Below are 144,179 nucleotides of genomic sequence, written 5' to 3' on the forward strand. Positions count from 1 at the left end.
GGAGGCCGAAGAGTAGCTCTGACAGCGGCGTTCTGTATTAGCTGTAAAAGATGAATCACATAGTGGGGCTGGGCAAGGTACAGTGAGTGGCAGTAGTCTAGACCACTCAAAACAAGTGCTGCTACCACTGGAGCGTGGAATATTTCCGCCACAAAAGGGAGAACCTTCCGGAGTATGCACAGCTTAAAATGACCGCTCTTACATACTGCCGCAACCTAGGCATCCATAGCAAGAGTGGAGGAAACAACAACCCCCAAATTCTTTACAGATGCCACAGGGACCGGGAGAGGGCCAAGGGAGGCTGGCCAGTACTCATTGTCCAATAAAGGAGAGGTGAGATGGTACCGACCACCAATATCTCTGTCTTGCTGCCATTTAATTGGAGCCAGTTAGATGACATCCCTACCTCGAGCTCCTGAAGACACAACCTAAATTGACTAGCCATTTTGGCATGATTAAGGTCAAGACAGACCAGAATTTGGGTGTCGTCAGCGTAGGAATAATAGCAGAAACCATTGGAGTGATGTAGAGCCAGAAGATGCCTAATATACAGGTTGAAAGAAATCTGGGAGAGGGCAGACCCCTGTGGAATATTGCACGATAATGAGACTGGACTAGAGCGAAAAGGAGGGAGAGACACAGATTGTGAGCGGTCGGCCAGAAAGGAAACGAACCAGTCCAGGACTCTGCCAGACAGCCCAACAGTAGAAAGGTGGGAGATCAGGGTGGGATGGTCGATGGTGTCAAACGCAGCTGAAAGATCTAAGAGAACAACTGCGCCGACACCCCCCTTGTCCACCTGGCGAGCCAGGTCATCGAGCACCGAGTTCAGGACTGATTCAGTTCCCCTGCCAGGCCAAAACCCAGACTGAAATGGATCAAAATAGGAAGTGGATTCCAGGAAAGTGGAAAGGAGAGGGGAGACCAATGGGAGTAGCGAAATAGGCTGATAGTTTGCTAACACCTCTGGATCAAGTGAGGGTTTTTTTTAATAGAGAGATCACAGGGCGTGTTTAAGTGTGGGTGGGATGACACCCTCCCTAAAGGAGGCACTTACAGCTGCAGTAACTTGAGAGATAATGGCCTTCGAGTTTTCATTCAAAAGCGCCAGCAGAATAGGATCAGTGGGAGACGCTGATTTCAACCCAGGGATGGCAGCAGGAATGTCTGATTCTAGAAAAATGGGGAATGAGGACTATGTCCTATCTTCGTGAGAAGACTCAGTTGATGTATTAGCGAGTGGAGGACATGCTACATCGTTATTAATATTGTCACGAATAGCGGCAATCTTAGACACAAAAAAGGATGATAGAGAGTCACATAAAGCCTGGGAAGGGTTGAACTGCGTGCTAATCATTGCGGGGGAAGAAAGAGACTGAACAAGCCAAAAAAGGGCTCTAGGCTGGTTGAGGGCTCCTTCAACCTTGAGGGCAAAAAACACCTTCTTAGCATTAGCCACTGAGTTATGGTTGGTAGGAAGTTGTTGGCAGATTGCAGCTTTGGTTTCTGTCAGGTAGTCAGCACGCCACTTTCTCGCCGCCTGTCTGCTATGAAGCCTTTCAGCACGAAGCTGGTCAGTGTACCAAGGCTCTGATGGACGTGCTTTTTTGGGAGCCAGTTGGTCAGTAGTGATGGAAAAGGCAGATTCCAAAGCAGACAAGGAGCAAGATGTGGGTTTTCCACAGTGAGTGGCCAAAGCAGTAGATATGGACGAGCCTTAAACCCTATGCCAGCTGTGTTTCAGAATGGCAGGCTTAGGCTGCGCGACAAATGGAGCAGGCAGAGGGATGAGGAAAGGAACCAAATAATGGTCAGACCAAATAATAGGGGAACGAGGGGACAAAGTAATAGATTGCTCCAGAGCAAAGACTAGATCAAGAGTATTGCCCCGTAAGTGGGTCAGTTTGGTCACCCATTGGTGGAGACCAAGATCACGCATCAGATCGAGACATTTTTCCCCATGACCACTAAGGGCAGGGTTGTTAGGAAGATTGAAATCTCCCATGATCACCTTATTGGGGTGTTGAATCTGTAATTCAAGGGCAAGGGCCGGGAAGTCTGAGCAGAACAAAGTGTCAGGTCCAGGGGGTCGATATATTAATAAAACAGGCAGGGTAAATGTAGAAGATATCGAGATGCGGGCAAGAAGACATTCCATGTTCAAGGCATGGTTAGGAATGGTAAAATCTACTTTAAGTTTAGTATTATAGATGATGGCCAGTCCACCTCCAGGATGGATAGCCTTACGGTCAGCATTCATCAAATGTGTCAACACTGTGGGGGATCCCTCACAGTTCCAGAATGGGCCATGGCTGTCTAATGCCTACTTCTAACCACTACCAGATGTTATTGATCAGTTCGCTGATGAATTCCACATTTCTACTCTTGCATTCCAAATCAGTCTGGTCTTTGTAACTAGGAATTGGGATATTGCTCTTTTAGTGGCTTACAACAGCAAGACTGCACAATATATAACTATGTTCCTTTTTAAGAACCCACATATCTGAAATATGTTTCAGTTTCATCACGAATCAGATGGGTTGGACACAAAAAAGATTGCTTGCCTGAGACCTACTTCAGACCCCGCTGGAGTACTGTAAACACCTTATAATCAAACTACGACTATTGTTGAAGAAAGCAACATCAATGATCTTAGCGGAATGCTATCACGCTTTTTCTGAAACCTTTATATTGACTTCTGACCTTTACTGTTTTTCAAGCATGAAAATGTTAAGTAGCTCTCTGTCATAAGACATGGGTGTTACCCCTTACTTTTAGATGTGTATATGATGTTGTGCAACCTCTCTCTTCCTATCTGTGTAATTAGCTATCATGCTTGCTTCCTCCCATTGAGATTATTATGTGTAACAGATATGTCATTCCCTTCACTTGTTTCAATGTGGTGCATTAAACAGACTTCAAATCAAATAAATTAAATGGACACTGAATATGTTAACCTATTTCAATGAAAAGGTGTGAATTTGATGTTATTTTAACAAGTATATATATTTAATGCAGCTGTATTCTGAAAACTAACATATCATTTGAAATTAAAATGAAAACACAAACATCGTATTGACAACATGAATGCACATGCAACCTATTTCTTATGTGAAATGGAACGTAAAAACGGTGGTTACTAAACTATCATCATGTGTTATCATAAAATACAAACCAACACTCCTACATGGGTTGCATTGTTTCAGCATTGAAGGGATAGTGGGAAAAACAAATAATGGAAACATCCCTTCACAACAGATGCCTGGATTTGCCCTGTTATTGTCTATGAACTACAGCAGCTATTTGGATGGTAAATTCCACTAGATGAGCAAGGGGTCCACGTCTGGAGTCCCCTGGTAACTTAGGGTGAGACCCAAAGTTACTTAATATGCAAATCAAAGGGGGGTCTGGGAGTCTCTCTACCAGCACAAACACAGCCCATTGACCTGTTCTTAGGTGGATGGCCCCTGGGAGAGTCTCAACCAAGTTTTTAGTTCACTGTCCTTTTCACAGAGGAGAAATATCCCTGCATATCAGTCTTTGTCCTGCCCAGGGGCAGTCCAGCACCGAAATGCTACGCAATTCTTCTCTGAACAAGAGTGCCAACAGCAATACCAAAGGTGAATGACTCCCTACCCCCGGGTTTCAGTACTTCACAAAAGAAAAGGGTTGCTGAACCTCCAACCCTCTGCTTCAGAAAGTTCACTATTTCTTTACGCAAGGCAGAATGACTCCCTTCACTGTAACATTGGTTTGATTTTCCCTATGAGTTCAATTTCCAGAAGAATGTCTCCTTTATCCTGGCCTCCCGTGGCTTTGTTCTCACAGTTCACAACACCAGGGGAATGTGTCCCTTCCCCTGGTCTTTCTCAGACTTGGTTTCACAGTTCACAACACCAGGGGGAATGTCTCCCTTCCCCAGGCCTTTCTCAGGCTTTGTTCTACAGTTCACAACACCAGGAGAAAGTCTCTGTTCCCCTGCCATTCTCAGGCTTGGTTTTGCAGTTCACAACATCAAAGGAAATGTCTCCCTTACCATGGACTTTCTTGGCTTTAGTTTTGGCAGACCAGGTTCACTCTCCTGCCAGCTATTGCCATGAACAATATGACTTTGGATGGGACTTCTTTTGTGATTGAGAGTCGCCAACCCTATTATCTCTACATTTTATAGCTGGCAGACCTGCTTCACTCTCCTGCTAGGTACTGCCACAAAGAAGATTACTTTTTCTGTGAACGGGAATCCCAAACCCTTGTTTCTTCTGTGCTTGTACTCTCTGTAGCCCCTACCAGCCGTCCCCACCAGCCATGTACTGATTTGGTCTCTGCCGGTGTCGTTTGGTGGTTCTGACCTCTAATTCAGGTCTCTCACCACTTTTCTGGGTCCCGTGTCTGCTGCAGCAACTTTGCAGCAGTTGCTTCCTTGCTAGGTGGTCTGCCTTTTCTTGCCGGCACGATGCAGGTGCTCTGCTTGCCTGAACTCTTGCTGTTCCAGCTTTCCGGCTGGTCTGCCCACCTTGGACAGGGTGGAGATGCCTGAGCCTCCTTGCTCGCATCCCGGTTAGCAGGGTTCCCTCCTTTCCATGCCAGACGATCCTGTTGCTTGCAGGTCCTCATGGGAGGGTTTGACAAAAAGGTCAGTCCTTCATCTCTCTTTATGTTGAATGTGCAATGACAGCCAGAATGCTCATTCAAGTTCTTAGGAGGACTCTTAATTTGTCTGCACCTCCTCCTTGTCTCAGTATCTGTCAAGGAGATCTTAATGAAGTCATTCCTACTCGTCCTCATCTTATTGCCTGTCAGGAGATATTCACTAAGTCATTCCTTCTCTTCCTTATCTCAGTAACTGTAGAGTATTAAGTCTCACATATATACATGGAAGTGTGTGGTATGAAAGTGAGCGATGATAAGGTGGGCCTCACAGACTGAGGGGTTGTAAAGGAAGTGGGTGGAGGATGAGGGGTGTTGTACAGCATGCTCCCTAAAAGGTTGTCCTTGTCCCTAGATGGGGAGTCTCTCCCCATGACATCTTCCTGTTTGGTACCACCCCCAGGGGGACTATCGGGTAGCAGCCTCACCTCCCTGGTCTCATTGGAAGGAGCTCCCCATCAGGGAGAAGTGACGACATCTAAGGACTTGTCACATCATAATGAAAGAAAAACATGTCATACCACTTCAAGAAAACATCCATGCCAGCTGCTTAAAAGTAGTTCCTGCAACCACTGCCCCATGTAAGAAGGTTCAAGTTGGCTTTTTCCACAATGCCAGTAAAACATGCCATGACACTGTATGACAATGCCCATGCTTACTCCCCTAAAGCCCCACACCAGCTTTACTCTGGCAGCATACATGCACCCATACATTCATACCCATTCACACTTGCAGTGACACACAACACACACACATTTCATTTGTATGTAGGCCCATACAGAATATTCACACTGCACTCTCATTTAATCATGCAGTCACAGACGCAGCCCATCAAATGCATACATATACACTTACAAATATATGAATCTTTGCATGCACATATACACTCACACACTCACACGAAAGTGAATTTTCGCATGCCTGCTGCTGCGACTTCAGTCCAGACTTAATGCCACCTTGTACTGCTCCAAACCCTCCAGTTCCTGTGCACCACGCAGAAATGAACTGATGTCTGCTTCCCAACATGCACAGTGAAACTGGAGTGCCAGAGATTATCATCTCAGGATAATTCAATGTGTGACAAGGTGCATGAACACCCCGTCAAACATTTGGTCCTGCACTTACCAAACATTTGTGCCCAGTGGTACATGCACGTCTTAGGAAGGAAAATGGCACCAGCCCTGCAAAACACATGTAGAGGAAGTGTAAAATGTACCAAATTTCCCTACTTTTGCTGGATCAGGGCCTCCTCCATAACGGGTGGCCGGTTAGCACCGCCACTGTCCAGTAGGTTTTTCCACCACTGATAGGTGGGCGCTTGTGATCTAAATAACTGTCATTGTGTAGATGAAAAATGAGCAATGAAAATAGATACAATTTCTGAAATAAATGTTGGCTGGTACTATGAGGGTGGATTAAATGCCCATAGACACACGAACTGATCCTTTTAGAGCTCCAAAGGAAATTCAACAGAACAATTCCATTTGATTCCCATGATTGTTTTTTTCTTTCCTCATCACTCTTCTAATTAATTACCTAATCAGAATACATTCACACCTAATGTAATGTTGGCATTTCTGTATAAAGCAATATCTATGCTAATATATCATGTTGCATGCCGGAGGTGTATATAAAAAATAGCTATTTGTTTTACTGTTTTAATTCATTTATCCAGCCTTAAATAAGAGGATGATGCAGTCCAGCTGATAGATTGCTTCAATATTTGACCAAAAATGGTTTGGTAGGTGACTCATCACTTTTTCCCCTGTGCCTGAAACTGAAAACATTTCATATTATGATGTCTAGTGCCAGTGCACCAATTGGATGTTCTCAACATTTCCCATTCAACCCCTTGTTCTGTCATATCGTCTCAGTCCGATCCCCCTCACAATGCTGTTCAAAGTACATCAAGCTTTTATCAATACGATCCAGCTACAGTGAAACGTCATTATGAGTGTGGTAATTACTCTGAGCGTTCTGAGCGTTCTGAGTAGTTCCTGTTCATGGTCTCCACATAGCTGTTATTGTTTCTTGCCCAGTTAGGGTGTAGAAGTGTGTGGAAAAGGTGGTGCATGGTTATGTGAAGGAGGAGAGCTTTGATATGTAGTGGCCGGGACCAGGGATGCAGGAGGGGGTTGAAGTAATTATACTGTTTACTCTATTCCATTTCAAGAAGTGCTTATTTTTAAGACCCAATTTCATGGCCATTGCATCAATAAGAGGTCACTCATTTTCTTTGACATTTGGAGCATGTGCTTTCGCCAAGCATCGTGTAGCACCAGCTTCCTTTTGTAATTCCTGACATACCCGCTCAGTGCAGCTGTGTTTCAGAAATGTACATCATTGGGCAGTGTCCTGTCAGTGTGATGGGTTCTAGCAATGTGGATAAATCCATGCTGTCATGCTGTGATACATGATTAGAGAAAAGTGAGCATCTTCCATTACCCCTTCCTCCTAGCACGCAATTTTAAATGAACTTTTGAAGCCCTCATTCTTTCCCATATGGATGGTAGAAATACTATTCCAGAAGGCCTCCCGAATACCATCCGATCTCCCCTGAAAAGTGGAGTATCTGCAGAAGCACTTCTCATGAATGTGCATCCCAGATTCAACCACATCACATGCCTACATCAAACTGCATTGTCTCTGGCTGAATGCATTTATCACATTACAATCCTTCTGCATCTTCTACAAGCTGGTTATCCCCAAGTCTCCCAGCTCCCTCACAGTGAAGGTCATGATCTCCAGGAGGCAGCACTCCACCAGAAGGCAAGAACTAAGCAGACTACAACATTACCACTATTAGAAGTGAAGTACCAGAATAAAAGTATTCTCTATCCCCCAGACTCTGGAACTGCTAGTGCCTGTCAATATCAGACTCATCCTCATGCTTCTGCAACTCAGGAAGAGGCTCAAGACCGACCTCTTCAAGGATTTGCTCCTCCGCAGCATCTAGGACATCACCACTGCTCTACCCATGGACCAAGAACCTTGGGCTATTATGCGCCTCTTCCCTCATAATGGCACTTCTCCCTTGGCTGCTCCACATGGCGTGTGCAAGTGTTCCCCCATCCCGTATAGCCCACCGACTGCGTTCCCCCACTCCTTTCACCTGTCACTAGTATAACCTTTCCTATGTTAACCCATTGTTGCTCCTACTTTACCTGGATTTGGTCCACTGTTGCCTGCATCTTTGTATTGTCATCATACACCACTCTATTTACTAACTCTCCCCATCTTGTTGTTCCCCCATTACTATGAGCCAACAATGCCAGAACATATGTGCTTTTGCCTTTGTTCCTCTAGAGAGGGGACATGGCCTAGCTGCTTGGATTGTTCTGTTTCCATTTGTGGAAGGGCCAAGAACAAATGTCATGCCAGAGTCAGAAAACGTAACCACCCTGGCTCATTAATGTAAGCCAGTCTAGCCACTTACTTTGTTTGCTTTAACCATGATGCCCAGTAAGCAATGCCATGCCAGGGGCATTACATGTGACCAGACTGGTTGCAGCAAGGCAGTAAAGTATAGCCGTGTAATAACACTCAGCATGCAAACATGATAAGTGTTGTTATGTGACTAGACTGGATTGCATGACTGCAGCCAGTCTTGTTATGTGTTATGCCTGTGCTATGATATTTTATATTGGGCATCGTGGTTAAAGAAATATGAAATCATGTTTGCTTTAACGTTGATGCCCAGTACAAAATGCTATCCCGCCCCCACCTCACCAAATCAGAGGTGTCCTCAATGTGCTGGGCAGGCATCTTATTTGGCAGTGCTGGTAGAGGGGCCGTATTTATTTTCACAGCACTCATGCATACACATTCACTTGCAAACCCATACATAATGACAGCGTTCATAACTCTTGCACCCACGCATTCATAAAACACACTCTGGCAGTCACATGCCACCCACCCAACATACACTTTTCCATTCATGTGGGTACCCCAATATACACTCATTCCTACACATGCAGCCACACATACATTCATACTTATATACATCTGTTTAGTGACCGGCAGACCCAGTCCAGAATCCACTCCGCCATCAATAGGACCGAATCACCTGATGGCTTTCCGGCTCCCGCGCAACATGAACTGGAAGCAGGGATCACCTCCTGGTTTCTACACATGCATGCAGGAGCCAGAGCATCCCCTGGAGTGCACACCGGCAGCTCTGAATGTGTGGGGAGGTGCAGGAGCATTTCCTATACACATTCAGAGCTGAAGTACAATATTCTATGGGCCGAAGGCTGCGGAAGCAAAATGTGCCTGGCACTGCATGGCTGATTGGTCATGCGCGCAGCATTACGAACTGTCAAAGGAAAACCACGTTTGTTTTTAATTGTTCAAGCCAGCCCATGAGTGCTCCCTCAGCTCCTTGCTGCGGCTGAGGGAGAGCTTATTGCAAACACTGGGCTGGCTGGGCAGCTCATCCAAAATGGGTTGGTCGATGCCCCATCGTCCATTTTGGTGGTTGTATTCCTGGTAATTGGCTGCTGAGTTTGCTAGGAATGTGCCTTATACACGAGTCTTACATTCCAGGTTTATAAGAATTTTAAAATGCAGTAAAGCTTCATACACCTTGGACCTAGTTTTCTTGAAACAGAAAGAGAGCTAGTATTCAAACTGGTACAAAATACAAATAGGATCGAAAGCAACAAAAAGCTGTCAATGGGAAATCAGTGGGCTCATTACTCCAATAGACTATGGGCTAAACAATGCATTGATTGGATTACAAAATAATCAAAATTCCCATTGCCAGGCATTTCAATATGTTCTAAATATGTTCTGCAAATTTGAGCAAGCTTTAAATGGTTGCTTTACATCCTAATTTAAATGCAATTCATTGCTCTGCTTCGCTATTTTTTCAAATGTGTTTAGTGGATAATGCTGACAGAAAGGCCATGGCTGGTGGCTTCTGGTAAGTTACTAGGCAGAGATATACGGGCCACGGCTGAGTGAGGGGTATGGGCCTCACTGGCTTGTACCAGCGCACTGGTTATGGGCAGTACAATATGGCTTGTGTTCATAGGCCACATGCTGCCATCTTTTTGCCTTACTGTTGCAATGTGGACAATATACAAAACCAAATGGCGTGGGTACTAGCTGCCTACATCTGGTTACTTACTAGGCAGGGTGATGTGGCCCACGCCTTCATGGAAAGCTTGTGTGCCTCAGTCTTCAATAGCAATTGGTGCTAAAAGGACAGTGGCCACTTCTGAAGGTCATGGCAAGTGGTCCCTTGAAAAGACATGGCATAGAACAACAAAACATAAAATATAGTGAAAGAACTTTAGTTAATACAAAGTTCAAATGCTAGGAGTTATCACACCAAAACCCATTAAAATCAGCGTGTATGGGATGTGACAACCATCTTAACTGAGTCCCTCCGTTACTCAGTCCATAAACACATACATGACATCACAGCAGGGATTAACAATGAGATAAAAATGACACCGGCTGAATTTCACCAAATATATCTGCAGTCCCCATAGTTAAATGTAGTGCAGCATATTGGTCTGCATGATGAAAAATAATTACAGTGGCAGCCCCACACCTCCTAAGCATTGTGCTACTTCATATACAACCTAGTTAACTAATTACAAAGAGAACCTGTATACTGACAGTCTGACACAACACACTGTGGCCCTAATTTACAAACAAAAGTGCAAAAATAGGTCAAAGCCTTAGTGCCACTGATACAATTTGATAAAACTACAGTGGGAATGCTGATTCACAGAATAAAGTCTGCACAAAATCCAACAACTCAAAGTAAAAACTCTAGAGCTGTACACGCCCACAGCATGCTGCTAGCACAGTCCCAGACTGTGCCATGTACCCACACTGCACGGCGATGGGAAGCTCCAAACAGTCGATAGCATGGATTGCGTGGATGACTCATAGAGAAGGCCTCAACTAATAGCTTCCCCCTCAAGCACAATGCAAAGGCAGTCTGTGAGTTGCCCTATCATAGAAGTGTTAACCTTAGAAACATCGAGTACACTAGAAAGGGCGACTGGTATGTGAGTGTCACCCCAATAAAAATCACAATGATGTGAAAGCCAATTACACGCCAAACAAAAATACACATGGTCGAGTGTCTGTGCAGCACCTGTCTCAGAGGCAACATTGCCTACAGTAAAAGATGTTGCTGACCCACCTCTGTTAGAGCACATGTGTGGCCGCTTGATCCATAAGGGGGAAACCTCTAATGGCAAATTGGTGCAGTACTTGATGAGCCACTTTGGGTCTCCTGTGGATTACCTGATAATTGCAAGCATTCTCAGGCATCAGTGATGAGGTGAAGGTGCTGTGACTTAGGGTGTTGTGTATGATTGTGAGCTAAGGCATGACTACTGCATGCGAAGGGGCCAGGCATACAGATGCAAGGGGGATTGTCACCATGGACATTGTGCCAGTCGGTAAACATAGGCAGTCAGTTGTGCAGTTCCTGACTCATGTGCATGTGGTCCTAGAACATTCACAACGTGATGATATACTCTATGGTATTTTGAATAGTCTGTGGATCACTGTATGTGAGTGTTGGGGACAAATTCCATGCAATCAGTCTTGAGCCTAAGAGGAATCTCCTTTTCTTGGGCGGATATTTTCTTATCCAAAATGCATCAGCCATGATGTCTACTCTTCTCTGTTTTTTCATTGTATTATTGTGTTTCTGGTCATAAATATCTGTTTTGCACATAAATGACTTTTGAACATGGGTAGCTTGATCTACGTTTGGACATACCATTATGTGGTCTCTTAAGGTCTCTCTGTTGCACCTCTGTGTACATAGTATGAAGCTAATTTGCTTCAGTCTCATTGTATAGTTTTTTTGTATACCCATTCTGCCCAGTGGCGTACTGTAGTGCTCCTCCTACATTAACTATTTTACGGTATTTTTGTATAGCCAGTTCTCGCCTAAAGATTGGTGCCCAATCCTATCTCTTTCCATAGACCTGTGTCTGATAGCCACAATGCCATGTCCATGATGTTGGCTGCAAGCAGCAACATCAACAGCGAATGCAGGTAGGTGTCTGGCCTGCAGGGAGAGAGGGGGGGTGTTGAAAGAATTACAGGGATCACATCTGATGTGAAGGGAGCAGTGCATCTCGGTGGCTGGCAAAAGGATGGCCAGTGATCTAACAGTAAAAAAAAAACAAAGCAACGATCAGAGGTGGGTGGGCCATAGTCACATCACCTACAACTACTATCACCAGCTGCCAATGGTAAACAACTCACCTTCAATGTGCACATCACAATAAACCAGGAAAAACATCATAAGCAATATGCACCGATAGTGAAACACAAGTCCCTCATCAAAGCAAGACAAATCACACCTGATGTCCAAACCCTGGTGCCCTCCAACTTTTACGGCCCCCATTTCCCCTTTGCATCCCTTATGGACACCACCCTCACATAGCCTAAAGGTGTCTACATATTGCACCATAATACAAATAAGGACTGCTAAATCTAACACAGCCAAGCAACCCTCATAAAACATCATTGGATAACTCCTGAAACACAGGTCACCTTCAAAATGGAATGCACCATCTAAAAACCTTTCTCACTCAAGAGTCATCAAAGCCACCTTTCTGATAACATTTGCATCGCTTTAGCCACACATACAGCAGAAGCAAGGACAAGCAGACGTCCGCTCTGCTGCGCCAGAAAGGAAGGAAAAGAATACAGGCCTTCCATGTCCATGACTAAAAACCTTTCAACACACTCACAATCAACACCAGACTCGCCACCCCAGTCATACCTTTCAGGAATGAGCCCAAATCCATAACCCCTAAAAATGACTCATCCACAACACCTACCTCCAAGAAACCTCTGCTACCCACCAAACCAACATTGGACCTTCACATCCCCTTGCTAAGTCACCTTGTTGCACACCCCCATTGTTACTTCCCCGCACTGCTGTAATTATCCCTTTCCAAGTATTCCCATCCATGTGCATATCCACATATGACCAAGAAAGCACACAGTACCGCCCTGAATCAAGCTCCACCATAAGGAAAAAGACAAATGAAATAAATAGGAAGAAAAGTGCAAAGTTTCTCAAATACCAAAATCACCTCTTCACCCTCCCTCTCACCACTTACAGTAATTACCTGCCGGCACGGCTACCAAACTCTGAATCCTGCAAAGCAAGATATATGTTGCCTGAGACTCAAAAATGTCAAAACTGTGAGCAAGTGACCATCCTCATACAGTGGCCATAATACCCCTATACATACCTACACGATGCCAGACATCTTGTATACATGTCCTGCAGCAACATTTCAGTTGCCGGAATTATCCACAGACCCTGGAAAATTGAGATAATGTGACAAACAGATGCTGACATGCAGATTAAACCACTCAGACACACACGACAGAAAGCAAACGCATCCACCCCATGCTACAATAAAAATGCAACACCAGGGATTGTCATACAAAAGGAACAAATGTATTTTTAAAAAACGCAGAATTTGAAAAATAAGAATATGTGTACAATAAAATACCGACAAATATCAAAAGAAACCTACCCCTACCATCCAAATAATAAATAGATCCAAACAACAATATACAGGAAACAAAGCTCCTTGTCCTGCTGCCAATGCCCAGTCCACGCTGGCCATTTGGTGTCAGGCATTCCTCCTCATGTGGCTTGCTTCCAAGCTATGCCTCATCCTTGCCTCACTGTCTTGGACAGACCTTAGAGACTGCTCCATTACTGAAACCTGGTACTGGCCATGCTGTCCTCTGCTTCTGGTCTGGGCCTGGAAATGACAGCCTCACATAATGCAGCCTGTGCAGCCCACCTTTCCTCCTCCTGCTGCCTCATTCCTTCCATTGGTTACTGCACCCTTAGCGTAGCTTCCTGTTTTCTATGGGTGATATTCTTGATCTGTCATGCTTTCCTTTCTACCTTAATGCACATTATCCTCTGCCACAACAAACCCCGCTGTCCGACAATGCATCTCAGCTGCTGCTTCTCCCTATGCAAGGATGACTGGGTGTAGAGTGAGCAGCCCATGCTGGTACTGTCCTGGAATGACACATTGACCACCTTAGCCTACTATCCACTGGGTACCATGGCAGGCCCAGACGGCTGCAACTCCCCTGCAGTCCAATCATGGATGCCACCACATCTGCTTTGATATGGACCTTAACCTCCACCACGGACAAAGATACATCAAAAGAGGCTGATGGTGGCACAGCACCAGAGGAGCCAGCACAGATGTCAAGCATGGAGGTCACACATGAGGTAGTCCAGTGCACAGATGTGGGAGTGGAGGAGGAAGTCATTGAAGTGGCCTGTCCAAAGAGGCCACCCCTGCTCACTGCATCTAACAGTAGGTGAAGAGGAATACCACCTCTCTGTGATGCTCTGCAGCCGACTATTGAGTGGAAAGCACAGCATCATAGCCTGACTCAATTGACCTACCAGCAGTTGCAGCACAGTGGCCTGAATGATCTATACAGTCAAAGAAAAAATATTGAAAGATGAGGAGCTGGTAATCACAGGTTTGAGCATGCAGTACCCTCTCACTTATGGACGCGAACACTTGTTGAAGGTGGTTGAATATATCAAATAAATACCTGTGGGAGGGACATTGCTCTGCCAAGGAAATCACTAAGTGTGTGGGAGAGTTGATTAGGAGACCAAATGAAGAATTGGATAGGGATGCAAGTTCAGCCCAGCTAACAGGTGCATGATCCCCCAGATGGAGGAGCTGAGCGAAATCAAAGTGGTTGTCAGTGGCATAATAACAATTGAGAATGTCGCGGGCATTGGAGGCATGGACACATATATGGACATATCGGTTCATAGACATAATTTCGTATACAAAATATTCGAAAGTCAAAAAGTCGAAAAAAAACGTCGAAAAAAAATGTCGAATTTTTTTTTAATGACGTTTTTTTTTCGAAATGGGGGTTCCCCCCAACCCCCCTTTTTTTTTATTTTTACCTATTTTTTTCACAGAAACTAGAGCCCAAAAAAAATATCGAAAAAAAAAACAATTCGACTTTTTTTTTTTCGACATTTTTGATTTGACTTTTTTGACTTTCGAAATTATGTTTTCGAAATTATGACTGGACACCGGACATATCAGGTGAGTGACATGTATGCATGATGTGTTGGTTGGTGTCTGTACATTTAATGCGAGCATATGTCCTTTGGACATTATTCAGGTCCATATCTTCCTCCCCCTCATCCCTCATGTCATATGAACATGCCTTGCCCCTTGCTATGAGTTGTTGCAAGGCTGAAAACGCCATCATTACAGGGACAGGGAAACATAGCTGTCTTTTCACTCATGACTCTGTCATTCACATATGAGAAGAAGAGTACCTTGTAAAGTACCCTTTGAATGCAACACACATGTTACAGTGGACAGTCCAAGTGTCAGGTCAGGGAACGGGCATGTGGCCTCACTAGAGTTGTTTTTTTCCTGCCACTGGGTGAGTATGGGATACAATTAATAGTTCACATGACATCTGGTGATTAGTGCTCAAGGACGATCCTCAGGTTGAAGTTGTGGAATGTCAGTCATCATGCCCCGGCCAGACCGTGAGTGGAAATTGTAGACAGCCTCTTTGTATCCATTGTGCTCATGTCCACCTTTGAGTCACTGCAGGCATATTGCAGCTGCATAGGATCATGGGCAAGAACACCAATGTGATGATGAGTATGTAAGTTCCACATATTCTAGCATGCATGTTTTGGCTGTAAGTCATGATGGCTGACCTCCTAGATCTGATACTCCCATAGGGTATTGTAAGAACTGACATACACATGTATGTAGGTAGGATGATAGCTATGTCCTGTAAGTGATTTTATCTAGGCCCCTAGAGTGTGAGCATGACGATGCCCAGTGTACTGTTCAATGAGTCGTTGTGTGGCACAGTTGTCCCATTAATGTGGGAGAGTGCCACATGATGGGCAGTAAATGCACCCACAGCCCCAACGATGTATCTGCCATTGCAGATGTCCACACAATTACTTTGGGTAAAGGTCCACCAGTGACTGTTGTTCAGCCGATCCCTGTCTGACATGTGTTGTTCCACCTGTTGGCACAAGCATTTGGACAGGGGCCAGGGTAGCCACAGTCCAAAATAGCTACTAAGCAGCTGTGTGTCTGACATAGGTGATGGGGGCACATGTGCCTTGTAGAATAGCAAGCCTTAGTGGAGTAAACGGGCAGGCAGTACAGGGCAATCATCATACACTGCTTCTCCTGATGTTGTCTTCCAAAGTGCCAAGCAAAGAGTGTCAGGTACAAGGCAGCAGACTGCAGACAGTAACTACATAGGGGTGATTGTCACAGTCTGGCATTCGTAAGGGGCAACATTATTAGGCTGTGATATGGGGAGCTGTGTCTCTAATGAGGCTTGGGCAGGTGTCGCTAGTAAGAATGTGGAGTCATAAGTTGGCAATTAGTGATCATGTGATCATGGGGTGCCAGTGGTATTTTGGCCAGTGCCCTTGTCAAGTGTGCTGTAGATGTATAATGGAAGGAAGATGCTGCACACACCACATGCCTATTACATTTCGCAGGTCTGGTTTCATGACATGTGACTTGCATGATGCACACCGTAAGATCTTATGCATTTTATGCTTTTATGTTTTGAATTGTTTTGTATTGTATGCTTTGTAGTGCTGTTTTTATTGTTTGTCTGCTGTCATTATTGCTTCATTATGTCTATTGTTTGTCTCTGGGCCTAAGGCACTGTATATATAATTAAACCTAAACGTAAGCAAATGTTTTGAATGTTTAAATGCAAATACTTTGCATATTTCTGGTGTAATGAATGTGCAATGTGCATTGCAGGCATTTTCAAGGACAAAAGACAAATGTAATAGAGTGCAGGGCATTGGCATTGAGGGACCATTGCATGTACACTGTTTGTTTGCTTTTACAGCATGTGATGTTCTTTGTGAGTCGGTCATATGGTAATGGTGTAAGGGGTCAGTAGCCAATAGAATACATGTGATGCTGGTTTATTGTAGGGCATGTGATGACTATTGTAGCCTCTGCACGTTAATGTTGAGGTGCATAATAGCTGTTGGCTGTTCTGTTACAGGTGAGGATTTGCCAAAAGATTAGGGTGAACCATCTACCAGCACATGTCAGGTAGTTTCAACTGGTGAACATCCCCAGTGTTTGCAGGCAATGGAGAGAAAACAGGATGGCTAGTCACCTCTGAGAATGTGCTTCTTCTGTGGATTATATATTTCAGGAACTCATGCATGGGCCCAGACTCACAAGCCAAGATGATGAGGAGTTCTCCGGTTCATGTCAGAAGATGCGTCAGAAGCAGATGCCTATTCCACGTTGGCATTTTCTGGTGTGACTATGGCTTGAGAGCTCTCATCTGCCAGTGGTGGCAGGGAGAGTGGGGTATGTGAGACTCAAGATTTAAATGTAGCTTGCTCCGATGTGCCAACAGCAGCATCCACCTGGGTCTGTACCATTGCCAACAACATCAGTGGAGTTAATATTGCTGGGTGGGCATAGCAGATCTGGTGCAAGACGTCATCCAGAGACTGTTGAGTCATTACAACAGTGAAGACTATTTTCATCATGCTTGGCAAGGCCACACACTTAGGTGCATCTTATCTCCCAGGAAATCTGATAGGGAGGTGCGGTTGCTGCATGGGCCAGCAGACAGTGAAAAGTCATGCAGGAGGTATCTGCTAACCAAATGGGCAAGGCACTGTTACCAGGCATTGGATCCACCAGGAGGTTTGCACCTTAAGGAAGCACATGCTCCAGCACATGGATGCATCACGGGAAAGCATGCACCAGGACATTATTGCATTACGGCACAGCATGCAGCAGGACATGGCTGCCATTGGTGGGCTGTTGCATGGTATGATATGATATGATATGGCATTTGTGCACAGGTGTTTCTTGGCGCCACAAGACAAAGGAGGGAAGACAGAGGGAGGACAAGACAAACGCTCCTACTAGGCCTTGGATCATTTGGATAGGGGAGGGGAGAGGTGGCAGCCTAACTCAGAGTAAGTGCAGTCAGGGCAGAGCGGCTTTAGAGAGTGGTAGGAAGCAGGGGGCTGTAAGGGTTACAGCTTAGAGCACCCAAGTGCACGGTAAGCCCAGAGGCAGTGCAAGGAAGACTGGTCTAGGAGGAGCCTGGTACCCAGTGACACTCTGAGGGTAACAGGCAACCAGTCGGCACAGTTACCAGGTAAACGAGAGAGAAAATGCAGAGGTGAAAAGGAGGTTCTTGAGCTGCTTCTGGAATTTCAGGTTTTCTGGCTCAGTTCTGAGAGGGGCAGGGAGGCTGTCCCAGAGGGAGGCACCTGCAAAGGAGAGAGATCTAACCCCACTCTCCATCTAGAGACACGTCAGACCCTCAGCGAGTTTGAGGTAGCAGAGCGAAAGGCTCTAGAAGGAAGGTATTTTGACAGAGAGCGTAGGATGTAGTGCTGACCACGGGCCAAGAAAGCCTTATTGATGATGCAGAGAGTAATGAACATGATCCATGCAGACACCGGGAGCCAGTGGAGAGATTTCAGGGCTGGAGAGATACGGTCCAGGTCCTTTTCTGGATTAGTTGCAGAGGGTGGAAAGTAGTCGAAGGTAGACTGAGAAAGAGGTTGTTACAGTAGTCAAGCCTGGAGAGAACCAGGGCTCTGGATACAGAGAGCTTCTGGGGGAAAGGGAGAAAAGATAGAATACCTCTGAGCAGAGACGTCTTTATGGGATGGCAAAAGGGGCACTTGCCCAGGGCCCCCACCTTGGAGGGGGCCCTCACAAGGCTGCCTGATCTAAAGTAAGATTCCATTGTTCGCCAAACTTAAATAGCACATGCAAGGAGATTTTATGGCATGCTCCTGAGGCGCTAAACCTATTGTCTGTCTGTTTTGACAAGTACATTCTGGCTTGATCAATTAATCATGTAATGATTTCTGTGTTGACTGTGGAATACATAGTTTGTATGTTCCGTACTGCACAACTTCTGTAGCATTCTTTCCTTCTTGTGGGAATTATGTTGATCATGTGCAATAGCCAAAGTTGAAATCCATATTTATAAATTGAGTGCCACAATGGTTCAGACGTTAGCTCAGTGTGTTAAGCACGCATTGCAGAGATGTGTATTCATATGAAAGATTAGAAGAGCACATTGCAGCAAGGCTGGCTGAACCTTTCATATGTCTGAGGTTTATAAACCTACCTGCATACACTTGGTTTTGCAGCATAAGGGGTGCTATTATCAGCAATGTTCCTGCACCAGATAGGAGTTGCTATAAAAACTAACATGTCATTTGTATGGTGAAGGTCTACAAATTGGTTTGTTCAGATGAGGCGTTCTAAAACCTAGGCAATTCCCTCCAAAGATGAGCATAAACGATTAGTCCAAAAGGTAAATAAAAGAATGTGGAACCAAAGTGTTCATACTTATATCTTTGGCTTTGCCAGCAGACGATACAGTGATCCTGGTCAAATCATATATATCTTGCATTACTGTGCTGTCTTCTGTGAGGCTTGCCTTCTTGCATGCTGGTGGCATCGTTTAGCTCATTATCATGGAAGGGGTGGTAGACAGGAGAGAGCAGACTCGATGGTGTAGGCATTGGGCAAGCATATTTTAAGGTCTGTTTGTTTGACACAAACAACTTTTTGCTTTTTGTATAAAAGTCAAAGGTTTTTCTGCACGTTTATGAATGACAATTTCACAAGCAATTGTTTTGGAAGTATTTAAAGCTTAAAAGTACAAAAGATATACCAAGATTAAATCTGTTAAATCACATTGATTGGTATGCTGGTACGTATATACTTCCCTTGATGATAGATAGAATGTAGCTAGAATCATTCCCATTTTGCATAACACTCTTCTGTAATATTTTTGTTTTAAAAATGGTCAGGTTTGGAAATGTGATTTGTGTACTTTGCTAGTCAGTTTTATAAAAATGAGATTGTTTTAGTACATGGTAAGAGCTGGAAATGAAAGTGTTCAAATGTAGAAAGTGCAGAGTTGGCACAAATCCCAGCTTCACCACTTAAGCAATATGTGATCCTGGGTATCTCATTTAATCTTGTATTGCCTAACCTCTCAGGGTATGATCTTCATAAAAGCCTCACTCATGGTTTCACTTGCTATAGGGTTGCTTCCACTATAATAGTGAGCATTAATATAATGCACACCACAGGCACTTGTTCCCTTGATCTCTAATGGCAACGCTATTTGAAAACCATATCCCACTTCTAATCTCCGTCTGTCTGGATAGAGGCACCTTCCTGGTAGCTTCTAATCTGCCTCCACTATCCATGCTACGGTACGTTTAGCTTTCTCCTTCCATACAATTGGTCTACTGTATCCATGCTTGAACACTTTTGCATTCTCTGAGTCAGCTAAATTGAGTTCTCTGCCTCTTCTGGGTTACATGTAATGTTAAAATACAGTCCTGCATTAATACTACAGGCTGCATACCTTCCCGGATGCTATTGATAAAAAAGTATCCTATTTCTATACTAGAACAGAAGTAACCTCTTGTAGATTGCTAATGTTGGCCTTCAAATGCTACTTGTTTATCAATCTGATTAGAGAAAGAATGAAGAGGGTACGGGGACTTAAAGGGAGTAAACATGCTCATTTTGAATGCTGCGAGGCGGGGTTTTGCTTACGGTGGGGCAGGGGGGTGCCACCAGATATACTTGATCACTTAATTCCTTTGGTTGGATTGAGGGGGGCCCAAAAGATGTCCATGCCCAGGGCCCCAAAAAAGCTTAAAATAGCCCTGACTCTGAGGAGGTGCAGCTGGAAGTGGGTCTTTTTGGCAAGGTCTGTGATGTGATGTGAGGAGAGAAGGAGACAGTGGAGTCGAAGATGACCCCAAGGTTTTTTGCCTCACAGGAAGGCAAGGATAGAGGGCCCAAGGAGGGCAGCCAGAGTGAGAGAGGCAAAGCAGGAGCAGCAGTCCCAATGAGAAGGTTCTCCGTCTTACTGGCAATAAGGCAGAGATCGTTGGAGGCACACCAATCCTGGATCATGTATAGACAGTCAGGAATGAACGAGGGAGATGGGGCGGCTGAAGGAAGCCTGAAAGAAAGCCGAGTGTCATCCGCATAACACTGAAAGTAGTAGGCCAAAGAGGCCAGATTGATATTGAAGAGCCAGGGTGAGAGGATAGAGCCCTGGGGACATCACATGTGGGGAGAGAGGTGGTGGAGAGAAAGGACCCACGTTGGATTTGGGAAGGACTATCCAGGAGGAAGGAGTTCAGCCATGCCAGGGCCTGATCTGTGATGAGCAGGTTCTCATAGAGATGATTGATTGGTGGCAAGATTGACTGTGTCGAAAGCAGAGGAAAGGTCAAGGAGAATTAGGACAGAGGGAGAACAGGAATCAAGGTTAGAGAGCAGATCTTCACGGGTGTTCAGTAGAGCCGTTACCATGCCTCTGGCTGCTCTGAAACCAGACTGATGGTCATGGAGTCAGCCAACAGATTCAGTGTGGGGAGTAACCTGGGTGATGGCTAGCTTTTCCAGGAGTTTCCCAGGACAGAAGTGATGGAAATAGGATGATAGTTTGCCGGACAGGTAGAATCAGCAGAAGGCTTATTTAAGGAGTGGGTGCACAAGGGAGTGTTTCAGGATCGACGGGAAATTTCCAGTGGCAAAAGAGTGATTGCAGAAATCTGCCAAGGCTGGAGCAAGTGTTTGGATGATGCATTCATTCCTCTGTGTCATGCATTGCTATGGCAATGGATGATCAGACTTTGGCACTGTGTCGTTTTGGTGGTCTATGTTGGGTATTTTGTGGATATTTGGGGCTTTGCAGTATTTTCTTACCGCCAAAATACCTTTAGCAATAATCACTCTATGTATTCATATTGGATCACACATAACAATAACACATTGCATTATTTCAGAATTCAGAGCTATTTAGATAATGTGCGTGATAATTTGCGTGGTTGGTTTATTTGTGGCCCCAATATCCAACATCCCTTGTTTTTTATCTAGATTGTTCTTGATCACTAGAGAGACCTCAGGCCTACATTTTAGGGATACCACATTTTCAGTGTTAGTGTTGTCTGCCACCATGGGCTATTGTTGTATTTTTGTGGTAATTTCCACTACCTTATATACGGTATGGAACTATGTCCAGAGAGTCTCTCTTCCCGTTGGCTCATGTACCTCCAACAAGCTATGCTACAAACAGTCACTCACAACTGTCCATACTGAATATAATCATGCACACATCTGTTTTAAAATGACAATTGCACTGTTTAAAAATCTACCCACGTTTAAACCTTTTCCCATGCAAAATGAAAGAGAGAAATAATACACACTAGCTATCTGTTTTCAGATATTTTTGTATTATAGAAATTTCCTTTAAACACAGTATAACCCTTTTTTACAGAAATAAATGAAATGGTACAACATTATTTGTGATAAAATGAACAGAGAACTGCGAGAATATATTCAATTGGTAACATTACATATGCTGATAAGGGACTGGGACTCCCTCGAATACACTGACTGAACAGTTTCGCACACTTTCGCACAGCTCCCACACTTCTGTAATTACCTTATCTGTTCAGCATGAGTTTTCTCCGGCTATTCTCTTTCTGAATTTGGCTCCCTTGAAGATTAACCCCAGTGAAAACAAGCGCCTGTCGCTCTCAAACCGGGGTTATTGCCTGGAATTCTCAGCTTTTGCAGCAGGAATGCTTCAGCCAGGAAACAGGTTCTTCATCCAGCTCTGCAAGATCTCGATTGTCCTCCGCCTCTCCTCAAGCTTCCCCAGCAAAACTCTAATCACAGCCTCTAGCATGATACTTGCTATGACGCTGCTCCAATCAGAATCAATCATGTCATCTCCTCCCTCACTACACAATGGCTCATTTCTACAGTAAAAATTTGTAACCAACTGATTTCCTGTTCCTTCGAGCTCTTTGCTTCCTGTAGTTATGTGGACAGAGCAGCAGAGAAAAAAAAATGAATGTGCGTTTAAAAGTTCACTTTCAGAGTAGGCCTAATTCTGCAGTGGAGACACATTTTTATTAGTGGGTTATGTTAAATGCAGTTTTATTAGTCAGGTTAGTTATTAATAAGGTTAGTTATTAATTTTCAAATGTGTCTCTTGCACCATAGGCATTTCAGGTGAAAAATAGTGTGCATTTTTGAATGTGCACATGTGCTTTTAACTGTAAAAATAGATTTGCATCTTATATGTAAAAATCGTTTTTGACTGAATAGCCTGTCTTTACTTATATGTCCATGTTACTCTGGCAACACATATAGCAATGCACCACACCCATGTGGTGGTGCTGCATCAAAAAAAAATTGCTACCTGTGCAGTAGTGCTGTACTCTGTGCTGTAACACGCCAAATATCCTTACATCTCCCAGGTCAACCATGCAGCACTGGCTGATGGGTCCCAGTGAATGTGGACGCGCTGTCTCTCCTTCATTGGGTTAGATGTGGTATGCATGCTTTTTGTTTGGTCTTGCCCTGTTGGTGTGATGACATTGAGTGTGGTTTTTGTGGTGTCTGATTGTGCAATGTGTTTTGTTGGCACTGCAGTTCTTCTGTAGGAGGAGTATTTGGGATGCGATCTGATTTTGTTATGGACAAAAAATATTTTGTTATACCATTTTGTTCTTAATAGTCAATGTTATGTTCCAAGTTACAGGCTTGCCTGTGATCTGCCACCTGCAGCAGTAGGTGCTGACATGCTGTCACAGATATTGCACTGTTCGGCCACTCATAGGGCTGTAGATGTTGTCCTTTTGCTGCATCTGTGTGGGAAACGGGATCAGATACTAATAAATACAGTCTTCTGCCAGTGTGATGTGCCATTGTGTGTATTCTTTTCATTGTTCACATGCTGTGTGTCCTAGGGTTTTGATGGGTTAGGCCTTTATATGCTGATTTCAGTGTTTCATCTCTTCTCTTGATGTAGGTGGGATTTTGGGGTTCTTGCATGGTGCTGGTATTGTTGGTGATTTTGAAAATGTTATGCTATGTTATATTTGTGTAGCGACTCCTGATTTTTGCAATTGTGTGTACATGCTGTAGGATGTATGGCCATTCAGAAGGCCATAGTCTGAATAGACATATGAGAGGAGCTGCATATTGCATGCATCAGAATCTGTAGTTTAAGCACAAAACAGAAAGCAGAGAAGTCTAGTGTGCAGATGTTGGAACACAAAGAGGGGATGGAGTACAGGCAAGTGGTGTAATAAAGATGGTTGAAACTATGTGACAGTTGGGCCACGTGTTCATGGGAATCAGCTCTATTCTATGGTGTGGAGTACACAATGCAGCATATGTGCACAGTAAATTATATGCTGTCACATGCAATAGGAATTGAACAGATCTTTGAACTTGACTCAGCAGTGCTGTTGCAGTACCCATTAATGTATATTGGCAAAACTGCCCTTCCAGTCAGCCACGTGAGCACGTGTTGAAACTATTGGCAAGGCTGTCCTCACAGTAGGTCACATGTGCATGTGTTAAGAGTATTGTAAGTGGACATGATTCTGGTATTGCCAAATTTTTTTTTGGGTGGGGGTCTGGGAACAGGAGGCGTGGTCCAAAAACACTGGCATTTTGAGTTTGCAATCTCTCAGGCGCCTTTCTAAGTAAGGGTTTCTGACGATGTCCCTGCACATTTTTGTGGCATGGATAAATGATGACGGTAGGACACAAACAGTCGTTCATGCTCGTTCATGCTTTGTTGATACAGTTATTAAGGTCTCTCCTTCTGAGGTTAGGGGGGCTTTCAGAAATTACAATATGCAAAAGGTGTGAGCTACTCCCCACCTGCAACAGGAATGCACCTCCTCACCTAAAATTTACATTAAAAAAAGAGAGGCAGGATCAGAAAGGCTGCCTTTACCCAAGTTGCTATGATGACTGAAGGGTATACCGTCATTTCATCGCCGCACTTTTCATAGCAGGGTTTTTTGCCGCAATTTTTTTTTCGTAAAAAAAAACATCACATTTTTTGGAGGGGTAAATTTTTAACAAAATGGGTTTGGGTGTTCGGGTGTAAAAAAAATTTGAAAACAAGAAAGGGTGGTTTGGGGGTGTTACCCCCCCCCCAAAAAAATAAAAAAAATAATTTGATGTTTTTTTCGAAAAAAAATCGCAGCAAAAAACCCTGCCATGAAAAGTGCGGCGATGAAATCACGTAGAACCGACTGAAGAAGAATGTCCGAGAATTTTGTTTGGATAGGATTGACAAAGCAGGCCTTACTGCAGTCCACATTTGCAAGTGCTGATGGCACTGTATTTTGCTCCTGGGTAGTCATGTTGTGAGGTATTTGTCATGGGTGTTGTGTGTCTGTTTGTGTATGTTTTTGGCACGTAGATGGAGATGGGCTTACAGTGTGCACAGACGCATTGCCACTTAGATACAGGCATTTTCAGGGTGTTACTTTGGGGCAGACAGGACTTGCCCTCCATCAGGGATTGCGATCTGAAATGTTGCCCCAACACAGTGTATGGTTTAGGCAAAAACAGTTGGCACCACATAGTTGCGAGTGGCCTGTCCCTGTGCCCAGCTTGAGGTAGGGGTGAACCCTGTGGATTTGGACGCAAACCCTTCTGCTCCTGCATAGGTATGCAATGGTATTTTGCTATGTTATGAAGGACATAACATGCCAGTATGATTTTACATACAATTGGTAGTATATACAGCAATATACCATCCGAGTGACCTGGACACTCAATGTGCACTGCACTAGGCCACTAGTGGCAATGTGTGCTGCATTGTAGCGGGTCTTACTTGAGTTTACAGGATTCCTGATGGGTGTGAGGAAGAATGGTCAGAGCGGGTAGGCACTGCCCCCTGCAAATTGGTAAACGGTATGCATTGGCTTGCTTTGGTTCTGTGGTAGAGATCTATGTGAAAATATTGCATCCATCACTGCAAATATGAAAATATTACATTTTTTGTAACAACATTATGCAAAAATAGATGAGCAGGGAGACCCCAGGCAACCCCCCCCCCACATCCCTGCACATTAATGAATACCCTAACCCAACCCCCATCTATATTTCCGCATACTTTTGTTGTAAAACATGACATATTTCCGCCTTTACAGTGTTGGTCTGCGCAGTAATGGGGTGGTACTGTGGTAGGTTCAGGATTCCGCTTTCATAGGTGTATCAGGTGGACAGTTACATGACAGATCACTTGCACATTGATGGAATGCCATTTTTAAAAATATTCTGATATATGTTGCCTGTTTCTCTGGGGGTTACACCACTAAATGAGTGCAGTTAATGGTTATAAGGAATAGGGGGAACTGTGTGATGGTATGCCTTGCATGCAGATTATATGTACATGTCTATACGGCTAAGCAGCTGTGCAATGATGTACTGCAAGACCTTATGTAGGCACCCAGATAATTTTCTGGGTAAAGATATGCCCTATACAATGGCTGTGGTTCACTGGAATGACCCGTGTGGTTCACTGGAATGACTCAGTGGCCAGAAAGTGAAGGGCAGAAAGCACGTTCACATGCACATGATGCGTAATACCAGGACAGCCTCCGACTCCTTGTCCATGTCCAGGAAGTCATGAGGGAGAAATCGGTATGTGCCATAATCCTCCACTGCTGGTATTCCGAAAATGGTGGTGCAGATGTGGAGGATCTTGGGCCTTCTCCTCCTTGGGTTTTGCGCAAGCACACGTGCAAGCATAGCGTTGTCACCCATTCTCTGTGGGTTTCAAAGAACCACAGTTTAATAGGCATTTTGTAAGTCAGCTTTTAGCTTATGTTCTTTTTTCATGAGTTCAGGCCTACAGAGCCAGCCCCGTAGGAACAACGTGCTATATTGGTAAAATAATACAATCACCCATTGCCCTTAACATCATTGCAGTGCTCCTACATGGCTAAAATGTTGAGTGAGGCAAGTGCTGGTTTTGGACTGTCCTCCTTTTCCATGCAAAGACATCAAAGCACAGCACAACAAACAAACGTGACTAGGCATCCTCTAAGCCAAAGAGCAGTTAACATTGTCTTCGGGGCCCCCCTAAACCTATCTATGCTTATAACATCACACAATTCAATTCCCAGAGGTGAATTAATTCTGCATTCTCTGTACCTATGGCTGAGCAGGCAATGGTGAAAAAGCTTGTTCATGGATTGTTTTTCAGCAAACTTAATTTTCACCCTCAGTATATTTTAACTCTCAGAGTACAATCTGCAACTCGAATTTATTTACAATTCAATTTGGAGATTGATTGTGTAAACCATGCATCACTATAAAAATACCAACAGTATTATTTTAAAATGTGTGGTGACCTGTAGAGCCATTGCTGACAGCATTCCCTTTCTAGCTTGGAGTAGTTGTAAAGAATTGCGTTCATACCAATTGTCATTTGTATGTCTTAGACCATAAACAGTGATATGCAGCCAGGCACTGGTCTCTGAATGTGGTCATTGCTATGTGGTGCTCCTGCCAGCCTCCCAGCTCCTGTCCAAGTGCTTGGTCTGGCCCGGAGCGGGGCTGGCTTGCAAGCACGCAAGCATGAACAAAACACACTTTATTCGTGCATGACTGCCTTCTAGCCTGGGAGGGGGGCACAGGTCACACTGTTTGTTTCACACCTCGCTCTGCATGGTGGCGTGGTCGGCAACACAATATCCCTCTTCTTTCTCCATGATAATTGTATACAAACTTTACACGGTCAAACCATCATAAACATCACAGTCTCAGATCAGCACACATAGTCACTTAGTTTCCCTGTTGATTTTGACACTGCCTCCAATGATACCTGGTGTGCTGCCAAGTCACTGTCTCCAGGGAAGTGCTGGCCAGCTGGGCTTCCCCTGGAGCTAAGGCAGTTCTCTCGATTCCTTCTTCTCATCCCTCTGAGTCAGTGGTTTCCCCCGCTCTTTCCCCTTGACTTTGATTCCCTTTGATTTGTGCTTCTCTTTCAGACCCCCCTCTCCATTGGGTTGGTCAAGGTTCTCTCTCCACATTGTTGTTGGAATCCGCTTCATCCATGATGTGTTCCTTGTTATCGATTCACTGCCATCATCATGGTCCCTTTCTGGCAAATTGCCATATAGGGGTGGTGTTGCATGGGCTCAATCGTTTGGATCTGGACCTCTTCTGGAGTCCCAGCACTTGAACCTCGACCCGATGGGGGGATCTCTTGGCCCATTGCTTGTCACTCATCTGTTAGTTGGACTGGACTCTCTTTGTGTGGACACACCCTTTTTCCAGTTCCTCTGTCCGTTTGAGCCGTGATTCGGTATGGAGGAGTGTATTTCCATCCCGAACATGAGGTTGGCCGGTGGGGTGTCAGTTGATGTGTGGGTTGTTTCTGAGAAACTGGTAAAGAGCCCTTTTTCCATGGCGCATTTTGGGGGTTTGCAATCCAGATTTTCTTATTGATCGTCTTCATGAATCACTCTGCATCCCTATTTGTCTGGGGCCATCATGATGTGATGAGGTGGTGGTGTATGTGGAGGTCGTCCAAATATTTCACAATTTCTCAGCCTTGGAATGGGGGACCATTTACATGTTTTATTGATCTGGAGAACCCATGTGTCACGAATATCTTCTCCAATGCTGGTAACACTGCATCCACTTCCAATGAGTGAACAACTTCAACTTCTGAATAGCAGGAGTATTTGTCAATGCCCACCAGTAGATAGGTTCCTTCTTGTACCATGCAGAAGTCAATGCTGAAAGCTTCCCAATGTGCGGTGCCCGTTGGGGTGGATTTGATTGGTTCCGGTCTCTGTGATGCGCCCATGCGTGGCAAGGAGACAGGATGCTATAATCGCTTCCACGCTGGTATCCACCTGTGGGAACCATGGCCATTCCCGTATTTGCGTATTTGTTCTGATGATGCCTTGAGGACCATCATGTGCGAAGGTGATTAACCTGTCCTGCAGGCTGAGCTGCACCAGGATGTGTGTGACCCTAAGTATGAGCCATTCACTCGTGATGGACATTCCTGGTGGACCGTGCCCACCCCGGCCAGAAAGTCCTTTACTGCAGTGGTGCAGTTGTTTTGTAGAAATGAGTTCCACCGCCCTGCCAGAATGGCGTTCTTCACCAGGTCGCAGCATTGGTCACTGTTCGTAGCTTCAGCCATGTCCGACAGGCAGACTGCTTTAGGTTTCATGGAATGGAGGATTAGGCAGATGTGTTCCTCTGTCTCTCTGGACTCCCTTATTTCGATTGCTGTCATGTCTTGAGGATGCCTGGACTGGAAATCCACGGGATTGTCCGATCCTGCCTATATATGAGATCAAAGTCATATTGTTGTAGCTGCAACAGTCATTTCCCAGTCCTTTCTGGGGAGTTAGGCACTGATCCAGTGAAGATGTGAATTAGTAGCTTGTGATCTTTGTAGGTCCTGAACTTCCATCCTTACAGGTACAGATGGAAATGGCTTCCCCCACACAGAATGGTGATGGCCTCCTTTTCAATGTGAGAGTAGCATTGTTCTGTGGGGGTCATTGCCTGGGATGCATGTGCTACTGGTTGGTTTTCTCCTCTGGGGAGTTTTGCACTAGAACGGCTCCCACTCTGACTGGGCTCATGTCCACATACAGCTCAGTCTGTAGGCGGATGTCATAATACGCCATGCTGGTGCTATCTGACAGGGATTCTTTGATGCATTCAAACACATCTTGACAGGACTTACTCCACTCTCATTTGGCAGCCGACATGGTCAGGGCCGCAGTGGTTCTGAGCGTGTGACCAGGTTATTGATAAACCTTCCACAGTAGGTTTCCATCGCCAAAAAACAGAGCACTTCTGTAGGTGTGGTTGGTGGTGTCACACCCTTGATTTAATCAATCTTGAGAGGATCTGCTTATACACCCTGGCTGTTGAAAACACAGACAATAAAGGTCAGCTCTTCTTTCAAAACCTCACACTTGTCATTGTGAATGGTTAGGGACTGCAAGTCCTGCTGCTAGTTGGCGCATGAGCTCGTCCTGTCTTGGGCGTGGATGAGGATGTCATCACTGACATTGAGGACCCCCGGGTGATGGCAGCATTTGGGAGCCACATATCGATGCATATCTGGATCTTTCCTGGTTGTTTGAGAGACCCAGGGTGTGGTTCCAGCTACCACCTCAAAGATTCCAGCCTTCACCAGCTCGCACAGTTGTTTTCTCACAAGATCCCTCATGTGGAATGGCATTCTCCGGTGTGGCATCACCTGAGGATGTATGGTTGTGTTGATGTGTAGGTTGCCCACCTTGTCTTTGAGGAACCCTATCCCCCGAAGTAAGTTGTGGTTTCCCATTAGTAGGCCACGGTCTCTGTACCTGACATCACAGATGAATTTGATTAGCCCCAGGTCCTCCGATTACCTCTGAGCATCCATGACATACATGTGTGTTTCAAGCGCTAAATCTGAAGAACCGCTGAGAATTAAGAACCAATCTTATCTTCAAAATACAGAGTCAAACCAATGATGACTGATATAACAAGCAACCAATAAAAAATGTGCACCAACATATTGGATTGTGTGTGTTTATATACTGTGCTCTTGTAATCAAGTAAGCCACCACCAAAATTGAACCTATTTAAGCTTTTGAGGCTGGTGCTGTCAACTGACCCCATTCTTTCTTAACACGTAAAATTATTGGGCAGACAAAATAGAGGGGCCTTACCAGCTACACTCATACCCACTCAAACTATCCATGAAGGTAACTCACGCCACAGGTCTGATTCATGTCTGCAAACTCTGTGACCCATTGGCTAAAAACATAAGCCTACCGAACGTTAGTGTCTTTAGTGTCCTATGCAATGGTGCATGCTTTATCGGTCCATGAATTTCAAGAGGTAAACAATTCCAGAGGCAAGAAACATGCACTGCAAATCTGCAGCCTCTTCTGTTTCTACATTTAGATTTCTGGCATACTCAACGAAGCTTGGTTGTGGACTTGAAGCACTGGGAAGGTTTGTTGAGGTCTATCTTTTTAGCAGGGTTGAGTGAAGGAAGTCCATAATAAGATTAAACCCAAGACAGAGCACCTCGAAAGACTTTCTAGCGTGATCTAGAAGCCGGGGCTGGAAGCCGGTGGTGCTTCTGCCTGAAGGCAGAGACTGGTTCTCCTTTATCTTAACAAAAGTATGATATGATATGATATGGCATTTATAACGTGACCATACACAAGTTTTTCAGGGCTTGACGAAGCAAGGGAGGGGAAACAGTGGGAAACAGACAACGATCCTCTAGGCCAGGTGTCATTCAGATCACGCAAGTGCATGGGGGTAAACTGCTGCATTCTGGACTCCTTGTAGCTGTTGGGAGTTGGCAAGGTGGTGGGCCTGTGTGCAAGGCATTGGCATTGCCCAGTTTAGAATGGAGCAGGGCTCTCATGACTCTTGCATGATCTTCTTTTGACAGGAAAAGGAGAGTATGATGTAGTTGAGAAAGTATTTTAAATGTTGTTTCCACAGTAGTTTTTTTAGACTTGGGTGTTCACATACGAAACATGGAAATAGCCTTTGGTTTCTCTTCGCCCAATCTGAATTGTGTTGGTTTCCATTTTCTCAACTTCCATCCAGAGGTCAGAGTTTTTGTATTGGTGCGGTGCATGCTCCACCTATTCTTTGAGCATTGTGTTCATTGTTGGTTGCAGGGAATTTGAAGAGCACACTGCAATATTTTTATAAAATCATGCCCAAGATGCAATAGGCAATGGTATACCTTTTTAAAGGTATGGAAATGGTAGCAAAGAACAATACTAACAAGATACCCACTCCAACTCCTCTGCTAGCACTGAACAGGCTCATTTGTAAGCAGTGCCAGATCATCCATTAGTTGAAGTAGGCACTGGCCTATGGGCCCCACTCCTTTTAGAGGCACCACAACAATGTATCAAAATAAAGCAGTGAAGAAAATTAAAAACATATTGGGAGATCATTTGCATTGGGGGGGCACCATTTCAACTGCCTAGTGGCCTCCAGAGGGTTTAATCCAACACTGCTTGTAAACCCCTTGGTGTGTCTCCTATGTACAGCACTGCATAGCTTGCCAGCTAGTAGTGTGTTTTCTCTCATTTCTTCCTCCTTTTTTCACCTTCCAGGCCTCTACCGTATCTGGCTTTCTTATGCAAACTCTGCCCTGCCCTCTTTCCCACCCACCCAGCCTCCTCCCCTTTCCCTTATTGGGACCTTTTCAGAGGGAGGTGCTTGTTAACAGTGTCCCCTATGGCCGCCACTGCCCGGGCAGCCTGTCGGCAAAGGGCCCCAAAAACAAAGAGGTGATGGCTGGAAGGTTTAGAATTAATCTTAACCACTGGCAACGCTCTGGGCAACCCTCCAGACCACCGTTCTTCGCCTGCCAAGCCATTACAGAAGGGAAAGACCATATGCAAATCAGGCTTGGCCCCACCCCAAAAGGGGCAGTCCAGCCCGAACTGCTAGGCCACATCCCCTCTGCACGAGACCACAAGCATCCCCAAACATGTTTCGCCCTTGTTGGGGCTCATCAGTGAGGAGTAGCTTGGGTCTCTAGGCCCAGCAGGCACGGGACCCACGTCTGGGCATACCCGTCCCACTCGGGGTGACATAGCAAAAACAAAGAGGTGATGGCTGGAAGGTTTAGAATTAATCTTAACCACTGGCAACGCTCTGGGCAACCCTCCAGACCACCGTTCTTCGCCTGCCAAGCCATTACAGAAGGGAAAGACCATATGCAAATCAGGCTTGGCCCCACCCCAAAAGGGGCAGTCCAGCCCGAACTGCTAGGCCACATCCCCTCTGCACGAGACCACAAGCATCCCCAAACATGTTTCGCCCTTGTTGGGGCTCATCAGTGAGGAGTAGCTTGGGTCTCTAGGCCCAGCAGGCACGGGACCCACGTCTGGGCATACCCGTCCCACTCGGGGTGACATAGCAAAAACAAAGAGGTGATGGCTGGAAGGTTTAGAATTAATCTTAACCACTGGCAACGCTCTGGGCAACCCTCCAGACCACCGTTCTTCGCCTGCCAAGCCATTACAGAAGGGAAAGACCATATGCAAATCAGGCTTGGCCCCACCCCAAAAGGGGCAGTCCAGCCCGAACTGCTAGGCCACATCCCCTCTGCACGAGACCACAAGCATCCCCAAACATGTTTCGCCCTTGTTGGGGCTCATCAGTGAGGAGTAGCTTGGGTCTCTAGGCCCAGCAGGCACGGGACCCACGTCTGGGCATACCCGTCCCACTCGGGGTGACATAGCAAAAACAAAGAGGTGATGGCTGGAAGGTTTAGAATTAATCTTAACCACTGGCAACGCTCTGGGCAACCCTCCAGACCACCGTTCTTCGCCTGCCAAGCCATTACAGAAGGGAAAGACCATGTGCAAATCAGGCTTGGCCCCACCCCAAAAGGGGCAGTCCAGCCAGAACTGCTAGGCCACATCCCCTCTGCACGAGACCACAAGCATCCCCAAACATGTTTCACCCTTGTTGGGGCTCATCAGTGAGGAGTAGCTTGGGTCTCTAGGCCCAGCAGGCATGGGACCCACGTCTGGGCATACCCGTCCCACTCGGGGTGACATAGCAAAAACAAAGAGGTGATGGCTGGAAGGTTTAGAATTAATCTTAACCACTGGCAACGCTCTGGGCAACCCTCCAGACCACCGTTCTTCGCCTGCCAAGCCATTACAGAAGGGAAAGACCATATGCAAATCAGGCTTGGCCCCACCCCAAAAGGGGCAGTCCAGCCCGAACTGCTAGGCCACATCCCCTCTGCACGAGACCACAAGCATCCCCAAACATGTTTCGCCCTTGTTGGGGCTCATCAGTGAGGAGTAGCTTGGGTCTCTAGGCCCAGCAGGCATGGGACCCACGTCTGGGCATACCCGTCCCACTCGGGGTGACATAGCAAAAACAAAGAGGTGATGGCTGGAAGGTTTAGAATTAATCTTAACCACTGGCAACGCTCTGGGCAACCCTCCAGACCACCGTTCTTCGCCTGCCAAGCCATTACAGAAGGGAAAGACCATATGCAAATCAGGCTTGGCCCCACCCCAAAAGGGGCAGTCCAGCCCGAACTGCTAGGCCACATCCCCTCTGCACGAGACCACAAGCATCCCCAAACATGTTTCGCCCTTGTTGGGGCTCATCAGTGAGGAGTAGCTTGGGTCTCTAGGCCCAGCAGGCACGGGACCCACGTCTGGGCATACCCGTCCCACTCGGGGTGACATAGCAAAAACAAAGAGGTGATGGCTGGAAGGTTTAGAATTAATCTTAACCACTGGCAACGCTCTGGGCAACCCTCCAGACCACCGTTCTTCGCCTGCCAAGCCATTACAGAAGGGAAAGACCATATGCAAATCAGGCTTGGCTCCACCCCAAAAGGGGCAGTCCAGCCCGAACTGCTAGGCCACATCCCCTCTGCACGAGACCACAAGCATCCCCAAACATGTTTCGCCCTTGTTGGGGCTCATCAGTGAGGAGTAGCTTGGGTCTCTAGGCCCAGCAGGCACGGGACCCACGTCTGGGCATACCCGTCCCACTCGGGGTGACATAGCAAAAACAAAGAGGTGATGGCTGGAAGGTTTAGAATTAATCTTAACCACTGGCAACGCTCTGGGCAACCCTCCAGACCACCGTTCTTCGCCTGCCAAGCCATTACAGAAGGGAAAGACCATATGCAAATCAGGCTTGGCCCCACCCCAAAAGGGGCAGTCCAGCCCGAACTGCTAGGCCACATCCCCTCTGCACGAGACCACAAGCATCCCCAAACATGTTTCGCCCTTGTTGGGGCTCATCAGTGAGGAGTAGCTTGGGTCTCTAGGCCCAGCAGGCACGGGACCCACGTCTGGGCATACCCGTCCCACTCGGGGTGACATAGCAAAAACAAAGAGGTGATGGCTGGAAGGCTTAGAATTAATCTTAACCACTGGCAACGCTCTGGGCAACCCTCCAGACCACCGTTCTTCGCCTGCCAAGCCATTACAGAAGGGAAAGACCATATGCAAATCAGGCTTGGCCCCACCCCAAAAGGGGCAGTCCAGCCCGAACTGCTAGGCCACATCCCCTCTGCACGAGACCACAAGCATCCCCAAACATGTTTCGCCCTTGTTGGGGCTCATCAGTGAGGAGTAGCTTGGGTCTCTAGGCCCAGCAGGCACGGGACCCACGTCTGGGCATACCCGTCCCACTCGGGGTGACATAGCAAAAACAAAGAGGTGATGGCTGGAAGGTTTAGAATTAATCTTAACCACTGGCAACGCTCTGGGCAACCCTCCAGACCACCGTTCTTCGCCTGCCAAGCCATTACAGAAGGGAAAGACCATATGCAAATCAGGCTTGGCCCCACCCCAAAAGGGGCAGTCCAGCCCGAACTGCTAGGCCACATCCCCTCTGCACGAGACCACAAGCATCCCCAAACATGTTTCGCCCTTGTTGGGGCTCATCAGTGAGGAGTAGCTTGGGTCTCTAGGCCCAGCAGGCACGGGACCCACGTCTGGGCATACCCGTCCCACTCGGGGTGACATAGCAAAAACAAAGAGGTGATGGCTGGAAGGTTTAGAATTAATCTTAACCACTGGCAACGCTCTGGGCAACCCTCCAGACCACCGTTCTTCGCCTGCCAAGCCATTACAGAAGGGAAAGACCATATGCAAATCAGGCTTGGCCCCACCCCAAAAGGGGCAGTCCAGCCCGAACTGCTAGGCCACATCCCCTCTGCACGAGACCACAAGCATCCCCAAACATGTTTCGCCCTTGTTGGGGCTCATCAGTGAGGAGTAGCTTGGGTCTCTAGGCCCAGCAGGCACGGGACCCACGTCTGGGCATACCCGTCCCACTCGGGGTGACATAGCAAAAACAAAGAGGTGATGGCTGGAAGGTTTAGAATTAATCTTAACCACTGGCAACGCTCTGGGCAACCCTCCAGACCACCGTTCTTCGCCTGCCAAGCCATTACAGAAGGGAAAGACCATATGCAAATCAGGCTTGGCCCCACCCCAAAAGGGGCAGTCCAGCCCGAACTGCTAGGCCACATCCCCTCTGCACGAGACCACAAGCATCCCCAAACATGTTTCGCCCTTGTTGGGGCTCATCAGTGAGGAGTAGCTTGGGTCTCTAGGCCCAGCAGGCACGGGACCCACGTCTGGGCATACCCGTCCCACTCGGGGTGACATAGCAAAAACAAAGAGGTGATGGCTGGAAGGTTTAGAATTAATCTTAACCACTGGCAACGCTCTGGGCAACCCTCCAGACCACCGTTCTTCACCTGCCAAGCCATTACAGAAGGGAAAGACCATATGCAAATCAGGCTTGGCCCCACCCCAAAAGGGGCAGTCCAGCCCGAACTGCTAGGCCACATCCCCTCTGCACGAGACCACAAGCATCCCCAAACATGTTTCGCCCTTGTTGGGGCTCATCAGTGAGGAGTAGCTTGGGTCTCTAGGCCCAGCAGGCACGGGACCCACGTCTGGGCATACCCGTCCCACTCGGGGTGACATAGCAAAAACAAAGAGGTGATGGCTGGAAGGTTTAGAATTAATCTTAACCACTGGCAACGCTCTGGGCAACCCTCCAGACCACCGTTCTTCACCTGCCAAGCCATTACAGAAGGGAAAGACCATATGCAAATCAGGCTTGGCCCCACCCCAAAAGGGGCAGTCCAGCCCGAACTGCTAGGCCACATCCCCTCTGCACGAGACCACAAGCATCCCCAAACATGTTTCGCCCTTGTTGGGGCTCATCAGTGAGGAGTAGCTTGGGTCTCTAGGCCCAGCAGGCACGGGACCCACGTCTGGGCATACCCGTCCCACTCGGGGTGACATAGCAAAAACAAAGAGGTGATGGCTGGAAGGTTTAGAATTAATCTTAACCACTGGCAATGCTCTGGGCAACCCTCCAGACCACCGTTCTTCGCCTGCCAAGCCATTACAGAAGGGAAAGACCATATGCAAATCAGGCTTGGCCCCACCCCAAAAGGGGCAGTCCAGCCCGAACTGCTAGGCCACATCCCCTCTGCACGAGACCACAAGCATCCCCAAACATGTTTCGCCCTTGTTGGGGATCATCAGTGAGGAGTAGCTTGGGTCTCTAGGCCCAGCAGGCACGGGACCCACGTCTGGGCATACCCGTCCCACTCGGGGTGACATAGCAAAAACAAAGAGGTGATGGCTGGAAGGTTTAGAATTAATCTTAACCACTGGCAACGCTCTGGGCAACCCTCCAGACCACCGTTCTTCGCCTGCCAAGCCATTACAGAAGGGAAAGACCATATGCAAATCAGGCTTGGCCCCACCCCAAAAGGGGCAGTCCAGCCCGAACTGCAAAGGGCCCCAAGGCAAAGGGCAGCTCCCAAAGAAACAGCTCCAGTCCATGTTTGCCTGGGAAGCTAGTAGCCAGCCATCAACCAGCAGTGACTGACAAGGCAAGTGCAGTGTGCGTGGGGAGTACAGCAATCACTGTATTCCAGAAAGCCCTGCCACTCTTCTTAAATAGTGTTTAGATATTTATGTATGTATTTATTTATTGTATTTCTTGTTATGCGCCACATACCCATAGGCCTCAGAGTGCCTAACATAGCATACCAAATGTATCCAGCTAGTAAATCTTATTTCTCCCACTGCTCTGTACCAACCTGTAGGTGCTTTATTTTGCTGTTGTTTCCCATATATAGGTGTTCTCCCTCCATCCAGATATCTCACATCTCAGTGTTTTGCATTTAATGTTTTGCCTCCAATTTAGGAGTTCACCTCTGGCTCGGTGAAAATTAACCATGCGTCACACCTAAGTGAAATGTGAAGCTTAGCCATGCGCCACACTTAGATAGAATTGTGAAGTTTATCCATGTGTCACACTTAGATAGAATTTTGAAGCTTAGCCATGCATCACAATTAAAGTGAAATGTGAAGATTAACCATGTGCCACACTTAAACAGAATTGTGAAGTTTAGCCATGAGTCACACTTAGAGTGAAATGTCAAGATTAATCATGCGTTTAGTATGCATCACACTTAGATAGAATTGTGAAGCTTAGCCATGCGCCACACTTAGAATTGTGAAGCTTAGACATGTGTCACACTTAGAATTGTGAAGCGTAGCCATGCATCAAACTTAGAGTGAAATGTGAGGATTAACCATGTGTCATGCTTAGACAGTATTGCGAAGATTAACAATGGGTCACACTTAGATAGAATTGTGAAGATTAGCCATGGGTCACATTCAGATAGAATTGAGAAAATTAACCACCCGTCACACTTGAATTATGGCGATTAGTCATTTGTTGCAATAGATGGGACAGTGTAGATTAGCCACTTAGAAGAATTTAACAAGTAGCCAAAGCACTACCCAGCCCAATTCCACTTCCTCAAACACATCACCCAAACACTGTACACAGTCACTGGGCTAGCCAACCTATACCCGAACACGCACCCAACACAAGCAATACAAACTTACAACAAACAAACCCAGACACTGGACCTTAACTGTACAGACAGAGTAAGCCAGTGTGCACATCCCTAATACCGTCAATCAACACATAAAACACACGTACACATCCCAACATAACAAACAGTCAGATAGAAACATCCCTGGCATTGGACATTACCCATGCGGATACAACAACCTTGTGCGCACAACCACAAATATCTGCAATCTACACATAAAACACACAGACACACCCCAACACAACAAACAGCCAAAATGAAAACATCCCAGGCATTTGACCATACGCGTACGGATACAACAAGCCAGTGCATGCAACCTACCATCTGCAAGCCAACACACACAGACGCAAGTTTCTCCTGGTTCTGGACCTATCCTATCATTCGTCCCTCACTAACCAACCCCATCCTCTTTCTAGCAGAGTCAAGTAAGCACCTGGAGACCGCCCTTGGGTGGTATCGGTGCATGGTATAAATCAACATAACATAAAATATTGTATTTTTCTTTTGGGAATGACGTTCTGCATACAAAAAGCTTCCTGGCCAGCATAGTTTGTGGAACACTCTTTGCCAATATTACGTGGTGCTCCTGCCAGCCTACCAGCTCTGGTCCAACTGCCTGGTGGGGTCCATAGCAGGGCTGCCCTGCGAGCATGCAAGCGCAGACAAAACAAACGTCCAGCACATGCATTTATCTGTGTGTGACTTTTTTCTCCCCTAGGACGGGAAGCACACGAAACTCAGTTTATTTCACATCCCGCTCTGCATGGTGTCCTGGTTGGCAACACAACAGTCACTATGCACAGGTAATGGGCCTAATTCAAAGCCCTATCATGAGCTTGGCTCGCATGCCTGGACAACTGACTCAACATAATTTTCTGTCAGTGTCTTCCTCTAATGGCTACCAGTTCATGCCCCATACACCCTCCTGCCATGATCACTTACCTTTCCTGAATTGCTATGAAGGCACTTCTCCATTGCTGGGATCCTTCTGAGAGTCACCAGCGGAAACAGAGAGGGAACATCATGTTGTTCCTTTATCCAGTTCCATTGTGGCTGTGCTCTAGCACCTTGAAGCATCTCATGTACTCGATGGAACTACTGTAACGCTCACCTGGTATCCACAGGGATGTCACTCAGCCTGTTCTGACCTTTTACGACCTCAAACCCTTCCCTGGAGTCTACTGGACTGGAGACTGTGCCGAAACACAGGATTGGTAGAGTTTAACTCCCTATTGTCTCTGTGTGCTTGAACCCCTTCTTCCCCGGGTTCCAACATTTCTCTTTGATCCACAGCTCACCTTGTTTTCTTGGAAAGTGTTTTTGTTCTTGCAGGAGCTGAGCACAGAAGAAAGATACAGGCCTGCTGGAGACCGATCCGAACATGGTGAGTGTCACGCTGCAGGTGCAGAAAACACAAAGCATGTTTCTCAGCCTGGGTGTGGCTTAAATAGTCTCTGGGTATCCCAGGTGTCTCTGGGCTGAACCACACCCAAAAGACTAGACTGCACATGCAGTTCTGGGAACTGAAATATGTGGGGGCATCCATCCTGTCCCTGTGCACTACAAGTCCAATTCCCAATGTTATCCTATGGGAGTGAGTCTGGTGGCACAAGCGCCAAGTCTGACACCAAGTGGGTCTTTGGAGGGATGGAGAGGTCCTTGAGGGCCATGTAGGTGATCGTGGCCTGGCTCCAGCCAGACATCTTGGAGGGCTGGGGAAATGAGGGGCAGGAATCATGACAGCACTCCCCCCCAAGGCCCCTCTCAAGGTGGCTCTTCTGTCTGTTCCCGGTTTGTTTGGATGGTTTAGATGAAATCGTCTAAGCAAGCGAGGTGCATGGATGTACTCACAAGGCTCCCATGTCCTGTCTTGTGGACCATACCCCTTCCAGTCTACTAAGTAGTATAATTTGGATCTGACGTACTTTGAATCCAGGATGTCCTTGACTTCGAATTCTGGCTCCCCGGCGACTACTACTGGCTGCTCTGGCGTTGCTACTCGAGTCCTAGGTTGAACAGGTTTAAGGAGAGACACGTGGAACACAGGATGAATCTGCATGTTTGACGGCAGAGCTAGTCTGACCACCACAGGATTTATCACAGAGGTGATGGTGAATGGACCCAGGTATCTTGGACGGAAAGTTCAGGTTCCTTTAATCAACACGTGTTTAGATGCCAGCCAGACTTTGTCTCCCACTTGGTAGTTGGGGGCCTTTGCTCGGTGTTGATCAGCAAACTTCTTTTGGTGATTCTTAGCTTGAAGTAGGTGTTCAGTTGCCCTTTTAAAGGTTTGAGAAATGGTTGTGTGCAAGGTTTTGACTGCTGGCATTTCCATGGTTGTAGGAACGTCCAACTCAGAAGCACGTGGGTGCCTGCCATACATGGTATAAAAGGGTGTCTGCCCAGTGCTGGTGTGTAGGGAATTATTATAAGCATATTCAGCTATCCATAATAGGTCGAACCAGCTTCCTTTAGCTTGGTGTAACATGCAACGCAGATACTGCACGCGCGTCTGATTTGTCCTCTCAGTTTGACCATCCGTTTGGGGATGGTGACTGGTGGATAGCCGGATGTCGATCTGGGCCATAGAGCAGCATTTTCTCCAGAAGCTAGATACGAATTGAGTCCCTCGGTCTGAGACCAAAACTGAAGGAAACCCATGGAGCCGTACGATGCCTTCAAGAAATACCTTTGCCACAGTGGAAGCATTTGGGAGCCCCTTAAGAGGAATGAAATGTGCCATTTTTGAAAATAGGTCCATGACCACAACAATAGTGTTAAACCCTTGACTGGGTGGTAAGTCAGTAATAAAATCGAGGGACAACGTGTGCCAGGGTCCTGGTGGGATTTCCAATGGTTGTAATAGCCCAGCCGGTTTCATCTTGGATGACTTGTTTTGAGCACACACTCCACAAGATAGGATAAATTGGATAATGTCTTTACGCCCCGTGGGCCACCAATAATTTCGTTTTACCTTGGCTAGGGTTTTAGATTTCTGAGTTGGCCCTCGATCAAGGAATCATAGTAACCGGACATGACTTGTTCTCGTAGTTCTTGGTTTGGTAAGAATAAACGATTCCTGAAGTAGGGCAACTGATCTTTTATCATGTAATATTCTCCGTGTGCACTCCACGCTTGTAATTGCTCCGGACTCATCAGGTTTTGGATTTCTTCATGTAATTCTTTCTGAGTTATGGTTGCTGTGATTCGTAGGAGCTTGTCACTCGGGATGATTGCTATTGGGTTAGGGGTCTGATACCCTTGCTCTTCCACCCCCATACTGGAAAGGGCATCGGCCTTCCCGTTTTTCACCCCTGGTCGAAATGTAATCACGTAGACATATTCAGCAAGAAAAAGAGCCCAACGTAGTTGTTGTGAGGATTGGGCCTTTGCCGTTTTTAGGTACTGCAGGTTCCGGTGGTCAGTTATAACGGTGATTGTGTGTCTGGCACCCAAGAGGTAGTGCCCCCATGCCTTAAAGGTTGACTTAATGGCCAGGAGTTCTTTGTCTGTGATAGTGTAATTGAGTTCAGGGGGTGTGAATTTACACGACCAGAAGGCAACAGGGTGTAACTGGCCCGTTTTGGGGTCCTTTTGTGAGAGGACGGCTCCCATAGCCATGCTTGAAGCGTCCTTTTCTACCAGGTATGGGAAATCAGGGCGAGGGTGGCGTAAGATTGGGGCAGATGTGAATCTTGCTTTGAGTTCCTGGAAAGCTTCCTCGGCCTCTGTTGTCCACTGGAACTTTTTGTTGCTTTTCCTTAACAATGATGTGATGGGATGCACGATTTGTGAAAATCCTGGGATGAACCGGCAGTAGAAGTTTGCAAAACCTAGCATACTTTGAACCCCCTTGAATGAATTTGGGGATGGCCAGTTCAGGATAGCATCTACCTTGTGTACATCCATTCGGATTCCATTCGGGCTGAGAATAAAACCAAGGAATTCCACCTCGGAGACGTGGACTGAGCACTTTTCGAGCTTGGCGTAGAGCTGGTGTTGACAGAGTTTCTCCAATACGGATCGGACATGTTTAACGTGGTCCTGCTTTGATGCGGAATATACTAGAATATCGCCAATGTACACTAGAACACAGACATCAATCAATTCCTGTAGGACATTGTTCATGAAGTATTGAAATGCTGCAGGCACGTTGCAAAGGGCAAAGGGCATTACTTGGTATTCGTACAAGCCGTATTTGGTGCGAAAAGCAGTTTTCCATTTGTCCCCCTGTTTTACGGGAACAAGGTGATATGCCCCCCTCAGGTCTAGTTTTGTGTAGATTTGGACATCTTTGACTTGATCAAGCAATTCAGGGATCAGTGGCAGTGGGTAGCGTTTTTTTACGGTAATCTGGTTCAGTGCGCGATAGTGGATGTACGTTCTCAAGTCCCCCTCCTTTTTCGGTACGAAGAATAGAGGACTGGCTGCTGGAGACTTTGAGGGACGGATGAACCCGTTGGTCAGGTATTGGTCAAGATAGGCCTTCAGGTGCTGGTTTTCTGGTTCCGTGAGTGCGTAAATTCGCCCACAAGGGATTTGTGCACCGGGTATCAGGTCGATTTGGCAATCGTATTGTCTACGCAGTGCAGGGTATTAGCCTGTTCATTCTGAAAGACATCTTGAAAGTCCTGGTGTTCACTTGGTAGGGTGCGGATTGCCACAGTCACAAACGTGGAGGTTCTGGTGTCTATTGGTTGTTTCTCTTGGCGATAACATGTGTGGGCACAAGTCTCCGGAAAGGCCAATTCTTTTGCTCGCCAATCGATTCGAGGATTGTGAGCTACCAACCATGGCATTCCCAAAATCAAGCGGAACTGTGGTGCCTTAATGAGGTCAACAACGATAGATTCTTGGTGTCCATCCTGGCACAGAAGGGTTAAAGCTGCAGTGCATTGGGATACTGGACCAGAAGCTATTTCTGTGCCGTCGACTGTGGTAACAGTGTCGGTGGTTGATTTAGGGTGTAACGGAAGCCCCATCTTTGCCTCAAGATCCTGGTCGATGTAATTCCCAATGGCTCCACTGTCAATGTACGCTCTTACATCCGAGATGGTTGTTGGTGATTGATCAAGACCACAGATAGTGCAAAATGGGAGGTCTGTAGTTCACTTTCTTCGCTCGACAAGTGGACCCCTACACTTGCCGGGCTGGGGAGTTTTACGATTCCTTGATGGTATCTTCCTTTCCATGGCCCCTACCGTCCTCCTCGCTGGCTTCACAGGGCACTACTTAAGGAAATGACCTGACCTTACAGTACAGACATAACTGCTGCTGTCTCCTTTTATCCCTTTCCGCTTTAGTCAAGGGGGATCTGACCCCCCCGATTTGCATTGGTTCTCCTGAACCTTCTGTTGTGCGGGCAATATTGTTCTTTGAATGCACATACATAGAGCGAGGGTCCGGTCTGGTTCGATCTGGTCTTCGGTCCTGTAACCTATGATCCAGTTGAACAACAAGGTCAATGAATTCTGAGCAGTCTTTCAGGGGTTCACTACTTGTGCGAGAACATCCTTGAGCTCCCCCCGCAACCCCTGATGAAATAACGTTGTTCTCTTCTCCACTGGCCATTCTGCTTCAACTACGAGTCTATTGAACATGGCTATGTATGTTAATAGGTCTTGATTCTCTTGGTGTAGGGACAGACGTTTGTTGTCTGATGCCTGCCCATGAGTACGACAGGCGAACAGCTTTTTCATCTCCTGCTGAAAGCCCCTGAAGTCATGCAGCAAAGGATCGTCTTGGGCCACAAAGGGTACAGACCAGTCCGCGGCGCTACCACTCAGGTAGGATAGCACAAAAGCGACCCGTGATTGGTCATTCGGAAAGGCCCTTGGTCTACAAAGGAAGTGCAGGCGGCACTGGTTCATGAGCGTTGCAAACCTCTTGGGATCCCCTGTAAATCGTTCAGGCGGGGCCAAGGGAACTGCCCCAGGAAGGGTTATCTGAACAGGATTGGCTGATGGTACTGGCATCGAGGGCATGCTTCCCGGCAATGGTGCATGCCCTGCTTGTGACTGGAGAAGTTGCCGGCTTAAATCATCAGTGCGTTCTTTGGCTACTATCAGCTTTCTCTTCAGGGTGTTGGTCTCCTGCATGGCTGCATGTACTTCGGAACGTAGCTGCCCCAACATGTGGGCTAACTGGTCAGTTTCTGACGTTTCCATGACGCCCAGGTGCATTTTGATGTGAGGCTTTGTGTTCTGTAACGCTCACCTGGTATCCATGGGGACATCACTCAGCCTGTTCTGACCTCTTACGACCTTGAACCCTTCCCTGGAGTATACTCGACTGGAGACTGGGCCTGAAACACAGGACTGGTAGAGTTTAACTCCTTATTGTCTCTGTGTCCTCGAACCACTTCTTCCCCGGGGTACAACCCTTCCCTTTGATCCACAGCTCACGTTGTTTTCTTGGAAAGTGTGCTCTCCATCCTGCTTTCAGCGCAGGGGAGCGTTGATTGATGCGGGCTCGTTGCTGCCTAGTTACTTCACTGGCAAGAGTCCGACAGGTAAGTATAATGAGTCTTTTGAACAGTTCTCTAACTTCATTCATTTCCTTCCTTAGATGATGGCCGGCGTCCGGGGATGGCGACCTGCTGCTGAGATGAGTAGTGCTGAAGGTGAGTGAGAGTGCGATGCGTGATGCAACCCTTTCGTATTTGTATTGAACTGTCTTCTTTTTCTGTGTCTTTTAGGTGCTGCAACGTTTTCAGCGTGGATGCCGGTTATGAAGAAGAAATGGGGTGAGTAAGCGCGGTATGCAGTGCCTCTAGATGTTTCCACGCTAACCTGGAGTGTCTTTTCCCTCTTGCAGATGTATGAGAAGTTCCGGAGACAGAGTTTCCCCAGAGCAGCTGGGATTCATGTAAGCGTTTGAAGCTCGTACAGTCTTTGAAAATAAGCGAAGATTTGCTGAATGTTTACTAATGCCTTTTTCCTGCTCTTTTCCCTTTTCTTTAGGAAGCGGCGTGCCGGGATGGTAATGACACCGCCGAAGATGCCCGCAGAACAGAAGGAGCGATGAATGATGGGCAGAAGCGCTGCAAGGTAAGGCTGTTCCTAATGGTGTACTTGTTCTTGCAGGAGCTGAGCGCAGAAGAAAGATGCAGGCCTACTGGAGACTGATCCAAACACGGTGAGTGTCACGCTGCAGGTGCAGAAAACACAAAGCATGTTTCTCAGCCTGCACATGGCTTAAATAGTCTCTGGGTATCCCAAGTGTCTCTGGGCTTAACCACACCCAAAAGACTAGACTCCACATGCAGTTCTGGGAACTGAAATATGTGGGGGCATCCATCTTGTCCCCATCAATGCACTACAAGTCCAATCCCCAATGTTATCCTATGGGAGTGAGTGAGTCTCGTGCCACATGCGCCAAGTCTGACTCCAAGTGGGTCTTTGAAGGAATGGAGAGGCCCTTGAAGGCCATGTAGGTGATCGTGACCTGCTCCAGAATGAAATCTTGGAGGCCTGGGGACATGAGGGGCAGGAATCATGACAATTACCAATAATGATCTCAGACCCAAACAACCATGCAGACTCAAAGAATATGGCAAAGTACTACATTATTATCAGCTCAGAATAAAGTAGAACAATCTGGCAAACAACAAACTGTAGTCCTGGCACTCACAGCTTAGTTTTTGATTATACAGAGGCCTTATTCATCGATATGCATAATTTATGATGTCATCCTACTTGGAAACCTGTAAACCTATTGAAAGGAGGGATTGGTTAAGGGACCATATATATCTACATATCATATAGGTATTAGTTATCTCACTGGATATCCCCTATCTAGTAGGCATGCCTTGAACCACCACTAAATATGTATAATACAGATTATAGCAGAACTTATTTTATTTTTTATTTTATTGTTCCTTTATAAAGCGCTTAATACCAGCGAGTGGTTTCTAAGTGCGGGATCGGGATTCGAACCTGTGTTGCACCGCGTTGTCTTGCTTCCAAGACAAATGCGCTGCCCCTGAGATATTCAGCAGAGGATTGGCCTGTGCAACATTGTATGGCATGTTGCTACATAGACCCTCAGATTGGTTGGCATTCTCTCCCAACCTTGGACTTTTGGCTCGTTAGCAGCACATAAGCAAAACAAAACTCAGGTGCAGAAAGCAATGTCAGACTACTACCCCCTTGCCCAATTAGTCCATCATCTCTCATCAGTCAGGCCCCAAGCCAAGGCTTCTTCTTTATAGTTGACCTTGCAGCCTGTTCTCTGAGACGTTCAAGGGAGTGCATGTACACCATTATCTTCATCTGGAGCTTAATGAATAGCCCTTGTTTTCGACTTCTGAATCACTTGTGAGGAGACCACGATGTTGTTCATTTCCACCGTTTATATACTACTATTTGATTCAATTATGTCTGGTGTTATTTGTCCTCTTGGCCTCTGGAGACTAGGTTGCTCTTCCTCACAGAAGCTTTTCACAACTTTAATTGGCCAATACTTGGCACTTGCAGATGTTTTCTTCTTTGCTTTGCTTAATCTAACAGAAATATGTTTTATGTACATAGCTTATCCTCTTGACTCCCTTTGCCCCATGCCAATAGACTCTTCTTTATTCCGCGCTCAATGCTCTTTTTCCAGCGTCTACTGACTCTGCTTCCCTGGTCTGTCTCTGAGGTAGCCTGATTGGTTTCAACACAAGTCCAGCAGCCATCTTTTTCTCATGGCCGCCTTAGCCACGTTATGTTTTCTTCTGCAGCAAAGCCTCTGTTTGTCTCATCTACCTTGCGTTGCTGCGTATATACATTCACTTCATCTCTACTCATTAATTTCTTTAGTGCATATAATTTCCTTGCATTCTATTACATGTTTATCTTGTTACTCCAGTTACATCTTCATTCTTTAAGTGTTTGCCTATCGTTTTAGTGCGTCTTTGTCTCTTTCCTTCATGACGTCACTCTGCCCTCATCTGATTTCACGTATAGCTCGTCGAAGTACAATGGTGTCTGCAGACATCCTTCCACCCTTTCAGTGCGAGGGCACATTTGATATGGTTGTCTGAGTGCATATCTTCTCATACACTGGATGCAGTAGTGGGACAAAACCTGGTGTCCTACATAGGGCACTTCTCCTGCTGATTGAATATGATGGAGGTGAGGGGGTGGAAGCTAGGGATGACATGCCCATCTGCTCCTTTACATGGCCATCTTTTTTTTACTTCATTTTCACTTGATAAACAGCCGGCCTGCTCATGCCATCCCCTATTAAAAATCATACATCTCTAGACAATATACTAGCATGGTAACAGATATAACCCCCTTGCTCACAGGGATTAGCAGCTGGTAACATTACCAGAGACCTCTTTCAAGTTCCTACCCTTCACTCAGGATCTTTTAATGGATTGTTGGGATATTATCACCTGGTAAAGCCATTAGGCTAAGGGATAATTGTTGAATAATTTTTAGTTTTGGTTTCAAACCAGAATGTTTTTTTGGGGGGTGTACCCACCCGTTGACCACCCATTGCCATGCTAAACCCAATATCCATTCCCGCTTCCGAGCTGCCCCTCTCCTCACAAAACACACACTCTTGGGATCTTTTTGAACTGTTTCTTCCATGTAGTACCTTCACATGTTGTGCTGTAAGGGTCTGCAAGTGTTTTTTTCTAAACATCCTGCTGAGAGTTATTGGCATAATGGCCGTTGTAAATAAGATCCTGGGATAATTTAGAATGTAAATGTCTTAAGGAAGTGAGCCTTCAGATACTTGATTTATAAGTAATATCGGTGTCCTCACATCTGTTCCTTGCACTGAAGTCCAGTTAATAACATGCGTTGGAAAAGCCAACAGTTTTGGCTTGTGAATAGTTGTCGCCATCCAATATGCAGGTACTACAATTCATGCAGTTCCTGGCAAATATCCGTTTTACACCTAAACAAAATCCACAGTCTTTGCCTTTATCAATGTTTGTTCTTACTTGCCAGCAAAGTTGACTCACTCAAGTAGGTAAAAAGTTGGCAGATTGTTTTTCTATAGCGAGGCTCTGTGAGACAACTGATTGCAACGTTCCAGTAAGCAGGAAGGTCCAGAATGAGAGCCCTTTAATCTTTCCTTCAAATCCATTAAGCATTTGAAGAGTAACATCTTCTCTGGCTTTAGAAGTACATTGTCAGACTATCAGAACAATGGTATACATATTAAAGCTACTTCAGCTGGCAAACTATTTACCCGTATGCTTTCTTGCAAGTGGAATAACTGTGCTGTCAATCAATCAGAATGAGATTCAATGCGATGGAAGGGACACTTTGGCGAAGAAGACCCCCGCTGTATTCTTGAATGAAATCAGGGCTAAGAGATGACACCAAAACCGATGCCATGAACGCAGACCCTACTAACCTTCCATTTCAATGTGAGATACAGTACTTAGTGCCTGAACCGGCGCTATTATCAATGTCACAAAGAGTCCTGTCCTGAGCTATCATTGCAGAGCATCAAAGTCGCTTTGAATGCGCATCTGACTCTAGGGAAGATGCAGGTTGAAAAAAAAAATTGCTCAGCTTGCTCCATTAATTTTCTCCGAGAATGCACCTACTGCTGTGGATATAACAGTTTTCAACCTTGGTGCTTTTACAGGATGTCCCTCCCCAGGGATCAGTCAACCCCGTTGCGACTCACCCAGCTGGAACCGCACCTCCTGATGGGTAATCAGTAAGTGCAGCGCCGAGGGACGAGACCTCCGTATTATTCCCTGGATCGCCCCTGTTGAATGCTAAGGGAACGCAAGAAGGTCAAGAAGCAGAAAAATGATTAGAATGTATCGTCATTTCGGTTTTTTCAAGAAATTCGTATACATTGGCAACTTACCAAGAGACCTGCCATTATATGCATCTATCCTTTGAGATGAAACTACATTCAACATGCGGGAAAAATCCACGTCCTTGCTTCTTTCTTGGGTCTGAAATGCAATCCACTTTGTAATGATTATCTGGCTTGAGTAAACTTAATTTTCTCTTACTACTCAAGTGGAATCATTGTCAAGTTGTCAAGGGCACACACACACATATATATATATATATATATATATATATATATATATATATTCAGTGAAAAAACTTTGTTAAAGGGACGTTATGGTTAAGTTGCGCAACTAAAAACCTATGAAATTCAGTGAAAAAAACTTTGTTAAAGGGACGTTATGGTTAAGTTGTGCTACTAAAAACCTATGAAATTCAGTGAAAAAACTTTGTTAAAGGGACGTTATGGTTCCAAGTAAAACCGAAAAACCCTTGAAATTCGCCAGTTATGGTAAGCTAAGCAACCATAACTCGCGCCACCACCGTGCACTGCTAAGACTAACACCCAGGACATCAAAGATGACATCACAAATGTCATTGATGACATCACTGATGACATCACATGTCTTGCTCACTATTATTTCTTTTGTTGACATATCTAGGCCACATGGTTTTCTTCAGTAACAGTCAGAAACTAAGAATTTAATTTTATTTGTAGACATATCCTTCTAGTAGGTTCTTACAGTAATTCCCTTAGAGTACAATCACATCATATGAAACATATACATATGGGAAAACACAAGCTTGAAAGACAGCAATCCTTTTTGTGCATAAAGATAATCACTAGACTTATGAGCACTTTCTGATAGTTCTGTTGTTTTTTTTTTTATGGCTGTACTTTCCCTGTATATGGTCATATTTGTATACATTGTACTCACACTACTTTCCTTAGGGTCCAATCACATCAAGTGATACATATACATAGGGTAAATAGCAGCTTTGAAACAGAGCAATCATTTATTTGCATGAAACTAATCAGTTAAGTTATGAATTGTTTCTGCTACTACTTGTGCTTTTTTGCTAACTTCACTTTCCCTGTATATACCCATATTGGTATGTGTTCTTGTGTCTTTGTGTTTTGTCTATAGTAATGCAATTATGTAATACATGGGTTTTATTAGCTACTTATTACATATTTCACAGTACACAAAAATCTATTAAGAAAACAATTATTATTTCATTATTCAACATATTAACATTACGAATATCATACCTTCATCTTGTACGCTGCACACAATGTTATGTTTCTGTATGAGTAGCTTAGTATACTAAATAGAACCCCATAATAGGATGCTATTTATATCAATGCATCGTTCAATGCACTTATTAGGGTATATTTCTTGCAATGATTCTTGACACTTTTTTCGCAACATAATAACAATCCCTTCTACACATATTTCATGAGAAGTACATACACATGTGATGTCATCAGTGATGTCATCAATGACATTTGTGATGTCATCTTTGATGTCCTGGGTGTTAGTCTTAGCAGTGCACGGTGGTGGCGCGAGTTATGGTTGCTTAGCTTACCATAACTGGCGAATTTCAAGGGTTTTTCGGTTTTACTTGGAACCATAACGTCCCTTAAACAAGGTTTTTTTCACTGAATTTCATAGGTTTTTAGTAGCGCAACTTAACCATAACGTCCCTTTAACAAAGTTGTTTCACTGAATTTCATAGTTTTTAGTAGCACAACTTAACAATTATGACTTTGACTTTATATACATGTCATATGGAACTGACTAGATCTCTTCTTATGAACATGATGTCCGCGAACTTATTTAATGTTTGCGGACATGTTCGGAGAACAGTACCACTACCTAAAAACTGTGGGGGGGGGGGTATGTTTGATTGTTGTATCATAATATAGGAACATTTAACAAATTCAAAAAGCAGCACACAAACACATTATATATAGTAATACATGAGAAATGTAACCCATATATGTAACACACTAACCATTCATTTAAATACAATATGTTCTGAAATGGAATATACCACAAGAAGATGAATTGGCTTCCAACATAATTACCTCACAGACACAACAGAACTGAGAACAAGACCAGACCCACTGAATACATAGGACTTATCTTACCAGAAATAGTAAGTGTACTTCATTTTACTCATATATTTATAAACTTTCTGTATTAGATTAAAAAATATATTATCTTTTTTTTTTTCTCACAGAAATGTCTAGTACTCTGGAATGGCTAGAGGACAATTTCCCACATGAAGAAATGTCACAAGATAGTGAAACTAATGGTAAAAACTTTATAATATAAACCATTTATTTATTATTTTTTTTATATACATTTAACATATATATTATTTTTTTGTACAGAGCATACCAGAATAGAAAAAACTTCAGAAAACCCTGTTATGGATAACAGTCTTCACAATATAGAAGAAAAAATGGATGTATTGTTGGCTAATTTTAATAATTTAAAAACTTTAGTAGAAAATCATTTCAAACCAAAAACCTCGTACCATTGCCCCACATGTACTTGTCCCTCCTCACCATATCCCAGTCAATTATCCCCAAACCCTCTCCATAATCCAAAAAGTTTTGATGAGATTTCCATCCCTTCTTCACCTAATACCAATCATGTTGAAACCCCAAATTCTCCTGTTTTTGTTTCTGTTTCTGCCTCACCTTCTCTGTCATAAATTATTAATATATGTTAAATAAAGTTTAATTTTTATATTGTATTGTGAATAATTTCCGTTTTTTTTCCAAAAACAATAAAAGTGTCCGCGGACAGTGCGAGTGTTCTGAAATGTTCGTACATAAACGAAAATGGAGGTGTCCTGAAGAACACCACACCTGTTCGTACTGTTCGCTAGCAAGTTGCAACTGTTCTAAGAACACACGTGGTGTCCTGAAATGTTCGTAAAGAAACAAAAATTAAAGTGTTCTAAAGAACACTATATCTGTCCGTAATGTTCGCTATCAACTTAAAACTGTCCTAAGATCACAATTGGTGTCCTGAAATGTTTGTAAATAAACGAAAATGATGTGTCCTGAACAACAGTACAACTGTTCGTAGTGTTCGCTAGCAACATGAAACTGTACTAAGAACACACGCGGTGTCCTGAATTGTTCGTAAACAAACAAAAATTAAAGTGTCCTAAAGAACACTATACCTGTCCGGTACTGTTCGCTAGCAAGTTCAAACTGTTCTAAGAACGCTATTGGTGTCCTGAAATGTTCGTACGTAAACGAAAATGGAGGTGTCCTGAAGAACACTATACCTGTTCGTAGTGTTCGCTACCCAATTGAAACTGTTCTAAGAACACAATTGGTGTCCTGAAATGTTCGTACATAAACTAAATTACACGTGTCCTGAAGAACACTATATCTGTCCTTACTGTTCGCTACCAAGTTTAAACTGTTCTAAGAACACCCGCGGTGTCCTGAAATGTTTGTTTCACGTGTGACGCACTTTTAATTACTTCAGAACCAGAACATTGTCCGTAGGACATCAATGCGCATGCGCTAACCAATCTCCGTGCACTTGGTGTCCTGGGGACAGGCGTTTCCTTCGCGGACTAGTTCGCAAACGTATCATATGACTGCGCCCACGCTCATCGTGTGTCCTGAAATGCGGACACTGTTTGTGTCCCCGAACAATTTAAAAGTACATTTTCAGTTAATCCATAATATTTTTCAATAAAATCTCACCATGGCACAAGTCCCACATAGCAATCTTGAGTTTCTATATACCTTTTGAAACTTTCCGATCCTTTTTTGTGTTCGATCTGTCCGCGGGCAGTGCGCATGTCCATGGACCGCGCACAAGCACCCCTATAAAAGACCACGCCCAAGAGCTTATTCCCATTGTGTTTCTGGCTATTCTTCAGAACACAGTGATTTTTGCTGCCACCTGCAGACTACACCATCATCGAGATGGCATCCTTGGCTGCTGAACTGCCACTTGGTGCTGCACCTGCTTCAGCACCACCCCCACCCCCTCCACCACCACCACCTCCCCAAGGACCTGAAGAGGGGAACAGGAGTGAGGATGCGGAGGAGGAAGAAGAGGATGATGAGAATGAGGTAGAGGAAATCCCTACTACCCGCACTAGGAGTGAGTCTTGGGTGTGGCGGTTATTTACCATTCATGGGAATGGTCCTAAGGCTCGTGTGAACCGTGTTACCTGCAATGAGTGCAAAATGATACTCAGTCGCGGGAAGCACGGTAAGTACAGCTTTGGACCACTACTATGAAGCGACACCTGAGGTCATTTCACTCTGGGGCTATTCCTAGGGTTGTACCTTGCGAAGAACGTAGCAGGTTGATTTCCTCTACTTCATCCTCTGTTTCTGATCCTGTCACCACAAGGACCACCTCTGTGGGACAGCGTCTTTCTCAAGCTGCCTCACAGGCCATACAGAATGCTGATGACCCTTAACTTTCGAGGGTCACAGTTGTATGTATGTACTGTGACACAGTACTCTGCAGGGGGGAGCGACTTCGGAGTGCTTTTGAGACTATCGTCTCAGAGCACGAGAAGACCTGCTCACTACCCAAAAAACCCACTCTACATCTTCCTCTCTCAGCTCGCCCATTCTTATCCCTGTGGTTGGTGTCCCCCCCTTTACCCTCCTTTACCCTCTTCTCCTAGTGTGTCGTGTCTCAAAAACCAAAAAAAATACAAAATTACTAAAATCAAAAAAAAATAAGGCTCTTTTCAGAGCCGCCTTTCCCAGTTAAAAAATAGAAGTGAAAATAAATGAAGCAGGGCTCTTTGTATTTTTTAGAAGTCCGCGAACAGTTCGCGAACATTAAAAAAATTGGGTTGCTACTCCATCACAAACATTTTAATTTTCTCTGGAAAGAAGTGGTGGCTCTGAAAATAGCCTTTGGGTGGTGTTTGTATGTCAAAAATTGTAAATGCTTAACATCTACTTCAAAATCGTTGTTGTGATTCCAAAAAAGGTCGCAATGCATTTTGTACATTTCTCAGAAAAATCTGATTGCCAGCATAAGTAAGATGGACTCCATCTCTGCGAAAAATGTATGTACTACAAAACATAATATTTTCATTGTGAAAAGAAGACATGCCAAAATCTCTTAGAAAGGCACAAACAGCCTTATTAACATTGCGCCTTGCTTTTTCCATTTGTGGACCAAATGAAGAAGAACGAAGCCACATTTGTCTCTGCGCAATCCGTGAAAATATCACTTGAGAATTAGGAAACATGTCGATAACCTTCCTAAGTCCTTCTTTCATAGCAAATTGCAAAAAAATTCCAGTCACATGTCCTAAACTGTTCCCTCCACAATGAATTACAATTATGTCTGGATGTTGCTCTGTCTCCAAAGTAGCACAGAGAGGTAGCAAATCCAACCACTTCATTCCATATACTCCATGCCAGTGTACTTCCACATGTGGGAATCCAAGATCTACAGCTACTCCACAGCTTTCTGCATGCACCTTCAACCAATGTATCCACGAATCTCCTAAAATCCAAACAATCTGTTTTCTGAAACACAAAGCCATAGCTATCTTTTGTTCTCTCAGCAAAAAGAGTATCTGAGAAAATCTCTCCTGGCACAACACACCCACCAAACTTTCCTGACCAATCCCTTTCAGTGCTTATTCTCATTTGCATGACTTCTGAACCCAAAAATCCCCGGATGTAACTCCTGATGTCCGCGAACTACCGCCATGTCCGCGGACATATCGTAACATGAACAGCCCTTCTACCATTTCCACTACACTCTCTCTGCCATTCCCTCATTGGATGTACCTCAAAAATCACATGACCATGCACCAATCACATTCAAGACCTCTAGATCTAACTGCATCATCATAGATCAGCACTGCAAATGTACTCTGAATCTCTCTGAGTACAAGTGTCATATCATTGGCAAGCAGCATCTACCAGAAATACTGTACAAGTCTTCAAGATTTCTACTTGCAGCTCCATGCATATCCATATGCATGTACACAAACTTCAGGTATGCATATTTTCTGTATAGTAGATGAACACATTTTCAAACAGACTTTTACCTTGTAAAATCTGTAAAATGAATTTACTGTACTTTTTTCAATTTCCTAAAATCAACTATCACTTATAAACCTTTATACTTTTTACTTTCTTTATACACACAGACACTCAAATCATGTTAAACTAACAATTTTTAAATGAAATATATAGACTACATATATTCAAACAAAATTGCATGCAAACGCAATCTATGTTTAAACCTTTATAAAAATACTTATAAAATTTCATATTTTTGGTTTTTATTTATTTATTTACTTAATTGCTTTAAATTAGACATGACATTGAGGCGCTATTACCTAGAACAGTTTACTTACAGAAATAGTGGTATTCACTAATATATTATAAATTTCACAAGACATAGTAAAGATATTTTTTTTTGCTACAGTTAATCATTCAATACAATTTGTTCATTAAGAACATATCATATGTACTGAACTGATGCAATGTATCTTATGTAAATAAATTAGTTTAATGGTTTTACAGAAGGCACTGAGGATTTCAATTAAAAAAATCAATATCTAAATTAAAAACAGTGCTATATACAAACAAAGTTACTAATTTGAAGCTTTTACAATTGCAGTGAAGACCAGTTTCCTGAAAAGAAGCAGCCGAATTCGAAGAAGAAAGAAAAACTAAGAAGTTACCTGTTAATGTAAAAATAAAGTAAGTAAAATATCACCATAATATTTGTATTATTAATCAAATATACTATAACATTAATATGAGCTATTTCGGTTTCTAAAAATAGAGATTTTGTACCATTTTGTCCAAAAATGTCCATGTCTTAAACAGCGATTTACAGCCAGAATGGCCCACAAATTTCTATTTTTGGACACACAAATTAGCCAACTGAACCACTACAATTTTCATATTATAGAACAAACAACTGTTTTAATTGTATACATTCGATTTACTATTTGTACTTTTCCACACCACTAGCGTACTTTTTTTTGTCATCTGAACCCCAGTTTAGTAACACATAAATTCAAGAATACCTATCCCTACTAGTTTTAGTTCCCAATGCACAATCACACACCATTACATACATCTTTATCATCTTACTCAAACACTCATGCACACAGCACACATACATTCCAGAACACCCCAACCCATATCTTCTTTATTTTTTTCAACAGACCCTAAAGAATGCCTACCAAAAGTCAAGTCTGTAGAAAGCAACGCAAAAGTAGAGCAAATGAAAATAAAGTTGTCCAACATAAGCATCCATCTCTAGCAGAATTTGTAAAAAAAGTTGAAACAAAACAGCTAATACAATCATTTAGTGAAAGACAAGAAGTTTCAAGTACACCAACTTCGCTTCCTCTATCAAAATGTAAAACAAACCAAAAAACAATTAACAGAAAATCAGCTATCAGTACAGATAATACTACTTCTTCAAATTTTAATATAGTGCAAAGTAAGCATACCAAGAAAAGTATTTTAGCCAAAATATACTGTCACAAAGTCCTTCAAAATCTTATAAAAACAGGAGAGAAATCAGGTTCAAAGCTTAAAACCTATCATAGGAAATTAATCTTAGAAGCATTGATGGACAGTGCAATTCTTCTCAAAAGAAATGTATTTATTTTACTGTTAAACAAAATGAAACCACTAACAAAACTAATAACTAAATTACAAAAAAGACTTCTCAATAAGCGAAATATCAACAGAAAGAACTTCTTAAGTATCAGCGGAGGCGAATGGAATCACACTACAAGCACAGAACCATATTTTAATGAAGAAGCGTACAAACAAAAGCAAACTAATACAATTGCCATACATAGCAGTGGTCGAGGTTATGAAAAAGTGAATAATACCATAATGGAACAAGAAGTACTTCTTACAAAAATATGCCCTGAAAACTTAGAATTACCCCTCCATTCAACTGAATCAGAACGTCTAGTGTACAAATGGCCATGCACGTCAATGTGTAACATTCCCAAACAATGTTTCAAATCTTTACGCCAATTCCTCAATAAATATGTAAAAAGCAAAGACAAAATCAAAATTAAATTACTGCAAAATATAGATACCTGTCCAGTGCGCAAGTACACAGGACTACAAGGACATTCATTGGCCTGCATTACAAGACCTACTTGTAAAACAACTTTCCATGATATAAAAAGGATATCAACACATCATTCAACTATAGGAAATCTAGTCTATAAACTGGACTATGCTAAAAGTCCTGCTTTAGCACAAGCAAAGTTAAATAACATCCTTCTACATGGTACAGCAAAAGACCTACTTGAAGAAATTCACTATATCCAGAAATAATATTTTGGAAGTGAAAGCCATTTACAGAATGAAATAGCTTTAAACCAATTAAGCAACAATTCTACACATGGCAACCTTTTGCTAAACACATACAAAAAAGAAATACTAAAATGTAAAAGTACATCAGCTGAAGTACCAAACCATGTATGTGTATGTTGCCGTAGAATTTTTTATAAAAGTAACACAAAAACTGTGGTCCTATCATACAAAATAGAAGACAATGAAGATTCTAAATGGTTTGAATTAGCTCTCTACCTTGTAGCAGAAAACAAATATGAAATAACTGAGCCCTTAATACTTGCAGTTATTGCACTACAAAACTTGACAACAACCAAACTCCTTCAAATTCTATCACAAATAATTTGGAATTATACCCAGTACCAAAACCTCTACAACAACTTAATTTATATGAGAGCATCATAATTCAAACAGTACACCCATTTCAAGCAATAATACGCCTTCAACCAAAAACAGCAAAATTACCTCCCTCTGAATTGGTAAAAGGCATTCGTGGAAAAGTATTTTATTTACCATTAAATCTAAAAGAAAATGTGCATACTCTAGGAGTGCAACGTCCAATGCAGCAATCTTTAATTATATTAGTAAATGGAGTACCTACAAAAGACAAAAAAATATGGCAACAGCTGGTAGATTTATATAAAGTTAGACAAGCCTTCCAATATCTTAAAGAGAATAATGAATTTTACAAAGAAATTAATATTGAAGAAAACTTGAAAGATACAACTGAAATAATTCAAGAAACACAAGAATCTGGTCAATTTGAGCTACTAGATCCTGCTACAATATCAAATACTTTAGACCATTATACAATTCATCCTTTGCACTGTAATGACACCGTACAAGATGTACTGGAAACTTACCAAATGCGTCAAACAAAAGGATCGCCAATCAGTATATAGGAAAAAAGTATAGAAGCACGTGTTTTTCCTCTACTCTTTCCTACTGGCAAAGGAGGAAGGTATGATGATAGACCTATTCAAATATCAGCTTCAGAATACCGCTCATTACGGATGTATTCTGAAGATCCCAGATTTAGACAAAATGTGGAATACATATTCCACCCTCTCTTTGAAAGTGAACTAGCAACTTTATGTTACGGAGTTGCACACATATTAAAATCAGGATCACACTTTCAAAATATTACAGCTACACAATTATTAGAGAAAGTGCAACAAAAGGATGAGGTTTTACAATCAAATATTACAAATCTATTAGCAAATATGTGTGGTACTAAAGAGTACTGGTTTCGACGTCATGCAGATGTACGTTGTATGATCAGAAACCTTGGCCCACCCCCTTGGTTTGTTACATTAAGTTGTGCAGAATATGCATGGGAAGATTTACATGATTTCCTACGCATATCAAATAAAAACAAAACAAACATAGATATTCTAACACCTGGAGAACTTTGTTCTTTGGATCCTGTTAATGTTTCAAGATATTTTCACCATCGCTTCATTGCTATGCTACATTTTATTTGTAATAAAACTGTTCCTCCCCTTGGAGAAGTGCAACACTTCTTTTGGAGAAAAGAATACCAAGCCAGAGGAGCACCACATATCCACATGCTTTTATGGATTAAAGATGCTCCTAAATTTGGTCAAGACAGTGATGCCACTGTTTTACAGTTTATTGAAAAATATGTCACTTGTGAAATTCCATCAGAAGCCACAAATAGTGATCTTCGTGCACACATTTTACAATTTCAAAGACACAAATGTGGAAAATATTGTTGTCGCAAATACAAAAACAAAGGCAAATACTACACCAAATGCCGGTTTGGTTTCCCTAGACCAGTTACAAATACAGGTCAAGTAAACAACCTCATGTCTTCAGTTAGACATAGTGTTAAAGGTAAGTCACCTAAAAATACATATTACATAAAAAGAAAAGAAGAAGAAAAATATATCAATGATTATAATGCAATCATTGCCCACTTATGGAATGCAAACATAGATGTGCAGTACATTGCAGACAATTCTACTGCAGTTGCACGATATGTCACAGCATACTTAACTAAAGCAGAAAAGACAGAGCTCCAAGACCTCTGGAATGACCTGTCATCAGATAAAACAGTATCTCAGAAATTATACAGCTTGGGCATAAAAATGCTCACCTATAGAGAATGTGGATCTTATGAAGCAGCCGATCGTTTAACTGGTACTTCATTGTATGGTAAATCTGAAAATATAGTATGGCTAAGTCTTGGTCCAGCTAAATCTAGAAAAAGAGTTCTAAAATCATATGAAGATATAGAAATGATAGCCAAACATGATCCCAACAGCCAAGACATTTTAAAAAACAATGTATTGGACACATACTACCGAAACAGAGGTAATACTTTGGAAAACATGTGTCGATACCAAATAGCCCAAAACTACACATACAAAAATAATATGAAACCTGATGAAAAAAAAGGTAAATATAGAGTGACAGACTGTGAAGGCAGCTTAGTTAAACTCACTAAACCAAATTGAATTAATCATATCAAATTGTCATTGAAGACTCCTCAACATAAAGCAATATATTACATGTCCCTGCTACAACTCTTCAAACCATGGAGAAAAGAAGAACAATTACTAGATAACTATGACTCATATGAGGATGCTTTCAAAGCAAATGAAAGCACTATAACTGATGTAAACTTTACACAGTACAAAACAATGTTGCACAATGAACAGCAACATGAAGAAGAACTCCAAGCCCAACTAGATAAGGATACTCCTGACAGTAGTCAACTTTCTGTAACAGGAAGCCGAGAACCACTGCGAGAACCACTAATAACAAATGAGGCAGAATTAGCTATGATAGAAGTAGAAAACACCATGTGTCAGTATGAAGATAAGGAAGACTTAACTATACTACAATCAAAACTAAACAATGAGCAAAGTAGCATTTTTCAAGAAGTAACAAAACAAATTGCACATGGTGTAAAACATGAAAATAAAGAATGTTCCTGCCATAATTATAAACCTATACTACTGTACGTCAGTGGTGAAGCTGGTTCTGGCAAAACATTCCTAATCAAAATCATTAGTAAGTTCCTTCAACAATTGACAAACAACAAACTGTCAGCTGTTGTCACTGCCCCCACAGGTTTAGCTGCCTAGAACATAGGTGGTGTTACATTACACCAATTACTACTATTACCAGTAGAACACCAGAACAAATTAGACTATTCCAAACTTTCTGCAGAAGCTGCAATGGAATTACGCAGAGTATTGAAACAAATGAAAATGCTACTAATAGATGAAGTGAGCATGGTCTCCAACCTGATGTTAGCTTTGATTCACCTCAGATTACAAGAAGTACGCAAAACAGACTATGAAGAGCTCTTTGCAGGAAAACACATTATTGTTTTTGGAGATCTGCTTCAATTAACACCAGTAAAAGGTGAACCTATTTTTAAAACATTAGGGCACAAACACTGCCGTAAAACTGTTGGCAGCATTGGAAATTTCAACCTTTGGCAACATTTCCAATACAGAGAATTAACAGAAAACATGCGCCAATCTGCAGATCTAACTTATGCCAACATTTTAAAAAGTTTGAGAGTTGGTATACTTTCTAAAGAAGCAGAAACAACATTGAAAACCCGGCACCTTAATGCACTCTATGGCGATAATGCATGTTCTACAGATGTTATGGAACAATTAGCCCACAAAAATGTCAATTGTATGGCCTTAATGCCAACTCTTGCAAGCTGTCTCAAATTCAATGAAATAATGTTAAGTAAAGAAATGCAACCAATAATGGAAATTAGCGCCACAGACAAACTAGATGTACATGGTATGACACTACCCATGTGTGACCAAGCCACAACAAAACTAAATAATTTAGAAAAATCAATCTCAAACACAGCAGGCTTAGAAAAGATGTTAAAATTATCCTTAAATTGCAGAGTAATGCTTAAACGTAACCTTGACGTGGACCAAGGACTAGTTAATGGAGCACTGGGTACAGTTGTTGGCTTTCAGACATACCCACGTGACAACAAAATTCAGTTTGTCAATATACTCTTTGACAAACTTTCAGAAGTAAAACGGATAGGACGCTCAACAGCTAGATTCCTTCTCTTCAAAGATATGTATGTACGCAGAGAACAATTTTCTCTAACTCTTGCATACGCAGTCACGATTCATAAATCACAAGGTCTTACCCTAGACAAAGCAATGATAGATATTGGTAACACAGTCTTTAAAGAAGGCATGAGCTACGTAGCACTATCACGCTTACGTACACTTGACGGTCTATTTCTAATCAACTTTGATGCAAGTAAAGTAAACGCTGATATTCCTTGCATTTTAGAATATATTAGACTTCGCTCACTATACACTCCCCATCTAAACACATATTCTGTCCCACAAAAACTAAAACGTTGTAAAAGAAAACTAAATCAAACAGAAATGCAACAGGACGTCACTGCAAATCCTCCAAAGAGAGTGAAAGAAACTAATACTTCATCAAGTACCACAAACAAAAAAGAATCAATTAGAGAAAGTAAACCAGGTACTTCTTTAAAGAAGGAAGACAAACTCCAAAAAAAGCAGTTAGATACAGAACTACCTGGACCATTTAAATTCTCAAATATAGTTGGTGTAAGTTGCTATGCAAATGTAGCAATGAATATTCTATTCCAATTACCACCAATTGTTGACAACATTTACTTACACAGTACAGACCCATTGTGTTTGCAAATGTTAGTACTTCACAGAAATGTAGCAAACAATCCTGACAACACATATAGTGTTTTTGGAATAAGACGACAATTGGACTACTGTGCTGGAATGGTGAAATTCACTATAAATTCACAGAAAGATCCACAAGAATTTCTAATGTACTTACTAAAAGTACTGGAAAACAAAAACATACCTATAAATGAAATCTTTCAGATTTCATACATGTGGAAACATACATGCACTCTCTGCAACAATGTGACGCAAGAAGAAATCCCCAATGAACGCTTCATATATATATCAATACCAAATTGTGAATCCATTCCAATTCAGCAACTTGTACAAAATGCAAACCCTGGTAGATTATGCTCTACCTGCAATTCAGATAATCGCTCCACGTTAGTAATACAAAGACATAGTAAATACGTAATACTAATGCTTCTACGTTACAATGCAGATGGTACCAAAAACAACTGCAAGCTGACTGGATTCACACATGGTCAAATATCACTTGGTAAGAAAACCTTCACAACAATAGGTATAATCTTCCACGTAGGAGCCACAACCAATTCAGGGCACTACACTGCATATATAAAAAAGAAATGTGGATGGTTTGAATGTAATGATAGTACCATTACTCTAAAGCAGAGATTACCAGCAAATCTTACAAACGCTTATTTGATGTTCTTAAAACCAAAATTTGATAAATAAACTGTATTTAAACCTTTAAGTAAATTTGTGTTAAAAAAATATAAACTGTTAGAATACTCCAAAAGCTATCTAACTGCTCAAAGATTCTACAACAACTAATCAGATAAATGAATACCACTAAATTGTACCAAAAAATACACAGTTAGAATACGCCAATTGGTATCTAACTGTCCCAAAATTATAAATTTGTGTTAAAATAATATAAACTGTTAGAATACTCCAAAAGCTATCTAACAGCTCAAAGATTCTACAACAACTAATCAGATAAATGAATACCACTAAATTAGGCCAAAAAATACACAGTTAGAATACGCCAATTGGTATCTAACAGTCCCAAAATTTAACAATATCCAAATAGATAAATCAAAACCACTAAAATATATTAAAAAAATAGACAGTTAGAATACGTCAATTGGTATCTAACTGCTCCAAAATTTTATAATATCAAAACAAATGAAGAATATGTTACTGCTCCATAAAAAATACAACAAAGCAAAGTATAAAGCATTAGCCAGAAACAACAAGTGAACACTGAAAACAAACAAACAAATAAACTGTAGCATAACAGAAAAAGGTTTTTTTTTTTTAATCCAACATGGATTTTTTTTTCTCCCACAGACCCAATGATTTTAGCAACAAATACAGAAACTGAGCAAATTGCACAGTACTCTGATTTGTACTCTACTAAATATGAGGGTCGAAAAAAAATAAAAGTATATTGCTTATACAATGTAATAAGTCATTACAAAATACTAATACTAACATGCTATTTTCTTTTATCATAGAAATGAAGAAGAAAAACATGGACTCCCATTACTAGACCAAACAGTAAGTATACAATAAGGACAACCATAGCAGCATATCACATCCATAGTATCTAATACCTTTGTTCCTTATACATTTGTTTTTCACCCAAAGTTATAAGCAAATATGAATGTGATATGCTGCGGTGGTTGTTGCCAGGGCATAGAGTCTTGGGTGCATGGCCAAATGGCCATGCACCCAAGACTCTATGCCCTGGCAACAACCACCGCAGCATATCACATCCATAGAGTCAAACATTTCAAATATGATCTATGGGAAACTTTTAATGTCCGCGAACAATGTGAGTGTTCTTAGAACGCTTTGAACTTGCCAGCGAACAATACGGACACCGTTTTCAGGACACCCCCTACGAACATTTCAGGACACCGCGAGTGTTCTTAGGACACATTCAACTTGACAGAGAACAATACGGACAGCGTCCTCAGGACACCCCCTACGAACACTCCCCGGACACCGCGAGTGTTCTTAGAAGCGTCTTCAGAACACCCCTATTTTGTTTATTTGCGAACATTTCAGGACACCGCGGGTGTTCTTAGGACACATTCAACGTGACAGAGAACAATATGGACAGCGTCCTCAGGACACCCCCTACGAACACTCCGCAGACACCGCGAGTGTTCTTAGAACAGTTTCACTTTGCTTGCGAACAAAACAGACACATATTGAGTCCTTAGAACACCCCCTATTCAGTTTATTTAGAACATTTCAGAACACCCGTGATGTCTGCAAACAAATCGAACACAAAAAGAACGTCTAACACATAAAAAACACAACTTTCATCCCATCTCATACACTCCCATCCTCCCCAAACACTCCTACACACCAACACACTCTACAAAATACACATTTTGAACAAAGTTTCACCGCGCTGTCCGCGGATGTCTGCGAATCCAAGATGGCGGGCGCTACCGAAAAATCTGACGCACTTCACGCTCCACGCCGTCCAATCAGCGAACACGTTGCATGTATGTGAACATCACGCAAGAAGATTGGCCAATCAGGACACTGTCCGCGGAGTGAACAGGGAAGTGTGTCCGCGAACTGAACACAGATATCACTAATTTTGTTTACCTACTTTTTGGTCATTTTAAAAAAAAACTACTGGACGGATTTTCACCAAATTTGCAAAAGCACGCTTTCAGGACCAAGCCGCTGCTCCTGGTCCAAATTTGGTGGAAATCGGTCCAGCGGTTTGGGCTGTAGGCGCAAGCAAAAAAATGTTCCCATTAAGTCTATGGGGAAAAAAAAGTTTTGGGACCCCCCCTATAACTTTGCCCCCCCTTGACGAATCCTCACCAAACTTTGCAAATAAATTCAGAGTGACCCAAATACTTTTTTTGCAAAGTTTGGTGAGGATCCGTCCAGGGAGAGCGAAGTTATAAGCCACCCAAAAAGTGCTCTTCCTATGGAAACAGCAACTTAACCATAACTACATGGCCACTACCGTGGCCATGTAATATATATATTCAGTGAAAAAACTTTGTTAAAGGGACATTATGGTTAAGCTGCGCTACTAAAAATCTATGAAATTCAGTGAAAAAACGTTGTCAAAGGGACGTTATGGTTCCAAGTAAAACCGAAAAACCCTTGAAATTCGCCAGTTATGGTAAGCTAAGCAACCATAACTCGCGCCACCACCGTGCACTGCTAAGACTAACACCGAGGACATCAAAGATGACATCACAAATGTCATTGATGACATCACTGATGACATCACATGTCTGGCTAGCTCTTTTTTATTTTGCTGACATGTCTAGGCCACATGGTTTTCTTCCGTAACAGTCAGAAACTAAAAATGTTATTTTATTTGTAGACTTATCCTTCAAGTAGGTTCTTACAGTAATTCCCTTAGAGTCCAGTCACATCATATGAAACATATACATACGGGAAGACACAAGCTTGAAAGACAGCAATCCTTTTTTTGCATAAAGATAATCAATAGACTTATGAGCACTTTCTGATAGTTCTGTTGTTTTTTTTTTTTCATGGCTGTACTTTCCCTGTGGGTCCAATCACATCAAGTGATACATATACATAGGGTAAATAGCAGCTTTGAAACAGAGCAATCATTTATTTGCATGAAAATAATCAGTTAAGTTATGAATTGTTTCTGCTACTACTTGTGCTTTTTTGCTAACTTCACTTTCTCTGTATATACCCATATTGGTATGTGTTCTTGTGTCTTTGTGTTTTGTCTATAGTAATGCAATTATGTAATACATGTGTTTTATTAGCTACGTATTACATATTTCACAGTACACAACAATCTATTAAGAAAACAATTATCATTTCATTATTCAACATATTAACATTACGAATATTATACCTTCATCTTGTACGCTGCACACAATGTTATGTTTCTGTATGAGTAGCTTAGTATACCAGATAGAACCCCATAATAGAATGCTATTTATATCAATGCACCGTTCAATGCACTAATTAGGGTATGATATTTATTGCAATGATCCTTGACACTTGTTTCGCAACATTATAATAAGAATCCCTTGTACACATATTTCATGAAAAGTACATACACATGTGATATCATCAGTGATGTCATCAATGACATTTGTGATGTCATCTTTGATGCCTTGGGTGTTAGTCTTAGCAGTGCACGGTGGTGGCGCGAGTTATGGTTGCTTAGCTTACCATAACTGGCGAATTTCAAGGGTTTTTCGGTTTTACTTGGAACCATAACGTCCCTTTGACAAAGTTTTTTCACTGAATTTCATAGGTTTTTAGTAGCGCAACTTAACCATAACGTCCCTTTAACAAAGTTTTTTCACTGAATTTCACAGGTTTTTAGTAGTGCAACTTAACCATAACGTCCCTTTAAAAAGGTTTTTTCAATGAATTTCATAGGTTTTTATTAGTGCAACTTAACCATAACGTTCCTGTAACACAATTTTTTTTTACTGCATTTCATAGGTTTTTATTAGTGCAACGTCACCATAACATCCTTTTCAATAGATGAAGACCACTAGCATCTTAGGTCCTCAAAGTGGGAACCCCAGGTGGTAAAATTAAGATTTTTCTTCCCAAACCGGGACGCCGTGCAGGAAGGAAAATCTTTTACAAAGGTGGCCACCATGGAAAGGAAAGGCAGGGTGTATAAAGAGAACACAACAGGGCATGAGCGGGGGGTGGGGGAACAAGAGAGAGACACGGGGCATGAGCGGGGGGTGGGGGGCAACAGCAGGGAGACACGGGGCGTGAGTGGGGGGGAATACGAGGGAGACACGGGGCATGAGAGGGGGATGGGGGTAACAGGAGAGAGTCACGGGGCATGAGAGGGGGTGGGGGGTAACAAGAGAGAGAGACACGGGGCATGAGCAGGGGTGGGGGGCAACAGCAGGGATAGACACATGGGGCATGAGCGGGGGATGGGCGGGAGGGATAGAGACACACGGGGCATGGGTGGGGGGGTGGGGTGGGAGGGATAGAGAAACACAGGACATGAGCGGGGTGGGCGGGAGTGGATAGAGACACACGGGGCATGACCGGGGGGTGGGGGAGAGGGATAGAGACACACGAGGCATGAGCGGGGGGTGGGCGGGAGGGATAGAGAAACACGGGGCATGAGCGGGGGGTGTTCGGGAGAGGAGAGACACACGGGCATGAGCAGGGGGTGGGCGGGAGGGGATAAAGACACACGGGGCATGAGCGGGGGGTGGGGGAGAGGGATAGAGACACACGGGGCATGAGCAGGGGGTGGGCGGGAGGGATAGAGACACACGGGGCATGAGCGGGGGTGGGCGGGAGGGAAGACACACAGGGCATGAGCGGGGGTGGGAGGTATAGAGACACACGGGGCATGAGCGGGGGGTGGGTGGGAGGGATAGAGACACACGGGGCATGAGCGGGGTTTGGGTGGAAGGGGAGAGACACATGGGGCATGAGCAGGGGGTTGGTGGGAGGGGAGAGACAAAAGGGGCATGAGCGGGGGTGTTGGGATGGAGAGACACACATGTGGCATGAGCGGGTGTGGGGGGGAGGCAGAGACACACACGGGCATGAGCAGGGGTGGGGGGAGGGTCGAGACACACACGGGGCGGGGGTGGGGGGAGGGAGAGAGACACACAGGGCATGAGCGGGGGGTGGGGGGGTGGTAGAGAGACACACGAGGCATGAGCAGGGGGTGGGTGGGAGGGCTAGAGACACACGGGGCATGAGTAGGGGGTGAGGGGAGAGACACACGGGGCGTGAGCAGGGGGTGGGGGGGAGGGAGAGAAACACACAGGGCATGAGCGGGGGGTGGGCGGGAGGGATAGAGACACGCGGGGCATGAGCTGGTGTGTGGGTGGGAGGGACAGAGACACACGGGGCATGAGCAGGGGGATGGGTGGGAGGTGGGAGGGATAGAGACACAAGGGGCATGAGCGTGGGGTGGGTTGGAGGGATTAGAGACACACGGGGCATGAGCGGGGGGTGGGTGGGAGGGATTTAGAGACACACGGGGCATGAGCGGGTGGTGGGTGGGAGGGATAGAGACACACGGGGCATGAGCGGGGGGTGGGTGGGAGGGATAGAGACACACGGGGTATGAGCGGGGGGTGGGTGGGAGGGCTAGGGGCATGAGCGGGGGGAGGGTGGGAGATCTAGAGACACACAGGGCATGAGCAGGGGGGTGAGCGGGGGGTGGGCGGGAGGGCTAGAGACACACGGGGCATGAGCGGGGGTGGTGGGAGGGAGAGACACACATGGGGCATGAGCGGGGGTGGGGGGAGGGAGAGACACACACGGGGCATGAGCGGGGGGTGGGCGGGAGGGATAGAGACACACGGGGCATGAGCCGGGGTGAGGGGGAAGCAGAGAGACACATGGGGCATGAGCGGGGTGTGGGTGGGAGGGATAGAGACACACGGGGCATGAGCGGGGGGTGGGTGGGAGGGATAGAGACACACGGGGCATGAGCGGGGGGCGGGGGGGTGGTAGAGAGACACACGAGGCTGGGGTGGGGGGAGGGAGAGAGACACACGGGGCATGAGCGGGGGGTGGGGTGGTGGTAGAGAGACACACGAGGCATGAGCGGGGGGTGGGTGGGAAGGCTAGAGACACACGGGGCATGAGTAGGGGGTGAGGGGAGAGACACACGGGGCGTGAGCAGGGGGTGGGGGGGAGGGAGAGACACACACGGGGCATGAGCGGGGGGTGGGCGGGAGGGATAGAGACACACGGGGCATGAGCGGGGGTGGGCGGGAGGGAAGACACACGGGGCATGAGCGGGGGTGGGAGGTATAGAGACACAAGGGTCATGAGCGGGGGGTGGGTGGGAGGGATAGAGACACACGGGGCATGAGCGGGGTTTGGGTGGAAGGGGAGAGACACATGGGGCATGAGCAGGGGGTTGGTGGGAGGGGAGAGACAAAAGGGGCATGAGCGGGGGTGGTGGGATGGAGAGACACACATGTGGCATGAGCGGGTGTGGGGGGGAGGCAGAGACACACACGGGCATGAGCAGGGGTGGGGGAGGGTCGAGACACACACGGGGCGGGGGTGGGGGGAGGGAGAGAGACACACAGGGCATGAGCGGGGGGTGGGGGGGTGGTAGAGAGACACACGAGGCATGAGCAGGGGGTGGGTGGGAGGGCTAGAGACACACGGGGCATGAGTAGGGGGTGAGGGGAGAGACACACGGGGCGTGAGCAGGGGGTGGGGGGGAGGGAGAGAAACACACGGGCATGAGCGGGGGGTGGGCGGGAGGGATAGAGACACACGGGGCATGAGCTGGTGTGTGGGTGGGAGGGACAGAGACACACGGGGCATGAGCAGGGGGGTGGGTGGGAGGTGGGAGGGATAGAGACACACGGGGCATGAGCGTGGGGTGGGTTGGAGGGATTGGAGACACACGGGGCATGAGCGGGGGGTGGGAGGGATTTAGAGACACACGGGGCATGAGCGGGTGGTGGGTGGGAGGGATAGAGACACACGGGGCATGAGCGGGGGTGGGTGGGAGGGATAGAGACACACGGGGTATGAGCGGGGGGTGGGTGGGAGGGCTAGGGGCATGAGCGGGGGGAGGGTGGGGGATCTAGAGACACACAGGGCATGAGCAGGGGGTGAGCGGGGGGTGGGCGGGAGGGCTAGAGACACACGGGGCATGAGCGGGGGTGGTGGGAGGGAGAGACACACATGGGGCATGAGCGGGGGTGGGGGGAGGGAGAGACACACACGGGGCATGAGCGGGGGGTGGGCGGGAGGGATAGAGACACACGGGGCATGAGCCGGGGTGAGGGGGAAGCAGAGAGACACATGGGGCATGAGCGGGGTGTGGGTGGGAGGGATAGAGACACACGGGGCATGAGCAGGGGGGTGGGTGGCATAGAGACACACGGGGCATGAGCGGGGGGTGGGTAGGAGGGATAGAGACACACGGGGCATGAGCGGGGGGTGGGGGGGTGTTAGAGAGACACACAAGGCGGGGGTGGGGGGAGGGAGAGAGACACACGGGGCATGAGCGGGGGGTGGGGTGGTGGTAGAGAGAGACACGAGGCATGAGCGGGGGGTGGGTGGGAGGGCTAGAGACACACGGGGCATGAGTAGGGGGTGAGGGGAGAGACACACGGGGCGTGAGCAGGGGGTGGGGGGGAGGGAGAGACACACACGGGCATGAGCGGGGGGTGGGCGGGAGGGATAGAGACACACGGGGCATGAGCCGGGGTGTGGGTGGGAGGGACAGAGACACACGGGGCATGAGCAGGGGGGTGGGTGGGAGGTGGGAGGGATAAAGACACACGGGGCATGAGCAGGGGGTGGGTGGGAGGGATAGAGACACACAGGGCATGAGCGGGGGGTGGGTGGGAGGGATAGAGACACACGGGACATGAGCGGGTGGTGGGTGGGAGGGATAGAGACACACGGGGCATGAGCGGGGGTGGGTGGGAGGGATAGAGACACACGGGGCATGGCGGGGGGTGGGTGGGAGGGCTAGGGGCATGAGCGGGGGTGTGTGGGAGGGCTAGAGACACACAGGGCATGAGCGGGGGTTGAGGGGGGGCTGGGCGGGAGGGCTAGAGACACACGGGGCATGAGCGGGGGTGGTGGGAGGGAGAGACACACATAGGGCATGAGCGGGGTGGGGGGGAGGGAGAGACACACACGGGGCATGAGCGGGAGGTGGGTGGGAGGGATAGAGACACATGGGGCATGAGCCGGGGTGAGGGGGAGGCAGAGAGACACATGGGGCATGAGCGGGGTGTGGGTGGGAGGGATAGAGACACACGGGGCATGAGCAGGCGGGTGGGTGGGAGGTGGGAGGGATAGAGACACACCGGGCATGAGCGGGGGGTGGGTGGGAGGGATAGAGACACACGGGGCATGAGCGGGGGGTGGGTGGGAGAGATAGAGACACACGGGGCGTGAGCGGGTGGTGGGTGGGAGGGATAGAGACACACGGGGCATGAGCGGGGGGTGGGTTGGAGGGCTAGGGGCATGAGCGGGGGGTGGGTTGGAGGGCTAGAGACAAACGGGGCATGAGCGGGGGGTGAGCGGGGGGTGGGCAGGAGGGCAAGAGACACACGGGGCATGAGCGGGGGTGGTGGGAGGGAGAGACACACATGGGGCATAAGCGGGGGTGGGGGGGAGGGAGAGACACACACGGGGCATGAGCGGGGGGTGGGCTGGAGGGATAGAGACACACGGGGCATGAGCCGGGGTGAGGGGGAGGCAGAGAGACACATGGGGCATGAGCGGGGTGTGGGTGGGAGGGATAGAGACACACGGGGCATGAGTAGGGGGTGAGGGGAGTGACACACGGGGCGTGAGCAGGGGGTGGGGGGGAGGGAGAGACACACACGGGGCATGAGCGGGGGGTGGGCGGGAGGGATAGAGACACACGGGGCATGAGCCGGGGTGTGGGTGGGAGGGACAGAGACACACGGGGCATGAGCAGGGGGGTGGGTGGGAGGTGGGAGGGATAGAGACACACGGGGTATGAGCGGGGGGTGGGTGGGAGAGATAGAGACACACGGGGCATGAGCGGGGGGTGGGTGGGAGCGATAGAGACACACGGGGCATGAGCGGGTGGTGGGTGGGAGGGATAGAGACACACGGGGCATGAGCGGGGGTGGGTGGGAGGGATAGAGACACACGGGGCATGGCGGGGGGTGGGTGGGAGGGCTAGGGGCATGAGCGGGGGTGGGTGGGAGGGCTAGAGACACACAGGGCATGAGCGGGGGGTGAGCGGGGGGTGGGCGGGAGGGCTAGAGACACACGGGGCATGAGCGGGGGTGGTGGGAGGGAGAGACACACATGGGGCATGAGCGGGGTGGGGGGGAGGGAGAGACACACACGGGGCATGAGCGGGGGGTGGGCGGGAGGGATAGAGACACATGGGGCATGAGCCGGGGTGAGGGGGAGGCAGAGAGACACATGGGGCATGAGCGGGGTGTGGGTGGGAGGGATAGAGACACACGGGGCATGAGCAGGCGGGTGGGTGGGAGGTGTGAGGGATAGAGACACACAGGGCATGAGCGGGGGGTGGGTGGGAGGGATAGAGACACACGGGGCATGAGCGGGGGGTGGGTGGGAGGGATAGAGACACACGGGGCATGAGCGGGGGTGGGTTGGAGGGCTAGGGGCATGAGCGGGGGGTGGGTGGGAGTCCTAGAGACAAACGGGGCATAAGTAGGGGGTGAGGGGAGAGACACACGGGGCATGAGCAGGGGGTGGGGGGAGGGAGAGTCACACACGGGGCATGAGCGGGGGGTGGGTGGGAGGGATAGAGACAAACGGGGCATGAGCAGGGGTGGAGGGGAGGGAGAGAGACACATGGGGCATGAGCGGGGGGTGGGTGGGAGGAATAGAGACACACGGGGCATGATCAGGGGGTGGGTTGGAGGGATAGAGACACACGGGCATGAGCGGGGGTGGGTGGGAGGGATAGGGGCATGAACGGGGGGTGGGTGGGAGGGCTAGAGACACACGGGGCATGAATAGGGGGTGAGGGGAGAGACACACGGAGCATGAGCAGAGGGTGGGGGGAGGGAGAGACACACATGGGGCATGAGCGGGGGGTGGTTTGGAGGGATTGAGACACACGGGGCATGAGCTGGGGGAGGGTGGGAGGGATAGAGACAAACGGGGCATGAGTGGGGGGCGGGTGGGAGGGCTAGAGACACACGGGGCGTGAGCGGGGGGTGGGTGGGAGGGATAGAGACACACGGGGCATGAGCGGGGGGTGGGTGGGAGGGCTAGAGACACACGGGGCATGAGTAGGGGTGAGGGGAGAGACACACAGGGCAGGGGGTGGGGGGGAGGGAGAGACACACACGGGGCATGAGCAGGGGGTGGGGGGGAGAGACACACACGGGGCATGAGTGGGGGGTGGGCAGGAGGGCTAGAGACACACAGGGAATGAGAGGGGGGTGGGCGGGAGGGATAGAGACACACGGGGCATGAGCGGGGGGTGGCTGGCATAGAGACACACGGGGCATGAGCGGGGGGTGGGTGGGAGGGATAGACACACACGGGCATGAGGGGGGGTGGGTGGGAGGGCTAGAGACACGCAGGGCATGAGCGGGGGGTGGGTGAGAGGGCTAGAGACACACGGGGCATGAGCGGGGGTTGGGTGGGAGGGCTAGAGACACACGGGGCATGAGCGGGGGGTGGGTGGTAGGGCTAGAGACACACGGGGCATGAGCGGGGGTGGGGGGAGGGAGAGAGACACACAGGGCATGAGCAGGGGAGGGGGGGAGGGAGAGACACACACGGGGCATGAGTGGGGGTGGTGGGGAGGGAGAGAGACACACGGGGAATGAGCGGGGTGGGGGGGAGGGAGAGAGACACACGGGGCATGAGCGGGGGTGGGGGGGAGGGAGAGAGACACAAGGGGCATGAGCGGGGGGTGGGGGAGAGGAGAGAGACACACAGAGCATGAGCGGGAGTGGGGGAGGGCTAGAGACACACGGGGCATGAGCGGGGGGTGGGCGGGAGGGATAGAGACACACGGGGCATGAGCGGGGGTGGGGGGAGGGAGAGACACACACAGGGCATGAGCGGTTCTAGAGACACACGGGGCTTGAGTAGGGGGTGAGGGGAGAGACACATGGAGCATGAGCAGAGGGTGGGGGGAGGGAGAGACACACACGGGGCATGAGCGGGGTATGGGTTGGAGGGATTGAGACACACGGGGCATGAGCTGGGGGAGGGTGGGGGGGATAGAGACACACGGGGCGTGAGCGGGGGGTGGGTGGGAGGGCTAGAGACACACGGGGCATGAGCGGGGGGTGGGTGGGAGGGATAGAGACACACGGGGCATGAGCGGGGTGTGGGTGGGAGGGCTAGGGGCATGAGCGGGGAGTGGGTGGGAGGGCTAGAGACACACGGGGCATGAGTAGGGGTGAGGGGAGAGACACACGGGGCGTGAGCAGGGGGTGGGGGGGAGTTAGAGACACACACGGGGCATGTGCAGGTGGTGGGGGGAGGGAGAGACACACACGGGGCATGAGTGGTATAGAGACACACGGGGAATGAGAGGGGGTGGGCGGAAGGGATGGAGACACACGGGGCATGAGCGGGGGTGGGGGGAGGGATAGAGACACACGGGGCATGAGCGGGGGGTGGGTGGGTGGGATAGAGGCACACGGGGCAAGAGCGGGGGTGGGTGGGAGGGATAGAGACACACGGGGCATGAGCGGGGGGTGGGTGGGAGGGATTAGAGACACACGGGGCATGAGCACTAGGTGGGTGGGAGGGATAAAGACACACGGGGCATGAGCGGGGGGTGGGTGGGAGGGATAGAGACACACGGGGCATGAGCGGGGGGTGGGTGGGAGGGGAGATACAAACGGGGCATGAGCAGGGGGTGAGTGGGAGGGCTAGGGGCATGAGCGGGGGGTGGGTGGGAGTTCTAGAGACACACGGGGCATGAGTAGGGGGTGAGGGGAGAGACACACGGGGCATGAGCGGGGGTGGGTGGGAGGGATAGAGACACACGGGGCATGGCGGGGGGTGGGTGGGAGGGCTAGGGGCATGAGCGGGGGTGGGTGGGAGGGCTAGAGACACACAGGGCATGAGCGGGGGGTGAGCGGGGGGTGGGCGGGAGGGCTAGAGACACACGGGGCATGAGCGGGGGTGGTGGGAGGGAGAGACACACATGGGGCATGAGCGGGGTGGGGGGGAGGGAGAGACACACACGGGGCATGAGCGGGGGGTGGGCGGGAGGGATAGAGACACATGGGGCATGAGCCGGGGTGAGGGGGAGGCAGAGAGACACATGGGGCATGAGCGGGGTGTGGGTGGGAGGGATAGAGACACACGGGGCATGAGCAGGCGGGTGGGTGGGAGGTGTGAGGGATAGAGACACACAGGGCATGAGCGGGGGGTGGGTGGGAGGGATAGAGACACACGGGGCATGAGTGGGGGGTGGGTGGGAGGGATAGAGACACACGGGGCATGAGCGGGGGTGGGTTGGAGGGCTAGGGGCATGAGCGGGGGGTGGGTGGGAGTCCTAGAGACAAACGGGGCATAAGTAGGGGGTGAGGGGAGAGACACACGGGGCATGAGCGGGGGGTGGGTGGGAGGGATAGAGACACACGGGGCATGATCAGGGGGTGGGTTGGAGGGATAGAGACACACGGGCATGAGCGGGGGTTTGTTGGGAGTTATAGGGGCATGAACGGGGGGTGGGTGGGAGGGCTAGAGACACACGGGGCATGAATAGGGGGTGAGGGGAGAGACACACGGAGCATGAGCAGAGGGTGGGGGGAGGGAGAGACACACATGGGGCATGAGCGGGGGGTGGTTTGGAGGGATTGAGACACACGGGGCATGAGCTGGGGGAGGGTGGGAGGGATAGAGACAAACGGGGCATGAGCGGGGGGCGGGTGGGAGGGCTAGAGACACACGGGGCGTGAGCGGGGGGTGGGTGGGAGGGATAGAGACACACGGGGCATGAGCGGGGGGTGGGTGGGAGGGCTAGAGACACACGGGGCATGAGTAGGGGTGAGGGGAGAGACACACAGGGCAGGGGGTGGGGGGGAGGGAGAGACACACACGGGTCATGAGCAGGGGGTGGGGGGGAGAGACACACACGGGGCATGAGTGGGGGGTGGGCGGGAGGGCTAGAGACACACAGGGAATGAGAGGGGGGTGGACGGGAGGGATAGAGACACACGGGGCATGAGCGGGGGGTGGCTGGCATAGAGACACACGGGGCATGAGCGGGGGGTGGGTGGGAGGGATAGACACACACGGGCATGAGGGGGGGTGGGTGGGAGGGCTAGAGACACGCAGGGCATGAGCGGGGGGTGGGTGAGAGGGCTAGAGACACACGGGGCATGAGCGGGGGTTGGGTGGGAGGGCTAGAGACACACGGGGCATGAGCGGGGGGTGGGTGGTAGGGCTAGAGACACACGGGGCATGAGCGGGGGTGGGGGGAGGGAGAGAGACACACAGGGCATGAGCAGGGGAGGGGGGGAGGGAGAGACACACACGGGGCATGAGTGGGGGTGGTGGGGAGGGAGAGAGACACACGGGGAATGAGCGGGGTGGGGGGGAGGGAGAGAGACACACGGGGCATGAGCGGGGGTGGGGGGGAGGGAGAGAGACACAAGGGGCATGAGCGGGGGGTGGGGGAGAGGAGAGAGACACACAGAGCATGAGCGGGAGTGGGGGAGGGCTAGAGACACACGGGGCATGAGCGGGGGGTGGGCGGGAGGGATAGAGACACACGGGGCATGAGCGGGGGTGGGGGGAGGGAGAGACACACACAGGGCATGAGCGGGGGGTGGGTGGGAGGGCTAGAGACACACGGGGCTTGAGTAGGGGGTGAGGGGAGAGACACATGGAGCATGAGCAGAGGGTGGGGGGAGGGAGAGACACACACGGGGCATGAGCGGGGGGTGGGTTGGAGGGATTGAGACACACGGGGCATGAGCTGGGGGAGGGTGGGGGGGATAGAGACACACGGGGCGTGAGCGGGGGGTGGGTGGGAGGGCTAGAGACACACGGGGCATGAGCGGGGGGTGGGTGGGAGGGATAGGGACACACGGGGCATGAGCGGGGTGTGGGTGGGAGGGCTAGGGGCATGAGCGGGGGGTGGGTGGGAGGGCTAGAGACACACGGGGCATGAGTAGGGGTGAGGGGAGAGACACACGGGGCGTGAGCAGGGGGTGGGGGGGAGTTAGAGACACACACGGGGCATGTGCAGGGGGTGGGGGGAGGGAGAGACACACACGGGGCATGAGTGGTATAGAGACACACGGGGAATGAGAGGGGGTGGGCGGAAGGGATGGAGACACACGGGGCATGAGCGGGGGTGGGGGGAGGGATAGAGACACACGGGGCATGAGCGGGGGGTGGGTGGGTGGGATAGAGGCACACGGGGCAAGAGCGGGGGTGGGTGGGAGGGATAGAGACACACGGGGCATGAGCGGGGGGTGGGTGGGAGGGATTAGAGACACACGGGGCATGAGCAGGAGGTGGGTGGGAGGGATAAAGACACACGGGGCATGAGCGGGGGGTGGGTGGGAGGGATAGAGACACACGGGGCATGAGCGGGGGGTGGGTGGGAGGGGAGATACAAACGGGGCATGAGCAGGGGGTGAGTGGGAGGGCTAGGGGCATGAGCGGGGGGTGGGTGGGAGTTCTAGAGACACACGGGGCATGAGCAGGGGGTGGGGAGGAGGGAGAGACACACACGGGCCATGAGTGGGGGGTGGATGGTAGGGATAGAGACACACAGGGCATGAGCGGGGGGTGGGCGGCATAGAGACACACGGGGCATGAGCGGGGGGTGGGTGGGAGGGATAGAGACACACGGGGCTTGAGCGGGGGTGGGTGGTAGGGGAGAGACATACGGGGCTTGAGCGGGGGGTGGGTGGGAGTGCTAGAGACACACGGGGCATGAGTAGGGGGTGAGGGGAGAGACACATTGGGCATGAGCAGGGGGTGGGGGGAGGAAGAGACACACACGGGGCATGAGCGGAGGGTGGGTGGGAGATCTAGACACACATGGGGCATGAGCGGGGGTGGGTGGGAGGTTTAGAGACACACGGGGCATGAGCGGGGGGTGGGTGAGAGGACTAGAGACACACGGGGCATGAGCGGGGGGTGGGTGGGAGGTCTAGAGACATACGTGGCATGAGCGGGGGGTGGGTGGGAGGACTAGAGACACATGGGGAATGAGCGGGGGTGGGGGGAGGGAGAGAGACACACAGGGCATGAGCAGCGGTGGGGGGAGGGAGAGACACACACGGGGCATGAGTGGGGGTGGGGGGGAGGGAGAGAGACACATGGGGCATGAGTGGGGGTGGGGGGAGGGAGAGAGACACACGGGAATGAGCCGGGGTGGGGGGGAGGGAGAGAGACACACGGGGCATGAGCGGGGGTGGGGGGAGGGAGAGAGACACACGGGGCATGAGCGGGGGTGGGGTGGAGGAGAGAGACACACGGAGCATGAGCGGGGGGTGGGGGGAGGGCTAGAGACACACGGGGCATGAGCGGGGGGTGGGCGGGAGGGATAGAGACACACGGGGCATGAGCGGGGATGGGGGGAGGGAGAGACACACAGAGGGCATGAGCGGGGGGTGGGCGGGAGGGATAGAGACACAGATGCCGCTCCTCAGCCCTCCGCTGGCCACCGTGTGCGATGGTGTGAGCGGGGGGCTGGAGGAACAGAGGACACATGGAGCATGAGCGGGGGTGGGGGGGACAGGAAGGGCACACGGGTATGAGCGGGGATTGGAGGAACAAGAGACAGAAACGCTCCTGCTGACCTGACAAAGCCTCTCATGCGGGAAAGAAAGATGACGGGCGTCTCTGAAGCCAGACACACTGCACGCTTTCACCGCATCCAATGAGAGAGCACGTCAGATGTCCGCGAACATCACGCAAGCTGCTGGCCCAATCACCATCCTGTCCGCGGAGCGAACAGGGAAGTCCGTCCGCGGACCGAACACAGATATCACTAATTTTTTTTTACCTACTTTTTGATCATATTAAAAAAAACTACTGGACGGATTTTCACCAAATTTGCAAAAGCACGCTTTCGGGACCAAGCCGCTGCTCCTGGTCCAAATTTTGTGAAAATCCGTCCAGCGGTTTGGGCTGTAGACGCGAGCACATTTTTTTTCCCATTCAGTCTATGGGAAAAAAAAAAGTTTTGGTACCCCCCCATAACTTTGCCCCCCCTGGACGAATCCTCACCAAACTTTGCAAAAAAATTCAGAGTGACCCAAATACTTTTTTGCAAAGTTTGGTGAGGATCCATCCAGGGAGAGCGAAGTTATAAGCCGCCCAAACGTGCTCTTCCTATGGAAACAGCAACTTAACCATAACTAAATGGCCACTGCCGTGGCCATGTAATATATATATATATTAGGGATGTAACGGTATTACGGTATACCGTTAAAGATACCGTGAACCACTTAATTGAACAATAATAACCTTCACATTGTTTATACCGGTATACCGTTCATACCGTTGCTTTTCAATCTGATTTGGAAAGGCTGCAGTAAGCAAGTGCTGTGTAGTCTTGGTCTTGAACTGTTGGATGTGCCGTCTGCCAAGTAGTTTCAGTTGGAGCAGTTTTTAATGCCATTCCATAAACCACACGTGCCTGATACAAAATAAATATGTTAGCAATAGGAAGAATAAATACAGTGCCAAGAAGGAAAAGGGTTTACTTTGGGTTGGAGACTTTGGGGTTTATATATTTATAATGGATAATGTTTTCTAAACATATGAGAATGGGGATTTCCCTGGTTCTATCATTGAATGTACATATAAGTCACACTGCGAAATGTACTCATCTCTGTGGGTATTCTTTGTTGCCATACCAAAGGGTAACATGTCTGTGATTACTGAACACCTTTTGGCCCACAAGTAAACTAAAGGCTGTAACGTAAAGATAGAGTGCGTGTGCATGCGCACAAGCGTATACTACCATCAGACTCCATTGATCTGTGACATGCAGGTTATCGAGATGGCAACATGTTCATCTTCACCAGTAGCCAGTGGGGGAGCTAAAAGCCTAAATGACCACTTAAGAAAAGCTATTCAGTTTGCTTTGCCAGTTGCAGCAGGGCTCGCCCCCACCCCCCTCCTCTCCACACGTGTGTTTGTGTTTGGTGGAATCAAGGGGTGGCATTTCAGTGGAAAGTATGTTGAAAAGCCCAATTCTGCCACTGGGTGCCTGAATTGTTTGTGATGATAAATCTGACAATTTATGACCTTTTAGAAAATATTTGTTAAGATTAGTTAACTCCACCTGCTATACCGCGATAACCATGATATACCGTCATTTGGCAAGAAGGTTATTGTACCGTCATAAAACTAATACTGTGACACCCCTAATATATATATATATATATATATATATATATATATATATATATATATATATATATATATATATATATTTATATATATATATCAGATCTACAGCGAATATTGTCACCGTAGAGGGGCTAAATGCTCTTGACCCTCAGTCCCCCCCATGTGCACGTTGCAGCCTCATTTGATTTTTCAGTTCACTCTCCAGGTAGTTGTCTGGCATTTTGGGTCATGTACAATATGTGTTTTTACTGAATCAAAATCTCCTCTACAGTAAAATAAATAGGAACAAGTTATTATTTTTTCAGTCTTATAGAAAGTTAGTTTTAACCTAGTCGTAGGGACTGCAGTACCACACTGCTTACACTTGACCACTACTGTATTTAGGCAAAGCGAGACAATACAGTTACAGAACGCCTCGTAGAAATACAGGCTAAAGCAATGATTGCTATGAAGTATCCATATGCAGTTGTTATTTGTCTACAGTCCTGGAAATGCAGAGAACCTGATTTGCAAAGCTTTTATCAATGGGATTTTAGGTTGTTGACTGCCATTTGCAAGCACCGTACTCCCACTTAGATTGGTGCCAGACTACCGGCCCACGTGTGTGCATGGATTACGCAGGCGTGATGACAGTGTCCGGTGTCCTTGTGCGTGATCTAATTGAGGCTCCCAACACTATAGACTCCAGTAAAGATGACAATGGTTCTCACCATGATGTGGCCCCTGCAGTGGTGGACACAACAGAGCAAGACAAATGTATGCCTTGCCGCACAAGTGCCACAGTATTGCAGGTACCCCCAACAAATGTGTCCTGTTGTGGCACTGTAAAATCAGCGGTTGGTAAAATGGCCTGGGTCCATCCTTCTCACTCAGCCTCAGAAGGAGCACCTCCTCCTGAGTGGTGTGTGACCTTGGGCCCATGCAGGAGTTTCCCCAATCTGCGATCCATGTAAGCAGCGACTCCCTCAGAGGACGTAGAAGCATCAGGTCTCCTCACAATTGCCTGCAAGCATTGGGGGTGTTCAATGGCCACTGCTTGTTGGCATGCGCACAGTGGTAGATGGTGCAGCCTGTTTCACGTCTGGGGAATACTCATCTGTGATTGTACATGCAATGCATATAATCAAACTCCAAATTTAGGCACATAGGGTATAATGCACCATCAATGCACCTCATGACCCCTGCGCTAATTCATTAATTAATTCAATGAATTAATCTTTTATAAAACGCTTAATACCCGAGACCAGCCTCTAAGTACGAGACCGGAATTCAAACCTGTGTTGCTCTGCGTTGTCTTGCTTCCAAGACAAACACATTGCTGCTGCGCTATCTGTTAGGAATCCTATCAGAACTTGGACTCTCTGGCAGCATTGGCGGAGACAACATGCTCACAGGGTTTTTAGCCCTTCAAAATGGCATCGGATTAGGTCACTTCACAGAAGCCTCTGCAACGATTGAGTTGTATCCCAGATGGCCTCCGGAATACGCTCCGTCTTGGAGCACAAAGCAACATCAGAAGGCAGCATAAAATCGAGTGAGCAGGTGAGCATTTTGCGTTGCTTCGTATCTCTGAAAAGCTAAAATGCTGTCCCTAGTCTTGCTCTGTCCCGCTCTGCCCAGTTTGAATTCCCCGCTATTCTCTGGCTCGCATCCCACGCAGGGCCTCAGCTCTACGCTTGGTTTCAGCTGGTTCTTCTTTCTGTCAATTTTTTTTCCTCGCTTCCGTTTTGCCTTGCAGCATTCAGCCCTGCTTGCTGCTCGCGCGACCCTGCCTCCAGGAGGCCCAGATTTATTCCTGCTAGTCCAACTACCTTTGGCCTGCATGCTGATTTGTGTTCCACTGCCTGGATCCTGTTATCGTCTTGACCACACATTGGATATGCACCAATTCAGACCAGTTACTTGGAACCTCTATGCACCTCCTAGCAGTAACAGTCACCTACCAGGGTTTTCCCTATCAGGGTTTTTCCCTTGGGCTCTGCCCATAAAGTGCACACTGGCGCTCTGTTCTATCAGGGCTAAGTGGACACTTTTGGGGCTCTGCCTTACAGCATCGCGTTGAAAGGACCCCTGTGAGAATCCACGGCAAGAAGTCAGTTTAGTCTCAGACAACCTAATCCTTGTAGCTAGCAAGGCCTTACTCCATCACACAAATGCAACAAGTACTGGCATCCCTTCAGGACCTCCCACAAGAGGTGCAACACTTGAAGAACAGGAACGAGAAAACAATGCTGCGACAAATGGTTGCAGCGGCACCTGCACAGACCAAACTACCTCCAGCTTCCATGATTTTGGGGAAATTCAAAGGCAATGCAAATAACCTCAAGGAGTTCTTGGAATCCTGTGTAGTTCTTTTTACACTAAAACCTTCCTTTTTCCGACAGACCGCTCCAAGGTTAGCCACATGGTGTTGAATCTGGCTGGAGGAGCCCTGGGATGGGCAACTCCCTTACTAGTCACAAATAATCAAATCCTGGATTCGTATCCCGCCTTTGCCAATTGCCTTCAGGCCATGTTTAGCCTGCAGAAACTCACCATCACAGCCCAGAAGAATCTTCTGGACATAAGACTTGGGTCATTAGATGCACTGACCTACATCATCACCTTCAAACAAATGGCTGCAGAGACAGCCTGGCCCAGAGACAGCCTGGCCTGATGATGCCTTAGTGAGACTTTTTCAGAACAGATTATCTGAGGAACTCAAGGTGAAGGTCTCCCGTGTGCCAAGACCACCAAACTTGAAGGAGATGATCGCCTTTGTCCTCCACATAGACCTTCGCTTGTGAGAACACCAGTCAGAGAAATTCAAAGGACGCCATCAAAAGACATCCTCGGGTTTTCATTCTTGTTCTAGACAAATGCCCAAAGAAAAAACTATGCACATTGGCAGAGCTTGAGGACCCTGGTCTCCAGAAAAACAGAACCATTGCAGGACTCTTGGTATCTGCACGTACTGTAGGTCAAACAAACATTTAGTATATGAATGTCTGATTGCCCCACCTTGACAGGCAGAATGCCAAACCCTGTTTGTAAAAGGAACCACGGAAAGGGGGCAAGTCATCTGTTGCCACACACAGAAACCTCAGCATACCTTGATGTTGATTCTTAAAGCTGAATTGCAATTACAAGACACAATCATACATGACGTTCCAGCCCTCATTGAATTGTGGGGTGGCCGGAAATGTCCTCGATCACCATTGTGCTAGGGAACATAATGTCGCCCGGGAATACACTTCAGTTCCCTTTCCAGTGGAAGGGGTTGACAATTCACCATTGTCATCAGGCCCCATTATGGAACAAACCTCAGAACTTTTGACGCAACTTTCTTTGCACTCAGAACCCATCAGGTTCGATCTGATAAAGGCAGTACATCACCCCATTATATTAGGCCTTCCTTGGCTATGACAACATAACCTCTTTGTGAATTGAACAGCAGGACATATGTTTTTGGGCTGCATATATCTCCTTTCACATTGCCTCTACAGCAGAGTTATCGGATTCAACACACAAGTTGAGCCAAAGAAGCATGGATCCATATCCAACCTTCAAAGTCTGCCCAAAGAGTACCAGGCTTAGCCACATGTCTTCACAGAATCGGAATACAAGGATTTGCCTCCACATAGAGCTGAAGGTGTTTCTATTGAGATCCTACCTGGCACTCAAGTCCCATTGGGTAGGATGTATACACTATTTGAGCAGAAAAGGAGGCCTTATGATTCTACATTCAGACCAATCTCCAAAATGGTTAAATAACCGCATCAAAGTCACCCGAGGCGTCTCAATGTTCTTTATTCCCAAAAAGTAGACCTCTGAACTGTTTCCCTGTGTCAATTACAGGGGTCTAAATAAAATCACTGTGACAGATAAATATCCCCTTCCCTTGGTTCCTGACATATTGGAGGCTTTCCGAGGGGCATCAGTTTTCATGAATATGGACCTCAGAGGCACATATCATCTCCTCCTAATTCATAGTGGCAACAAGGGAATCACCATTCCAAACTCCCTTCAGCCACTACGAATACCATGTCATGCCCTTCGGACCAGCCAACGCCCTGCTGTTTTTCAACGGTTTATGGAACACCTCTTTTCAGACCTCATGTTGCATTCCATATTTGTATATCTTGATGACATATTAATCTTTTCCAGCAAACTTCAAGAACATCAGGTCCATATATCAGAAGTCCTGGCACGGCTGCTAAACAACAATATGTATGCGAAACTGGAGAAATGCCATGTTCATCAATCCCGTTAGTTACTTGGGTTTCGTGCTCTCCTCAGATGGGTCATTGATGAATCCATCAAACTTTCAAGAGATCCTGCAATGGAAAGAACCCAGTTCACCAAAAGACAAGAAAGGTTCCTGTGCTTTGCAAACGTTTATAGCAAATTTATCCCTACCTTTTCTTTGCTAATTTGAGTACTGACTGCTCTTTTGAATAAGGGAGTATTTTCCTATGGAATGACGCAGATAAAATGGCATACCAGGAACTAAAAGTATGCTTCACAAGAGCTTACATTTTACATCTCTGGCATCAAAACAGGCTGGTTATCCTGGAAATGGATGCATCTAACGCTGCAATCAGAGCTGTCCTGAAACAACTGTTTGAAATGACTGTGAACATCAGATCTCTTATATGTCTAAAACCTGGTCTGCCTCGGAATGGAATTGCATAGTCCTGGAAAGGAACTCTTTGCAATAAAGAGGGCCTGTAGTGAGTGGCAGCATCTACTACTGGGTTCCAAACATCAGGTTACCTTGAGAAAAGACCATCGTAATCTGAAAGTGTTGCCGCAAAATGAATGTCATAACAGCAGACAGGCCCAATGGGCTTATTTGTTTTCCTCTACGACCTTCTTGGCTGTGGTTGAAAACCAAATGGCAGATGCACTATCCCGAACTGATTCCTCCACCACTTCCAATTTTACCAAATTCTTGAATAAGCAACATGACTCAGAACCTTCTTGCTTGGATTGGAATTGATGGTCGTAGAATATAACCATGCACCTTTGGAATTTATGTAATTTGTAGTGTACATTGCGTCCATTTAATAGCCTTCTTCTGTGAATTTCTCTTTAAGGAAAAACTCATGGAGCTGAAAATGTAAATAGACATAAATTCAAGAGCAGAGCTAAATGTGATTTAAAAGAAAGAAATAGTGGAAAATAAATGATAACCATTGCACAGTGCTGGAATAATGGTAGCAGAAAAATAGCAAACAATGACCCAAAGGAGAAAAAATGAATGCACACACCAGTAGTCAACCAGGTTAACGTACTACACCCACCTAAAGGCATTATCCTCTAAGGCAAGTATTTGTTTGTCACCAAGCAGGTTTTAAATGCACCAAAGAACAGTGGGCTTGGAGCAGGAGGGGAGTAAATGTCTAAGTAAACAAAAAGAAGCAAATGGAAAAGGAGGGGGTAGGAGTGGAAGGACAAGCACAAAACTAGACCAAGAACAGACCTAGATAAGATGAAGAGGGAACGACAAACTGCGAACAAACAGCAAAGTAAGTGGCATGAGAACATTCTATTCTCCTCTTTAAATAGAAAAAGCTGGAGAAGAGAAACAGAAAGGAGAGACAGAGAAAACTGAGAAATTATGTTGCAGAGAGAGGGAAACAAGGAAGAGAACAAAGTAGACTAAAGTGCTTGACGATAAAATGGCAAAAATGATGCAGTGCTAAAAAAAAAAGTGAAACAGGCAAGAACCTGAATGTGAGGGAAAATAATTCAGTAAGTGAAGAAAGGTCGGAAGAGGATTTGGCATTGTGGGTCCGGGTTGAAACCCATTTGTAATAATGCCTAAAATACCAAGTAGCTGTACCAAGTAAGCAATAATTAAGAACTGTTCACAATATTCAGGGAATTAAAGACTCTGATCCCCCAGTGGAAAGCTGCAACAAGGACGTAAACTGGTGTCTGTACATACAAAATGCCCTCCAAGACATACTTGACATCTCCAGTCTAAAATCGAAGCAAAAAAAACCTAGCTAAACTTCATGATCCCTTTAGTTACCATGCACATTTCACCAAACAACCAATGAACCACCTCAATTTGATTCACAGAGGTCACAAATACAGAAGTCCTCCAAATCATATCCAGCTTAAAACTGTCAAGGTGACCCTTGCCCGGCTACAGTCATTAAGGGCTGTGCCCTGCAACTAACTCCATTCATTACGAAGTTCATCAATGATTCATTAAAAAATAACTGTGTCCCCATTGACCTTAAAAAAGCTTGGGTATTACCCCTTCTAAAAAAAAGACCCTCCACCCACTAACCACCACCCAACAACAACTCTACCATTTCTTTAGAAATTTCTAGACAGGGTAGCTTACCTCCAAATTCAGAAATACATGGAAGCTAATAACATCCTTGGACTACAACTGTCAGGATTCTGCCCACGACATGGGTCGGAAACAGCACTATTGGATCTAAAAATGCATGAGCTAAAAGATAAAGGGAAGCTAGCATTACTTCTCCTCCTTGACCTGTCAGCTAACTTGGACCTCATGGCCCACAATATACTGTGCAAAAACCTGGCTTCAGCAGCATATTTCTCCACTAACACTACGCAATGGATTCAATCATTTTTAACAGACAGAACCATGAGAGTCTTTTCACCCAAGGCTGAAGCACCACCACTATTGTCTCATGTGGAGTACCCCAAGGATCGTGTCTATCTCCAACATTATAAAATGTCTTTACTAAGCCTCTAATTTGACCGCCTTGACAGCCTGGGTGTCACCTACACAAACTATGCAGATGTTATGTTATGATATGTTAAGTGCATTTATGTAAGCGCATGTACACCCAAGGGCATCTTGGCGCTGAGGAGGTAAGGCAAGAAGCCGTAGTGCAGCTAAAAAAGCAAGGTTTTTAATCCTCGCCGGAAGGCAAGGTGGTCTTAGATGTCACGCAAAGGAATAGGAAGGTGGTTCCATGCTCTTGCTGCAGCAACTGAGAAGGCATGCCCACCCTTACGGGCCGGCTTAAACCGAGGCACAGCCACCCGCCGGATGGTTAGAGAACAAAGAGCATGGGTGGGTTGGTAGGGAGTGGATTTTCTTGCAGATATTCTGCTCCCATTCCATAGAAGGCCCGGTGAACCATACACATGGATTTGAAGAGGATACGCTGGGCAACAGGGAGCCAATGTAGTTGTCTCAGTATGGGAGTCATGTGGGCTCCAAAAGGCGGGTGGATGCTAGAACGGGCAGCGGCATTCTGGAGTAGCTGCCGATGCCCAATAAGGTAGCTGGGTTGGGCCAGATATAATGAGTTACAGTAGTCCAGGACACTAAGAACCAGGGCTCCCACCACAGATGCCTGACTAGCTGTGGGAATAAAAGGGAGGACTTTCCGGAGGACCTTGAGTTCAAAGTGACCCAATTTGCAAACTGCTCCAACCTGCTCATCCATGGTCAGAGTGGCCGAGAAACGTACTCTCAAATTCCTGACAGATAGAACAGGTATAAGGAGAGGGCCTAGTGAATTGTGCCAGAAGTCGGCCGTCCAGAACACATGAGGGATAGATGTACCCACAACCAGAAATTTGGTTTTAGTACCGTTTAGCTTGAGCCAGTTCACTGTCAACCAAATTCCCAGTTCCTCCAGGCAGTTTTTTGGCCTGTTAACTGTTTCCGGTTTTGTAAGGTCCAAACGGACCAGTATCTGGGTATCATCAGCGTATGAGTAGAAGTGAAACCCATGAGATTTGATCAGAAACAGTAGATATCTTATGTAGATATTAATCAGAATAGGGGAGAGTGCTGGACCCTGAGGGAGACCACAGGAGAAAGAGGCAGGGGCATAGCAAACAGGAGGAAGAGAGATTGACTGAGAACGACCAGTCAGAAAAGCTATGAACCATTTGAGAACCTGGCCAGAGATACCGTCTTCATAGAGCCCGGAGATTAGAAGAGAGTGATCGACGGTGTCGAACGCAGCCAACAGATCTGAAAGTAGGACTGCTCCGACAACGCCCTGATAGACAAGACACATAAGGTCATCATTACTGAATTAAGAACGAATTCAGGCCAAAAGCGAGACTGAAATGAATCAAGGAACTGTGTGGATTCCAGAAACTGGATAGCAGTGGAGATACCAGTGCCTCCTAGAACTTCGTCACAAATGGCAGAAGTGAAATCGGGCAATAATTGCCCATCACTTCAGGATCCAAAGAAGGCTACTTGAGCAGAAGGATCACTAAAGCATGTTTAAGAGAGCCCGGGATCATTCCGGTAATGAAAGAGTTATTGACCGCTGACGTCATGTGATTGATCAGATCAGCGGACGTCTCCTGTAAAAGGGCGAGTGGTATGGCACCTGTAGGGGATGCAGATTTAAGCTTTTGGATCATAGATAGAACTTCTGCAATGGAGAAGAGGGGGAAGGAAGACCAGCAACCTCAAGTAGAGGGGGGTTTCACAAAAACTGGGCGGCCACAATTGCTGCAGCCTCGGTCTTGGTATTTTCTCCGATGGTGGTTATTTTAGAAAGAAAGAAGGTAGAGATGGAGTCATAGAGCTCTTGGGACGGTGGGACGGCATCTTGATCAAATTTTGGCGTAGAGAGAGACTGCAACAGGTTAAATGAAGCCTTAGGTTTGTTAATAGCCTCCTGTACAGTTTGAGCAAAGTAGGCTCTTTTAGCATTAACCACTTCTCTATGGTAAGCAGCAAGCGTGTTGCGATAGCAAGTTTTCAGATTGGGGGATTCGCTTCGGCAACACTTTCTTTCTATCTGCCTACACTGGAGTTTACTGTCCTTGAGCTTTTGTGAAAACCAGGGCTCAGGTGGGCGACTGCATTGTTTACATAATTTATAAGGTGCCAGCACATCTGCCATGGCAGTGAAGGCATCCTATAATGTGGTAAGGGAGCAGCAATCCTCAGAGTTGCAGTGGGATTGAAGCAGGTTGATGAGTTTGGATTCGGGAACAGCTTTCCAACTGCGCCTGCGAATCGCAGGCTTCACGAAGCAGCGGAAGGGGCTAGTAGAGGAATGGAGAAGGGCACCAGAAGATCTGACCAAATAAGAGGAATGGGAGTAGCAATGTCAACATAAGAAGAGGGAGCAAAAATGTAATCCAAAATACTACCGGCACTGTGGGTGGAGACGTGCCGGTCCCTTGTAGGAGGCCTAAGTCAGCCATCAACAGGATGAAATTAGAAACCAATTTGGCAGTAGTGGGATTGATGGGCAGATTAAAGGATATAAATCAGGATATTTAATTTGTAGTTCCATCACAAATGCCGTAAATTCAGTATACAATAAAGTATCAGCCCCAGGGGGTTGATAGACCAGCAAAACTGTCAGAGTGCAAGTGGGAGAGATTGAGATACGGGTCACAATGCATTCCATTTTAAGGGAGTGATTGGGGACTGTACTGCTGACTTTATATTTGGTCTTATAAATCAGGAAATCTCCACCCCAAGGAGGGAGAGAAGCGTGATCCTCATGGGCTAAAGAGTAATTATCTGGGAGAGATTGAACAATCACCGGGCCAGATGTCTCTCTGTGCCAGGTTTCAGTAAGGAAGAGGAGATCAAGGTCCTTACCGGACAGGAGATCATAGCAGTCCATATGGTGAGCAGCTAGTGAGCTTGCATTTAGTAAAGCATACTGCAATGTAGCTAAAGGTGCTTCTTTCCCAGATGACACCCAGATCCTCATACCTATTACAGGGGACCATGCCACTGACACTGCCACACTCAATTCCATTTAACTAAAAGCATGGATGGCGCATCACGGGCTATGCTTAATGACGACAAGACTGAGTTGTTCATCATAGGCTCTCGACTCCTTCACATTTTTCAATATTGATGGCAACACCATCAAAGTTTAGAATGAGGTAAAAACATTAGGCTTTTACTTGGACTCATCATTAACACTTTCAAAACAAGTAAATGCTACCACATCAGCTACAACATACACGTGCAATTTATCAATGCATGCAGACCATTTCTGTCACCTGACAGTTGTATTACCTTGGCCAGAGCCTTAGTCCTGACCCGACTAGACTACTGTAAAGCCATATAGGCTAGCACTAAGATCCAGAACATCCGAAAACCCCAGGTCTTGCAAAACAACTCCCTCAGAGCGGCACTTAACATTTCTAGCTCAACCCATATCTCTTCAACGAGACAGAAAGTTCACTGGTTGCCGGTACACAAGAGTGAGTAGTGTTCAAAACACTCACTGAAAATCACAAATTCCTTCACCGAGTCGCCCCCTCTTACTTGGCAGACAAGATCTCAAAACCCAATCCTGCAAGGCCCACCAGAGCAGCATACAAGCACCTCCTCACCACGCCACGCTTCAAGCTACAAAAAGTAGGTAGCAGTAGCTTCCCCACAGTTGCTAGCAAGCAACGGAATTCCCTGCCTGTCCAAATCAGAGCACCATAATCCTTCTGGATATTCCGTAGACAACTAAAGACCCATCCCTTTACACATAGCTTGGGTAAATTATGAACACTAGATACGTCTGATTGTACATACTGAATACTCACAAGTCTCCAGCAGACGCATCCTTACAACTTTGTAAATAATTTAATGTATTATGACCTGTTGTATGTATACTTCACTGTCAAAATGTCTGGACATATGTAACCATGGAAACAATTGTAACCGTTTTTATTTCTGTAAAACAGCACCCAGAAGCCTTTCGGCTTGGCACGCTATATTAGCAACAAAATAAATATATCAAATAAATAAATGTGATTGCAAATAATATTGAATATCTGTGAATATACATGCTCTCTTTATTCACAGACCTCATTGTTGACAAACAATATTCTCATATGACAAAGTTGGGGAACTTTGGGCCATGTTCATAATGTTTTGAATTTGCTATTTGTATGAATTTGCTTTCTAAAAGGTTGTTTTAAATTCTGCGTCCATGTTTGCAGATATAGGATTTACAGCAAATGTGCCATCTATTTTGTGTCTTGGTTGACTATCCACTGCACTTCTTCCATAGGTCTACAATAACAGCCTCAAACATGTATAATGTCACCAGCAGATGTATTAGTTTAAAGTATATCTCTTGCAACAAATAGCACATACACTTTTGAAAAACATGCTGAATATCTGCCTTGGGGAAATGTCTTGTACTTATATTTTCAATCAAGTGATAATACACAAGAGGTTGAGAAGAGATCATAATGTCTTTTTAATTATAAAGTAATTGGAAAATGCATGCATGTCATCCCCATGGCACCTTTGTTAACATTGCATATGTTTTAATTTTTCAGGTTGATGACTGAGTATCTTGGCAAAGAACTGAATTGGTAAAATAATTATAGGTAAGACACATATGTATTATGTTTAAATGTTTCTCTTTTTGTCACCTCTCCAAACAGTGTGAATGTAAGCTGTGTCCACACATTTCCATTGATTTAGATGTGTTGTTCTATGTGTTGTCATAATGGCAATAGTTTACACAAGACAGTGTAAACCAGGCTTCAACTATAATGTTATATGTAATTGAAAATGTTCAGGTATTTGCTATTTGAAACTGAGCTACTATTTATGAAATCATTAGCATATGTTAACTCTTGCTATTACTAGTGTTTCAACAAACATTCAGAGTATTTCGGGATCTTTTTATGATGAATCCCAAATACTGAAGTATTCAAAAGCATTCTTTTATATCGTCATCCCTGTGCCATCCCAGTGTCTCCTGAGAGAGTGATTTTAGCGAGAGAATGTTTGTGTGTGGGTGGAATGTTTGTGTGTGAATGCAGGTTCTTTCTGAGGCAGTTAGTGCCAGCCTTCACGGGTGGTGGGTACTGGTGGTGTTCTCCCCTGGGGAACTGAACCCCTTTGGGGCCCAGTCCCTCTACAATGCCATCTGCCTATGTCAACTTCATAAACGGAACTTGGATGAACCTACAAGCTGCCTCCAGTCATCCTTAAATATAACACATCCTTTTTGACCATAGCTGTTTATTTGACACGTTGTTGACATTCAGAAAATAATATTGCTTTGTTTAATTTCCGTGCTGTGTAATGAACCACACATCGAAACACTGACAAATAAGACAAACCAACGACTTGCACCTCAAACCTTAGCCCCCTCTTGGAAATAATGGCTTGCATCAGCACTTTTCAACATACAACAATGTGCCCTAATCCCTGTGTGACTGTGGCCGTTGCCCAAGTCAGACATGATGAAAGGTTGTTCCAGTGTTAACATGCTGGCTTTGTTGTTCTAAGTATTTGTATGAGCCATTAGCGTACTCTCTCCAGAAACATACAAATAAAACACGTTAGAATTGGCAAACATTTCTTAATTATAATCGTAACTGGAACGTTGGCACTGAGCTATAGGGTGTTCTGCAGGGGTATCTATCTATATGCGACATAAAGTCTCAGTCATTTTGAAAACAGACTCCGTTTCAATGATAAAAGTAACCAAAACATGGGTCCATCCTCTAGCTTTGTTATGCCCAGGGCCAAAAGTATATTTGAAAGCAAATTTCCAACACTTGTGGGATCGCTATTGGGTTATGTGCGCTATTTACCACCAAAAAAAAAAAAATCTTAAAAAATGGGTCGGCAGCAAGTGATATCTTACCCTCAAACTTCCCACAAAGTTTGTAACAATAATACAAATAAAAACCTGATTCGGGAAGATATCTCGCGCTCACACCTATACTTTAACAAGATTTCTAATCAATTTTGGTCCAATAATATTAATGTAGTAAAATAACTTCAATTTAAAGAGTCCATCAATACAATGATTCCCAACAAAAAATGTTTTTTAATTTGTCAAAGAAAAACAGCCAAATAGTATATAGCAATTAAGAAAAATTATAAAAAGAAAACCATACCATATAGTTCCACATGTCAGGTCAGGATGAGAGAGGTTTTTTTGCCATAATCAAATATTTGAATCGATATGAAAGAAAAAAACACAAATTCAAAAGCCACAAATTAGTTCCTCTATCAAAGAAGTCTCTAAAATGGAGACATTACCCCCATAAAAAGCTCACTCTTTATAACGACTCCAGATTTGACTAAATTTAGAAGAAATAATATTTAAAACTTCAAGATGTTTGTTACATGCATAGTTAGTTTTTAAACACAAAATCCCAATATTTTCACCGTGTGAAACCATTCTAGCTAGACCAAAATATAAATTTTCAAATTTACAATTGAAATTTTTTGTTGAATTTGTAAATAGTATTGTAATTGTATTTCCCAGTTAGTACTTGATCATGCAATATTACTGTAACTAAGGCTTACCCCATTTATAAATCACTCGAATTCACTAGTTTGAAGTATAAAGGATCACTCAGTTTACTTGGTCTTGAGTTTTCAATTCAATTTTCAGATCTGTATAAGAGATTCCTTTTTATTTTAATATATTGATTCAAATGACTAAACTGACTGTTATAATGAAATAATAATAAAAATAATAAATGCTCACCAGCTTTTAACGATTAAATTTCTTGAAAACATTTTTTTTGTGTAGCTGGATGCTATCACATTCCAATCATTTTGACACATAAATTGTGTAGTCTGGAAACAAAGTTCACCTACAAAAATAATAAGCTCATTTGTATATATCACTATGATTCAATCTCCTCCATTAAAGCATTGATCTTAGATTATCTTAAAACTCACCATTTAAAGGGTTAGATCCCATGACTCTTGTTTTCTAAAGGGATCCTGCACCCATCACAGAATCTTATATACATTCTGCCCGCGAAAACCGCGGGCCGTGTTTACAGTGACGTCACGCGCACATGGACGCGATGACGTCATGCGTTGAATGCCGTGATGACGTCACGTGTACGAGCGCGCGATATCGTCATCGAATGCATTTAGCAAACGCGGGCGTGTAACTTATCATTTACTATTCTCGCATCAAATGTCTATTCTTTATCGGAGTTTAAATTCTCACAAAGTGACTCAGTACCCCTCAAATGGACTTCAAAACATTAACAATAGATTAAGACTATATAAATAAAAAGTATATTAATGTTACCTTATGGAATGTGCGAATTAACCTTGATGTGCATTATTGATTTTAGTATATGATAGAATGGCTTCACAAATGATGAATATATCATAGAAATTCATAAAAGAAACATTTCCATTTTATAGAAACACATGCATCTCATGATCATGATTGAGACCATATAAGGTACTCCTGAAATAACAAATTAACTTGCATTCTTCTTGCCTTAATTTGAGCCTAAGATTACCACCTCGTTTCCCCATTTTAATTTGTATTAGTCCAATATATCTAATATTGTCTTGATTATCTAACTGATGACATTGCTGCCAATGAATTGCAAGAGGTGACTTTGGATCGATACTTCTTAGACTAGCCAAATGTTCCCTTATACGAAATCTCAATTGTCGAATAGTACTACCAATATAGAGTTTTCCACATGTACAAATGATGGCATAAATAACATAACTAGTTTTGCAATTAATAAATTCCTTAATCTTGAATGTCATTCCATTAGCATCAGAAAAAACATCACAATTTACATGTGTATACTTGCACTGATTGCAATTACCACATTTGAAAAAACCTTTTTTATATTTGAAAGCAAACAAAAAAAAAACATGGTACTTGCCAATAATTATAAAAACCTTGCCTAGCTGCAAGAGCCAGGCACATAACTGTTAAAAGAGCACAGCTCTCGGAAGACCACCAGGGGGCGCAGGCAGTATGGAAGCCTGAATGAAAAAGTGAAGAAATGCCCAGCCCGCGAGCAATTCCACAACGCAGGAAGGGGAAAGATTCAACAACCACCCTGCCAAAGCCCGAGCAAAATCGGAGAGGGGCTCACTGAAAACGAGTCGTCGACAGCTGAGCTATCGGCTCCCAGTGTCTGACGGCGAAAACAGGCCCTGCATGCAGACAGTGCCAGTAGCACAATGCCGGGTGGCGCAGTCAAGGAACTCTATAATACCACGAAAAAACTGCGGCTTTCCCAGAGGGGCACCCACAAATAGTGCGCAGGGATACCCTTGGAAGTTCATGAAGGAGGACAGTCCTTGAAGGCTCGGGGGTCGGAAAGCCAGCAATATCAGGTGGAGTTGCTCCATTACAAGCAAAGAGAGATGACAAGGCACGCAGTGGCCTAACATGCCAGAAGTGGTGAGAGTGGTCCCGACCCCATTACGGATCCATCTGGGCAACAGGAATTGCAGCGCACCAGCCACGTGTGAAAGAATAAACGTTAGGAAATCAGCGGACACAGCAACATAACAAAAGAGAAAAAGGAAACGTCCTGGTTGTTGACTACCTCAGCGGAGCCCCCTAATCCAGGAGCAGCAAAGTGCTGCAAAGAAGAACGGGGCACAAAACATCCGCTAACATCATCCTGTGCAGCAATAATGCCGGTAAGGAAAGAGGCGAGGGGGGGCACATAGGCGATCAAGCCACCCGCTTTCAGCGCTGCATTAGTCTGGATTACTGCTACACCCTGTAAAGACGCTTTCGTTTATAAAACTGCACTAAACCCAAAAGAAGGTGGAGACCGCTCAGCCACATTAGCCTGGTCACCCAGGCCCCAATAAAGAAGGATCTGCCACACTAGACCCAGAAAAAGCAGACAAAGGGGGGTTTTGAGGCAACTGGATCACGGACCTAACCCATTAGCACCCCAACACAGTTAGCTGTGTTTTGAGCCGGGGGTTCAAGGCAATTGGAACAGCAGTCCCCACCACCTCTTCTTTTGATGGACGGGTAGAGGCAGGTAATTGAGAGCCCCCGCCCCCACATCGCCCCCTCAAGGGAATTGAAAAGGCTGCAGCAGAAAATTCAGGCTTGGCACTAATCAACCTTAAGGGCAATGGTGAGATAAGGGCTATAATTGAATTATATGCCTCCCCTGGTGTGTACAGGGAGATCTAGTGAAACAAGCAGCACAAAAAGGTATATTAACGGTTAGGGCTAGGGAAGCCTGAACTACGACCATGTATGCAGCCGACGACAGCTGCCCCCTCACTGGAATAATTACAAAAATAGAGGAGAGACCACATACAAATGGCCGCCTCTGCCCCCCAAGAGGCCCCGCCGACCTCGGGAGGAGCAAGATATGTCCAACAAAGCAGATATCCGCCTCCTCTTTGAAGAAATACGAGCCTTCAGAATGAGCATGACCTCGACGGTCAGCGTACTCCAAGATAAAGTCCATAAGATTGAGGACAAATTGGAGGCCTTGGAGAACTATCAGCAGTCAGCAGATATAGTACAAATGACAACGGAAGGCCGATTCCAGGAACTGGAGCAGAAAAATCGAGACTTGGAAGCAAAGGTCGATGAACTAGAAAATAGAGAACACAGAACAAACGTTTGGATACAAAGCTTGAAAGAATCTCACAGCGAGACGCCAGCCTCTCCTGAAAGGAGTGTCAGAGACCTAATCACCGCCATTCTACCTACTCCGATCATACCCCAGCTAGAGTCGAAAGAGACCACAGGGCGGGAGGCCCACCAGGAGGCCCTAGATTGGTGCTGGCAAGATGCCACCACTACAGACACAAAGTGGAGATCCTCCCAAAAGCAAGGGAGCTAGAAACCATTGAGTTTGAGGTTTCCTGGGTCAAAATCTTTCAAGATTTGTCCGCAGCGACCCTTGCGCAAAGAAGAGCATGTCGCACTCTCACTGCTTGGCTGCGTGACAAAGGTATGAGATACTCGTGGAATCACCCATTTGTGCTCATCTTCACGCACGACAATGAAGAGTTTGGGGGAAGAAGCGGAAGGAGTACTAAAAGGTATGCAAACGGACCCGGACAGAGAGGATGGGGAAGATGCGCCATCCTCATCACAATCAAACGGGCACCTGCTGGTCCGTGGAGACAGAAAAGCAAGTCCAGAGGCGGCAAAAAATTCAAGAGACTAAACACCCCATGACCGGGTAGAAAATAAGAAGAATGACACTGTTGGACGCTCAGCATTTCCTAAAGCAGCAGCCGGGCTGGGCACTTAAAACTAGTAGACACTATGCATTCACTAACAGGGAGCAGTAAAATAAAGTAGTAGAATAGAAAGTTCCGAGGGCGACACCCGTTGGTGGCCCTATGTTGTTACTTGGGGCGTCTCCACTGTTATGGAGGGAGTGTATCTATCCTTTACCCCTTTTCTTCTTTCCTTTTCACCTTTCACGCTTCTTAGGGGGTAGGGTGGGGATGGGTTACAAAAGGCCTGTCCGGCCAGTAGAAACAATGGAAATTGAGGATGTACAGTTGAGCATGTTAAAAACATGGCTGTCAAAAGAAAACGTCAAGGCTCAAGCAGTGAATGGCAGTGAATGGCAATGATAACGATAAAGGAGCGTAGAGTGATAAGAGTGGGATCATTGAACGTAAAAGGACTAAAACTCACCACAGAAAAGATCAATGGTGAGGCGGACATTCCATCAAGCTAAATTAGATATTTTGTTCATCCGGGAAACAAAATATAAGCAATCTGGGGAATTTGATATAAACAGGGGCAACATAGGGGGGTCGCTATGGGCATCTGGTCCTGAAAAATAGGGAGGCGTGGGCATACTATATCGCTCTACCCTGGGTTTCTGAATTACACATGTCCGCAGAGACTTAGATGGAGCATTTTTAATTGTACAGGGCATCTTAGAATCCATTGCAGTCACACTATGCTCAGCATATGCCCCGAATGTGCAGCAGCTAACCTATAGCAAAAACCTACTGGCTGTTTTGGAAGGGGAAAGAGTGGGCCCACTCATTTGCTGGGGAGATTTTAACCAAATCATGGCCCCATCCTTAGATTGGCGATCATTCTGCCCTGGAGCTCATCCTCCTCCCCAGATAATACACCATTCCAACCACTAATTTCAGAACACCACATTATAGACGCTTGGCAGGTCACACACCCGACCAGGAAAGCATATACATTCTACACACAGCCCTACCAAACCTTCACACAAATCGATTATGTGATGTTAGATTCTAGCCTGGAACATCACATCTCTAAAGCAGACATAGAAATAGTGGGATGGTCTGACCATGATATGGTCACAGTCGACCTGAGTCTGGGAGGCCAAAAGGCCAACAGGGGGCCAATGGGCATGTAATGACATGCTGTTCAAAGATAAATTGTTCTGAGAAAGCCTAGACAAAGAATTACACATAAGAAATTACACTGGCTCCAGTTGCATCGTTTGGGAGGCTGCAAAAGCAACCATGCGAGGACTTATAATAGTGCAACGTGTCTCAGTCAAAAAACTGAAAATGTTGGAAGAAACTCGAGTCAAGCAACTAATAAGTAACGATCCCTGATAGATGAAAAGGGAGACTTATTAGAGGTTAGAGCAGAAATTAAGGCCCTCAGACAGGAATGAAGGACATCTGGATGGGCAAGGCTCTGTCCAGCCTCAGGTTTACCAAACAGAAGTATTTTGAAAGGGGGGACAAAGCCCATACATTGCTAGCAGCAAGACTCCGAAAAGAGAAAGCGGATAGAGCAGTTTTTAAGGTGAAGTCATCCTCTAATCTGATCCTGACAAATCCAACAGATATCACGACAAGGTTTGCTCAATTTTATGACCAACTCTATGCTGCTGATACACCGCCATCCCCTGAAAGCACAGCTGAATTTATGTCGGGAGTAGACTTTTCTCCGCTTACAGACACTGATAAGGAGCTATTAAATGGCTCTGTCATGACAGAGGAGGTTGATTGAGCCATTAGCTCTCTGAAAGCAGCCTCAGCACTGGGCACGGATGTCTTCACCCCAGCTTTCTATAAGAGGTTCAAAGTTGCTCTAATCCCATTCCACACATTGCTCTTCAATTACATTACGGAATCTGGCACAGCCCCCCGTCATTCACAGAAGCTAGAATAATAGTCCTCCCAAAAGAAGGGAAAGACAGGTCAGAATGCGTCTCCGATTAGCCGATTTCACTTTTAAATGTTGATGCCAAGGTATATGCCAGTATCCTGGCAAAACGTCTAAGCAGGGTTTTGCCCCAACTGATCCACAGCGACCAGATGGGGTATGTCATAAACCACCAAGGGGCAGATAATGTCCACAAAACACTGGATCTTATGGCCCTCATTCCCTTTCCCGAGGTAGACCCACGTTGGTCTCGATTGACTCCGAAAAGGCATTGGACTGCATGGAGTGGATATTCTTGACGGACATTCTTAAAAAAGCGGGCTTGGGCCCAGAATGGATCTGAGGAGCCAAAGCCCTGTATCATAACACCCGAGCAAAAGTAGTGGTGAACGGAATTGCATCACTCGAATTCCAGCTGACTAGAGGGACAAGACAAGGGTGCCCCCTCTCCCTGTTAGTGTACATTCTTGTCATGGAACCATTGGCTCAAAATGTTAGGCAAAATCATAATATTAAAGAATTCAATAGATACGCGACCGAATATAAACAAGCGCTATTTGCGGACGACATATTGGCGTACGTCACCTTAACCGACCAGTCGATACCAACTTTGCTGCTTGAAATAAAGGACTAAAGGGCGCTATCTGGGTTTAGTATGAATAGACATAAAACAGTAATGTTCCCTCTCAAAGAACCAGGTCCTCCTCCCGCTGCTACTCCCCAGACATGGGGCTTCCAATTGTCACAGACAAACCTGAAATATTTAGGGATAACAATAACTAGAAACCTTCAAGACCTCTTTCAAGCCAACTACAAAAGCTGTGGGCCACAATCCGGAAAGACTTAGACAACTGGAGTAAGCTTAATCTGTCATGGGCTGGCAAACTGACAGCGATCAAGATGAATGTCCTCCCGTGACTCCTTTTTCTCTTTCAATCACTGCCAATTGTCCTCCCGCACACATTTTTAAATGGGGTCAAGAATGTTCTGCTATCATTCCTATGGGACAAAGGTAGACCCCGTATCGCGTATAAAACCCTGATTTCAGCTAAAGACAAAGGGGGCCTCGCCTACCCAGACATTCATTCTTACTATGCGGCAGCAGTGCTTTGTGTCTTAGTCAACCACATTAGAGAGTTGAGGGGCAAGCAGTGGGTTGCTTTGGAAAACAGCATTTTTGCTCCCATACCCATGGGCGAATGGCTCTGGGCACCCATAAATACCATACCACGTAAAGCAAGGGAACATCCTGTCTTGTCCGCTGTCTGGACCCTATGGAATTAAAAACTCCCTGGTATGAAAGGAGTAACAACTTGGCCATCGCCGTTCAGCTGCATTTGTGCTCCTCCAATCAGAGACGCTATAATAGACCCCCTTCGCTTTGAACCTCAATACAAGCAAGGATTGTTGAGAGAGGGACAAATGTGGAGGGAGGGTTCCTTCCTGACCAAGTAAGAACTAGAGGAAACGCAGGCTTTGACCATTAGGCCCCTCCCATATCGCCAACTAAAAGGAGTCCTCATAGATCGCAAATGGAAGGATCAGTTACAGCGTCCCTTGACCACATTTGATTGAGCATGTATAAGGCACTCCTGGAAAGAGGACACCTCCCAGAGCCCAATACCAAAGCTAAGTGGGACAAGGAACTGGGGTGGGAGGATAACCAGGCGGGATGGTATGCCATATACAAATTGGTGTGGAAATCCTCAATAGCAATGCAATACAAGATGCACAACTATAGGATATTAATACAATGGCACCTAACACCCCAACGTCTAGCGAAAAGGTATCACAAAATTACCCCCTACTGTTGGCGTGGATGTATACAAGTATGCACATATTGGCATCAATGGTGGGCATGCTACCGTATCCAGCTGTTTTGGAAAGAAATCCTGGGGTTGATACATGAGATTGAGGGAATTCAAATGGTCCTTACTCCCTTCCTGATTCTTTTCGGAGTAGAACATAGCAAAGACAGATACAAGCTTCTCCCACACATGCTGAGGAACCTCTTATTAGCAGCCCGGGTCTGTGTCACAATAAAGTGGAAGGCACCCTCTCTCTCTATGAAAGCTTACTGGCTGAACAAAGCAAAAGAAATGTATGAAATGGAAAGCCCTACGGCCATTATAAAGGAAACTAACACTTACATAGACAAACAGTGGCTTCCGTTCCTCCACTTCCACAGAGAAAGACAAGCTGCCCAATAAATATTCCAGGACTAGAAAACATTAACTTTTCTGCATATGCTACTTTCTCATATGAGCGGCCTATATAAAAAAAAGTATAAAATAAAAACATTGTTAGAAGACTGGCCTCAGCTTCCCCTGGCACAGCACCTCACCAAACTCCAAACCCAGGAAACTGACCCCCTACTACACACCCTTGCACGGAATGCCAGCACCCTCCACCGACGAAGCAGCCATATATCTTTCACATGCTTCCAATTACACCAAATTCAGCAACTTTATTATTGACTCTCTTAAAGAGGCCAGGGAAGGGAGGCGGGAGGGCAGGTATAGGCAATGGGCTTTCTGTGCTTATACTTTTTTCTCTTTTTACCTGCTTGTTTTCGACTATTCTTTTTCGATCCCCCCTTCACCTCTCTTTCAAAGCTCAATGGAGGATTTCTACTACTTTCTTTCTGAAAACAGAAAATGTTCTTGATGTGATCGCATTGGTCAATATGTAAAGTGTTTTTTGGTTGATTCTTCTTTAAGGTTGGTTGGCTGATGTAACTCTTGATCACAGCTCTCATTCATAACAACACTGGCCCTGCGCTCTCATAGAGGAGAGGAGGTTCACTGAGATGTCCTACCGAAATCATTGAACTTTATCAATCAAATATGGTCTGAACCAATAGAGTTTAGGATATTAGCTGTGGCCCTAATATCATCTACATACGCCAGCAAGTGGGGTCTGTTAGTTGGATAGGTTATAGTTTATCTAGTATCCCAGACCACTTTAGTCATTGGTTTTCATCCAGCAGTAAGAGGTGTCCAGCAAACCGGTTCAACCTGATTTATAGCATATCTTTGTCACTTGAATAGCAAACAAAAAATATTGTTACGAAATTGGGGACCAACTTACAACTATGTATGCTTATGAATGTATTTCCTTATTTGTGCATTTCATGGTTTATATAATTGTAATGGGGCAGATGTATACACAGGTAATACCCACTGCCCATACTCAGATGAATATGCAAGTACCAATTCCAATCCCTGCCCCTCACCAGTACCGTCAAGGTGAGAAACGGTACCAACTGAGACAGCCCTACTGCCCCAAGAGCCTGAGGGTGGAAGACGAGACCAACTAAAACAACAAAGTTACTATAATGAATAATGTAGATGAGTTGACCAGTAGAGTGACAGGTAGTTGTTACTATACATATAGAAAGCTAGAGAGTAACTAGATGACTATACATATACATATGAAGTAAACATAGCAGAAGTGCATGCATTAGACACAACGTAAGCATGCACTCCACATGAAGAACATGTACAATAGGTAATATATGCACTTAGACATGAAGAATAGTAAAGACTGCTGTATACAGTGAATGCAACATGAACGGCACACAAATATAGCTCACTAACATGGAAGCAAGAGTGTAATTGGGCAGCCATCTTCCCAAAGATGGACGCTGCAGCATGTCTCAGAACGAGCATAGGCTCCAAGGCCTCAGGAAGCACAAAAGCAAGAATCCACAGAAATGCAAATTCGTGCACAGTCCAAGCAATAGATCACAGCAAGAGTCATGGTCAGGATCTAGGAAGGGATTTGTGGTTGAGCGGAGACTAAATATCATTTCCCAGGACGAGGCATGGTAGACTCCCCAGTTAATACATTTTAATAAGAGCACAAATAACCTCTTGTCCAGATGCATGAGATCAGCAAGCCAAAAACCTTTATAAGAAGTAACCAACTAGTGCTATAAATGGCCACTAAGAACACAACATACACATTTAGCTAAAACCTTCATAAATAGAAGGAAATCCACACTCAAACACGGTATCCCAACACGTGAAACAGATATGGGAACCCTGCCAATTCATCATGTGATAAACATAGATAGAACATGTGCAGAACTCCCTCAATATACACACAGACACAAGACCACACACACAGCCAAATTCAAAGAATAAAGGAGGCTTCATCACCTTGGGAGAATGAAGGGTATACCTTAATTGGAAATATGGCAGACCAAGGCAGTCTCTTCCCCCACTTGTCACATCCTCTCAAAGTGTCCACGGTTGGTAAGCTAGACGGCAACCAATAAGAAATCTCCTTACCACACCGCCCCTGATGGATAGCGCCAACCAATCAATAAGTCCATTAGTGATGTATATAAATAGTATCTGCAGGAAGGATTTGCCCAGGTGGAGCCATCACATAGGTATCCACCAATAAAGTGATAAACTTTAAATGTTCTATATGGAGTTGGACTTATTAAACAACCCCAAAAACCTATAGGTTTTGTAAATTGATAATATAATGTGATGTAATGTCTGGCGTAATTGTGTAACAAAACCAGCGTATTATCATCTGGAATATGAGAGCTACAAGAGGAAATGCTTGTATGTTGTCCCAGCTTGGATTTGTTGTCTGAATAACGCTGGGTTTTGACATGTGCCTGAGTCCTCCAGCATTGAGTATGAATTGTGACTAATTGTGTGATCCTTAGCACCTGCTCAACATAATCAAACCTTTTGTACAACCTAGAATTTTATCAAATAGAAAACTATCAAAATGACCCATCAGATATCACACATACCTTCCATTAAACAGCTCATAATGGTTTTTTTCCATGCTCGTATTTGCATGTTCCCCAAATTGCAAACCTGCCAATAATAAATTAACATACATTCCTATTAAATTGTAATCCAGAATCTTTCAGTTATGGATCCCGTTCCAATCAACACACATATAGCTACATGTTTACATAGTCCATACCTGTGTACATGTTTAGTAAATTTAGACCACTGACCAATCGCTTTGCTTGTAGCTGGCCCAATTATCATAATGTTCTTGCTGTCCGTTTAAAAATCTTCAAATGTCTGTTTAATCCTAGTTGACTCGATAGATAGTCCTCCTGTTACTTGCTGAGATTTTGTAATATTTAATTAAGATTTCTTAGCTAAACTACCAGTTGTATAGCATGCATGTCTACCGTCAATGTGCCCTGTTGCACATTCTGGTGATGTTGTTTACAGTTTATTTTTTAATTACCAGTAACACACACATACATAATGTTTGGAACTATTTCTGATTTCGTTTGCTCTCTAATTTTTAACTGCAAATTTGGTTTGATCAACATTTACTAAAAACCATTTTCTTAGTTTTAATTGATTTGTTTATGTATCTATAGGTATGCATGTGACAGCTTGACATACGGAAAGAGTGTAAAAGCCCTGGATATTTTGATTTACATTAAACATATACAATGATGCAGGTAATTCAACCTCTGGAAGGGTCATCTACTAATCAAATCCTCCTTTAATTCATTCCATGGCAAAAGCAAAGTGCAGATCTGAGCCTTGCTAGAGCAGTACCCTTGTTAGAAAAACTCCATATCTATGTGAATGCTATCCTCATAGCACATTCAACTTTACATATATGGTGTACTTGAGTGTGATGTATGGTAGCTAGTATTTCTCATAATTAACCAAGCCACATGAATCTGAAAACAAATGCTCATCTGTGAAAGGATTATGTGTATTCTACCCAACCAGAGTGTCTTTGGCACTCCCAGAAATACTGCAGCTTTGGTGATTGCCTCTCTTTGTTCCTGTGAGGGCAAGTAACACCCTCCTCAGAGAGGCAACCACTTCACAGGAATCTGCCCTGGGTTCAGGAATCAAAGGACACACCCATCCACACTAATGTATCCGCAGACAAGGGTCCGGCATTCCAAAAGATAATTTGATCCTATTGAGAATGAAGGGGATTGGGTTGGTGTAGAAATAAGGCACTCTTTTCTGTTAGAGGAAGGTTCCACCATCTTGTTTCTCTCTGCCTCTATTTTATCTTCCTATCCCCTCCACTTACTCTAGCACGTAGCCATTTGAGTGTGATTTCAGAAGGCAATGTCCACTTGTCTTAAGAACAGGGATTGGACACCTAAACAAGGCTATCTTTATTCAAATCACCTGTGGGCTTCAGTGTTTAAATGAAGGGGTCTCCCCCTCCGTCTTTAGTCACTATTCAACAAAGACCTGAGGAAGAATTCATTGAACCTCTATATTGAGAGTTGATCTTTCCAAAGTATGCTGCCAGTGAGGTGAAGATTGAGTCTCCAAGGCAGGGGCAAGATGTGTCCCCTATCTAACACCCTGGCACAGTGGGGGTGAACTGCTGCTGGGACAAGTCCTGCCTCTCTGCCAGACACAATTGTACCCAGGACTCACTGTGCTGTAGGACACACGCAGATGTGCCAGCATTGTCCTTGTTTGGGAGCCTAAGAACAAGTGCTAAACCTATCCTTGAGTCCCTGGATTGAGATTCACAGTAACCAAGATGCAAGTCAAGCAGGAAACCTGTATTTTCACCATCAAACCAATTCAAACTGCGATCCGAGTCCAATCATGTACATCGAACATTGGACCCACTGAACCTACCTTTGGCACTCACCCACTCTTCAAACCACTAAACTGCACATTCAAACCTGTTCACTTATGCACTATGCTAGCCGAGTGCACAGTTGCCTCCACTCAAACTTTTAAAATATGTTGTGGCTTATTATAAACCTTTATCATATGCACGTAAAATCTTTTCCCCCATTCATGTTCTTTATCTCATCTGCCACCTTCAAACCCCTGCTCGTCCCGTGAGCTTCTTCACTGCTCATCTTCATTTCCAGTAGAAATGACCCTAACATATTCTAGAGCCCTGACCATTGGATGTTGCATCGAACCACTCAAACAGGACTGTGCATCAAGTCTCCGTCCCCTTCAACCATCAAGCCAACTCTGGTGACCCTAATGAACCACAGCCACTCAAGCACTTCATTGAACCCATGCTGAACACAGAACCTCCAGTCACCAGCATCTTTTCAGTCAAAGTGACCATCAAAGTGACCCTGGTGGCCCTCGTGATCCGCACTTCTTCAAGCAATGCCTTCAAACTGCAACATCTCCTGTTCTGCCCCTGCTCAACAACGCTCCCCGGTGCACTCAAACCATGTCAAACCTCCTTATTGTATTGAATGATAACTTCCCCCTTTATTCCAACTTTGGGACCTAGAGAATGGTTAGCTTACTGCTTTACACTGCCTCTCCTGCGCTAGCCCTACCTGTTTACCTTTCGGATCACTACCTACTTTCAGTATCACTACTACCCCCAACCTCTCCAAGTTCTCCTATTCTCTCACCCCATCAACATTTTGTGATCTACGTAACTTCAACCCTAGGCTTTTAACACCACTTCTGTCTCTGCTCTCCCTTCTCCTCTTTCCTTCTCTGCTCTTAATGCTGATGAGGCTAGCTCTGTCATTTCCTCATCCCTCTCTTTCTCTCTAGAGTAACTCTATCCTCTGTCCTCCTTTCACCCCACCCGGAAACCATTGCAACCCTGGCAATCGTATCATCTTCGTTCTATGCACCGTTTTCTTTGCCGTCTTGAAAGGCAGTGGCTTAGCTCTAAATCAACCCCTGATCATTCTTCCTACTTTTCTTATCATGCCCTTTATAATAAATGTTTATTTTCTGCAACACATCTTTATTTTTCTGATCTCTTGCATGCTCAATCTACGCACCTTAGGCGTCTCTTCCAAACCCTTGCACAACTTCTTTTCCTCCTAGGCTACATCATTCTGTTAATTCCATTGTATCTGCTTCTGGTTTTGCTCATTTCTTCTCTTCAAAAGTTTTCTCTCTTCGTCTGACATTGAGGCTTCCCTCCCACCCGATGCGCAACCTCCTCCCATGTCCTTTCTTCATGCCTTCATTGCTCATTTTGTTTGAGTTTCTAATACTGATGTTCTTCTTTTACTAGCTAAAGCCCACTCTACTGCTTCTCCTACTGACCTGATTGCTTCTTTATTAATCCCCAAGGTCTATCCTCTTCTTGCACGCTACCTTGTTTCCTTTCTTAACATCTGTCTTTCTACCACAATTTTTCCTACATCTTTAAACACACATCTATTTTCCCTATCCTAAAGAAACCCACCACTGATCTTTTGACTATTTCAAAATGTTCTCCTATTAGTCTCCTATCACACCTTTCTAAACTATTAGAACATCTTGTTTACTCCCAGATTTCTTCATTTGTTTCTGACTCTTCCCTTCTTCCCCGATTTCAATCTGGCTTTCATCCCTTTCACTCTAAAGAAACTGTTCTTGTCTCCATACTAAATTCTCTTCTCTCAGCTCACTATTCTAAGTCTGTTTTGCTTGATTCTTCTATCCTGCTCCCCCTTCCAGCCTTCTTCTGCAGGAAGCTGTCCTGATATATTCTGGTTTCACAATCACCATCTTGTGGCCAATGCTGTATTTTACTTTTCTGGACATCATCGATTCACAGTGTGTCACCCTTTCTCAGCTATAATGCTGGACTTCCTTTCCATCTTGTAGCCAGGTGACCCTGAATAATGCTGTTCCTATCTTCATCTTGTATCCTGGCTTGCAACATTATGTGTTACTAGTGATTTCTGCAATTGTATTCTCTCTCCCCTCTTGCTTCTCCACTCTTTTTGACTGCTTACTATCTGTTCTCTCCTCCTCTCCATTTCTCCCTTTTCTTATCTCCTCCCCTTACTTTCTTCTGTGCACTTACTCTATCAGAATTGTCCCTGGACCTGATAGCAACCTTGTCTGTCTTCTCCTCCCTCCTCTTACTTGTCCACCCCACTCAACCACTATCTGAAATTTTGTAATGCCTACTATGATAGTCGCTTGTTTTGTTCCTCCCCTCCCTTTCTGCACCCCTCTCCCTCACCTTTTGTTTTTCTCCGGCTCTACTAGAAATGTCGTCAGACCTAGTACAGTAATCTCCTGTCTGTTTACATTTCCTTTGCACTTTCCCCCTCCCTTCCTTATCTAGGTCTTAGCTCTTGCACTATCTGAAACGTCGTCAGGCCGAGTACGATAGTTCTTACTGTTCATGGCCTGTAAAAATGTCATTGCATATTCCCTTGTTCCCTCCCTTGCCTTGAAGCGCTTTGAAACACATTGTGTATAGGTGCTTTATAAACGATCATATCATATCATTCATCTTTAATTATTCTTCCAGATCTGTCGGCTGTCTTCAACACTGCATAGCACTTTTTACTTCTGGCGTCACTTTCCTCTTTCAGTCTTACAGGTTCTGCTCTTTCTTTGTTTGACTCCTATCTAATCAAACGTTTTCTGTCTCCTGGGCAGGCAAGACCTCCACGTCTCACTCGCATGCCCATGGGGTACCTCAAGGGTCGGTATTAGAACCTTTCTGTTTTCTTTGTACACATCACATTTTACAGCTATTATTTCCTCCTTTGGCTTGTCTCATCATTTTTACATTGATGAAACTCAACTGTTTCTATCCTTCTGTTCCTTTTCTCCAGAAATTCATCACACACTCTCTGCTTGCTTAGTTACTATCAGAACTTGGATGTCTTCCCACAACTCTTAATGCTGGGAAGACTGCGGTACTACGGCTCAGAATCTTGGTCTCTACTTTGACTCAAATCTCTCTTGCTTGCTTCACATTTCTCTAACCTCTCATTCTTGTCATTTTCATCTTCACAACATCCATAAGGCCCACCCGTTTCTCACGTTTCAATCACTAAACTCTTAATCTCCTCTTTAATTTTTTCTCAACTTTTCTACTGTTCTACTACTCTGTTTGGGCTTTGTAATTCACATCTTGCTCCTCTTAGACCAGTCTTTAATTCATCTTTTCGTCTACTGTGTCTTCTCACTTCTATTTCTTCCTCTCTTGCAGCACTAGGCTGGCTGCCCTTTCATTCTCAAATTAAATTACATTTTCTCTGTCTTGTCGTCAAGTCTCTCCATGGTCTTGCCTCTAGCTACCTTGCTGCAATAAAATCCTTTTACATTCCCTCTCCCTCTCTTGAGTCTTCCTCTCAGTTTAGACTTGTGTCTCCTCATCCCGCCTGTGCTCAGTTTCGTTTTTGATCTTTTGTACTTCATGCCCTCCATCACTGGAATGATCTTCCACCTTCTCTTCATTCTATCACTGTCTACTCTCATTTCTGTGGTTCTTTAAAATCTCATCTACTTCAACATTCCTGAGTGATTGTTTCCTGGACCCAACTGCTCATTCACTTTTATTGTACTGTGTTTCATTTTTTTTAATTTTGAGCACTTTGGCTAAAGGCGATTATTAAAAGACAAATAAAATACAAATAAACTCAAGAACATATCCGTTTAAGCACGTTGTGGTTTTGTCATCCCTAATTATTACACATGGTGCTACATAGTGCTGCATCTTTCAATCTGTGCATATTCTGTGTTCTTTCCTTAGAGGTGGGTTTTTTGTAGTGCTTGTTATTTTTACAGATAGTTTGTTTAATTAAAGTATACACATATTTATGGAACCTTGATTGGACATTCACTTTATTTTGGACTGTTGTACTACTGCTGTTTGGGTTGCTACTTGATCACATTGACACCATTTTTGGGTGTATAGCCTTCCCTATGCTCACATTATCCCAAAAGGGTAAGGAGGTATATTGCTTAACTATGCCTGTTTTAACTTTATGATTGTGATAACTCTTGGTTTGTAGAAGGTTTTAGGCCTGAGTAGGGGCTTAAGTCACTCCTGCAGGATAAAGATATTTTTGTCACAATGCTTATGTGAGAAAAATAGCATGCATGGTTGGCAGTGTTCACAAGTACAAATAAACACTGTCTGACATGCACAATGTTGTGCAGTGTTTATTTGTAATTGTACACACTACCTGTCATGCGAGAATGGCAGGATGTGTGTGTAACAATGGATCCCTATAGCGTCCCTATAGCTTCCATCTGCTTTATGCTGGTGCATAAAGCTGGCAGATCCCATAGAAGTCTTTAACATTTGCACTGATATGAGAATCCATGCATGTGCAAATGCTGCATTTGTACTTTGGAGAGGAAGGGAAGCAGAGGAAACACAAGTTGCATTCTGGCCCTTTTGTAGGCCATATAAATCTTTGAAAATGAGCTGTAACGTGAATGAATGGCATACAAGTATTTGCAAGTATTTTACATCCTTAATTTACATTAAATGCTCATTGAACATGGGATCCTCATTGTTGAACAATCTTAGTTTGGCTGGATACATCACAGAGTATGGTAAAATGAGGTCATTAAGTTGTCTCTTGACATCTATTACTGTTTTCCTCGCTACCTGTAAATGATTATTCTGGTGTCTTGGTAAATCAATTCTCCCTTTTCCAACACTCTGCACAATATTTAATCTCTATTGCAGTAATTCAGAATATACACTATTAGCAGATTTGATGTTGCAGCTAGGGAGCACACGTTTTGTCTGAAGCCCCTCAAGAAAAGTCCCAAGCTACCTGTTATAGCTCACTCTGAGCTCTCCAAAATGTGTATGTTGTTTCGCCTTCACCAAGCTTCCAAATGTTCAGTTATGGCATTAACTTCCTTGATATGTTTCTCAATGGACGTCACTGAGACATGCATACGTTTGAGGTGGAATGTATTGTGTTTGCCAGTCCCCCCACTGCATCAATTGTTAGTGTTTTTTTTCAAGTGTGCTTTTTATGAAATTCACTTTGCTGGATAATCCACTATTCTTTTTGTGATACATCCTGGATTCCATCTTCATAGGATTCATCATGGCCTTGAGTTTGTCATCCTCTTTGCAGAGGTGTTATCATGGTTTCACCCTTACGTCAGGCGCCATTGACATCTCAAAGGCTACCTTTTTACCTTTGGGCTTTTTTGTGTGAAGGCATCCAAGCTCATATTCCTTTCCAGTTACCTCTCTGGTTTGTGGATGTTTTGACCACGTGCCAGCTTCTTGTAAAAATGCTTTTCTCAAGCCAGAGCTACGTTCTTGAAAATGTTACCAGCAGTTACCTTCGATTTTGGGCCCCATGTCCATTCCCACGACCAAGGTGTGTCCATGGGAGTAGTGGCAAGAATATTTGAGTTCGGATGAGACTCCTTTGAGCAATGTGTGTGGGACTTAGAGTGGTGAGATGAAGCAGATTTAGCTTACTTGCACTTAGATATGGTCTGGGTGATACCACCTTTTGCAGGTAAACCAGCTATATTTGGAATTGCCCCTTAAATTTAGCTATAAGTCAGACTTCCTCTCTAAATATGCCCTTATCAATGTGGAAATGGTAGCGGGGAGACCCCTTTGCAGACTTTGTAATTATGGGCCACTGTGAAGCAAAGCTTATAGGAGCAGATATCCGTGTTTGCCTGCTAATAACTTACCACAAAGCAAGTATGGGGACCTTACCTGTGGTAAAGGAAACAACCACTTACCAAACCCTGCCTGTATTTATCTCAATGTTTATGAACTTCTGTAAGTGGCTCTGTTAGAAGCTCTCCAAATGTGTCCATAAGAAGCAATCAATTAACAGGGGTTGGACTTTAACAGGTCTTGAAAAGTGTGTTTCAATCCACCCCGTCTTGGTCCTCTCACCTCTTACATCCACACACAGTGTCCTCCCCCTTCAGGGAGTTAGAGAACCCTTGCTCTTACAATAATCTTGATTCCTGGGCCACAGGTGGAAACCCATTCCAAAGTCACATACAGCACATCCAGTAGCTGCGAGAATGGGTCTCCCATGCCAAGAATGACATTCAGAGATGGTTGTCACTCAAAGGAGCTCCAGCAGTGTCAGGCCAGGTTCTGCTTCTTGTGCCCTGGGGCCGATGACTCACTGCTTTCATGCTCTAGCAGCTCCTTCCAGTTCCACTAAACCAGTCTCTACTTAAGCATGGCTAAATTGCTATCTTTTTGTAGGGGTTTGTACAATTTATGATGGGTTTGGTAGAGCAGTTGTATTAGGCAACCATCTTGCTTGAGGCAATGTTCCATCCACAGTTTTCTTACCTGTAAGTGTAAATTGGCATAGATTTTTGCATGGACATCAAGCAAATCAATTAACCTTTTTGGTATCTTCTCTAAAAAAAGTTTTTGTGAATCTGTTTCTCATCTGTGGACTGTGACTTGCTAGCCTTTTGCATCCATAAAACATATTAATAACAATAGACTAACCCTCCTCCAAGGTAACAATTTCAGTACTGTATTATGAAGAAGATCTGGTTTATAAACCTATGATTTTATAGTTGATATTGCAAGGATTCTTTTGCATAATGACTTGTTCAGCTCACTAATTTCAGCAAACTGCTAATGTTGCACATTCCAGCACTTAATGAAAATGAGTATTGCAGATTCGACTAAAATAGGAATACGTTGATTTTTGATTGTATTATTATTTGTATTATTAATTATATGTGAGAAGAATATTTTATGATTACTGAATATCTATGCATTTCTTTCCTTCTCTTTCTCAAAGTATTTGGGTCATATTTTCTCCAATTATGATAGATCTGGCTTTTCTTACTTGCATACAAACGTCTTCTTTTTATAGGAATCTTGATACAATTGAATACTCTTCTTATATCTGATGTTATACCAGCCATGTCTTAAATATTATGTCTACAGAGGTAATTGTGTGCAATGTGTGCTTTAACCAATGTGCTTGGAAGTGACGTAAATTACAGAGTGTTTTCTAACATCTAATTGAGGTTTATTGAGATCGTAGGTGAATTTGTTGCAAGCCTATTTTTGCCATTTGGCCATAAGCCATTCTTGGTTCATTGTATTGTGAAAAGATTTTACATTTTGATCCAATCATTTGATCTTTGTATGTCATATTGTGAACTTATGAGCCATGGAAACAGCCACCATTTTTAGAACTAGCATGCTAATGTACCATCTGCAGGTAAAGGGCACATGTCACTCTTTTGTTATTCTCCCTCGGCCACGCATGCCTGGATAGGAGTCAGATACAATCCCAAAGTGAACATACAATGTATACTTAAGGCAACCATTTCCATTACCCTAGAACACTTATCTGCTATCTGAATCCTTCTTCAACCTTTTAACATATGCAGGTGTTTGACTTCTTACATATTGGACCAGAGAAATCCTTTCTTCAATGAAGTTCCATTCTAGGTCAAGGAACCTGTTATTAGTTTCATTATTTGTGAATATTGGGCATTTAGCATGAGATCCCCTGTTATTAAGGTGAATTCTATGGATTTGTAATTCTTAAATCGCTTACCACTAATGCTACCTTTTTAAAACTAATTTGGTAACATCACTCCTTTGTGTGTCTTATATGTATATTATCAATATTTTCATTCAATCAATCTCTTTTGCTCCATGCTATGCCACATTATCTGCTATTAAGTAAATTACCTCAATTCCCAAAATATGTTTTTCAACTTTGAGATCTTTGACAGCCAATAATAACCCACCTTATGGTTGATCTTCCACTCTCTTTGCGATCAGCACCCGTGTCACATTCATTCCATCTAGTATAATATCCTCAGTTGACCATATTTCCTGTAAGTGATAGAATGCATTCAAGAGACCTTGCATTGAATTAGAAATGCTTACACCTAGCATGTGCTCAATATGGCCAATGTGACTTACAATTGTCAGAGTAACTAATGTGTTAGTTTGAAGCGTGGACAGCAGCCAGTCTGACAACAATATTTCATGTCTGAAACATTACTTCCTTACCATAAACATATGAGATCCATGTTTCCTGCTGTTTAGCAATAACTGATGTACACTGTTAATCTCAACATTGTTATACCTTGCATTTTCAATCCTCCCCCCTTTGTTTCTTTTATTTACATCAATACACAAATCCAATGACAAGCCATTTATACATGTGTGACAATTATTTTCCAGTTATATATCATTTCCATATAGGTGATGATTAGGTTACATTTTGTAGGTGACCTACTGTTAATTATGATAAAAATAACCATACCAATCTGCAAATGATGCTAGATTGATGCCACATCCAAATAAAGTGATGGATTGAAGGTTGTGAATGAATCTGAACCACTGGCATAGTTATAGGCAATCTTCCACACCAATGCTATTTAGCCTGTTTGGCCATTGCAAATGGGGTCCAGCCATATTCAAATCAATCCGTTACTGCCACCATTGGTAGCAGTCCAGCTCGAACTGATAGGCCAGGTCCCCTCTGCATGAAAACACAAGCAACCCAGGCATGTTTCAGCCTTTTTGGGCCTCCTCAGTGAGGTTCTGCTTGGTTCCCTAATGTGCAGCGAGACAGAGACCCACATCTGTGCATACCATCTCTCACATATGGAGACAAACTACAACCAAAAAAGTGATGGGTGAAAGGTTTGAATAAATCTGAACCACTGGCATTGCTCTGTGCAACCTTCCACACCACTGTTTTTTACCCTGTCTTCACCATTGCAAAAGGGGTCCAGCTATATGCAAATCAGCCAGGTACTGCCACCAATGGTGGCAGCCCAGCCTGAGCTTCAAGGCCAGGTCCCCTCTGCACTGAAACACAAGCAACCCTAGGCATGTTTCAGCCTTTTCGGGCCTCCTCAGTAAGGCACAGCTTGGTTCCCTATGGTGCCGCTAGAAAGGGACCCATGTCTGGGCATACCCTCTCTCACACAGGGAGACAAACTACATCCAAAAGTGATGGGTGGAAGGTTATGAATAAATCTGAACCACTGGCATTGCTCTGGGCAAGATTGATGCCATGCATATTAGTAAATTGTATCTGTAATTTTACATGTAGATTATGCAATTCATTAGCGCAGAGTCATCAATGTGGAAGATTATTCATTGTAATGCATTTCTTAATGTACTGGCATGATTGTAATTTATCACAGATTCTTATATTAGATTCAACCTTATACTTTTATTATTCATCCATCTTCTTCTCATCATCCTGGCTAACATCTTGTACCTCGCACTATTGCGATACATCTTGTAATCCCACAATTGGCTCTTGTTCTCCTTTATGCAGTGTCAGTGGTTAGTTATTTGAGACTCAAAACTTTATTGTGTTTTCTCAGGATTTGCCATTTTATTATTCACAAATAGATAACAAAAATCCTAACTAAACCTACTCTACCATGGGATACCATATCTATTTTAAGATATAAAGGAAAACCTCCTAGTATTCACAAAACTAACACATGCCATAAACAATATCAGCATTCAAATAACAGAAATACAACAGAAATCAAAGGTTACCAAACACCAAGTGTCTTGGATTCTCGCGGTTCTAGGCAGATATTGCTCCCCAAGAATGTCCAAAGTCAATATTCTCCAAGTAACAAAAATTCTCAACAAAAGTCTTGAAAGGTTCCAAGGAAACAAAAGGCTCTTCTTTCTCTTATGAAAAACCTCCTTCTTTACAGTTCCACAAAAAATGAACACCACCATGGAGGTTCTTGTACAACTTCCTTCCAAGAAAGAAAAGATTAATTTGGCAAATGTTTCTTCTCCCTCTTTGCCAACAACTAATTCACTCCTGATGTCTGCAGTGTCTTTTATACAATTGTCAGAGTATTCTTGCTTGCAATGTACTCTTCTCCCAACCAAATTCCTTCTACAATGTAACTGTGGGAACAGCTACCTTGACCACACAGTAAACCTCAACAATATTGATAGCCACATCCCTGTTACTGCTGCTATACCTTCTACTGCTTCTCAATGTTCTGCTTCAATGTCAACTTCAAAAAATAGGCATTACTACAAGAAGTCTTCTAACTCCACAGGCTGGCAAGGCACTCTTCTTTCTATATCCTCAGCAAGGGAAGGCTCATTGCCTGTCTTGCAGCTACCATAGATTCTGCTTCACTAGTGGAAAAGTACACAGCTCCGTTCCCCAACTATATGTACAACTGGTCTTCAGTAGTTACCCCAAAGTAGTTGTGCCACTATCCCAACTTTGGATGTATACTTGTGGACATCAACACCTTTATAAATTTCAAAACCATCAGTGTACCGTTTTTATGTGCATGGGAGTTGGCTTTCAGAGCAATTTATTTTATTTTAATTCTATTGTATTGTTCATTTATAATGCACAGCAAGTGGTATCTAGGCATGGCCATGTTGTCTTTCTTGCAAGACAAACAAGTTGCCCCTGAGCTATCCTTCCTACCCTCTATGGGCTTCAGCATTGCTTGTTCTGCTATGTCTTTCTTCCGCTGCTTCAAACTTTGATGTGTTGCAAGGTAAATGTTCACAATGGAAACTAAAATTAGGCACACACGATTGTGTTTTACTATGGAACTGCCACTTCATCTAAAGACTCATTCCCAGTTTTCAGTCAGCACTCGGCTTCCAAGGCACAAGGAAACATTGTTTTATGCATGTGGTCCCTTTAACAATGCCTGTAACACTTCAAGAAAGTCACTTTTGCTTTGCTTCAGCTACCGGCAGCGTTCTCTGTGCTAATCAGAGATAGGCCACCGCTCAGCAACAAAGTATTACTGCTCCTCCGGGAAGAAAGGCTTTTCATCACACGCAAGCATTTCAGGAGAGTGTGTACTACTTTCCCATTATTAAAAGATTTCCCACTTCTACGTTTGATTTTCACTTTCTCATAACCTGAAGCAGCTTCCTGATTTTGCTGCTTCTCCTGATACTACTACAGGCACTGCTGGGATCCACACCCCTCCACTGCATGGGTGTCTGCGATCTAGCCTCATTAAGGGAGAGCTTCCTACTCTCCAGTTTCCCTCAGCTGGACTCTGCACAAGGGCCTTCAGAACAACTGCAACTTCAGCTATGCACACAGAACAATAAGGTACACCTGTAAAGACTGCCTGCTGCTTTCCTTTCTCTCCAGTTCTGCCCCAGCTCTCCTGGATTTCTGAGCACAGGACCAACTCAGAGTTTGCAATTGGAATCTACTCCATTGTCCCTGTTGTGATCACTCTTCCTCGTGTTCTGCTGGCTAAGTGAACTGCTTCCTAGGCCTTCCGACCATCCAGCTCCTGCCCAGCTTCTTTCTGCTGCCTCTCTCTAAATCAGCCTTTTATTACCCTCAGGTGGGCTGATAACATTGAGGTGCAGGACCTTGGACTTACTGCCTGACCTTGTTTAGTCGTTAGGCGTGCCTGTCTGACCTGGACTCCTGCATGCCTCTTTAGCCCTCTTCTTCTTCACAGTTACTGAGGGATTCTGGGACTTGTAGTTAGAGTTAGAAACATTTAATTTCTCTATTTCTTCAAAAGATGTGAACATGGGTTTTCTTTCCCAGGTTTTATTAAGAGAAAAATTATAGGTAGTAAACTTTTCAGAGCCCAAGGGACAGAAAAGATCACATGGTTAATGATCCTATTAGAATGTTTTTGATCTTGTGAGGATAAAGGACTCTAGTATTATAAACAATTGTTTTCTTCAGTTAAACATGAAGTGGAGTCATCTTTCCAGTTTAACCCTTTTGCCCTTAATAGCGAATCGAGATGTACCAGTAATAGTTTGCTACTAATAATTACTCCCCTCTCTGCCGTACATATACAGCCTAGTCTCCACTGGGACTATCATACTTAGGTGCCCCTCTGCTGTGTACGTACATGCATTCTTAGTCACTACTGTATGCTTGCATTTTAGCCACTGCCTGGACTATTCAAACCTAGGTGCCCCTCTGCTGTGTACGTATGCATTCTTAGTCACTACTGTATGCTTGCATTTTAGCCACTGCTTGGACTATTCAAACCTAAGTGCCCCTCTGCTGTGCATGTATGCATTTTAGTCACTACTGTATGCTTGCATTTTAGCCACTGCTTGGACTATCAAACCTAGGTGCCCCTAGGCTGGGCACATATGCATTTTAGTCACTACTGTATGCTTGCATTTTAGCCACTGCTTGGACTATCAAACCTAGGTGCCCGTTTGCTGTGCGCATATGCATTCTAGTCAATACTGTATGTTTGCATTTTAGCCACTGCTTGGACTATCAAACCTAGGTGCCCCTATGCTGTGCACGTATGCATTTTAGTCACTACTGTATGGTTGTATTTTAGCCTCTGCTTGAACTATCAAACTTAGATGCCCCCTTGTTACTATATCCCATCATGTGCACTACCAAGACTTACCTTAGATGCACACTCTGTTCCCTACATTGGGCAATTCTAACCATCACCACAACAATGGCCCACACTAATTCTACACCCTGCAACTTGCAGGAGAGAAATACGCGACTTAGAGCTAGGCTGCCACGACTTTATGACCTCAAAAACTATCGGGCTTCACTCCATTCTAACTGCCACCAACCCTAACCCAACTGCCATAGCTGCAGAAAGTTGCCCAAAAACACAGATCGACTCTCTTCACAACCAGAAGAGATCCAAGCACCCCAAACTTAGACCCATCCAAGAAAAAATTGCAACTCCAACCCTATCAGGAGCCCTCATCAATGTGAGATCCCTCATAGCACATAACACGGAAATTGCCGACATACTCACCATGGATGCCCTAGATATTCTGGCTGTCTCTGAGACTTGGCTTCCCGATGCAGCAGGTCCCTCACTTATGACTGCCATACCAGATAACTACAATATACTCAGAGTCGATCGGCCCAACTCCAGAGGAGGCGGCCTAGCCATCATTGCCAAAACCAAGCTAGCTGTAAGACTTACCCCACCTCCAGCAATGACATCTTGCGAACTACTCTCAGCTAAGCTACCCATCTCTAATAATAGTATTCTAACTATTCTTCTAGTGTACAGAACACCAGGCCCATTAGGTAACTTTGAGGAAGACCTCTCCAGCCTCCTCTCTAAGAACATCAAAGACTCCACCCAACTCCTATTACTTGGTGACTTCAACCTGGGATTTAATGATGTTGAGGACAAACAGACCCACTCTATCCAATCAATTCTAGTCGATCATGGCCTAACCCAAAAAGTCTTAGCTCCCACACATAGAAAAGGACGCACATTAGACTGGATCGCCAACCGAAATTGTGCCACTACCATCTCTAATATCTCACCACAAATTTGACTGACCACCACCTTATTTGTTTCTCATCCGGCTTAGAGCCTCTAAAACTAGATACTCGAGAAATAGTACCACCCCTGCCAAATAGAAACAAAAAAGAAATCAGTGCAGAAAAACTATTCCCACTCTCCTAACAGCTCTCATTGCTAGCGCTATTAACTCTGACCCTAATACGCTAGTTGAGACATTCAGCAACACTATGTCCATAGCCTTGGACACGATTGCCCCTATCAAACTACGTAGAAGTAAACAAGAATCTCATCTCAACTCTTGGTTCACCCCATCTCAAAGAACTACGACTCCAAAAACGGAAACTCCAAGCTATTTGGAGGCACACACCCTCAGCTGAGAATAAAACTCTACTTGCCAACCTTGCGAACAAGTATAAGAAAGAAATAATCCAAACCAAAAAACACACATTCAATTAGCAAAGCAAACTCTAATTCCAAAGACCTCTTCTCCATCCTCCGAGAAATGGAAAACCCGATTACTCCCATAGATAATGTCCCCAAGGACAAACAATGGTGCACCAGTGAATTTGCCAAAATGCCAAAGCAAATAAAATAACAACTCTACAATCCAAAATTGCTAAGAAGAAGGCATCCTTGAGCTCCACAGGAACTCCTTCCACCCCTCTGACAGATACACCAAAAACAGATACACAAAGTAGCCGCAAACCATTCAGGTTTACCAACATATCCGTGCTGGAAACTGAAAAGGTTATAGCTTCCCTGAAACCTTTGAACTGCCAAGGCGACAGCTACCCGGCAAAAGTTAATAAGGACGCAGTGTTACGCTCACCTGGTTCCCACAGGGGCATCGATCGGACCCAGACAGCTGCAGTCTCCACCAACGTGTTGCGTAGTGAAGAGATGACAGTCTGGATTGGCCCGCCTAATCTTGTCTGCTGGACTCGTAGAAGTATTCTCCTGCAAGTGGAGAAAGGGATTTAGCCACCCGTGGACTTTAGTGATGGTCCCCCCAACTGTTCTCGTTTTCCCCACTAATCACCTCCGATATCCCCTCTTGGTAACCTCACCTTATGTTTTTAAATGATGAGCTCTCCATTCTGCATGGCATGCAGGGGCACGTAGATACCAGTTACTTCACTGGTTTGAAGGTACTGGAGGAGTTCCGGAGGAATATTGACTCCAGTGTCTATAAAGTTCAAAGAGTTCAATATGTCCGATGTTCACTCTTGTTCCATTCCCTCGTTAGGTAGCAGCTGGGTCCAAAAGAATATTGCCTGGAGGCAGCTGATGGCGTTCAGGTAAGAGTCTGTATTACCAAACACTGTCCGGTAAAAGTTGCATGAGTTTAACTTGTTGTTTTCTCTCCCTTTATAGGTACGGCATAGAAAGATGCGGCAAATTAAAGGATAATTCCTCCGGTGGTAAAGCAGGTAAACCTATGTTGGCAAAGAGATTGCCTTTGTCAGTTTTCTCGGCTCACCTTGTTATTCCTTTTGTTTTCCCCCCAGGTGCTGAGTTTCGATGAAGAAAATGATGAAGGCAGCGCCGAGTTGAAAGATGTGGTGGACTGGTGAGTATAATGCGGCGCTGCTGCTGCCGAAGCGACGCGTGCTGAAATAATGTCCTTTCCAGGCTCGGAGATGTGCTGGGTCCGGAATCAGGTAAGGAATTAAATAATGTCTGTGATCTAATCTCTTCTCCTTTCTTTTCCTTTTGTCTAGGAGCTCCGTATTCGAGGCGGGCGAGGCAGAAGAGTGGATGCTGACTTGCAGACACGGTGAGCGTTACGCTGCTGGATGCAGAATAACACGAAGCATGAGCTGCTGTTCGGGCATGGTTTAAATAGCCTGCAGAGTAGTCCCAGGTAAGAAGTTCCCCAGAACCACACCCGAGTAAAAAAATAGTCCCTGTAATAAAATAGTCCCATCCAGGCCTCACGTTGGCTTGGACTCATTTGCAGCATGGTCTGCATAAGGTAAGTAAAGTCTATGAGCCTGGCGCCTATGGCGCCAGGACTGATTTCTATGATGAGCCTGGTGCCTAAGGTGCCAGGAATGAATCCAAACAGCCCCCAGCCGGGGCTGTTGGGGTTTTAATGAGTATCTGGATGCCTGCTCCCGGGGCTGATGGACTCAATCCATACGCCCGGGGGTAGTCATCATGACAACACTCCCCCTCAAGGCCCCTCCTAAAGTTGTTCTTCCCCTTGGCCCTGGCTTGTCTGGGAAGTCCCGATGGAATTTTTTCACCAATCGAGCATGAACGTGGTCACTAGGTTCCCTTGACCTTTCTTGTGGTCCGTAACCCTTCCAGTCGATTAAATAAAAAAGTCTTGATTTAACCCTTTTAGAGTCCAGGATGTTTTTTACCTCAAATTCATGTTCTCCATCTATTAGGATGGGGTCAGGTGGTTTGGTTAATCTTGTCCCGGGTTGAACTGGTTTTAGAAGTGAAACATGAAAGACAGGATGAATCCACATATTAGAGGGTAATTCTAATTTGACGGCCACCGGGTAGATAATGGCCTTAATGGTGTAAGGTCCCAAATATCTAGGATTAAAAGTCTGAGTTCCTTTCAGAGGTATATGTCTTGTAGCCAGCCAAACTTGGTCTCCGATTCGATATGGTGGGGTCTCACTTCTATGTTGATCAGCATTTTTCTTGTATTTCTCTTTTGCTTGTTTCAAATGTTTTGTTGCTTCTTTAAAAGCTTGTGTAATAGTAGAATGGAGATGAGTTACTGTCGGAATTTCTAAATGCTGGGGCGAATCGAGTTCTGAGATTCGCGGATGATGTCCATATATGGTATAAAAGGGGCTTTGTCCGGTTCCTGAATGTACAGAGTTATTGTATGCGTATTCAGAAATCCATAAAATGTCCTTCCAATTACTTTAGGTTTGGTGGAGCATACAACGTAGGTATTGTTCAAGAGTCTGGTTGGTTCTCTCCGTCTGATCATCGGTTTGGGGAGGGTGACTGGTTGATAACCTTATGTCGATTTGTGCCAATTCACAACACTTCTGCAAAAATTGCGAAATTAACTGACTACCTCGGTCAGAGATCAATACGGAAGGAAATCCATGTATTCGAACAATATTTTCGAGAAATTCATTGGCCAAGATTGAAGCAGAAGGTAATCCTTTTAAAGGAATAAAGTGGGCCATCTTGGAAAAAAGATTCACAATAACTAGAATGGTGTTGAATCCATTATATGGCGCTAGATCTGTAATAACGTCTAAAGACAAAGTGTGCCATGGTGTGAGTGGAATATCTAAAGGTTGTAAAAGACCAGCTGCTTTCTTCTTTTGACTTTTGTTCTGGGCGCAGATGCCACAAGACAGTACAAATGACTTTACAACTTTACGCCAGGTGGGCCACCAGAATTGTCTTCTAATTTTAGCTTCAGTTTTTGCAATACTTGGGAGCCCTTCCATCAGAGCTTCATGGTAATTGGAGATGACTTGTTCTTGTAGTTCCTTGTGTGGTAGAAATAGACGCCCTTGATAGTAAGGTAGGTCATTGACAACTGAATAATCTGGGCCCTTTTTAACCCAGTCCTGCAGGGCTGCTGAATCGAAAAGTTGTTGGATCTTTAAATGAATATCTTCTAAGGTCTGTAGAGTAGTTATCCCAAGAATTCTTTGTTCAGGAATTATAGGCACCGGTTCCGGGTATGAATATGCTTCTCCCATCCCAATTCGGGATAAAGCGTCTGCCTTACCATTCTTATAACCTGGTCGATAAGTGATCACGAAATCGAATTCGGCAAGGAATAAGGCCCATCGAAGTTGACGCGATGATTGGGCCTTGGATGTTTTTAAATACTGCAAGTTCCTGTGATCGGTGATTACAGTCATGGTATGCCTGGCACCGAGAAGATAATGCCGCCAAGCCTTGAAGGCAGATTTGATGGCTAACAACTCTTTATCGGTAACGGCATAGTTTAATTCAGGGGCCGAGAATATTCTGGACCAAAATGCTATTGGATGAAGTTGACCGGTTTCCGGATCCTTCAGGGACAGGACAGCTCCCATGGCTAAACTTGATGCATCGCTTTCAAATATGTATGGGAGCTCAGGGTGTGGATGCTTTAAGACAGGTGCCGACGTGAATTTCAATTTCAGTTCTTGGAAGGCTTTTTCAGCCTCTTCGGTCCACAAGAAGCGTTTGTTTTTTTGCAAAAGTGCTGTGATGGGGTGTGCAACATATGAGAATTCAGGAATAAATCTGCGGTAGGAATGAGCAAATCCAAGCATGCTTTGCACCCCTTTAACTGAACTGGGTGATGGCCACTTGAGAATTGCATCCACCTTTCTAGAGTCCATTTGGACTCCTTTTGGAGTCAGGATAAATCCAAGGAATTCAACTTCTGTAGCATGAAAAACACATTTTTCCAATTTAGCACATAACATGTGCTGGTGTAGTTTCTCAAGGACTGCACGAACGTGCTTAACATGGTCTGATTCTGTTGAGGAGTACACTAGAATATCGTCTATGTATACGACAACACAGATGTCAATGAGTTCACGAAGGACATCGTTCATAAAATACTGGAAGGCTGCTGGTGCATTGCACAACCCAAAGGGCATCACCTGATATTCGAATAATCTGTACTTGGTGCGAAAAGCGGTCTTCCATTCGTCGCCCTTCTTTACACGTACCAGATGATATGCCCCTCAGAGTTCTAATTTAGTGTAGATGCAAGCATCCTTTACTTGGTCTAGTAGTTCGGGGATCAGAGGCAATGGATATCGGTTCTTCAACGTGATCTGGTTTAATGCGTGGTAGTCTATGCACGTTCTGAGGTCACCTTCCTTTTTGGGCACGAAGAATAAAGCTGAAGATGCGGGGGACTTAGATGGACGAATGAAGCCATTAGCAAGGTATTGGTCCAAGTATTGTCGTAGGTGACGGTTTTCGGGTTCCGTAAGGGCGTAGATCCTACTGCATGGAGGTTGTGCACCAGGTATGAGGTCGATTTGACAATCGTATGATCTATGAGGTGGTAAGGTGTTTGCCTGTTCATTTTGGAAAACATCCTGGAATTCTTGATATTCCTGAGGTAACTGCATGACTGGATTAGCGATTGTGGCCAGGCTTTTGTCCAAGGTTTTTTCCGGGTAACATGTGTGTGCACACTCCGGGAAGGTTACTCTCTTCTCTCGCCAATCAATACAAGGATTATGTGTTTCCAACCAAGGTATCCCCAGTATTATTTGGAACTGCGGGGCTTTGATTAAGTCAAACACAATAGTCTCTCGATGCCCATCTTGACCCAACAGTGTCATCGCTGTGGTGGAATGAATTACAGGTCCAGAGGCAATTTCAGTTCCATCGACTGTGGTGATAACATCCTAAGTGGTCTTTTTGCAGAGAGGTAGATTCATCCTAGAAGCCAATTTGTGGTCCACATAGTTTCCTACGGCCCCGCTATCAATGTATGCCCTAACTGCGTGCATACGTGATGGCTGCCTTGGATCAATAAGGACCATTGGTATGATTAGGTGCGAGTGTCTGAGTGTCCTTCTTTAAGCTCGGCAAACGGATCTCTACGCTTGTCGGGCATGGTCGTTTCCCGAATCAGGCTCTGTTTGATTTCTATCAGCAGCTCCGACTACATTCTTGGATGGTTTTATAGGGCAATCCCGTAGAAAATGTCCTGAGGCCCCACAGTACAGACACAACTGCATCTGTCGTCTCCTTTCTCTTTCTTTTTGAGTTAAGGGTCCCTTAACCCCCCCCCCGATCTGCATTGGTTCTGATGCATCTGTTCCTTTGGGAGTAACATTGGGTTTAACCAATACCCGATTCTCGAACTTAGCTCGATCAGCTTTTCTATTCTGAAGTTGGTGGTCTTGCTGGACTACTAAGTCTATATATTCTGCGCAATCCTGAGGTGGGTTCACAACTTGGGCCAAAACATCTTTGAGTTCACCCCGAAGTCATGAAATAATGTAATTCGCTTTACCTCTGGCCATACGGTTTCCACCACCAACCTATTGAATGGTGCGATATAAGTTAGCAGGTCCTGGTTTCCTTGTCGTAGGGATAGAAGTTCGTTATCCAGGGCCTGTCCCTGTGAATGTCTGGCGAATAGTCTTTCCATGCTCAATTGAAAACCCTGAAAATCCCGAAGAAGAGGGTCATCCTGGTTGACTAATGGAATTGACCAATCCTCTGCCCTGCCACTAAGGTATGACAGTACAAAGGCTACTTTGGCTTGGTCGTTTGGAAAAGCTCCTGGTCTGCATAAAAAGTGCAAGCGGCATTGGTTCATGAACACGGCAAACCTTTTCGGGTCCCCAGCAAAGCGTTCGGGTGGAGCTAAAGGAATGCTCCCTGGTAGAACCACTTACACAGGGCTGCTCGATGAAACGATGGTTGAATTCTCCCCAAGTCCAGGTAGTGGTGTTTGCCCGGCTTGGTTTTGCAGCAGTTGTCTGGCAAGATCATCAGTGCGCTCCTTTGACACAATCAGTTCTCTCCTGAGGGCATTAGTTTCTTGGTGCGCGGAGTGCACTTCTGCCCTAAATTCTCCTAACGGTTGGGCTAGTTGGTCGGTTTCTGAGGTCTCCATTACGCCCGGGTGGGGATTTGTAGATAGGCTTCGTGTTCTGTTACGCTCACCTGATTCCCACAGGTGCGTTGATCGGACCCAGACAGCTGCAGTCTCCACCAACGTGATGCGTAGTGAAGAGATGACAGTCTGGACTGGCCTGCCTAATCTTTGTCTGCTGGACACGTAGAAGTATTCTCCTGCAAGTGGAGAAAGGGATTTAGCCACCCGTGGACTTTAGTGATGGTCCCCCCAACTGTTCTCGTTCTCCCCACTAATCACCTCCGATATCCCCTCTTGGTAACCTCACCTTATGTTTTTAAATGATGAGCTCTCCATGCTGCATGGCATGCAGGGGCGTGTAGAGACCAGTTACTTCACTGGTTTGAAGGTACTGGAGGAGTTCCGGAGGAATATTGACTCCAGTGTCTATAAAGTTCAAAGAGTTCAATATGTCCGATGTTCACTCTTGTTCCATTCCCTCGTTAGGTTGCAGCTGGGTCCAAAAGAATATTGCCTTGAGGAATCTGATGACATTCAGGTAAGAGTCTGTATTACCAAACAATGTCCGGTAAAAGTTGCATGAGTTTAACTTGCTGTTTTCTCTTCCTTTATAGGTGAGGCGGTGAATTAAAGGATAATACTTCCGGTGGTAAAGCAGGTAAGCCTATGGTGGCAAAGAGATTGTCTTTGTCGGTTTTCTCAGCTCACCTTGTTATTCCTTTTGTTTTCCCCCCAGGTGCTGGGTTTCCACGAAGAAAATGATGAAGGCAGCGCCGAGTTGAAAGATGCGGTGGACTGGTGAGTATAATGTGGCGCTGCTGCTGGTGAAGCGACGCATGCTGAAATAATGTCCTTTCCAGGCTCGGAGATGTGCTGGGTCCGGAATCAGGTAAGGAATCAAATAATGTCTGTGATCTAACCTCTTCTCCATTCTTTTCCTTTTGTCTAGGAGCTCCGGATTCGAGGCGGGCGTGGCAGAAGACTGGTTGCTGACTTGCAGACACGGTGAGCGTCACGCTGCTGGATGCAGAATAACACGAAGCATGAGCTGCTGTTCGGGCGTGGTTTAAATAGCCTGCAAAGTAGTCCCAGGTAAGAAGTTCCCCAGAACTACACCCGAGTAAAAAAATAGTCCCTGTAATAAAATAGTCCCATCCAGGCCTCACGTTGGCTTGGACTCATTTGCAGCATGGTCTGCATAAGGTAAGTAAAGTCTATGAGCCTGGCGCCTATGGCGCCTGGACTGATTTCTATGATGAGCCTGGCGCCTAAGGTGCCAGGACTGAATCCAAACAGCCCCCAGCTGGGGCTGTTGGGGTTTTAATGAGTATCTGGATGCCTGCTCCCGGGGCTGATGGACTCGATCCGGATGCCCGGGGGTAGGCATCATGACACGCAGCTAGATATTTAGCACCCTTCATCTTTAAGTTAATCAACGCCTCCTTTAAATCGAGTGCGGTACCTACTAACCTCAAAGAATCCTGGGTACTGCCTCTCCGCAAAAAACAGACCCTCGACCCAGCGATCCCAACTAATTACAGGCCTATTACCATATTCCCATTCCTCCTTAAAATTATTCACAGAGTAGACTACCTCCAGATCCAAAACTATCTGGAGACAAACCAACTACTAGGCTCACGCCAATCTGGATTCAGACCACAACATGGTACTGAAACGGCCCTAATTGACCTCAAGACACAAATTGAAGAGTTGAAGGATAACGGTAAAACAGCTATGCTCCTCCACCTTGACTTATCAGCAGCCTTTGACCTAGTGGACCATGCAGTGTTATGAAAGCATCTAGTGTCTGCCACCTATTTCTCAAGTAAAGCTATAGCCTGGGTACAATGCTTCCTAGCCAACCGTATGATGAGAGTGTTCTCCCCCCTAGCTTCAGGGGACCCAATAGAAATCACCTGTGGTGTCCCACAAGGTTCATGTGTCTCCCCCACAATGTACAATATCTTACTAAGCCACTCTTTGACGAACTTGACAGACTGGGGGTAACATATACTAACTATGCAGTTGACACGCAGATCCTCATACCACTTTCTGGCAATTTTGTCGAAGACACAGCTCTAGTAAACAAGATGTACCTCCTCATTCAGGCATGGATGGCCTCTCACGGCCTCTGCCTGAATGATGACAAAACAGAGATACTGATCTTGGGTTCCGACTCCAACCTTAAAAAAACTTAGCCCCAGTAATACTGCCTTTAATATAGACGGCAACATAATCAAGGTGGTAACCGAGGTAAAAACACTAGGTTTCTACCTTGACTCCACACTATCCCTCAAAAAACAACTCAATTCTTTGGCTTCCTCCACAGCCTACACGTGCAAATTAATCAGAGCCTGTAGACCCTACCTCTCTAAAACCAACTGTATCACACTAGCCAATGCTTTAGTAATGTCTAAGCTGGATTACTGCAACACCCTATATGCAGGCGCCAACAAAACTGTCATAAACACAAATACATAAAAAATGCAAATACTGCAGAATAATGCTCTTAGAGCAGCATTGGACATACCCCGCAGAGTGCATATATCCAATATCAGGAAAGACCATCTTTGGTTAAAAATCAGTGACAGAATTCTCCTCAAGACGCTATCTCTCACCCATAAAGGACTGAGCAATACTGCGCCCCCTTATATCTCGGCTAGACTGACCCGAACATCCTCCAGTCACCACACCAGAGCCTCTAACCAACTCTTACTTGAAACTCCCAGATTCAGACTATCTAAAGTGGGTGGAGCAAACTTCGCTGTTAGAGATGCCCGTGCCTGGAATGCACTCCCTACTGCATCAAGAGTTGACCAACCCTACTCCAGATTCAGACGTAACGTGAAAAGCTGTCTCTGGAGCAATGACGCCTACTAAACTGTTCCCCTGCACTAGGTCCTGATCATTGCATATAACCACCATGATATTCCTGAAACCTGTACCATATACTATCTCCCCACATCCTGCATGATGCGATGTACCCACATCTTGTATATGTGTATTGTCAACACGTAACTAATATGTATTGCATCCACTGTATATATCTACTGTATGTAACCAAGCTTAAGTATTCTTGCTACTGCTGCGCCCGGCTACCCCTGGGTTTGGAGCGCATTATCAGATATAAACTAAACTAAACTAAACCAAAATGCCAATAAGCCAATTCCTCTTTTAAACTTGGGTTAACAGTATTCCTCTCTAAGGAAAACAATGTGTCTCACCCTGCACAATCTCCCCACTTACCTGGGTCTGGCATCTACCCAGGTGATCCTCCCAAAGAACATCACAACCAGGATTAGGATCCGGGAGCATCTGTCCTCTCCTGGACACCTGGGAGGAGACTCTAGGCAGGATTTTAATGAGGGAGCCACAGGATCCTCCACAGCAGTCATTTCTGTAGGATTGTTTAGCGTGTTTTGGGAGCACAGAGTACAGCACCACTGCACAGGATCAATGTATAGCAGGTTTTTTTTCTGAAGTGCAGCGCCACTGCATGGGTTTGGTGCATTGATATAATGTGGTACAGCAAGACATGTGTTGCCAGTGTAACATGGACATATAAGTAAGGGCAGGTTATTCAGTCAAAAACGATTTTTACATATAAAATGCAAATGCATTTTTCACAGTTAAAAGCACACATCTGTACCTTCAAAATGCACACCATTTCTCACCTGAAATGCCTATGTTGCAAGAGACACATTTGGTAATTAACAAACTAATATCACTAACAAGACTAATAATTATAACTCATTAATAAAAGAATGTTTCTTCACTGCAAAATGAGGCCTACTCTGAAAATCAGTTTTAAACACACATTCAAGTTTTTTCTTTTTTTTCTTTTGCCTTTCTGTGCTCTGTCCACAGTAACTGCAGAAAGCAAAGTCTTCGAATAAGCAGGAAATCAGTTTGTTACAGTTGCAACTGTAAACAAAATAAGCCATTGTGTAGTGAGGGAGGAGATGACATGATAGAATCTTATTGGACAAGCATTCGGTAACCAAGTTTTCCTGTAGAATCTTGAAAAGGGGGAGAAGGCAGACGATTCTGGACACAGCTCAAAGAAGGACGGGGTTGACAGCTGGGGATGCCTGATTCCTAAAGCAGATTCAACTTGGTTGCAGAGACTGGCTTTTCCAGTCAACAAGTCCCAGTTTGAGTGACAGCAGATGCTTGTCCTTGCTGGGTGAATCCCTCCAGAAGTCGACCAGCCAAAGAAGTTACATACTGAATAAGCCTGGTAATTATCTCGCTGAGGTGTGGGGGCTAAGTGTGTACGAAAATATTCAGTCAGTGTAGGAAAGGAGATTCCTGTGCTTTACCCACGTGTTTAATGTTACAAATTGAATTCTTGTCTCCGCCACTCTCTTTTCAGTGTATCACAAATAATGCTGTTACTGTGCTATTTCATTTATTTCTGTAAAGAGTGAGATCGTGTTTAAATGCAACTTTTATAATACACAAAAATATCTGAAAGCAGACGGGTGGTGTGTTTTATATTTACCAATACAGTGCTGATGATGTGGGGAGATGTTTAGACAGTGCAATTGTCATTTTCAAGGTAGCTAAAAATAAGATTTGGCTGCAGCCATTCAGTATGAGCAAATGTCATTCAGTATGAGCAATTATAAATAACTGTGTGTGTTATAGTCTTTTTTGCTGAAGGTACATGAGTCAGCAAAAATAGAGACCCGGGACATAGTTCACTACCGTATATAAGTTAGTGAAAAATACCACATGATAGCTCGCTGCCGTAGATAAGACAGCGAGAAATTGCCCAAGGTGGCACACTAAAAGTGAAAATGTGGTGTTCCTGAAATGCAAGCCTGAGGTCTCTATGGTGATTACACGAAAAATCTAAACAAAAATAAGGGGTTCTGGATATTGGGGCCACAAATAAAACAAGGGAATTATGCTCACCAAAATACCACCAACCACGCATACCAACCATGCATAGCAACCACGCATGTCTGTGTACTGAAATAATGCATATCCACTGCATTATTATTATACATAACCCAATCTGAATACAAGGAGTTATTGTTGCTAAATTATTTTTGGCGGTAAGAAAATATCGCCAGGCCCCAAATCTACACAAAATACCCAACATTTCTCTAGTAATCCTATATTTTATTGGAGTGCTTTCCTATATTATATGTAAGTCATGTGAACTCACACCCCTTTATTTTTCTTCCATTTTCTTTTAGATTCATTTATTCTTAGTGCCCACTATTGGTTCCACTTCCGTTGGTATCTCATTCATGTTGAGACTTGACTCAGTTATCGTAGAACTTTTATTCTCACTGGTGGTGCCCCTTTGATTCTGTGAGTCCTCTACTCTGATACACTGCATTAACTTTTATTTTCTGTGCATAGATTTTACAGTGGAGAAGTTAACCTCCTTCTTCCACCTTTTATGTTTACAATATTCCCGTTAGTGATACATTTCTATTCTCTTACAAGTTTTCTCATTCTTTTCAGGTGTATGCTTAACCCTTGTTACATTAGTCCCTATCATTCATTGGAAGGAGCCAATTATTTTATTTTCATAAAGTCTCATCGTTCACAAAATATTTCTCAAATTCTGCTCCATATTTAAGTTGAGCTTCACTGTTCTCTTTCTGGACACCTAATTTCTCTTATATGAATAATATGTTAGCATCATGTATTGAAGATTTGTCTATATATCTCATGTTTTTTCTGTTTAAATATTTGATCAAATTATGTTACAATGTGTAATGCTTTAGTTGAGGAGGAATGCATTTAGTATAGCAATAAAATGAATATTGAGTTAATTGACAGATGATCCGAAGGGTCCAATCCTTCTGTATTTGGCAAACAGTGTACTGCTACTGGCACTGAATTCATACTACATTGATGTCCATTTTCTGAAAAAAATGGTAGATGATTGACAGAAGCATGGTGTCACGATGCCCGCTCCCGGGGAGCCGGCTCAGGCCCTGCGTCCCCGAAAGCGGACATCAAGTCCCCGGGGAAGGTCCCAGCAACCCCTTATAGGGGCCCTTTGGACAGCGTCCTGGCGCCTATAGTGCCAGGCTCATAGAAAACGTCAGTCCTGGCGCCATAGGCGCCAGGCTCATTATGAGTTGTTTGGGTGCACTTACCTGATGCAGACCATGCTGCAGAACCCCGGCCTCCTTGAGGCCTGAAAGGAACTACTTTACCTGTGGGACTCATTTACCACCCGGGCGTGGTCGGGGAAGGATACATAACTCATTGGAGGAAGGACACATTCTAGGAACTTCTTCCAAGGCTATTTAAACCACACCCGATCAGCCACACGTGCTTCGTGTTGTTCTGGAGACTATGGTTGAGCATTTTATTTTATATACTTCCTTGTACTGTGCCTGTCTAACTCTACAAAAGGTAGTAACATTGTAATTCCCTCAATTGTATCTCCCTACTTCATGTTCAGCATAGCAGAAGGTTGTGCATCAGCCATCAGTATAGTACTAATCAGAGAAGGTGAGGTGGGTTTTAGGCTCTAGGAGTGGAACCTGCCAGTGCTAAGCTCCAAATGTGTTGTGATTGCGGTTTTGGGCAAGATCACAGGAGCGGTTTTGGGGTTTAGCCTAAGCCCCAGTTTGGTAAATTGGAAAGAAGAGGTTTGTTGCTCCCGGCTATCTTGCTTGTAGTTGGTGAAATAATTATTTCTGACACTTTGGTTAGTACGAATTAAATCGTTTATTGTTCGTTGTTTTTCTAGGTGATTTTCCTTGAATACATGTGTTTATGAGAAACACTATTGGAACTTGACGAGCAAGTTAGGTCAGCCTGACCTAACTTGCTCGTCAAGTTCCAATAGTGTTTCTCATAAACACATGTATTCAAGGAAAATCACCTAGAAAAACAACGAACAATAAACGATTTAATTCGTACTAACCAAAGTGTCAGAAATAATTATTTCACCAACTACAAGCAAGATAGCCGGGAGCAACAAACCTCTTCTTTCCAATTTACTAATCAGAGAACACTACTCTTTCTTATTCATTTTATAATACGTTCATTAGTGCATGTGACAATTGTTTAAACATGGGTGCCTTCTGATCTTTTTTCAGCATTCCTACCTTGCATTCACCTACATTTGACAACAGCTGCCTGAAGAGCCATGGGTTCCTTTGCACTGCAGTCTACAATAGTCCACTGTTCATTGTTTGACATTGTGGCAGCCATGTGTTATAATCTATGCTTGCTGGAGGTGCGGACAAACAGCACTCTAATTTCTGTACTTCCCTTCTCACTTTGTCTTTATTGTCCCTAAGACTCATTATTCATTAATACGCAAACAGTTTTGAGGTTTCCCAGAGCAAGCCTAAAAGCACCTCTCATTGCTTCAGAGCCTTTTCTTTTGTTTAAGTTCAAGCACTCAGAGGTAATTTATAATATTTGGCAAAAGAAACAGAACATTGTTGGTCCTTTTCTGTCTGCATCATGGAGCTCCATCCTGTTACATACTGGAAGTATCGTGCTGATAATGTGCATATATAAAACAGGCCAGCATACCCATTTCTGGGGAACAATCTTTTTTGTCTGTCCTTTGTCCATTCATATGCTTATGAAGACTTTGCTTTACATATAGAGCACTTGGGAGGATTGGAGAATATTCTCACCAATACTAAATAACAGAGTCTGCTTTAACACAGCCCATGGTAGAGAGGAAGAAAGATACACACTACACATTTTACATTTTGCAGTGGCGTCATTGTTCTCCTTCATCATGTTTCTACATGCAATCCGCTCTTTTCTCCAAAAGGTGCAATGCATTTAATATTTTGGCATTCGCTGTCGTCTAAATTTTCTAACTATGGCACGAGCATCAGCTTCCTTCAATCTTGATCCACTATTTACACAAATAATTAAACTGGAACACCAGGAGGAAAACACTGTAGCATTAGAATTTTGCGGAATTTACAAAGTTCTACAATACAAAATCAGGAGGTGACCAAGAGAGAATACTGAGATAACAAGAAGCAAAGAGTTTTCTTTTCTTTTAGAGCACCACGCTAGGACTCAAACTCTGATTATGAATTGCATTCATTTCAGTAAACAAAGCAAATTGTATGATAATTGATTTGTATAATTTTCACTTCAACTTCCCAAGTTACATAGTTATGTTACAAATGGAAGCCAAATGTATTATTTGGAAGATCAAAATACTAATATAGGTAATTAAATATTATCCCCACTCTACCGAAAACACAACAAATTGAAATATTGACATGGAAGAATAAATGGTCTTCCATGAAATATATATATAGAAAACTTATGTTGGAGTAAACCATATACAGGCACAAATCTACCATGCCTGCAAGGAACAAAATAGAAAAAGATTGAATGCCATGCATAAGGAATGTTAAATACAGAATAATTCAAATTACATTGAAATTAATTATTCATTGGCATGTATTTTCCTTTTATTAGATTTTTGCTGACAGATAAAAGAAAACATCAAATAAAAGTATGAAAAGTTAATTAACAACATAATAACATTGCTTTAGAAAAATACTTTACTCATCACTAAATGTTGCTGCATATATTATTTCCAGAATAGAAAATAATGTTAGATACATAGTTGATGGAATAAAAGGATTAAATAAGAATTTCCAATGTTTTTTTTTATCCATTGCAAGATGGCGATCTACTTAAGGTGAACGACTTAATGATCTGAACTCCAATCTCTATGTTTAAACACTAAATATTTAGGCAGTTGAAGAAATGGTCACCAAACATGCAGAAACGCCATGACATGCAGTGAATGTTTTGTGCTCTCTAACCCTGAAATCAAGGTAAGAAAGAATGAATTGAGAGAGCAGCTAGAGATGCAAAGCAAGATCAAAGTACTTGTAGATACTTTAGTTACACAATGTAATATCTACATTGCACCCTCTTTACTTGACAGGTGGTGAGAGAGAAGGAACACAATTTCAGTGTAAAAACAATAAAAATACATTGATGAAAAGCATATTGTCAGCTCATATGAAAGGTTACTAATGACTCATAAATTGTTTCAATTAAATTGGTATTAACACAAAGGTTTCAGAGGGAATTATAACAGAACATTATTTTACTCTACTTCATAGTGATAAATATTAAATAAGTTAAGAAAAGAAAATCAGATCACATCTGTGGTCGAAACACAGAATGTACTGAATATGAGACATAAACTCAGGAAAACACAACATCTTGTGGACATTTTAGTATATGCACACTACTTTAACAGGAAATAGAATACAATTGAAGTATATTTACAGGGAAGAATGAGTCAAGTTACCGAAAAATGTTCATCTGGTGGTTTCTATAAACAAGTAATTGTATTCCATGCGTCTAATTATTGAATAAAATAAAAATGTAATCCAAGTACAAATGTAATTATGAATGACACAACCATTTTTTTTAATATGGCTTATTCTTCTCTTCCCCATCCCCTTTTTTCTTCATACCTCCTTCTCTTTGTTTAAAAATAGTACATTGGAATGCAAGGAAACTGTGATGCTCAATACAGTAACATACAAAATACAAAAAATCATGAACAACAAGACTCAGCTCTGAAAAAGCTCAGAATGAAACCCAGAATTATGTATATGAGCCAACAAGTGAAAGACGTGTGGGTAGACAGTTTTGGAAAATGATGTCCATTAGCAAGCTATAGGACAATGGGCAGTTGTACATGTCATTGGTCACTTTAGCAGGTTGTTCTAGGAGTATAATGAGACTGCTTGAGCAGCCCACTCATAAATGTACAACTTAGTAAAAGCCAATCAATGAACATATTGAAAATACATTCAATATTTAGTTGTGTATTAGAAATACATAGAAATTGAAGGTTACAGAAATCCTTTTCATTATTTGAATCATGGGAAGTGATATTAGGTCAACTATCGATTGAACATGTTATGTTGATTTGGAAACATTAAGTTGACTGTATTATTTTAACAAATGTGAAAAACAAAGTTAATTCAATACAAACATTATAAAACATGAACTACTTAACACAGCACAAATTTACAATTCTTATTGTAAATTTATTTCATCATAATGTTGACATGAAGTTTTAGGACTATAAAGTAGTACAAATATAATGGTTGATGGTGACTGCCTCAAATCACTTACCATTCTTCATTTTCTTTTCAGATAATTTTACTAATTGTTTGCTTGCTCACATAACCTCAGTGATTGTCTTTTTTTGTATACATTTTCTTTAAAGCGTACCTTCAAGACACCCGTATAAGTAGTTGCTGTAAATGTTATAGTTTTGTTCAATGAATGGGTGGATGACCATCATGAATACATGTTTGCCTTTTCATTAGTCCCACCTCTACCCACATGCCTTTTTTCTCTGTCAAAAATAATGATTCCACTATTGTAATGTTACATTAGACTACTTTATTTTGGATGATTTAGGATGCTGGGGGGGGGGGGAGGACTGGTAGGCAGTGATCTGGCCCCTGTATGACTCTGAAGGGACCAGATCCCAGTCGCAGCGTCAGAAGGAGAGTTAGCAAGGGAGGGGGAGTGGGAAAGAAGAGGAGAAAAGGAAAATCTTCAGACATGTATGGAACTTAAGAAGATTTGACTGAAGTCGGATGGGTCGGGGAAGGCCTATCCAGAAAGAGGAGCCAACTGAGTAAAGGGATCTACCTCCCACTCTCTGCTTGGAGAAATGTTAGACCAGCAAAAAGTTGGAGCCAGAAGACCAAATGACTCTGGTCGCAAGGTATTTAGGGAGGGAAAGCTGGATGTAAAGAGCTCCCAGGCCTCAGCAACCTTGTGGATGATGCAAAGGGCCTTGGATTTGATCCTTGCAGTTACTGTGGATCAGTGGAGAGATTTTAGGGCTGGAGAAATGTGTGCACTTGGGAAGGTCTGTTTGAAAGGAAGGTCAGCCATGCCATTGCCCAGTCCGTGATGCCAAGGGTTTCATGGAGACGGTTTATGAGAATGAAATGGTTGACTGTCAAAAACAGGAGATTGAGGAGGATCAGAACAGAGGGAGTTTTAGAGTCCAGGATAGAGAGCAAGCCTTCACTGGTGTCCAGGAGAGCATTTTCTGTGCCTCTGGCAGCCATAAAATCAGACTGGTGGTCATGGAGGCAGACGGCCATTTCGGTGTGGACTCTCAGTTGAGGGATGACCAGCTTCTCCATGAGTTTACCCAACAAAGGAGTGATAGAGATAGGGCAATAGTTAGCCGGGCATGAAGGGTCATCAGATGGCATTTTTTGGAGCGGGTGCACAAGAGAGTGCTTTATTGGTTGAGGGAAGCAGCCAGTGGCCAATTAGTGGTTACAGAAGTCAGCCAAGGCTGGAGCGAGAGAGGCAATGTTGTCCTTGATGGTTCTGGAGGAGCAGAGGATGACCTGTTTAGGGGAGAATTTCATGGAGCGGACAACTCTAGAGATCTCATCTGGTGCAATGGGAGAGGAAGAGGAGAGTATGGAGTGGCAAGGGAGGCGAGAGAAGGCAGGGGATGGAGGGTGCAGATGACAGAGAGTACAGGCTGTCCAGAGTTTTGGAGGATAAGTGGAATGCCAGTGCAGAGCAGAGGGCCTGGGATGGAGGAGGATAGGTTAAGACTGCAGTAGGATTATCAAGTTCCTTGCAGATTTTAAAAAGTTCAGCCGTGTCATTGGTGGCACCCGAGATGCGGGCTTGGACATGAGACCTCTTCTTAGAGCAGATGGACAGACGGTATTGCCTTTGGACTAGGTGGCAGGCCAGTTTGTCAGAGGATGAGCTAGATGCCTGGCACTTCTGCTCTGCAGCTTTGCACTTGCGTTTCAAAGCAGCGAAGTCGGATTCATATTGAGAGTTACATTTGGAGGCAGGCTTCATGCAGATCCTAATGACCGGGCAAAGGATATCCAGATTATTAGATATAGAGGGATGGAGGTTTTCTAGAACAGAGTCAGAAGAGAGTCTAATGAAGGGGGCAGAGGAGGGATGAAGGAAGCACCAAATGCAGCAACTAACACATGCTTCATTGGTTGAATGAAGGAGCGGAGACTGGCAGTGCAGGCAGAGGAGTCAGGGAACTGGGTAGGTCAAGGTGGAAAGAGAGGAGAGAGTGGTCAGACCAGGAGAGAGGGGTAGTGACAGGGTTAGAGAGAGGGATGTTGGTTGACATGAGAGCATCCAAGGTGTTTCCGGCAGAGTGGGTTGGGCCAGAGGGAAGGATAGAGAGGGAAAGAGTTTTGCAGAGGTTGCAGAAAAGAACAGTGGCCACATGAAGGGAGTCAAGGTGGATGTTGAAGTCCCCAAGGTTGATAAGTTTGGGAGAAATGGCAATATGAGAGGAGGACAAGTTGGCCTATTCTGAGAGGAAGAGGGAGGATGCCCCAGGGGGTCTGTAGATGGTAGTGAGAGTAAGAGAGAACGTAGGTGAGCCAGACAGCCTGCAAACTAGGCTTTCAAAGGATACAATGTTTCAGTGGGGATGATTGAGGCTGGAACACACTCAGGGAAGATCAGAGCCACTCCACCACCAGGTCTGGAGGGTCTAGGATTGTACAGGAGTGTGTAGCCCTCAAGGAGAAGGGTGTCAAAAGCAGAGACTGGGCTGGCCTTGAACCATTTCTCAGTGAGAGCAAAAATGTCAAGATCAAGGTCTTCAAGGAGGTGACTGATATCAGAGGAGTGTTTGATATCAGAGGGAGAGTTGAGGGTGGCTAAGCGCAGTTGTTTGCCACCTTTAACAAATTTGCCAGGGGGCCACAGGGGTGGGTGGCCACCACTGGGAGGGTGGATGGGGGTTATGAGAGAAGGAGGGGTGGAAGGAGGGGGAGGGAAGTTGAAGAGAGAAGGAAGACGCCTGTCAAGAAGACAGAGGGTGGGATGAGAGCCCTGGGTCATAATACATTAATGGTGCATTTGGAAGATGCAAAGTGAGCCAAGAGAACTTCCCATCGGGCACTGCCAGTAATGGTTGAGGCAGAGAAAGGGTAGCGGATAGAGACCATATGTGGGGTCCATAGGTTAGAAAAAGGAACAGCAAAGAAAATGTCAGTGTTAGTCTACCTGGAGGAAGCATTGATGTAGGTGTATGCGGTTGGAACTCAGGAGCGCCTTTTTTTGTTTACTTTGTTCCTTCTTGATTTTGTGAGAGAGGGATGATAGGAGATAGAGAATCAGTTGGAAAAGATAGTGGAGATGGAGAGCACAATGGGGCCCGAGACAAGAAGGGGGGAACCAGAGGATAGCAGGGGAGATGGTCAGAAACACTATGCAACAATAGAATCACAACAGTCAACCAAACAGGTAGAGATCAGTGAGCATGCTGGAAATACCCAGATTTACAGATCATAAACAAATTGGTAGAACACCTAAATTCGATTTTAGCCAGAAAGGACAGAAAGGCTAAAACACAATGGTGGATGCACAGTTGGAAGCACCCGAACTTCGAATTAAAACAATTACATTGTGTGTATTTGGCAAAACAAGATTGTTTATCGATTAGCTGATTACAGGATATAGGCAAATCACTGAAGTACTTAAATGGATAACAGCAACTTGAATGTACAGGTCTCTGAAGTGACCCCAGCTTGCGCGTGAATCGATCATGCAGTTCTGGTTTTAGTCTTTGAATTCTTCCACTTGTAGTTTTGACTCCCGCATGTTGAATTCAGGACTGCAAGTCGCAGAATCCAAAGTACAGTCTAGAACTAGATCATCTACTTACCGGATATAGGGAAGGTTGAGAGCGCTGCATATAGATAAGCAAATGTGTTTTTACAGTCTGTTGTTAACGCGACCTCCTAGTGCAGCAACCGTACAATTTAGGTACACATTTGATTCTGCTTCAACTGCATTTTCTTTCTTATGTCAGTAACACATGTTCCAAAGGCGTTCACATGACATAACTATAACCATTTCAGTAAGCTCAAGCCCATCCACTGTTGTATATACTTTTGCTTTCTGTCATGGTATGCCATTGTATTTCCCACAATACAAAACTGCAAGTCCCACAATGCAAAATAAATAAAAAATCTGAATTGGACTAGGAACTAGGTCATGTTAACATTCCGCCCTAAACACTTATTATAACGACTGAATAAAAAGGTTTTTACAACATAATAATCGAAACCGACAAGACATTACTAGATGTTACTCATGCATACTTAGGGAAAGAGGTGAGGCAATGGAAATGGAGCTGGTTAATTTGTGGGCAGGGCTTTTCAAAGGTTTTAATCAAAGTTAAATTATCTTGGTAGATGTTACAATATCATGTGCTGCTGTTTCATTCTGCTGTAGAAAGTCACTGTCTGTGTTTCCCTAAGCAATGCCAGTCAAGATCAAATCATGCTTCCTTTAACTGAAAGTCTTCGTAGTATGCTATACGATTAAGTTCTCCGGTTTGCAACTCAGAAATGTGTTCCAATGCAGTTTCCAGCTGGGTTTGCTATTTTCACAGCGGAAATTGTTCAACGATTATCTTACTTATAATAAGCATTGTGCTGAAGGAAGAAGGGAGATTACTTGTGTGATCTGAACAGAAATCTACGGGTCCCACATGATTTCAAAACGCTGAGCTTCGTCAGTGACCGAATACATCTGTGTTGATGAAATGCCGCCATTCTTGTCGATATGATGTTGCCTTCCAATTAAAGAAACGTTGCTCTAGTTGTCAAATACGATTAGAAAACATATTATTTGGCTTGCTCTGCCTCTGCGAGGTGTTGTAGAACTTTTTCAACTGTGTAGTCCGATTAAAAGATGCAATGGACATGTTCGCGGACACGAACATAGTCTCACACAGCAATGCTCACACTAGGAGTACATCATCAAAGACTCAGCATGGCATTTCCAACCCACTGTCGGAACATTTAATTTTTCAAGCAATCTGCAGGTGAGGAAATCATACGGTGTGATATAAAATGCTGCTACACCAGAAGGTTTAGGTATTGCATGAAAATGTTTCCCGAAATGTGAAAATATATATGAAAAGCTTTCTCTGTTTTACGAATTGAGCCAAAAAAACAGACACAACATGCTGTTTTTCATTCTACCTTTTTTAAAATTAGATTTGGCAAGCATGCCACTGGGAACTACGAAAGACTGTAATGTTTGTTAATTTGAGCAAACACAAGCAAAGGTGGGAAGTACTGTAAGACAGGCAAAAGGAGAGATCTTCAATTCCTTAAACGTTTGCACATTTACATATTTGAAAACAAAAAAAAATCGTGACAATTTCATTACACTGGAAAGAAAGAACGAGCAATTAGCTCGTGTTGAGTAAAAAAAAAAACATATCTTTAGTATTAATGTTTGTGTTAACCCTAATGTATTCATAGTTTTTAATTGTCTTGGCATTTCCAAATCTGACCACCAGTAAGAGAAAATACTGACAAGCAATGAAATCTACCCACATATTTAAAAAAGGGAAGCAGATATCCTAAAACATTTCTTCCCAAAACAATGCTGATTGCATATATGCCTACTGTGGTGAATATCTTCATGTTTGAAAATATTTACTGCAATATATCATTCTGGATCCGTTTCTCAGTGTAGGCTACAGCCACATTCTGACATTTTAAATCGCATAAACGGGAATCTGCAACCTTTAAATCCAGATACTTCGGACTACAGCTCCCATAAACTCTGGCCAACATGGTCAATGGAGAGGGAGTGTGGTAGTTGCAGTGCATAACATCAGGCGTGCCACAGATTGCAGAACCACAAATCTATAGTGTTCATCAAAGAGCAGTTGAAGTAAACAGGGACGTCCTGTATTTCTTAAGGTTGTGGGGGTGTACGGGTTGAAGGAAGATAAAGTGCTCCCCAAGAATTTAGTGTCACAGAGCTAACATTTCTATTTCCCACAAATATGTTTGCGACACTTTAGAGGTTGTGTCCAATTTGGAGGTTGTGTCTGTCCACCCTGTACCTTCTAAAACGCTATGTCCCCCCCCCCCCCCACTCCAGCTGCTCCCCAAGGCCTCAATTGTTCCAATTGATTCTGTCATATTTAAATTCTGTCAGAGAACCTAGAGACCTTGCACAATGGGCCTCAACAGAACGGGTCCCTGAACCTCCAATGAGCGTAGAGCCAATGAGTGATCCCTCATTTATTCCTCGATTTTGAACAATCGCGCGTCACGCGTATAGGAACAGTTAGCCCACCAACGGAAGTTTACCAATGCCTGGAATAGAATCTGCAGACACCTTTGAATATGTACTCGGTAAGGTTGACTAGATGGCGTCAGCAATGGCTATATATATCGGAGTATGACACATGCCTCATTGCCCGTGTTTTTCCCATGCGTTTGCTTTTCTTTCCAAGTATTTTCTCACAACAAAGAAGAATTGTAACACAATAAGGGGGGCATATTTGCCAGCATTTTGCTTGATCGCCAAAGCGAGATTAAATGCCTTCATTTTCCGACGAGGTAATCAAATATTTAAAGCATTTTTTAAAAGACCCCCCAGTCGTGTGATCAAATGCTGAAATACTTGTCTGCAACAAAGGCATGTTGTATCCATAACAACGCTCTTTTCTTTCAAATGTTTAAACCCTGGTTCTATTTATTTTTGCTCTCTCTGTTGTTCTTTTTCATTCGCTTATCTAAAGAAAAATCCATTCAATCTGATTGAACTGTAAGTCTGGTCATTTACAATATTTACATGCTGCGGTTAGATTGAAATCGGCCCTTAATTCAAATTCAATCTAAATGTTCTGCATAGTAATTAGGGCTTTGTAATGGACACAAGGGGCCTATTGATTTAATGAAAAACCTAACCTTACAGTAAGTGTTTAATTAGTTGCTGCAGTAGCTCTGGTGCTATTCTAAATTGTACACTATAGAGAATCAGGTAGTAATTTAAAGAACACAACTGTATAAAGATCAGAACTCTGTTTTCGTGTGTACAGTCACTTCTCAATCTTTGAAATAGGTAAAGGAAGCAGGCAATAATGAAAGTCATTTCCTTGCCTGCCTAGTTCCATGCATGTCGTTCCCAGAGACTCTTGCAAAGGATCACCAGTCACCTTAAAATACAGATTCAGAGTGTTCTGAAAATAGTAACAGAAAATGCCATTATTCACTTAAATGAAGCCAAAACATATTTAATATGTGCATATATCTTGGCAATGGTAAAGTAGAAATAGGGGATATTGTCAATGCGTAAAATATAGTTGACGTGTCAAGAGTCCTACTCGCTAATCAGGTTTACAGGATAGGTACCTGACAAATGAGATTTGTGGTTTGAATCGAAAACTGGAAAAATAATGGTCATTAACAAGACATATTTTGGTGCGAGCAAGACACCAAGACACACACACACACATTCTCTCTCTCTCTCTCTCTCTCTCTCTCTCTCTCTCTCTCTCTCTCACTCTCTCTCTTTCTCTCTCTCTCTCTCTCTCTCTCTCTCTTTCTCTCTCCTGGTGTTAGCAACCATGTAGTTATGTTTAAGCTTGCTTTCCTGTACGAAAAGCAGTTTTTGGGTAGCTTATAACTTTGCCAACGTTTGATGAATCACCACGAAACTTTTAAGAAACAAAGGCCCGATTGTGAATAATTGTGCAAAATGTTATCAAGGGGGTGGGTGGGGGCAAAGATGCGCTAGGAGCGGCGGCCTGTCCGGAAAGCATGCTTTTGCTAATGTAGGGATGCCCCGTCCGGTTCTTTAAAAAAAATTACCAAACTGTAAGTAAAAAATAAATGCTGGTATCGCTGTCTGTTCCGCGGACTAACTTCCTGGTTTTGTGTCTGTGGTTGGCTCTGGGCCAATCAGGATAACACTTAACATTAGCAGACATCATGTAAATGCACTGGTTGGTAAATTTGGAAATGTTAGTTTGATTGATTGACCTTGGCAAGTAGTATACTTGGTAACAAGATATCTTCTGTGTTTCGTTTGCTGAAAATAAAAAAAAAAATACAAAAACCTGTAGTTGTAGAACAGGGTATGGAAGATATACATACTTTAAGTTGTACATGTACATTCACTTTTTTTACATTCATGATGAGTACATTGTATGTACCATGTTTTCCACAACATTTGTGTGTGGTACGTTGCTGGTGTATTAACGTATTCTAATCAATGGATCATGGGGCAAAATCTGAGGTAGATTTAAAAAAGAAAATGTTGTGCATGTACTATTCATGAAATTTCAATTTTCTTCATAATTTCTCAATTTTTTCAAACTGATGTTTATGGAAATGAAACTGTTTTTGTATGAGTAGAATGTACTATAATGGTAGTATGTATGGCTGTGAGAAGGAAGTATGCCTGAGACTCAGAACATCTCAGAGTATGAATGTCCCATTCCTTGCAGTGGTGATCGTGGGACACTGCAGGAGGAGGAGCATAGCCAAGCCCGGCATTTTTTTGTCCAGGACCAGCCTTTTTGGGATGCCTGATGACCAGGTTTATGGCAGGTATAGGTTTCCACCTCATATCATCCTAGAGCTGGTCACTGAGTGGGAGTATGAACTCACAGAAGGTGCTCAATATACTGCATTGATTGGCCACTGGGTCATTTAACCGTGCAACTGCCTTAGTGGGGGGCGTCTCACAGCTCACACAGTCACGTTGCCTACACCAGGTGTTGGCAATCATCACTGCGTGCCCCTCAGTCCGCAGGCACATATACATGCCCAGAACACCCGCAGAAAGGCAGGCCGTGGTCCTGGACTTCTACAGGGTGGCACACTTCCCCATAGATTGCACTCATGGGGCCCTACGTCCAGCTAGGGCCACTGAAAACATCTACCTCAACCGCAAGCACTGGCATTCCATCGATGTGCAGGTTGTATGCGATGCCAAGGGAATCATCACCTCTCTCTATGAAAACTTTCCAGGGTCCATCCATGACAGTTTCATATACAGATGCACTGATTCGGGCCCTGGAAGCTGGGAAGCATGGGGCCACATGGCTCATAGGTGAGTACAAATGCCTGTGCACATGCATTCATGTCAAACACAGACAAATACACAAGCTACATGATGACGCCAATACAGAACCCCACCACACCACCCCAGTTAAGATACAACACAGCCCATATTGCAACCAGGGCCATAGTGGAGCGCACATTCGGAGTGGTCAAGTGACGCTTCCGCTCCCTTGACTGCTCTGGCAGACGGCTACTATATGCTACCCCAGTAGTGTGCAGGATCATTGTGGCAGCATGTGTCCTGCACAATGTTGCAACACGGCGGGGCG

This window comes from Ambystoma mexicanum, chromosome 6q (genome assembly GCF_040938575.1).
Source record: "Ambystoma mexicanum isolate Mex_15411 chromosome 6q, UKY_AmexF1_1, whole genome shotgun sequence".
Classification (NCBI taxonomy): domain Eukaryota; kingdom Metazoa; phylum Chordata; class Amphibia; order Caudata; family Ambystomatidae; genus Ambystoma; species Ambystoma mexicanum.